Below are 144,179 nucleotides of genomic sequence, written 5' to 3'. Positions count from 1 at the left end.
TTAATGTCAGGTCTTGGTTTAGACAATACTCAAGAACATCCAGACATTTATGATCAACTTCATCTTTCACTTCCACATCCATGAAATCAGGTAGCAATGTAGAAGGATACCAATTTACACATCTTGTTATTGTCACATTATCTGCACCCACAATTGTCTTTTCATACTTTGTCATTCTGCTATTAGTAAGGTACTGTGTTTTAGTGCTAGTGAGAAGAATTTCCACTGAGTGAGGTACATATACCTTCACTGGGTATCCCATCACTATACCTTCACTTACTTCCAAACTCACACTTGTGGCAGCTACTGCTTTCAGACATTCTGGTAATGCCTTGGCAACTGGATCCAATACAGCTGAGAAGTATGTAATTGTTTTTCTCAGTTTTCCATGTCTTTAAATTAGAACTGATAATGCACATCCCTCTCGTTCACTGCAATACAGTTCAAACTCTTTTTCATAATCAGGCATGCCCAACGCTGGTGCTTCGCACAGACTAGTTTTCAGTCTTTCAAAGGCTTCCATTTCTGTTTTGTTTAGCACTATAGAATTCTAATTTGGATGGTGACACTGTATGTCCTCCGTCCGACAAATGGTTCAGTATTACAATAGTCTCTGAAACACATGCATCTTTAGTTCTTGATGCAACTAGCAGGTCGTCAATATATTGAACCAACACTGAATTCCCAGGCACGTTCAGACTTTCTAGTGACTTTTTTAAAGCTGATTAAAGATAGAGGGACTCTCAGTATCCCCCTGAGGAATTCGGCACCATGCCAAAATACGGTATCCAAACCGGAACAGAAATATTGGATGGCTATCAGTATGTAATGGAACTGTAAAGAATGCATTACATAAATCAATAACCATGTACCATTCTGCATCATGTGGAATTTGGTACAGGATCACTGCTGGATTTGGGACAACGGGACAACATGGGACAACAATCTTATTAATTTTTCTCAAATCCTGTACTTTTCTAAATGTTCCATTAGGCTTTTTCAAACCCATTATAGGTGAGTTACACGGACTGCTTACTATTTCTCTCAAAATTCCTTGTTCAATCATATTGTTTATCACAGGAGATATTTCTTCAATTATTTCTGTTGGCAATTTATACTGAGGAATATTTGGGTAACTCACTCCTTCTTTTACAGACACTTTTACCAGATCCACACCTTTCATTAATCCAATCTCTTCTCCTGTAAAATCCCACACCTTTTCTTTGACTGTCTTTTTTAATTCGTCAGGTATCTTTTCTTTGTCAAATACGGGAAACATGCTATTTTGTTCTGAATCTATCATTGATATAGTCATTCTGTACAATCTATCTTCATCTGGAGTTTGGAGTTCAATGCCATCTGGTGAACAATAAATGGCACAGTTCATTTTGCACAGTATGTCCCTACCAAGAAGGTTAACAGGACTACTATCACATACTACAAATAGATACATATCTTAAACTGGTTCCGTAAGGGATGTTTTAATCTGCCTATTTGCTACACCTACTACTTGGATGCATTCACCCGAGAGAGGAAGATTTTGAACTTCTACTGATCTACCGGTAGAACGGGTAGCACCTGTGTCCACTAGGAAAGTTATATTTACTTCATTCACCTTTTCGTTCACAAAAGGACCAGATTGATCTACCTCTAGAGTTGAGCCAAGTACGCACTCTTCTCCCTCTCCTAGGCACTGTCAATTACTTTCATCAAGCTCACTCATCTTCCTTCAGCCAATACTGTGAACTCACATTCACTCGAGGTGATCTTGTTACCTGCTCTCCTCCGAAGAATCCTGTCTCTGCACTGTATTTTTGTAGATTTACACTGTGTGGAAGTGGTGGTTGTGGCACCTGGCTCTACTGGGTAACTACCTGTTGCTGTGGCGATGACTGCTAATTTACCTCATTCTTCACCTGAGGATTTAATGATGTATTTTCGGGATTAACTCTCGGTGGTAACTTACACTCTTTCTTGCAATGCCCTAACCTGCCGCAGTTGTAACATGGACATTTTTTCTTTGCCTCTTCTAAATTACCCATTCCTCTTCCTTTGTTAAAGCTCCCTTTCATTCTGGCTTGACCTCCTTCCTGACTTTTATTTTCTAATTTAGCTACTTGATGTTCAGCCACTTTCACTTGTGCCCACATGGCTTTTTCTTTTAGCTTTCTTTACTTAATTTCGATCTCATCACTACAATATTTTACATGTCTCAACACCTCATCCACAGAACATGTCTGCCAACCCATCAAATTAAGCTTAATCATATCTCCTATTTCTGGTCTTAATTCAAAGACAAATCGATACACGAAATGACTCATATCCTTTTCCTCAGTTCCTCATACCCACTATACTGTTTAAACACTAATAACAATCTTTCATAATATGAATGCACTGATTCTTTTGGTTCTTGCAATGTCCTGTCAATCTTTACCCAATCAGTTACTTTTATTCTTCAAAAATGTTATTACCTGTTCATATTGTCACATTACTTCAGGTCCTGGAACACCTGTTTTCGAATCTCTTTTGTATTCTGTTTTTGGCCAATCCACTGTAATTTTGCAATCAGTCCAAAAATCTGCTGGTACTACTATATCAAACAACCCATCCAAGTATTCCCAAAACACTTTTGAGACTTTTACAAATTGCTCCACTTGTCGGTACCATTCCACGGGTTTCTCTCGTAACCTGGGGAAATCATTGGTAAATGACAATATATCTTGTCTACTACAGGGAACATGCACATACCCTCCTCCTGGTATTTCTCTCATTGGATACTATTCGCTATTAGCTCCTTTTCTCTGACAGGGAATGCTTATGATGTTTTATCTTTAATTTCATCCCTTTTCTTTGTCTATTTATTCTTCCACTTTTCCGCATCACCCCATTTTCTCAATATCTGAGTTAATCTTCCAGCAGTGTTCATATTGTCAATGTATTTTTCACTAAAATCTACTCTATAAGGTTTCTGTAATGCCTTTATTTTTTCAAATTCTATACCCAGTTCATTTGCCATTTGCCAATCCCTGTAATCTGTCATGCAAATTTTTAGCTCTCTAAGTAATGCTTTTACACATAAACATTAATTTATCATTTTGATATGCTTTTAATCTATCAGTTCTAATTGTTCCAATTATTAATTCTTCCATATGTATTTTTAATCTGACTACATCTAACACTTTAGGTTTCTGTTCTTTTATTTTCAGCGTTTTAATCCAATCACTTTACTCCAATCACTTTACTCCTTTTCCGTTGGTCCTACTGGTGTTTGTGTTAAATCAATTTTCTCTAAACTTCTTTCAGGAGTGGCAGACTCAGATTCTGTAGCCATCGGGAACTTATATGGGAGACTCTGGTTAAAGGTTAAATCAGGCGGTGTCATTTGACTATTACGCCTAACTTCAGATAAATCTGGATAAATCTTTTCTCTTACTTTTTGTAAACTTGGATTCAAAGGAATAGTTAATGATGGTTACTTTATTTTTCAGATTTTCAAACACTGGGATTACAGGACCTATTGTTACTGGAACAGTCACAGCTTCTATATTTCTGGTGAGTTCCTGTTGCCTTTCAGTCAGTTCATTAGTAGATTGTACATATTCAGATATATTTGGGTTTTCTTCAAACCTTCTTTCTGTTCTATCCACAGTATCACCATATTGTCGTGGAGTGCCAGTAAACCCACTTTCTATTGGCAGAATATTTGAATCATACTCTAATTCTTCTTTTTCAGCATTCTATTTATTCTCTACCACTCGTCTGGATATACTAGTAAGTCTAGTTTCCATTTGTGGGGCATTTGGAGTTACTGCAACTGGACTTGGTTGATAAGGAGGGGGTCTTCTACTTAATATTTCTTCCAAAAACACTTCATCCTCTGTTTCACTAAGCCCATAAAGCCGATCTTCCTGGTTCCACATTATTCCTTTTTTCTGTGCATTTTCGTCCCACAAATTCCTCAATTGTTCTTACTAGATACATTCCATCACACATATCAGATTTTCTCCATCTCCGCCTTCTACTTTCATGAGTCATTCCCCATAAACTTCTTAGTTTACCTCTAGGTAATCTGAACTCTACAAATCTTTCTCGTTCCAACTCATGCATTTCATCTTCCCATTCGGCCAATGTCTCGTATTGAGTTGGTCTAGGTCTTGGTTCGAGCTTAGTCATTCTCTCTCTTAGATTTCGTAACACAGCAGTACTAAAAGAATCTACTTCTGGAAATGCCAACACTCCATCATTCATAGTGTATCTAGCCCAATTTTCTAACCATATACAGGTATGATAGCCATATTTTTTTTCATCATGTACAGGCGTTTTAGGTGGAGGAAGTAATTTTCCCTCTCTAGTAACTATTTCCTTATCCTTTTTAAACAGATTCTTCAATTTCTTAAACCAGGTAGGTTTTTCTTTTTCATCTCCATAATAAAACTCAATTTTCTTGAATTGTCTCTTAACTTTTTAAACAATTGCGCACTTTTCCGTAAACTGCTTCACTATTTTCACCAATCACAGCACGGTTTACACTAACATACCAATCAAACTGAAAAATGTCACTATTATTTTCAGCCAATGTTTTCTTAACCCTCATTAACGCACCAATCAGTTGTTTCTATGTTTTAGTCACGCGGACCAATCCCAGCGCAACACTTCTGACGTCAGCTCTGCTCCGGCTTCTGCAGCTTCTGCTGACCCCTCCTTTACAAATGTTATCGGCACACTGTATTTACACTTTTATACAACTAAAACCAGTTAGTAACCACATAAAACAACTCCATAGATTTGTTTCGCTGACACCTTTTCAGCAGAAATTCGCAAACTGCACTGGCTCCCGGTTGAGCAGCGGATCAAGTTCAAGGTTCTATCTCTCGCCTATAAAGCCTTAAACCAAAGTGGCCCGGCTTTTCTACAGAATCTGCTTACCTGGTATGAGCCAATCAGACAGCTATGATCCTCTGGCACTAAACTCCTTCAGGTGCCAAAAATCCGCACCTTACAATGGGGCGGCCGTAGCTTCCACTATCACACGGCCAAGCTCTGGAATTCCTTGCCCCTTGAATTTAGGAGTGCCCCTACCCTTATTTCTTTCAGAAAGGGCCTTAAAACCTAGTTGTTTCAGAAGTAGAGGCAAGAACACTTCCCCACTGTCCATAGCGCCAAGACACCTCCGGGTAAACGTGGGCTCCATAAATCCCAATAACATTAACATTAACATTAACATTAGTTTCCTCAATCTCACAAGAATTCTGTATTTCCGGTAGATAGCGCTTACCTCTTCTCTACCATAGAAATTTAGTTTTGCCGATAAAGTAGCACTACCCTCTACCTTACCCTTCTCTCAAGCTTAGGTGAAAACTCTATTACTCTCCCCGAGATAAGTTTTAGTCAGAATGCACATTGATTTCTATGCTTACTTCCAAAATTTCATAGGTTGCCCTCGCTATACAGTCACCACCTTTACACGTAAAATGTTCCTAAACTTGTAACATGCGACGAGGGTACTACTTGGAAACAGACTTTGTAACCGTGTGACTTACATGCCGCAACTTCCTCTTCCTAGGCAGAGTAACCAGCTTCTTACTTCTTAGAAGCCTTACAACTTCAGACTACACATAACGTAATACAGACTCAACATATAATGTTAGTCATTACTTCTGTACATCATAACTTTATATACATTACCATAATAAAACTATACATTGCCTGACTTAATTAACCTATAGCAACCAGACTCCTGCTACCAAGAAAGACTGATCCAGAGCTGCTCAAAAGACAACATCTAAAACATCACTATTTTTCTTAGGAGCTATTTCTACTTTACTTGTCAGTGGTGCCCATAACACCGCGAGTCCCTCATTCACAAAAATCACTCTGCTCCCAAGATTGGCGAAAACCAGAGGATGAGCTGCTGGATTTTAGGAGTGTCTTACTTCATCTTTTTAATCTAACTTATATACATTAAATACATATGCATGATTTTACCATGGCTTTAATTCCTTGAAAGAGTTAAGAAACATTTAAGAAAAACATTTAAGACACTTCAAGGTTTGGTCAATGGACCAGCTAGTAAAAGTTAATTAATGGACAACAAGACCAGCTTAATTCTCCATTTAATTAAGTTTATTTATGGATTTTAGATCTCCTAACATGACTTTATTTTATTAAATTTTGCTGCAAATTCGGTTAACCATCTTATTTATTATCTAAACACAAGAGAAATCAATTCAAAACAGTTACATTTATTAGCAGAATAATTCAGAAAAATAAGGCAAAAACATATTACCAATTTCTTTAGAAATAAGAATCAGCATTAGACAGCTACGTTCCCAAAAACAGCCTCTCTATTCTTTCTTGAAGTTCTTCTCCCATCAACACTCCGACCCATCAAAAGTTAAAGTTAAGAAAATTTCAGTCTTTGCACCATTGAAAAATCGATCAGTCCAACAGCATGTCGTGGTGCGAAAAATAATTCAGTAGCAAGCTTTTTTCTCTCTTAAAAACGGTCTCTTTTATACCCTTTTTCCCTAAATATTTAACTAAAATTGACACTTGTAGGATCCATACTAATTTTTTATTGTTCCGTTTAAGGGGTGGATGAGGATCACCTCATCTCCTTATTGTCCATATTTCCGCCAAGTCATCATCATAATGAAGTTCCGATTGTTTATTATTACATTTTTTCATTCGTGTCCTTTAACTTGTCACTTCACCAGACTTTCCCAGGCTCATGACTCGGACATCTCAATCTTGGCACTTATTCTGCTCTTCAGGCTATGCTGACCTTGACCCATGCTGCACATGCAAAGACTGCTTGCACATATCTCGAACATATTAGCGCATTCGTAGAAAGTCATTATCTCGGAGTATCGCAAACCCTCCAATTTCTTTAGGCCTCATAGGCCATAACGGGAACTATTATAGAAAATAACACAATTAAACGTTAGATCTTGAAGTTTAACCCTTCTTTTTTACCTCCCCCTTTCCAAAATAACCCTGTTAATTATTACCTAGCTTTGAAGCCACACATATGCTTTGTTTTCTTACCATTCTCCATCATTTCTGACACAATTGTACATTTAGGAAGCATACATGCATAGCTTTTCATTAGATTACGCACTATATTAGTAAAATGATTTCACTCAATTAGTATATTATGATCTGCAACACAAGCAAATTAGTTTCCCACGTGTATTTATGTATGTGGTTCTATTCTACGTTTATTAATTTCAAACCCACACAAAGACTTCGTGAGGGGTATATAAAATTTTGCTTTTACCCTCGCTCCATCACAAGCGATCGCCGCCGCACCACAATAGGGCGGAAAACATATCCCTAGACCCTGGGTTTCAAGGGGATCGCCGCTGCATCACAATAGGGCAGAACACATATCCATAGACCCTGGGTGTCAAGGCGATGGCCGCCGCATCACAATGGGGCGGAACGCATAACCCTAGACCCTGGGTAACAAGGCGATCGCCGCAGCATCACAATAGGGAGGAACATATAACACTAGATCCTGGGGTTCAAGGCGATCGCCGCCGCATAACAAAAGAGAGAAACACATAATCTTAGACCATGGGTTTCAAGGCGATCGCCGCCGCATCTCAATATGGTGAAACACATAACCCTAGACCCTGGGTTACAAGGGATCACCGCCGCATCACAATAGGGTGGAACACATAATCCTATGCCCTGGGTTTCAAGGCGATCGCCAAAGCATCACAATAGGATGGACCACATAATCCTAGACACTGGGGTTCAAGACAATCGCCACCGCATCACAATAGGGAGGAACACATAACCCTAGACCCTGGGATTCACGGCGATCGCGTCGCATTACAATTGGGAGGAACATATAACCCTAGACCCTGGGTTTCAAGGGATCGCTGCCACATCAAAATAGAGTGGAATACATAATCCTAGACACCGGGTTTCAAAGCGTTCGCCACCGCATCACAATAGGGCGGACCACACAACCCTAGACCCTGGGTTTCAAGGCGATTGCCGCCGTGTCATAAAATGGAGGAACACATAACCCTAGACCCTGGGTATCAAGGAATCACTGCCGCATCACAATAGAGTGGAATACATAATCCTAGACCCTGGGTTTCAAGATAATAGCCATAGCATCACAATAGGGAGGAACACATAACCCTAGATGCTAGATTTCAAGTGATTGCCGCTGCATCCCAATAGGAAGGAACACATAAACCTAGACCCTGGGTTTGACGTAATCGCGGCCGCATAAATATAGGGCGGCACGCAAAATCCTAGTCCCTGGCTTTCAAGGCGTTCGGCTCCGCATCACAATAGGGCGGAACACATAACCCTAGACCCTGGCATCAAGGCGATCGCTGCTGCATCACAATAGAGTGGAACATATAACCCTAGACCCTGGGTTTCAAGGCGATTGCCACCACATCACAATAGGGCAGAACACATATCCCTAGTCTCTTGGTTTGAAGGCGTGCGCGGCCGCGTCACAGTAGGGCGCAACAAATAACACTACACCCTGGGTTTCAAGGCGATCGCCGCAGCATCACAATAGGGCAGAACACATAACACTAGACCCTGGGTTTCAAGGCGATCCCCGCAGTGTCACAATATGGCAGAACATATAACACTTGACCCTGGGTTTCAAGACGATAGCTGCCGCATCACAAAAGGGAGAAAAACATAACCCTAGATCCTGGGTTTCAAGGTGATCACCACTGCATCACAAAAGGGAGGAACACATAACCCTAGATCCTGGATTTCAAGCCATCGCCGCCACATCAATGTAGGGCGGAACACATAACACTAGACCCTGGGTTTCAAGGCGATCGCCGCAGCATCACAATAGGTAGGAACACATAACACTAGAGCCTGGGTTTCAAGGCGATCGCGGCCGCATCACAAAAGAGAGGAACACATAACCCTAGACCCTGGGTTTCAAGGCGATTGCCTCCGCATCACAATAGGTAGAACACAGAATCCTAGACCCTGGGTTTCAAGCGATCGCCGCCGCATCACAATAGGGTGGTACGCATAATCGTAGACCCTGGGTTACAAGGTGATCGCCGCCATATCACAATAGGACGGAACACATATCCCAAGACCCTTTCTTTCAAGACGATAGCCACCGCATCACAATATGGGAGGAACATATAACCCTAGTACCTGGGTTTCAAGCGAACGCCACCGCAGCATCACTATGAGGCGGAACACATAATCCTACACCCTGGCTTTCAAGGCAATCACCTCTGCATCACAATAGGGCAGAACATATAACCCTAGACTCTGGCTTTCAAGGCGATAGCTGCGGCATCACAATAGGGTGGAACATATAACACTAGACCATGGATTACAAGGCGATCGCCACCGCATCACAATAGGGTGGAACACATAACCCTAGACCCTGGGTTTCAAGACAATCGCCGCAGCATCACAATAGGGTGGAACACATATCCCAAAACCCTGGGTTTCAAGGCGATCGCCGCTGCATTTCAATAGGGGCGGAACACATATCCCAAGACCCTTTCTTTCAAAGCGATAGCCACCGCATCACAATAGGGGAGGAACACATAACCCTAGACCCTGGGTTTCAAGGCAACCGCTTTACAATATGGCGGAACACATATCCCTTGAACCTGGGTTTCAAGCGATCGCCACCGCAGCATCACTATGAGGCGGAACACATAATCCTAGACCCTGGCTTTCAAGGCAATCACCTCTGCATCATAATAGGGCAGAACATATAACCGTAGACCCTGGCTTTCAAGGCGATAGCTGCGGCATCACAATAGGGCGGAACATATAACGCTAGACCCTGGGTTACAAGGCGATCGCCACACGCATCACAATAGGGTGGAACACATAGCCATAGAGCCTGGCTTTCAAGGCAATCGCCGCTGTATCACAATAGGGTGGAACACATATCCCTAGACCCTGGGTTTAGAGGCGATCGCCGCTGCATCACAATAGGGGCGGAGAAACATATCCCAAGACCCTTTCTTTCAAGGGGATAGCCACCGCATCACAATAGGGGCGGAACACATAACCCTAGACCCTGGGTTTCAAGGCAACCGCCACGCATCACAATACACATATCCCTAGACCCTGGGTTTCAAGGTGATCGCTGCTGCATCACAATAGGGGCGGAACACATAACCCTAGAACCTGGGTTTCAAGCGATCGCCACCGTAGCATCACTATGAGGCGGAACACATAATCCTAGACCCTGGCTTTCAAGGCAATCGCCTCTGCATCACAATAGGGCAGAACATATAACCCTTGTCCCTGGGTTTCAAGCGATAGCTGCAGCATCACAATAGGGTGGTACGCATAATCGTAGACCCTGGGTTACAAGGTGATCGCCGCCGTATCACAATAGGACGGAACACATATCCCAAGACCCTTTCTTTCAAGACGATAGCCACCGCATCACAATATGGGAGGAACATATAACCCTAGACCCTGGGTTTCAAGGCAACCGCCCCAGCATCACAATATGGCGGAACACATATCCCTAGTACCTGGGTTTCAAGCGAACGCCACCGCAGCATCACTATGAGGCGGAACACATAATCCTACACCCTGGCTTTCAAGGCAATCACCTCTGCATCACAATAGGGCAGAACATATAACCCTAGACTCTGGCTTTCAAGGCGATAGCTGCGGCATCACAATAGGGTGGAACATATAACACTAGACCATGGATTACAAGGCGATCGCCACCGCATCACAATAGGGTGGAACACATAACCCTAGACCCTGGGTTTCAAGGCAATCGCCGCAGCATCACAATAGGGTGGAACACATATCCCAAAACCCTGGGTTTCAAGGCGATCGCCGCTGCATTTCAATAGGGGCGGAACACATATCCCAAGACCCTTTCTTTCAAAGCGATAGCCACCGCATCACAATAGGGGAGGAACACATAACCCTAGACCCTGGGTTTCAAGGCAACCGCTTTACAATATGGCGGAACACATATCCCTTGAACCTGGGTTTCAAGCGATCGCCACCGCAGCATCACTATGAGGCGGAACACATAATCCTAGACCATGGCTTTCAAGGCAATCGCCTCTGCATCATAATAGGGCAGAACATATAACCGTAGACCCTGGCTTTCAAGGCGATAGCTGCGGCATCACAATAGGGCGGAACATATAACGCTAGACCCTGGGTTACAAGGCGATCGCCACCGCATCACAATAGGGTGGAACACATAACCCTAGACCCTGGCTTTCAAGGCAATCGCCGCTGCATCACAATAGGGTGGAACACATATCCCTAGACCCTGGGTTTATGATGCGGGGCGGAGAAACATATCCCAAGACCCTTTCTTTCAAGGGGATAGCCACCACATCACAATAGGGGCGGAACACATAACCCTAGACCCTGGGTTTCAAGGCAACCGCCACGCATCACAATACACATATCCCTAGACCCTGGGTTTCAAGGTGATCGCCGCTGCATCACAATAGGGGCGGAACACATAACCCTAGAACCTGGGTTTCAAGCGATCGCCACCGTAGCATCACTATGAGGCGGAACACATAATCCTAGACCCTGGCTTTCAAGGCAATTGCCTCTGCATCACAATAGGGCAGAACATATAACCCTTGACCCTGGCTTTCAAGGCGATAGCTGCAGCATCACAATTGGGTGGAAAATATAACCCTAGACCCTGGGTTACAAGGCGATCGCCACCACATCACAATAGGGTGGAACACATAACCCTAGACCCTGGGTGTCAAGGTAATCGCCGCTGCATCACAATAGGTTGGAACACATATCCTTAGACCCTGGGTATCAAGGAGATGGCCGCTGTATCACAATAGGGAGGAACACATATCCCTGGACCCTTTGTTTCAAGGTGATCGCCGATGCATCACAATAGGGCGGAACACATATCCCTGGACCCTTGGTTTGAAAGCGATTGCAGACGCGTCACAATAGGGTGAACACATATTTCTAGTCTCTTGGTTTGAAGACGTTCACCGCCATGTTACAATAGGGCGGAACAAATAACACTAGACCCTGGCTTTCATGGCGATCGCCGCAAAATCTCAATAGGGCAGAACACATAACCCTAAACCCTAGACCCTAGCCCTACGGTGTCCAGTTTTACGGCAGATCTTGAGGCGCTCCAGCTGGCTCAGCTGGTGTCACAGCCTACAGATATAGGGGGCCACACCCTCGATCCGTTTTTTACCAACGTCGCGGAAGCCAGCATTTCCAGCCTTACACCGTTGGCATGGACTGATCATTATTTGATACAGATCCAGTGCCCCACACCGGCTATACAACCTAAATCAGTGGTGTGTCCTATTCCCAGACGGCGCTGGAATAAATTAAAGCTGGACGAGTTTTTCCATCTCTTGTCGTCCGACCCACTAGACACAACTGGGTCGGCAGATCAGGGCTATGATGGCTTTTGCGACTGGGTAACCAGGGCTTTAGACACCCTCATCCCTATCGTACGATGTAAAATGGGGGCTAGTAAATCCAGCCCATGGTACGATGACTCGTTACGGGCACTTAAGGTCACATGTAGGCGGGCAGAGCGGGTCTGGCGCAAAACCTATAACAACGAGAAGAAGGTTTTGTATTTGGCCACCGTGAAACTTTATTATCGGGCAGTGTGCAGAACCCGCGCCGCCTTTTATGCCTTACAATTTCGGACTAGTTCTAACCCCTCTAAGGCTATTTTCAAGGTGTTAAAAGACCTCACTGCCAAAAAGGTGACTGCGACCTACCAGAGCTCTGTTGAGCACTGTGAAATATTGACGGACTTCTTTATGGAAAAGGTTAATGCTATTTATCGGGCTTTTCCGTCGGCTACTCCTTCGACCGACACACCTCTTAAGCCATTGACATCAGAGGAGCTATACTCCTTTCCAATTCTAACACCTGAAAGCCTCGGCAAACTGGCGCACCAAGTGAAGTCGGGTCCCCGGCGGATCCGCTTTGCCCGGCTGTGTTTAAAGACTTAGCTGTGCATGACATCTCACCGCTATGTTCTTTGATTAATACGTCGCTCACATCCGGCGTAGTTCCACTGAAGTGGAAACAGGCCATGGTTCGGCCTATTCTTAAGAAACCTAACTTGGATGCTAGTAAGCCCGAGAGTTATCGGCCAATTTCACTTCTACCGTGGCCTGCCAAGGTGACTGAGGCGCATGTCAACGCGGTCCTCTCGGAACATCTACTTCATGCTGATGTCCTCGATATGACGCACAATGGGTTTCGGGCCGGCCATAGCACGGAGACGGCTCTACTGTATATGGTGGAGCATCTTCGCTCCGTTCTGGATGCGGGTCAAATGGCGGCGCTGGTGCTATTAGATCTGAGCGCCGCCTTTGACACCGTATCGCACCCGATCCTTCTGCGTCGTCTAGAGGAGGTTGGTGTCACCGGCATCGCTCTCCAATGGTTCCGGTCCTTTTTAGCCAATCGGGCCTTTAGCGTGACCATCCCGCCGTTTCAGTCCAAATACCATCCGCTGGGCCTGGGGGTTCCCCAAGGCTCCTCGCTGAGTCCTACGTTGTTTAATCTATACGTAAGGCCGCTAGCTGAGGTTGTCAGGCAATGGGGTATGACAATGGTGTCATACGCCGATGATACCCAGCTAGCGGTCACGATCAGCGGGGATGCCGATGTGGATGCCCCCAGATTCCAACAAGGACTGCGGGTGGTCGCCGGCTGGATGACGTCCAACTGTCTCCAGCTGAACGCTAGTAAGACCGAGGTCATGATTTTTGGCAAACAACCGGAACTTTGGGGAGAGAGATGGTGGCCAGGGGATTTGGGTCTTACACCCACCCCAGTCTCCGAGCTTAAAAACCTCGGGGTCTGGTTGGACCCTTCCCTTACGTTTGTTTGTCACACCAAACGTACGGTGGCCTGTTGTTTCGGCATCCTACGCGGGCTTCGTCCTGTGCTCAAGTTTTTTGATGCCTCCACTAGGCAACTCGTGATCCAAGCCACTGTCATCTCCAGGCTGGATTACGCGAGCTCCTTATTAGTAGGCCTGAACCAGGCAGAGATTGGACGCCTGCAGCGGATCCAGAATGCCGCAGCAAGATCGGTGGTTGGACTACCTAGATCGTGCCCCACTTCCAGTACCCTGCGCTCGTTGCACTGGCTCCCGGTGGCTCAGCGGATTCGGTTTAAGGTCCTCTGTGTCGCCTATAAAATTCTGAAGGGGTCTCCAGCTACGATCCTCTCTAAACTCCTGGTCCATTACATCCCAGTCCGAGCTTTAAGATCTGCTGATTTAGAACTGGCTGTTGTCCCTTGCTTCAAGCGGAGTAGGGCCGGCGGACGCTCCTTTCAAGTCCGTGCGGCGGTGTTCTAGAATTCCCTTCCCCCGGCGATTCGAGCCCTTAGGGATTTGCTTTCCTTTCGCCGTGCGGTGAAAACCTTCTTATTTCCTTAGTTTAAAAGTGTTCTGATTTATTGTTTCGTTGTGTTGTGCTGCTACCTTGTCGGGCGCCAGGACGCTCCTTTGCTGGAGTATCTGTGCGCCTAATAAAAACGCATAACATAACATAACATAACAAAACATAACATAACATAGACCCTGGGTTTCAAGGCGATCGCCTCCGCATCACAATAGGGCAGAACACATAACCCTAGACCCTGGAATTCAAGCGATCGCTGTCGCATCACAATAGGGTGGAACACATAATCCTAGACCCTGGGTTTCAAGGCGATCGCCGTCGCGTCACAATAGGGTGGACCTCATAACGCTAGACCCTGGGTTTCAAAGACAATCGCTGCCGCATCACAATAGAGAGGAACACATAACCCTTGACTCTGGGTTTCAAAACGATCGCCACCGTATCATAATAGGGCAGAACACATAACCCTAGACCCTGGGTTTCAAACGATCGCCGCCACATCACAAAAGGGTGGAACACATAATCCTAGACCCTGGGTTTCAAGTCGATCGCTCCCGCATCACATTAGGGTGGACCACATAACCCTAGACCCTGGGTTTCAAGACAATTGCCGCCGCATCACATAAGGGCAGAACATATAACCCTAGACCCTGGGTCTCAAGGCAACCGCCACCGCATCACAATATGGCGGAACACATATCCCTAGTACCTGGGTTTCAAGCGAACGCCACCGCAGCATCACTATGAGGCGGAACATATAATCCTACACCCTGGCTTTCAAGGCAATTGCCTCTGCATCACAATAGGGCAGAACATCTAACCCTAGACTCTGGCTATCAAGGCGATAGCTGCGGCATCACAATAGGGCGGAACATATAACGCTAGACCATGGATTACAAGGCGATCGCCACCGCATCACAATAGGGTGGAACACATAACCCTAGACCCTGGGTTTCAAGGCAATCGCCGCTGCATCACAATAGGGTGGAACACATATCCCAAAACCCTGGGTTTCAAGGCGATCGCCGCTGCATTACAATAGGGGCGGAACACATATCCCAAGACCCTTTCGTTCAAGGCGATAGCCACCGCATCACAATAGGGGAGGAACACATAACCCTAGACCCTGGGTTCCAAGGCAACCGCTTTACAATATGGCGGAACACATATCCCTAGAACCTGGGTTTCAAGCGATCGCCACCGTAGCATCACTATGAGGCGGAACACATAACCCTAGACCCTGGCTTTCAAGGCAATCGCCGCTGCATCACAATAGGGTGGAACACATATCCCTAGACCCTGGGTTTAAAGGCGATCGCCGCTGCATCACAATAGGGGCGGAGAAACATATCCCAAGACCCTTTCTTTCAAGGGGATAGCCACCGCATCACAATAGGGGCGGAACACATAACCCTAGACCCTGGGTTTCAAGGCAACCACCACGCATCACAATACACATATCCCTAGACCCTGGGTTTCAAGGTGATCGCCACTGCATCACAATACGGGCGGAACACATAACCCTAGAACCTGGGTTTCAAGCGATCGCCACCGTAGCATCTCTATGAGGCGGAACACATAATCCTAGACCCTGGCTTTCAAGGCAATCGCCTCTGCATCACAATAGGGCAGAACATATAACCCTAGACCCTGGCTTTCAAGGCGATAGCTGCAGCATCACAATAGGGTGGAATATATAACCCTAGACCCTGGGTTACAAGGCGATCGCCACCACATCACAATAGGGTGGAACATATAACCCTAGACCCTGGGTTACAAGGCGATCGCCACCACATCACAATAGGGTGGAACACATAACCCTAGACCCTGGGTGTCAAGGCAATCGCCGCTGCATCACAATAGGGTAGAACACATATCCTTAGACCCTGGGTATCAAGGAGATGGCCGCTGTATCACAATAGGGAGGAACACATATCCCTGGACCCTTTGTTTCAAGGCGATCGCCGTTGCATCACAATAGGGCGGAACACATATCCCTGGACCCTTGGTTTGAAAGCGATTGCCGACGCGTCACAATAGGGTGAACACATATTTCTAGTCTCTTGGTTTGAAGACGTTCGCCGCCATGTCACAATAGGGCGGAACAAATAACACTAGACCCTGGCTTTCATGGCGATCGCCGCAAAATCTCAATAGGGCAGAACACATAACACTGGGTTTCAAGGCTATTGACGCCGCATCACAAAATAGAGGAACACATAACCCTAGACCCTGGGTTTCAAGGCGATCGCCACCGCATCACAATAGGGCAGAACACATAACCCTAGACCCTGGAATTCAAGCGATCGCTGTCGCATCACAATAGGGAGGAACACATAATCTAAGACCCTGGGTTTCAAGGCGATCGCCGTCGCATCACAATAGGGCGGACCTCATAAGACTAGAACCTGGGTTTCAAGACAATCGCTGCCGCATAACAATAGAGAGGAACATATAACTCTTGACCCTGGGTTTCAAGGCGATCCCCACCGCATCTTAATAGGGCAGAACACATAACCCTAGACCCTGGGTTTCAAACGATCGGTGCCACATCACAAGAGGGTGGAACACATAATCCTAGACCCTGGGTTTCAAGTCGATCGCTCCCGCATCACAATAGGGTGGACCACATAACCCTAGACCCTGGGTTTCAAGACAATCGCCACCGCATCATAAAAGGGAACAACACATAACCCTAGACCCTGGTTTTCAAGGCTATGACCGCCGCATCACAAAAGGGAGGAACACATAACCCTAGGCCCTGGGTTTAAATCGATCGCCGCCGCATCACAATAGGGTGGAACACATAACCCAAGAACCTGGGTTTCAAGTGATCACCACCGCAGCATCACTATGACGCGGAACACATAATCCTAGACCCTGGCTTTCAAGGCAATTGCCTCTGCATCACAATAGGGGCGGAACACATAACCCTAGACCCTGGAATTCAAGCGATCGCTGTCGCATCACAATAGGGAGGAATACATAATCTAAGACCCTGGGTTTCAAGGCGATCGCCGTCGCATCACAATAGGTCGGACCTCATAACACTAGAACCTGGGTTTCAAGACAATCGCTGCCGCATCACAATAGAGAGGAACATATAACTCTTGACCCTGGGTTTCAAGGCGATCCCCACCGCATCTTAATAGGGCAGAACACATAACCCTAGACCCTGGGTTTCAAACGATCGGTGCCACATCACAAGAGGGTGGAACACATAATCCTAGACCCTGGGTTTCAAGTCGATCGCTCCCGCATCACAATAGGGTGGACCACATAACCCTAGACCCTGGGTTTCAAGACAATCGCCACCGCATCATAAAAGGGAACAACACATAACCCTAGACCCTGGTTTTCAAGGCTATGACCGCCGCATCACAAAAGGGAGGAACACATAACCGTAGGCCCTGGGTTTAAATCGATCGCCGCCGCATCACAATAGGGTGGAACACATAACCCAAGAACCTGGGTTTCAAGTGATCGCCACCGCAGCATCACTATGACGCGGAACACATAATCCTAGACCCTGGCTTTCAAGGCAATTGCCTCTGCATCACAATAGGGGCGGAACACATAACCCTAGACCCTGGCTTTCAAGGCGATAGCTGCGGTATCACAATAGGGCGGAACATATAACCCTAGACCTTGGGTTACAAGGCGATCACCACCGCATCACAATAGGGTGGAACACATATCCCTAGAACCTGGGTTTCAAGGCGATAGCCACCGCATCACAATAGGGGTGGAACACATAACCCTATATCCTGGGTTTCAAGGCAACCGCCACTGCATCATAATATGGTGGAACACATATCCTTAGACCCTGGGCTTCAAGGCGATCGCCGCTCCATCACAATAGGGGCGGAACACATAACCCTAGTGTGAGGCCTGTCTGCTTTTGGGGGTCCTCTCACAACTATGATTTATTTTGTTCCCTTTGGCCTTCGAGTGTTATTATTCTTTTTTTTTATGTCCATCCAGATTTTTGGTTGTCAGCATTGACTGTGGGGCTAGGTGTTCCTTGAGTAGGACGTTGTACCTTATCCTTGAGGCCTAGTCATCTACCTGAAAATGTAGTGAGATCCCTGAAACGTAAAATGGAGTCCATCAACTGACATAACGGTCATCCCAACCAAGCTGACCCATTGAGTTGCCTGAGGAAGGTTCTGGAACCAACTGCCAAGTCTAACGGACTAGGGTCAGCCTATAAAAGGAACGTACTCAGGTGGCCATTTTGTGTAAGCCTGTGACCAGCTGAGGTAGCAGTGACCAGTGAGGAGAGAGGCGAATTACAGAGGAGAGAATTGCACCAGTAGGGGCCCACTTGTCCTGTGGTCGACTGTATTCTACTTGGATGTGACCCCCCTTGGATCCAACCGAACCCCACTGAGTCCGAGTGTCATCTACGCACCTGGACTTTCACCTCAAGGACACCGGAAATTCCCTTGGTGTTCTTTGATCACATCGGGGGTTCATACACCCCGGGATCGCTCCTGTCATCATTCAACTTAATTGCCCCTTGTGAAACGGCATTAGCGTGAAGAAGGAAGAAGAGCTGAAATTACAACCGCTGTGTCTGCCCTCACAGCAGACGAGGCACACTTATCGAGTCAAAGGAAGAGTAGCCTGTAGCAGCGGTCGAGGAAGAGATCATCCGTCCCACTCGGAAATACCTGAAGCAGCATTGGTCTATCTGAGGGCCGGAACTTCCGCGAAACTGTAGTGGTGGAAGACGGACCAACGCCAGCGAAGGCGGGGCCGAGGAAGAGCTTCTGAAGGAGAGCCGAGCGACTTCGGTGAGGGCGGTCCTACGCAGAGGAAGGTACAGCGCACACACTGGTGAGGAGATCGGGAGGAGTGTTGACGCGCTTCGACAACACCGCCGGCGGATGTCCCGCCCTTGACCTGGTCGCTGTGGAGAAGTATCGCATACCGACCCCTTGACCTCTGAGGTGAGGTGATTCCCGAGACTGTTCATCCAAGCTGACGAACTCCGGCAGTGTCGAAAGTAAGCTGGGGCATTGCTGGGAGAAGGGCGGAATCGGTTCTTGGAGGAGCAGTGCTTGAAAGGGGTGACGGGCGATTCCCGTATGAACTAGAAGCCGGCCAGAGTATTTCCCTGAACTTGACTTTCACAATACGAGTAAGCCAGTAGAGGACCAAGCCTGATAAATACGAGGGGAGTGAGAGGAGCGAGTGGAACTCATAAGGGGCTGTGGGTTAGAAAACCAAGAGTTGTGGGGAGATAGGCACAATCTCCATCACAGGGAAGCGTATAGATACCACCTTCCAATCTGAGGTGACAGTGTAATCAGATCCTACTGAGCTGTCTGAAGGACAGCAGGGGTGATGTTACTGGGGCCGAAGTGAAATGTGATGTTAATTTGCCTATTCTTTCCTAGTGTAACAGCCGTGCCAACCCTTGAGAAGTATTGTGTACAGTGAATGTTAGAAGTGATCTGAGCCTGAAGTAGCGGGGGTGAAGTATACTCTGGTTCCTTCTGGGGAATCGTTTATTAATCTTTCTGTAAGCAACTGCATTGTATTGATTTCTCTAACAAGAAGAAGGAGGGTAATGTAAACTGAAATTGTAAAGTGTAATGTAAAGAAACGTAAGAAGTGATAAGAATTGCATTCATTCGAAAGGTGTTGTACTAATGTATTAAGAAAAGCTATCAAACTGAAGAGAACAGAGTCTATTTTTATAAAGTACGAACCTTATTTTCCTAACAAGGTGTAGTGTCATTTTTGGAATGGATGGGCGCTGAGTTCCTGAGTGGTTTTACGCAAGCTTACACATTTAGCCTTTGGAAATAGTCTTCCCCTCTGTGCCACACTACCTACGTTTTGGCTAGGAAATCCCTAGGTCTAACATATTGGTGTTTCAGCGGTGGGATACTACTTGTGCTTGCGTATACCTTGCAGTAATTCAGGGTGCACCATAAACCTACACCTGGAGTTTTCTCCAAGCGGTCTCCCAAATTTATATTTTGATTTTCCAAATTTACTCCTGGTGGTGGGTGGAGGTTATCCTCAGATCACGCTTCTTAGTTCTCTCCTGAGTGCCCATTTGATTCCATATTTGAAAAATGGAATTAAACCTTGAAGAGATAGAGACCTACACTGTGACCCAACTTAAAGAGTGGTGTCAACGACAGGGGGTATTCTTCAAAAAAGGTGCCAAGAAAAGTGAGTTACAGACAAGCGTAAGGGCGTGGGTGGAAGCTCATATAGAGGAGGAACGGGACACAGAAGAGAGTGATAGGGACACTGTCCTTGAGACCGCAATGCTGTACCAAACTGAAGGGGGAATCTGCTGACAGGTCCCAGGACACTTTGAAGGGAGGGCAGCAGTGTCTTAGTGAGGAGTTTTACTGACGCCGAGCTGGAAGACAGGAGGGAAGAGAGGAGACTGAAATTGGAGTTAGCTAAATTAGAAATGGAGTGGGAGGACAGGAGGTTGGCTCACGAACGAACAATAAAGGAGATAGACCTTCAAGCCTTAAAATTAAGGTCCCCTAATCCAAACAATGGTGGTAGCGAAAACAAAGAAAACACCAGAGAACCCAGACCCTATCTACCCAAGGATGTTATTGCTAGTTACACCCCAGGTGATGATATTGCCAAATGGTTAGCCGTATATGAGGTCTCTTTAAGGGCTCATGGGATCTCAGAAACCCACTGGGGGGGTGGGCTGTATAAGTATATGCCACCTGCTGGCAGGGATACCTTGTTGGCTCTGGAGCGGGATGAGCAAACCCACTACCCTACAATGAAAGTGGCGCTGGTGAAAAAGTTTGGACTTACCCCCGAAAAATACAGACAAAAATTTAGGGCAAGTCATAAACTAAGTACCCAGAATTGGGTGGATTTCTTAGATTACGCAAAGAAAGCCTTGGAGGGTTGGGTGAAGGGCAGCGAGGTAGGGGATTATGAAGGTTTATATAACCTCATACTCAAGGAACACCTACTCGAGAAATGTTTTTCCGAGCTGCGACAACACCTGGTGGACAGCAAGCTGACCAGCCCCAGAAAGCTTGCTGAGGAGGCGGACATCTGGGCTAGTACCCGGGTGTCCACGAAGGGGACTGGAGGGGATTCCCATAAGACTGGACAGAGCGCCTCCCAGAAGAAAGAGGGGGGAGATAACAAAAGGGAGTTCTCAAAAGGTCCACAAAATACTTCACAAGGAAGGGGCAGAGGATTAATCCCTAAGGTTAACCAACCCCGCAACCCTAATCCTGGCCAAAGCCAGCTGCCAAGGGTTGTACATTGCTTCGAGTGTGGTGGTGTGGGACACTATAAAGGAGATGTGAAATGCCCAAAAAGACCACCCCCTCCCACTGGAGGAAAAGCCCCGGGAATAACTAGTGTAGTGCTCGGGGAGGAGATGCCTTTGGATAAGGGGGGGTGCGGGCGGGTGTCACTCTAGTGTCCCTGGGGGATAAGGAGATGGTGCCAAAGACCCAATTGCCCTCAAATACTACCAAGTATGAGCAGTGGGTCACCATCAATGGCCATAGAGGGGAGGCTCTGAGAGACACAGGAGCCAGTATGACTATGGTGAGGAGTCAGCTGGTGTCTCCGGAGCAGGTCATCCCAAATGTACTCCATCCCGCTGTGATGGCTGACAGCAGATTGGGCCACTATCCCGTGGCCGAAGTACCCTTTGAGTGGGGAGGGGTTGCAGGTTCACTTCGAGTTGCCATAAGTCCTGCCGTGCCTGTTGATTGCCTGTTAGGAAATGATATGGAGCACAATGCTTGGAGGGAGGTGGAATACCGGACTCATTCTGAGATGCTGGGTACACCTGACTGGGCCTGTGTCAGCACAAGGTCCGTGACTACCCGGAGGGGGAGTTCGCTTACGCTGGAGCCTGGAACAATGGCCCAGCCAGCTGCCAGACAAGAGAAGGACAGTAGGCAGGAGGAACCTGCCTCAACATCTCTACCTCGTGAGATAGATAGACCACCTGCGGAGGTGGATCTGGAGTCCACGGAGGAGGATGTTACTTCCCTGGAGAACCTACCCATCCCTGCCGAGTGGCATGTGGAGGGAAGACCCTCCAGGGAGGAATTCTGCAAAGCTCAAAAGGAGTGTCCCACTCTTGAGGGGCTGCGGCAACAGTCCAAAGCCCAGGCAGCAGGGAACATTGTGAGGAACTACCAGATTTACTGGGAGGATGGACTCCTCTACAGTGAGGCCAAGGCACCCGGACATGGTTCCTCCAGGGCCTTGGTGGTCCCTCAATGTTTTAGAGCCTTTCTACTAGAATTGGCTCATGAGATACCCTTGGCGGGACACCTAGGACAGGACAAGACCTTTGCCCGGCTTGTCCCCCACTTTTACTGGCCTCGGATGAGAGTGGCGTCTGATACCTACTGTTGGACGTGTGTGTCTTGCCAAGCCAGTGGGAAAACAGGGGTGAAGCTGAAGGCTCCCCTGGAACTACTCCCTGTTGTTAGCACCCCCTTTGAAAGGGTGGGCATCGACATTGTAGGGCCATTGGATCCACCGATGTCAGCTGGTCACAGGTTCATCTTGGTTCTGGTGGATCATGCCACACGGTACCCAGAGGCAATTCCTCTGAGGACCATTACTGCACCTGCAGTGGCACGGGCCCTGATGGGGATCTTCACCCGAGTGGGTTTCCCCAAGGAGGTTGTGTCCGACAGGGGGACCAACTTTCTGTCAGCTTATATGCGGGCTATGTGGAAGGAATGTGGTGTTACCTACCGGTTTACCACTCCTTACCACCCACAGACCAATGGTCTTGTGGAAAGGTTTAATAAAACCTTGAAAGGCATGATAAGAAGTCTGCCTGAGAGCCTGCGGAGGAAATGGGACGTCCTCCTTCCCTGTCTCTTGTTTTTCTACAGGGAAGTGCCACAGAAGGGAGTGGGCTTCAGCCCCTTCGAACTTCTGTATGGGCACCCTGTAAGGGGATCTCTCAGCCTGTTGAAGGACGGATGGGAAAAGACTCCCAGAAAGCTTCCCCAGGATGTGGTGAGCTACATGCTGGCCTTCCGGAGCCAAATGGCCAAGTTGTGGAAGCAAGCTTCTGACAACTTGGAAGCCAGCCAAGCAGTAATGAAGGAGTAGTATGACCACAATGCTCACCCAGTGGACCTGGAGCCTGGACAAAAAGTGTGGGTGATGGAGCCTGGGGAGCTAAATGCCCTCCAGGATCGTTGGACAGGCCCCTTTGAGGTATTGGAGAAAAAGGGTAAGGCCACTTACTTGGTGGACCTTAAGACCCCGAGACAGCCCCACCGGGTGCTGCATGCCAATCGCCTCAAGCCACACCATGAGAGGCCCGAGGTTGTCTTAATGATGGTGACCGATGGAGCAGAGGAAGAGGAAAGCGAACCTCTCCCTGATCTATTCTCGTCTAAAGAGAAGGATGGGTCGGTGGAGGGAGTGATTCTCTCACCATCCCTGACTCCTGAACAGGAGAGAGATTGCCGCCAAATCCTGGAGCAATTTTCTTCACTGTTCTCCCTTGTCCCGGGTAGAACCCACCTGTGTACCCATGACGTGGACACAGGAGACAGCCCACCTGTGAAGTCTAAGATCTACCGGCTGTCGGACAAGGTGAAGGCCAGCATCAAGGGAGAAGTCGCTAAGATGCTGGAGCTGGGAGTGATAGAACCTTCCAATAGCCCCTGGTCCAGTCCGGTGGTTTTGGTACCAAAAGCTGCCCCACCGGGCACCACACCGGAATTAAGATTCTGTGTGGATTACCGAGGACTAAATTCTGTAACAAAGACTGATGCCCATCCGATCCCCAGGGCGGATGAACTTATTGACCGGCTGGGAGCTGCCCAATATCTAAGTATCTTTGACCTTACTTCGGGGTACTGGCAGATCTGCCTTACTGATGGAGCGAAGGAAAGGTCAGCCTTCTCCACGCCTCAGGGACACTACCAGTTCTGTGTGATGCCCTTTGGGCTCAAGAACGCCCCTGCCACTTTTCAGCGGCTGGTGAACAAGGTCCTTTCTGGTATGGAAGCTTTTTCTGCTGCTTACCTGGATGACATTGCTGTCTTCAGTAGCAGCTGGGAGGACCATTTGCAACACTTGCAAGCTGTTCTTCAGGCCCTGCAACAGGCTGGCTTGACAATCAAGGCCAGCAAGTGTCAGATCAGTACCTAGGCCACTTGGTGGGCAGAGGGACGGTGCAGCCCCTTCAGGCGAAGATTGAGGCTATCATGGCCTGGGAGCCCCCCAAGACTCAAACTGAGGTCCGAGCCTTCCTAGGCCTCACTGGTTACTACCGTCGCTTTGTGAAGGGGTATGGCACCATAGTGGCCCCCCTCACTGAACTTGAATGAAATGAAATTTATAAACGCGCAACTTAGCCCGAAGGCGTCAAGGCCTATGAAATTTAGTGAGATCCCTGAAACCTAAAATGGAGTCCATCAACTGACATAACGGTCATCCCAACCAAGCTAACCCATTGAGTTGCCTGAGGAAGGTTCTGGAACCAACTGCCAAGTCCAACGGACTAGGGTCAGCCTATAAAAGGACCGTACTCAGGTGGCCATTTTGTGTAAACCTGTGACCAGCTGAGGTAGCAGTGACCAGTGAGGAGAGAGGCGAATTACAGAGGAGAGAGATGCACCTGTAGGGTCCCACTTGTCCTGTGGTCGACTGTGTTCTACTTGGATGTGACCCCCCGTTGATCCGACCGTACCCCACTGAGTCCGAGTGTCATCTACGCACCTGGAATTTCACCTCAAAGACACCGGAAATTCCCTTGGTGTTCTTTGATCACATCGGGGGTTCATACACCCCGGGATCGCTCCTGTCATCATTCAACTTAATTGCCCCTTTTGAAACGGCATTAGCGTGAAGAAGGAAGAGGAGCCGAAATTACAACCGCTGTGTCTGCCCTCACAGCAGACGAGGCACACTTACCGAGTCAAAGGAAGAGTAGCCTGTAGCAGCGGTCGAGGAAGAGATCATCCGTCCCACTCGGAAACACCTGAAGCAGCATTGGTGTATCTGAGGGCCGGAACTTCCGCGAAACTGTAGTGGTGGAAGACGGACCAACGCCAGCGAAGGCGGGGCCGAGAAAGAGCTTCTGAAGGAGAGCCGAGCGACTTCGGTGAGGGCGGTCCTACGCAGAGAAAGGTACAGCGCTCGCACTAGTGAGGAGATCGGGAGGAGTGGTGACGCGCTTCGACAACACCGCCGGCGGATGTCCCGCCCTTGACCTGGTCGCTGTGGAGAAGTATCGCATACCGACCCCTTGACCTCTGAGGTGAGGTGATTCCCGAGACTGTTCATCCAAGCTGACGAACTCCGGCAGTGTCGAAAGTAAGCTGGGGCATTGCTGGGAGAAGGGCGGAATCGGTTCTTGGAGGAGCAGTGCTTGAAAGGGGTGACGGGCGATTCCCGTATGAACTAGAAGCCGGCCAGAGTATTTCCCTGAACTTGACTTTCACAATACGAGTAAGTCAGTAGAGGACCAAGCCTGATAAATACGAGCGGAGTGAGAGGAGCGAGTGGAACTCATAAGGGGCTGTGGGTTAGAAAACCAAGAGTTGTGGGGAGATAGGCACAATCTCCATCATAGGGAAGCGTATAGATACCACCTTCCAATCTGAGGTGGCAGTGTAATCAGATCCTACTGAGCTGTCTGAAGGACAGCGGGGGTGATGTTACTGGGGCCGAAGTGAAATGTGATGTTAATTTGCCTATTCTTTCCTAGTGTAACAGCCGTGCCAACCCTTGAGAAGTATTGTGTACAGTGAATGTTAGAAGTGATCTGAGCCTGAAGTAGCGGGAGTGAAGTATACTCTGGTTCCTTCTGGGGAATCGTTTATTAATCTTTCTGTAAGCAACTGCATTGTATTGATTTCTCTAACAAGAAGAAGGAGGGTAATGTAAACTGAAATTGTAACGTGTAATGTAAAGAAACGTAAGAAGTGATAAGAATTGCAGTCATTCGAAAGAAGTTGTACTAATGTATTAAGAAAAGCTATCAAACCGAAGAGAACAGAGTCTATTTTTATAAAGTACGAACCTTATTTTCCTAACAAGGTGTAGTGTCATTTTTGGAATGGATAGGCGCTGAGTTCCTGAGAGGTTTTACGTAAGCTTACACATTTAGCCTTTGGAAATAGTCTTCCCCTCTGTGCCACACTACCCACGTGTTGGCTAGGAAATCCCTAGGTCTAACACCTAGAACCTGGGTTTCAAGCGATTGCCACCGCAGCATCACTATGAGGCGGAACACATAATCCTAGACCCTGACTATCAAGGTAATCGCCTCTACATCACAATAAGGCAGAACATATAACCCTAGACCCTGGCTTTCAGGGTGATAGCTGCGGCATCACAATAGGGTGGAACATATAACTTTAGACCCTGGGTTACTAGGCGATCGCCACCGCATCACAATAGGGTGGAACACATAACCCTAGACCCTGGGTTTCAAGGCAATCACCGCTGCCACACAATAGGGTGGAACACATATCCTGAGACCCTGGGTATCAAGGAGATGGCCGCTGTATCACAATAGGGAGGAACACATATCCCTGGACCCTTTGTTTCAGTGATCGCCAATGCATCACAATAGGGCGGAACACATATCCCTAGACCCTTGGTTTGAAAGCGATTTCCGACGCGTCACAATAGGGCGAACACATATTTCTAGTCTCTTGGTTTGAAGACGTTCGCCGCCATGTCACAATAGGGTGGAACAAATAACACTAGACCCTGGCTTTCAAGGTGATCGCCGCAGCATCACAATAGGGCAGAACACTAAGCATGACCCTCACAGCAGGCTCATAGAATAGCTACAAGTAGGCCACAAAGGTCCTGGGAAAAAATATTGCACTGCAACAGAAAGCAAATTACAGATAAGGAAGCAGGTGCCAGACAGGAAGTTTAAATTCAGTGACACATTAATCAACCCCAAATTAATTCATGTCAGTTGAAGCAGGGCAGGTGTGCTTGCTTTCCCCCCCCCATAGTCTACAGTGATGAATCAGAGGGTGGCAGTGATGTACCAGAGGGTGGCATGGGTGAATCAGAGGGTGGCAGTGGTGAAACAGAGGGTGCTGTGAACCTGTGATGATGAACCAGATGTAGAAACAACAAAGTCGCGACCGTTGCGGGCCGACAAGTAAGTTCGCAATTGCGAACTGGTACAAAACCCTTGCGAACTGGCAGAAACCCTTGCGAACACAAAAAAAAATCTGCAAATTCACGAGAGTTCGCAGATTTTGCGGATTGCGAGTTCGCAAATACGCAAATTCGGTAACGCCAGATTCGCAAAATTCGCCCATGCTTACAGAACACATAATACTAGATCCTGGGTTTCAAGGCTATCAACGCCGCATCACAAAAAGAGGAACACATAACCCAAGACCTTGGGTTTCAAGGCGTTCACCTCCGCATCACAATAGGGCAGAACACATAACCCTAGACCCTGGAATTCAAGGCAATCGCTGCTGCATCACAATAGGGGCGGAACACATATCCCAAGACCCTTTCTTTCAAGGCGATAGCCACCGCATCACAATAGGGGCGGAACACATAACCCTAGACCCTGGGTTTCAAGGCGATCAAAGCTGCATCACAATAGGGGCGGAACACATAACCCTAGAACCTGGGTTTCAAGCGATCGCCACCGCAGCATCACTATGAGGCGGAACACATAATCCTAGACCCTGGCTTTCAAGGCAATCGCCTCTGCATCACAATAGGGCAGAACATATAACCCTAGACCCTGGGTTACAAGGCGATCGCTTCCCCATCACAATAGGGTGGATCACATAACCAAAGACCCTGGGTTTCAAGACAATCGCCACCGCATCATAAAAGGGAGGAACACATAACCCTAGACCCTGGTTTTCAAGGCCATGACCGCTGCATCACAAAAGGGAGGAACACATAACCCTGGGTTTCAAGCGATCGCCGCCGAATCACAATAGGGCGGAACACATATCTGAAGACCCTTTCTTTCAAGGCGATAGCCACCGCATCACAATAGGGGCGAAACACATAACCCTAGGCCCAGGGTTTCAAGGCAACAGCCACCGCATCACAATATGTCAGAACACATATCCCTAGACCCTGGGTTTCAAGGTGATAGCTGCGGCATAACAATAGGGTGGAACATATAACCTTAGACCCTGGGTTACTAGGTGATCGCCACCGCATCACAATAGGGTGGAACACATAACCCTAGACCCTGGGTTTCAAGGCAATCACCGCTGCCTCACAATAGGGTGGAACACATATCCTGAGACCCTGGGTATCAAGGAGATGGCCGCTGTATCACAATAGGGAGGAACACATATCCCTGGACCCTTTGTTTCAGTGATCACCAATGCATCACAATAGGGCGGAACACATATCCCTAGACCCTTGGTTTGAAAGCGATTGCCGCCGCGTCACAATAGGGCGAACACATATTTCTAGTCTCTTGGTTTGAAGACGTTCGCCGCCATGTCACAATAGGGTGGAACAAATAACACTAGACCGTGGCTTTCAAGGTGATCGCCGCAGCATCACAATAGGGCAGAACACTAAGCATGACCCTCACAGCAGGCTCATAGAATAGCTACAAGTAGGCCACACAGGTCCTGGGAAAAAATATTGCACTGCAACAGAAAGCAAATTAAAGATAAGGAAGCAGGTGCCAGACAGGAAGTTTAAATTCAGTGACACATTAATCAACCCCAAATTAATTCATGTCAGTTGAAGCAGGGCAGGTGTGCTTGCTTTCCCCCCCCCATAGTCTACAGTGATGAATCAGAGGGTGGCAGTGATGTACCAGAGGGTGGCATGGGTGAATCAGAGGGTGGCAGTGGTGAAACAGAGGGTGCTGTGAACCTGTGATGATGAACCAGATGTAGAAACAACAAAGTCGCGACCGTTGCGAGCCGACAAGTAAGTTCGCAATTGCGAACTGGTACAAAACCCTTGCGAACTGGCAGAAACCCTTGCGAACACAAAAAAAATCTGCAAATTCACGAGAGTTCTCGGATTTTGCGGATTGCGAGTTCGCAAATACGCAAATTCGGGAACGACAGATTCGCAAAATTCGCCCATGCTTACAGAACACATAATACTAGATCCTGGGTTTCAAGGCTATCGACGCCACATCACAAACAGAGGAACACATAACCGTAGACCTTGGGTTTCAAGGCGATCGCCTCCGCATCACAATAGGGCAGAACACATAACCCTAGACCCTGGAATTCAAGGCAATCGCCGCTGCATCACAATAGGGGCGGAACACATATCCCAAGACCCTTTCTTTCAAGGCGATAGCCACCGCATCACAATAGGGGCGGAACACCTAACCCTAGGCCAAGGGTTTCGAGGCAACAGCCACCGCATCACAATATATCAGAACACATATCCCTAGACCCTGGGTTTCAAGGTGATAGCTGCGGCATCACAATAGGGTGGAACATATAACCTTAGACCCTGGGTTACTAGTCGATCGCCATCGCATCACAATAGGGTCGAACACATAACCCTAGACCCTGGGTTTCAAGGCAATCACCGCTGCCTCATAATAGGGTGGAACACATATCCTGAGACCCTGGGTATCAAGGAGATGGCCGCTGTATCACAATAGGGAGGAACACATATCCCTGGACCCTTTGTTTCAGTGATCGCCAATGCATCACAATAGGGCGGAACACATATCCCTAGACCCTTGGTTTGAAAGCGATTGCCGGCGCGTCACAATAGGGCGAACACATATTTCTAGTCTCTTGGTTTGAAGACGTTCGCCGCCATGTCACAATAGGGTGGAACAAATAACACTAGACCCTGGCTTTCAAGGTGATCGCCACAGCATCACAATAGGGCAGAACACTATGCATGACCCTCACAGCAGGCTCATAGAATAGCTACAAGTAGGCCACAAAGGTCCTGGGAAAAAATATTGCACTGCAACAGAAAGCAAATTACAGATAAGGAAGCAGGTGCCAGACAGGAAGTTTAAATTCAGTGACACATTAATCAACCCCAAATTAATTCATGTCAGTTGAAGCAGGGCAGGTGTGCTTGCTTTTCCCCCCCATAGTCTACAGTGATGAATCAGAGGGTGGCAGTGATGTACCAGAGGGTGGCATGGGTGAATCAGAGGGTGGCAGTGGTGAAACAGAGGGTGCTGTGAACCGGTGATGATGAACCAGATGTAGAAACAACAAAGTCGCGACCGTTGCGAGCCGACAAGTAAGTTCGCAATTGCGAACTGGTACAAAACCCTCGCGAACTGGCAGAAACCCTTGCGAACACAAAAAAAAATCTGCAAATTCACGAGAGTTCGCGGATTTTGCGGAATGCGAGTTCGCAAATACGCAAATTCGGGAACGCCAGATTCGCAAAATTCGCCCATGCTTACAGAACACATAATACTAGATCCTGGGTTTCAAGGCTATGGACGCCGCCTCACAAAAAGAGGAACACATAACCCTAGACCTTGGGTTTCAAGGCGATCGCCTCCGCATCACAATAGAGCAGAACACATAACCCTAGACCCTGGAATTCAAGGCAATCGCCGCTGCATCACAATAGGGGCGGAACATATATCCCAAGACCCTTTCTTTCAAGGCGATAGCCACCGCATCACAATAGGGGCGGAACACATAACCCTAGACCCTGGGTTTCAAGGCGATCACCGCTGCATCACAATAGGAGTGGAACACATAACCCTAAAACCTGGGTTTCAAGCGATCGCCACCGCAGCATCACTATGAGGCGGAACACATAATCCTAGACCCTGGCTTTCAAGGCAATCGCCTCTGCATCACAACAGGGCAGTACATATAACCCTAGACCCTGGCTTTCAATGCGATAACTGCGGCATCACAATAGGGCGGAACATATAACCCTAGACCCTGGGTTACAAGGCGATAGCCACCGCATCACAATAAAGTGGAACACATAACCCTAGACCCTGGGTTTCAAGTCGATCGCTTCCCCATCACAATAGGGTGGATCACATAACCATAGACCCTGGGTTTCAAGACAATCGCCACCGCATCATAAAAGGGAGGAACACATAACCCTAGACCCTGGTTTTCAAGGCCATGACCGCCGCATCACAAAAGGGAGGAACACATAACCCTGGGTTTCAAGCGATTGCCGCCGCATCAGAATAGGGTGGAACACATAATCCTAGACCCTGGGTTACAACAAGGCGATCGCCGCCGAATCACAATAGGGCGGAACACATATCTGAAGACCCTTTCTTTCAAGGCGATAGCCACCGCATCACAATAGGGGCGGAACACATAACCCTAGGCCCAGGGTTTCAAGGCAACAGCCACCGCATCACAATATGTCAGAACACATATCCCTAGATCCTGGGTTTCAAGGCGATCACCGCTGCATCACAATAGGGGCGGAACACATAACCCTAGTACCTGGGTTTCAAGCGTTCGCCACCGCAGCATCACTATGAGGCGGCACACGTAATCCTAGACCCTGGCTTTCAAGGCAATCGCCTCTGCATCACAATAGGGCAGAACATATAACCCTAGACCCTGGCTTTCAAGGCGATAGCTGCGGCATCACAATAGGGCGGAACATATTACCCTAGACCCTGGGTTTCAAAGCAATCGCCGCTGCATCACAATAGGGTGGAACACATTTTCCTAGACCCTGGGTTTCTAGGAGATCGCCGCTGCATCACAATAGGGGCGGAACACATATTCCAAGACCCCTTTTTCAAGGCGATAGCCACCGCATCACAATAGGGGCGGAACACATAACCCTAGACCCTGGGTCTCAAGGCAACCGCCACCGCATCACAATATGGCGGAACACATATCCCTAGACCCTGGGTTTCAAGGCGATCGCCGCTCCATCACAATAGGGGCGGAACAAATAACCCTAGTCCCTGGGTTTCAAGCGATCGCCACCGCAGCATCACTAAGAGGCGGAACACATAATCCTAGACCCTGGCTTTCAAGGCAATCGCCTCTGCATCACAATAAGGCAGAACATATAACCCTAGACCCTGGCTTTCAAGGTGATAGCTGCGGCATCACAATAGGGTGGAACATATAACCTTAGACCCTGGGTTACAAGGCAATCGCCACCGCATCACAATAGGGTGGAACACATAACCCTAGACCCTGGGATATAAGGCAATCGCCGCTGCATCACAATAGGGTGGAACACATATCCTTAGAACCTGGGTATCAAGGAGATGGCTGCTGTATCACAATAGGGAGGAACACATATCCCTGGACCCTTTGTTTAAAGGCGATCGCCGATGCATCACAATAGGGCGGAACACATATCCCTAGACCCTTGGTATGAAAGCGATTGCCGACGCGTCACAATAGGGCGAACACATATTTCTAGTCTCTTGGTTTGAAGACGTTCGCCGCCATGTCACAATAGGGCGGAACAAATAACACTAGACCCTAGCTTTCCAGGCGATCGCCACAGCATCACAATAGGGTAGAACACATAACACTAGATCCTAGGTTTCAAGGCTATCGACGCCGCATCACAAAAGAGAGGAACGCATAACCCTAGACCCTGGGTTTCAAGGCGATTGCCTCCGTATCACAATAGGGCAGAACACATAACCCTAGACCCTGGAATTCAAGCGATAGCTGTCGCATCAAAATAGGGTGGAACACATAATCCTAGACCCTGGGTTTCAAGGCGATCGCCGTCGCATCACAATAGGGCGGACCTCATAACCCTAGGCCCTGGGTTTCAAGGCAATCGCTCTCGCATCACAATAGGGTGGACCACATAACCCTAGACCCTGGGTTTCAAGACAATTGTCTCCTCATCATAAAAGGGAGGATCACATAACCCTAGCCCCTAGTTTTTAAGGCCTTGGCTGCTGCATCACAAAAGTGAGGAACACATAACCCTAGATCCTGGGTTTCAAGGCGTTCGCTGCCGCATCACAATAGGGTGGAACCCATAATCCTAGACCCTGGGTTTCTAGGCCATAGCCGCCGTATCATAATTGGGGGAACACATATCCCTAGACCCTTTCTATCAAGGCGATCACCACAGCATCATAATAGGGGCGGAACACATAACCCTTGACCCTGAGTTTCAAGGCGATCGCCACTGCATCGCAATATGGCGGAACACATATCCCTAGACTATAGGGTTTGAGGGCGATCGCCGCTGCATCACAATAAGGGGGGAACACAGAACCCTAGACCCTGAGTGTCAAGCGATCGCCACCGCATCACTATAGGGCGGAACATATAACCCTAGACCCTTTGTTTCAAGGCGATAGCTGCAGCATCACAATAGGGCGGAACATATAAACCTAGACCCTGGGTTTCAAGGTGATCGCCACCGTATCACAATAGGGTATAACACATAACCCTAGACCCTTTGTTTCAAGGCGATCACTGATGCATCACAATAGGGCGGCACACATATCCCTTGACCCTTGGTTTGAAGGCTATTTCCGCCGTGTCACAATAGGGCAGAACACATATTCCTAGTCTCTTTGTTTGAAGGCGTTTGCCGCCGTGTCACAATAGGGTGGAAAAAATAACACTAGACCCTGGCTTTCAAGGCGATCGCCGCAGCATCATAATAGGGCAGAACCCATAACACTAATTTAAAACATATTTGAGTCGTTGAAATTCAAATTTACTACCTTCGATCTATATAATGCATCCGTAATGTGTCAGTGTTATGTTTATGATGTTTAAAAGGCTAACTAGATGTAGGTTTGGTAACTGATCGGGATGGCACCTTGGTCTTTTCAGATTAGCTTAGACGACCATGAAAAGTTTAAATGATGCTACAGAAGAACAGAAGATAAGCGAGTGTAATTTACATGTTAAATCGAAGAAATGTGAATATTCTGTACACAGAATACTTGGGACACACAATTCCTCCTTTGAAGATCACAACTAATATGTTCGTAGCAATCAGAGACAGCAACAGTCATGGTGTCAAAGGAATTCACAGCCTAAACAATTTTGCTAAACACTGCTGACTTCATTTACACAATTTAAAAAACTGTGACTCTGGATTTGGATGAACAAATGGTGCTTAATCATTTCGAAGATGTTGTAAGGATTACCCTGGTTCCTGTGATCTCCATGAATGGCTGTCTCTAAAGGTAACAGAGTGTAAACTACCTTTAAGAGTTTGTCCTGTATGGGATAAAAGAATTTCCAGTTGAGGGAAATAAGATAGAACAGTACAAGTCTTATACCCGACACCACTGAGGAACTTGCACATACAATGGAGGTGATAAGGAACTATTTGGGTTGAGCTGAGTCTAAAGAAAACAAGTAGCAGAACAATAATAGAGAATCAATTAACCCAGAACTCAGCAGTAGTCATAACATGTAAGAAATACTCCACCTGATGCTTTAGAGAGGGAAATAATGAGCCCCAAATGCATCTGCAAACTCTGTGACCCAGAAGGAACCAGGACTGAGGATGCCGACAGAACCAATCATGAGGACACGCCGAACAGTCTTCCAGAGCTGGTATGGAGGCCTAAGGAAAAGCAACACAATACAAGCAGTGGGGAACACAAACTAAGAACAGGAGCCATACAACATATGAGAAGGTGCCAGGCACCATCTTGCTAGTTCTGACACCTTTTATGGGAACCTAGAACTCTTCTATGTGCTCTACTGCTTCTGCTGGCTCCAACCCGGAAGTGAATGTTTTATCAACCTGAATGCTTGTGTTTACCTGACATCAACAGCCAGTCTTACACCAACTCCAGTCTTTCTTACCAATATAATCGTTCTTTTGTCTCCTTTATACTTAATTACACACATCGCTTCTTGGATTTCCTGTATAAAATACAGCCCATACCGTCTCACCTCTGAGAATAATCTCGTGCGCTGACCACTTCAAGACCCATATGGGAAAACTGCATGAAAGGCCTTACATAACCCGGTGATATAGTACATTTTTTGTCTGATATTAAATACTATGTGACAGATACATTGAAGGTGTAAAACGATGAATATGTTAATTCTTGCATTTTACTGCATTCTGCAAGTGACATTGTCCTTTTTAAAATAATCAGAAAAGTGTTTTAGGTCAGTAAGTTTGATGTAAACATGTATGTGACAAAGAATAATATTTGACTTCATGAGAGACTTGGTTCACGCAACCTAAGATTGTAAACACCCTCATCGAAGGCGGTACGGTTTTTCGAACCAGACCGGCCTTCTCTAGTTGCCTGGAAATGCCACAACTAAAGCCTGAGACAGAGAGCATAGTAGTGTTAGGCAAAATGCTAAGGAACCTACCAGATGAGTGATCTTAAAAGTACCTATAAACCGAAACATTATCTTAGGATGGGTACCAGGACTTGAAAGAAGAGAGGTGGAGAGCTGAGTCCTATCTCCAGTTGATAACTAGGGACAGACCTTCAGTGTTTAGCAAAAAAACATTTTATAATCTTAGCCTTAATTATTTGTGAGATAGCATATCTCTGGATGCTATACAGTTTCTATAGCAAAAATGTAACACATGGAACTGCAGTGGTGGATAATGTATTGGTTCATAAACCTGGAAGATACCCATATGTGCAGTAAAATGGGGAACATCCTAATGCACTATGAAGGGTGATGCTTTATGCTAGCACTGCTGATGAGATTCAGAATACCCAATCTTTCTGATGTTCCATAATACAGCAGCTCAGTAATTAGTAGATAATTATTACATTAATTGCTGATTCATTCTTTCAGTTTGTCCATCTGTCTGCATATTGTAAATGGTAGGCCTTTAATTCGTAGTACTAAGGGACTGTAGTAAGACATTACATGGCTTAGCTATGAACTGTGATCCATTATCAGTAATATTAACGTCTGGAAGCCCATGCAATCTTACTGTATGGTTTAGGACATGTTGAGGTACTTTTGAAACAAGTTAGTAACTTGGTTAAAGGTACAAAATATGCCAATTTTGTAAAGTAATAACCAACTACATCCTTGTGAAAGGGGCAGGGTTGCAATAGAGTCAATGCAAATATTGCCTGAGGGCAAGAGTGAGTTGGCTTGGTTTTAAAAACCCTTATTGGCCTTTGGTGATCAGTTTTTGCTTGAATGCAGATATCACAGAACTTAATGTTACTAGTGACATATTGTCTTACAGTTGGCCACCACATGTTTCTCAAGGTTAGTTGCAATGCCTTTCTTATGTCCATATGGCATTTGGCTAGCTGATGGAGAGACATGAGTCCAAGAAAGACTTAGGGGATTATTACGATCTTGGCGGAAGGGATTCTCCATCACAAACATGATGGCTATCCCGTCCCCCGTATTACATGTACTATAGGCTATAATGGAATTGTAATATGGTGACGAGCTACCAGTCATGTTTATGACAGAGTCATCTATCTGCCAAGATCATAACTAGGTCCTGAGTCTTGGAATTTCCTCTACAGGTGCAAAAAGAAACGATTATTATGAAACGACAATCCATGCTTATTCTTTCTCTTATTTAAAACCTCTAGTATCTAATGAACGAACAAGGTCCCTATCAATCTTCTACTGTGCTTCCTGAATCTGATTAATACATCTCTTGTCACTGGGTTCTTGTAATTAGCTAGTGAGGCTCTAATGTGGAATTTCCAGTTCTGCTCCTTCTTTCGGTATAGCTCATGAGGGTGTCAGCTTTTTCATGTTTCATTCCCAAACAATGTCAAATGCAATGGAATTTGGGGAAACAACGGTCACCTGCATTTCTAGAGGTCATTGATTTCATAACAACCACATGTTTAGGTTCTGTCTGCACCATCACTTTGTGAAGAGCTCCCTCTAGTGTTTTCAATGACTAAAGGCCTCTGTAATGACTAGCAACTCTGTCATAGATGGTATATTTTGTTTAGGTGGATGAAAGAGTGTGAGACAGTAAAGTTTCTAGGAATTATTCTTCAGCCTTACGATGTCTCTGAAATAAAATGACTCCTATAGCACATGCTGAGGCATCAGTGTCCTCTTTGAAAGGGAGACCACAAGAAGGATGGATAGGACAGAAGTGGACGTGGACACTTCTTATAACTGGGTGATGGATTATTCTTGTTGTGAACCACATTAGCATGTATTGCCTGCTTTAGTGAGTGGAGTTATGCATAACACAATCCTAGACAAACTGCAGATTAACTGTCTACCTTTAAAGCTGGATGCATTATCTTTAGAGCTCTACAAGGTAAGGGCCCCGGATTTATTAGTAGCCTGCTTGTTAGGTATACCCCCTCACATGCTCTTCGCTCGGGTCACAAGAGCTTGTTAGTGGTGCCTCGCATTAAGAAACAACGTCAGGGAGGCAGCTCTTTTCACTTTCTAGCTGCCTCCCTGTGGAACTCTCTGCCACTAACACTGAGACCTCATGAAGACATCCTGGCTTTTAGACAAGCCTTTAAAACTTGGCGTTTTAGGCAAGCTTATCCATAGTTAATTCTGTCTTTTCTTTTGTTGTGTTATGTCTCTGCAAATCTCCCAATAGCGCCATGAAGCCTACGGGCGTACGTGCGCTCAATAAATTTTATTTAACATAACATAACAGAAATCAGCAAATCCTAGTCATTTCTGGACCTCTTTCACATGCCCATGTGAGGACTATTACAAAGGAGCCTTTACATCATTTGATTCAATTTTGCACTGTGCAGGAATCCCAAATCCCAAATAACTGAGTTCTAATTTCTCAAACTCACACTTTTCAAGCTAGGTATTTAAAGAGTGGTTTCTGGGCCAAGATATGTGCCCTATGTTCCATCACAGTGTTTGAAAAAAACTAAATGTAATCCAAATAAATAACCATGTACTGTTAATGAGATGTTAGAAAGTTGCTGGAGCATTGCATAAGTCAAACGGTATGACCAACTTTTCAAAACAGCTATATTGCATGTTGAAAGCTGTCTTCCCCTCATTGTCCTTCCAGATTCGAACTTGGTTGTAGGCCCCTCTACAGTCTAGTTTAGAGAGCACTTTGATTAACTTGACTTTCACTATCACACAGAAATTAGAGGCAATAGATATCTATTGCTGATGTTAATATTATTGAGTTCACCATAGTATATGCAGGGCCTGAAGGTGCCATCCAAATATACGACAGAAAAATATGAACGCCACAGTGTGAGAGGTAGTGTGCCTACTCTGGTCTTGATGAACACAGATATGGATTTCTGTTATGGTGCCGGGATCTAACAATTCGTTGAATGTTGTTGTAGACAAAGGAAAGTTATTGTGTTTAATTCTGATAATCATGGTCGGAGAAAGTATCTTCTCCTACAGAAAGCTGATGAAAAGGTGATAACTTGTGTTTTCCAATCAATGGTAAGGCTCTATAATCTCAACAAGGATATTCCTAAAGCAATTGGAAAGGGAGTAGCATTAATCATAACAAAAGCAAGGGACTCTACATGTCCAAAAGTCATCACTGTTGATATTGATAAAAGGGCTTGGCCGATGTCTCCAGGTGTCAAAGATTTCTCATCGATCCCCTAAAAGGGGCCAGCTCCGATCTTGTCCTGCAGAGGGATTTCGCCCTTCATCTGAAACATATAGTCCAAGAAAAATCACCATGCCCCACAATCAATTAAGGATAGAGTGCCTAAGTGACCACTCCTAATGGACCATATGGTCCATTAGGAGTGGTCACTTAGGCAGACAAATAATGATCATAAAAATGTGTAGAATGTACAAACTCTTGTTTTAAGCCTAGGTCCATCCAGGATTTGAAGGTCAAGGATGGGCCTAGTATTTTTCCTGCAGCAGATAAAGTGCCAATTTTTCCCACAGTAAAGATTCAGTCTTTCTCTACGATACATATTCTGCTCGTCTTTAGATAGGATTCAAATTGATAGGTTCTTCTCTCCTGGCTTCCTGTTTCTAGAAAGTGAGACAAATCCCACCGCACAGTTCACTTCGTTTATTCCATTGTTGTGCCTCTATCTAAAGGGTTAAATCAATAAGAGCATGTGCTGTGGTTCTTTGATTCACTACTAAAGACAAGGTATCTTTTAATTCTTCTCTCAGACCACTGTAGATGGCACAACTTCAGCTTCATCAGTCTAACCTCATTTTTTGCCTTCAATTAGTAAAAACAGCTTACAAAATGTACATCTTTCAAACCTTGTTTCAAGCTAAAGGTGCTCACATTGGCAGACTGAATGGGCTGCTTTTATGCAAAAATATTGGGGAATTAGTTATGGAGTTTGGGATAGTGGGCTGGCTCCACTGATTACATGTGTCGCCCAAGCTAATGCTTCCCCAGTCAAATGAGATAAGTGAAATGTGACTTTTGCCTGGTATTTAGCAAATAACTGTGGTTGGCTTAGAAATGCAGTTTTTAGATTGAGCCAGAAAGAGCTGAAACAAGGGGAGACCCCTGAGCAACTGGTCATATCAATTGTGGTTCCAGTAGATTCACTCCCACCGTCTTGTGTAGGAGGGCCTGTGATTATGGCCAGAGATGGACCATTCACATGCAACTCCTGCAAGTTTGACGGCACAAATACCAATTCCACATCCACTAACACTAAACATAGATCTGACGTCAACCACCTTAAATGCTTCCTTCTCAACACCCGATCGGTCCACAGCCACGCCATCAACCTTTGGAATCTACTAGACATCATCTCTCCAGACGTCGCCTACCTAACAGAAACTTAGATGAACACCTCTTCAGCCCCAGACATCACCATAGCCATCCCGGATGGCTACAAGATCATCCGAAAAGACCGCACCAACCAAACAGGAGGAGGCATCGCCATCGTCCATAAGAACTCCATCCGCGTCTCAACCAGCTAGGACGTCAACCTCTCTAGCGCCGAACACCTTCACTTCCAGATCCACACCGACCCCAAGACCACACTCAGAGGCACCCTCCTCTACAGACCACCGGGACCACGTGCACAATTCACTGAAGACATCACTGATTTTATCACCCAACACGCCCTCTCCTCCGAGGACTACATTCTCTTGGGAGACCTCAATTTTCACCTGCAAAAGAGCAACGACAACAACACCATCAACCTCCTGGACAATCTCGCCAACCTCGGACTCAAACAACTTGTTAATACCCCCACACACCACGCAGGTCACACTCTCGACCCTATCTTCACGTCCAGCAAACACATTTCCTTCAGTCACACCACAGCTCTCCAATGGATGGACCACAGCTGCGTTCAATTCACTTACAATAAGACCACAACCCATAACCATCCTCAACCTACCCTGCGAAGAAACTGGAACAAAATCACCATCGATCAGATCTCCTCATCGCTTCTTCAAACCCCCCCTGCCCAATCAACGAACCCCAACCAAGCAGCCATTAACCTTACTCAATGGCTAACCAACACCGCCGACAACCTAGCACCTTTGAAAAAACTTCAAATCAAACCAGGCAGCAAAAACGCCCCCTGGTTCAACGAGGATCTTAAGAAATCCAAGAAACTCTGTCGCTCCCTTGAGAAGGCCTGGAAAAAAGACCCAAACACCAACACCAGGGACGCTTTCAAAAACACCACCCGCATACACCACCAATTGATCCGGACTGCCAAGAAAACCGCACTCAAAGACCGACTAGACAAAAACGCCCACAACAGCAAGGAATTATTCAACATCGTCAAAGAATTTACCAACCCCTCTGCCAACTCCAACAACATCTCCCCCTCTCAAACCCTTTGTGACTCCTTAGCTTCGTTCTTCCACGACAAAATCGCAGACATCCACAACAGCTTCGACAACCAACTCAAAGACCAACCCACCTAACCCTCCGCCGTACCTCCACCCCCCATGAACATCCTTAATGACTGGAACACAATCTCCACTGAGGACACCATCCGCCTGATGAACTCCATCCACTCAGGATCCCCCACAGACCCATGCCCTCACCACATCTTCAACAAAGCAGACTCCATCATAGCACAACACCTCCGAGACGTCATCAACTGCTCCCTCAACTCCGGCACCTTCCCAGAAAGCTGGAAACACGCCGAACTCAGCGCCCTTCTGAAAAAACCGACTGCTGACCCCACCGAACTCAAAAACTACCACCCCATCTCGCTCCTTCCATTCCCTGCCAAGGTCATCGAGAAGGCTGTCAACAACCAGCTCGCTGCCTTCCTTGAAACCAACAAATCCCTCGACTCCTCACAGTACGGCTTCCGAGCCAAACACAGTACTGAGACCGCACTCATCGCAGCAACAGACGACATCCGAACTCTACTGGACAATGGAGACACAGTCGCCCTCATCCTCCTCGACCTCTCCGCAGCCTTCGACACAGTCTGTCATAACACCCTGTTACAACGACTCAGAAACATCGGAATCCAAGGAAAAGCACTGGAATGGATCACCTCATTCCTTGCCGGAAGAACTCAGAGAGTACGCCTCCCACCATTCAAGTCAGAGTCCACTGAAGTCATCTGCGGCGTGCCACAAGGATCCTCACTCAGCCCCACCCTCTTCAACATATACATGAGCCCCCTCGCGACTATCGCACGCCAACACAACCTCAACATCATCTCATACGCGGATGACACCCAATTGATCCTCTCACTCACCAAAGACCCAAACATCGCCAAAACCAACCTACATGAAGGAATGAAAGAGGTAGCCGAATGGATGAAGCATAGCCGTCTGAAACTGAATTCAGACAAAACAGAAGTCCTCATCCTAGGCACCTCCCCCTCCGCCTGGGACGACTCTTGGTGGCCAGAAGCCCTTGGAAAAGCACCCATTCCGACGGATCACGCACGGAACCTAGGCGTCATCCTGGATTCCTCACTCTCGATGGCCAGACAAGTCAACGCCGTCTCTTCATCTTGCTTCAACATTCTTCGCATGCTCAAAAAAACATTTCGCTGGATCCCCACCGAAACTAGAAAAACGGTCACCCACGCACTGGTTACAAGCCGCCTGGACTACGGAAATACCTTTACGCCAGTACCACCGCAAAACTTCAGAAAAAACTCCAACGCATCCAGAACGCATCAGCCAGACTCATATTAGACATCCCGCGTAAAGAACACATTTCTAGTCACCTGAAAGACCTCCACTGGCTCCCCATCAATAAGAGGATAACCTTCCGCCTCCTCACCCACGCACACAAAGCTCTTTACGAACTTGGACCCGAATGCCTCAATACACGTCTTTCCTTCTACACCCCCTCCCGCCTGCTTCGCTCTTCCAACCAAGTCCTCGCTGCGATTCCCCGCGTCAACAAAACCACCATGGGAGGAAGATCATTCTCCTACCTAGCGGCCAAAACCTGGAACTCACTTCCCATTCACCTTCGCCTCACTCAAAACCACCTAGCATTCAGAAAGCAACTTAAAACCTGGATATTCGAGAAGTAATTCCCCACCCCTCCTCAAGCGCCTTGAGACCCTCTGGGTATGTAGCGCACTATATAAATGTATTGACTTGACTTGACTTGACTTGATTTGCAATAGATACTGTAGTGGTCGTCGCCAACGCCTGACTAAAGGTATTTAACAAAAAGGCGCTTTTAATTTATTTTGAACTTTAGTAATTGCTTGAGACATAGCTCGGTGAAGTTTAATAGCCAAATCCATGCAAGAAGGGGAGAGGGAGGACTTTTAGAAACCAAAAGTCCTGTGAGGGTAAAAAGACGCAGTGGATTTGGAGGGTGGTCATGCGACCTCCCTGTGCAGAGGTCTCTAGAAGCAACAGAGTGTAAACTACCTCAACGAGAGTGTTTTGTGTGGAGAAGAAATGATTCATGGTGAGAGGAAGAAGAGGGTACAGAACAGGCATGGCACCTGACACCACAGGATGTGCCTCTCGTGACTCGTCCATAAAATGTCAGTGGTAAGGGACCAGCTGGGTCTGGAGTGGATCGTAAGATAACAAGCAGAAAAACAATATTAGAAAATAAATGAATGTGTGGAACATTACTCACTGCATCCTTCAAAGGAGATGGCAACGTTGAACCTCAAAAGCACCTGCTAATTCCCAGGGACGCAAACAGAACTGACAGCGAGGATGGCGAAAACCCACAGCACGATAAAAAGGTGAACAGGTTTTGGGAGCTGGTATGAAAGGAAAGGAAAAGCAGCACAATACCAACAGGAGAAACCCAAAGCCATGGAGAGAACCAAACAATGAAGGAGTGGGTTCCATCTCTCTAGTTTTGACCACATTTATAGGAAGATAAAGCCAATGTGCATCTCACCTGCTGTGCTGACCACAACCTGGAAGTGACTTTTTCACCATTCTAAAGGTTAGTGTGGACCAGCTGCAAAGAGATGGTCTTCTACAATCGCCAGTCTTTCTTATCAAAACAATTGGTTCTCTATATCTTTTGTACATCATTGTACACATTTCTATTCTTCTGTTTCCTGCTGGATACATTCCTGACAGATGTTTTCTGTTAAACTCCAGCACAGAACGCACCAGAATGTGCTAAATCATCATACTTTAGAATGGCAAAGTGAATACTGAGCAAAGAAATCTACTATCAATGAAGGCGATGAAATGTGTCAATCAAATACTAGTCAGATGGATGTTGTTTTTCTACGGATTTCATTCATTAATATCTATTGATCCCATTTTATAAAATATAAACAATTAGAAAGGTTAAAGAAAGTATTATTATTGGTTTGAAAATCAGGTAGTAATGAATCATTCTGCATTTTGTGGATAAATAAGACTTTTTCTTTGGGGCTGTCTATGCCGGTGTAGAACCTTCCAAGGAGGACTTACCACCTCCTTCAAAACATGATTTTCATTGAGATGTTTAATATCGGCTGTTACCTATCATTTCATGACCCTAAGATTAATTAATTTTTCATCTGAACAGAGAAAAGACATATCAACAGGGTTCTCTGTACACATAAAAATAGAACCTGGGCAATATAAAATGTAAGGACATTTGATTAGGAAACATTTAATGTGTTATATAACCATGGAGGTGTTGATCCTCAGAGAGGGCCATAACAATCTGATTGCTGGAGGTACAGGAAGACAAAATATATTAGCATTGATATAACTGTGACTTTGATGGCTTTTGAAGAGAAAGGCCTTTTTAAAACTTCCAAAGAAAACTCCAATGGATATTTCAACAAATGAACTTCAACTAAAGACCCTTTGCATATATGTTGGCTAGATTTTTTCCCAATCTATATGTATCTGTCAGGAGACGGATGACAGGAGACGGATGACAGACATCAGACTACAGTGCCATATTGTCCTTCCAACACCTTCATTGATGTACTGTCCCTTGGTATACAGTCTGTGGAGGAGCCCTTTAAGGGATTGATCAGCAGCCACTAGGACGAGCCCCAAGGGGCACGGCCAGTGACACTTCCCTCATCGGTCCTATCAGGAAACGATCCGGACTGAAGAAGACTCCCGGGAACAATGGCGAAGGCGGAAGACGAGGTCAGGACAGAGGGATAAGAGACAAAGACACCGAAGCAGACGAGCATCACAGAGACTGAACAGCCATGGAGAGACGTAGGTAGAGACGCCGTCCTTAAGCGGAACGAAGCACCAGGAGGCCAACAGGACCATGCATCGCCCGCCACTCTCCAGGGGGAGTGTGGCTGTACAAGGTATGGAGAGGAATCTGGGGATTTTCGGGGCACGGGAAGGGGAGGGAAAACAACACTTGGTGAAGATATCTGGGTGATACTTCCCTCATGCCCCCATTCCCTGTAGGAGGAAGCTATCTCTCCCTCTATACTGACCCTGGTTTTCTTTTTTTCTTTTTATTTGTTTCAATGGGTCCAGATCGGTGGGCGACCGACGGAAGCCAAACCAACCCCTTGGTGAAGACGGGAGCAACCCCAACCAAGCGGAGGAACACGGGACATATCCTTTTGTTGTTGTAATTAAATAATACTTCCGGTCCTCAGTGCTCTGAATGTGACGAGTGGGGCCACATCGCCCAGTTCTGCCGGAAAAAGAGAGACAAACCAGAAGACAACTAAGGAAGTCAGCAATGCTCCCCGATTCATCCTCTATGCACAAGAAATGGGGCCTGTTTATTATGTAAGTCTCACCGTGAACCAACAACCAGTTACAGTCCTTCTTAACTTGGGGTTTAAACACTCAGTAGCGAGAGAGGAGATAGTCCCAGTGTCTTGTATCATACCCAAGTGGACGGTTAGTATTTGTTGCGTTCATGAGGACATTAAGGATTATCCGGTAGCCCAGTTGACCCTTTGTACTGAAACCAGGGTAAAAACCATAGAAGACGTAGGGGTTCTTCTGTTACTCCCTGAAGAGCTTATACTAGGGGTGGATAACCTTTGTTTTCCTGCTCTCCTAGCCAAGACCCTGAAAGACTGTTCTTCAGGCCAAAGCATGCACAACAACTTGCTGACTTCTGAACCATGGGCTATGGACAATCATTTCAGGGTAGCTCAGCTAAATGACAGCTCCCTCAGCAACGCCTGGCAAAATGCAAAGGAGACAAAAAACAATCCTAGATGAACCTATCCTTGTTTTCCAGAGCATAAGGGCCTCCTCTATCGCACCGCTAAAGAAGGGGAGGAGCCCCACTTGTTGGTCCCAGCTGCTTTCAGAGAACAAATCTTGTTCTTCGCCCACTCTCACCTCCTGGCAGGCCACTGTGGTGCCGAAAAAAACAGCCAGGCGATCCTGAACTGTTTTTACAGGCCAGGGATTTACCTCTAGATAAACAAATATTGTCAGGAGTGTACGATTTGCCAAAAACGTAATCCATATGTCCCTCCAAAGATACCCCTACAGCCTCTGCTCGTCATCGGTCCTCCATTTGAGAGGATAGGAATGGACCTCATAGGCCCTCTCCCTAAATCCACCAAGGGTTACCAGTAAGTCCGAATGATCGTAGACTATGCCTTAAGAGCAGCTACTACCACGACCATAGCACAGAGGCTGATCGAGGTCTTTTCCAGAATGGAGTTTCCCCGGGAGCTTATCACCCACCATGGGACACCGTTTGTGTCCTGGCTAATGAAGGAGGTCTGTAAACAATTGGATATCAAGCATATCAAAACATTTGTGTACCATCCCCAGGTGGAGAGAGGTACAACGGCAACCTAAACCCCACACTTAAAAAGCTATTAACCGGTGACGGAAAGAATTGGGATCAACTCCTTCCTCTTGCCCTGTTTGTGATTCACAGTACGGTCCAGAGCAGCTTGCACATCTCTCTGTTCGAACTTCTGTTTGGACGAAGACCACGCACCCTACTGGAAATTACAAAAGAAAGTTGAGAGGAGCAGGGAGCAACAGAAGCTCAGGCCCTAAATGATTATGCCACTAAGTCAAAGCGTGTCTGCACAGGTTAAGAACCCTGGCCCATGACTATCTAGAGGGGGCACAAAGCCAGCAAAAACATAATTATGACAAAGGTAAGGGATCGAGAGAGTTCCAAATCGGTGAATGGGTTCTGATCCTCCTTCCTTCCTCCACCCACAAACTAAATAAAGAATGGCAGGGTCCATACGAAATAATCAGGAAGATAGGGAAGACCACATACGTGTTACACCTGTCAGTAGGAAAAACCGCAGCCGAGTAGGTGCTGCCTGGGGTCCTGATCAACGGCCGCCATCTTGAGTGAGGAGCAGGGCGAGCAGACTAGTGCTCGGCCCCTCCCGTCCTCGCCAGTATAAAAAACCCCAGAGAACAAACGGACACCGATTGACAGTGTGTACGGTGTGTGTGAGCTGCGTGGTCTTGAGGCGGAAAGTCGGGACCGTGAGTGGAAGCTTGCTATTGATTTTTAAACCTGCACTACGAAACTGTATTTTGTATCACTCACCTTGTTTTTAAAAATTTGGCTACTCTTTCTTGTCATTCTGGTCCGCAGTGTGCTTTTAACACCTAGCACACCGGAGGAGGAGTCCCGAGGTGTCTCCTCGTTTTCGACCAATGAGGAAGCGGCAAGCTTTGTCCGCTTCCCTTCGTTGATTGGTTTACTTAGTTCCCAATCACAAGACAGAAGCGCATGCTTCCATTCAGGTCCACAGTGTGTCCTTAACGCCTAGCACATCGGTATGACTGCTACCTTCCCCTCGGCTCAGAAGGTAGCAGGAGGTACTGACGGACAGGTGGGTCTCTGGCATTTGACACGTCTTTTGCGAGGTACCGGCCCTATGGCGGTTCCGCAAGACTATGACAATTCGTTTTGGGGTACCATCTTCCAATACTATTTAAGATCCAGACAGCATCTCTCCAGAGTATGGAGAAAAGCATTTATAAATGATTGGCTAAAAAGTGAAAAAGTCCACCTTTTTACAACTACGATATGGGGACTTTTTCACTTCATTTTTACTTATTCCTCGTCATTTCCCGCTGGGCCTTAGAGGTTCCTCTTTGCGTTCACTTTTTCTACTCAGAGTCATCTCTCTGAAGCCTATTTACTCAAAAAGTATAATAAATTACATGTTTTCTCCCTCTTATCTCTTTAGAGCGGGGCCTCTTTTTTGACCTGAGCGAGAGCCAGGCGAGGTGAGGCTATCTCCATATAAATTTATGGGTGAGTTTATTCAACTTTGAACCTGAAATGTGGACTACTTATATACTCATTTCATGGCTTCTGTTTACTACAATTATGTAATTTGTGTTTGTTATAGGAGAGTTCTTTGTTCATGATGTTGAGACCACCATATAAATAATTTATCTCTGGTAGGTCATTTATTATTCCTTTTTCACTTTTTATAGTTGCAGTAGTGTAAATCCAACAGGTCCTGACGAAAGCCTTGTATGGCTGAAACATATTGACCATTCTATTTTCACAACTGATAGTAATATTTGTTTAACACACTATCTTCACTCTGCTTTTAATCTTGCCAGTATGATGACCTCCCCTCAATAAAGTCGTTTCTTGGCATCACACTAGGCAATCTTAACACACACACCTTTTCACCACTTTACAAAATTTCTTTTCAGCACTGCAACAATACTCCATCTTCAACCCACCTATACTTTTTGCTGGCTCTCTATCACTGGTGGATATGTCGCTCGTATTCCTCTACATACAATCAAGGAGGTACTAAGCAGATACCAGTTTTTAACAAAACCCAGATGACGAAACTCCGCCATTGGGTGGGCTGATGGGTATTATTTCACACTCTTCTTGCTCTCCTTACACAACCTACTTATGAATACACTGGTTCTTTGTAGCTTTCTCTTTACTCTTTCTTGTCACCCTGCTGGGCCAATTCCCCTTACCTACGGGCATTGACCTGCGCTAATCGGCCCAATTGCCTCCTTTTCTTCACCGGCTTGCCCCCACCATAGCCAAGTAGGTGCTGCCTGGGGTCCTGCCCAACGGCCTCCATCTTGAGTGAGGAGCAGGGCGAACAGACTAGTGCTCGGCCTCTCCTGCCCTTGCCAGTATAAAATGGTACCCCCTCCCAGGAAGCGCAGCGGACTTGCGCAGCTGGTGCGCCGGCGGTGCACCGGCGGTGCGCCGAGGCCGCGCCAAAGGCAAGCCCGTCTGCGCCCGTCCGCGACGGGCCGGGACCCGGGACTATACCCCCTGACCAACCGATCAGCGATATATCCAATATTTCAAGAGTCACATATTCCACAGTGACCTTAAGAGACTTAACACTAAAGCTTCACAAGACTATGCGTCATGTGCCAAGGTAGGACCTTTAGACACTATGGGCCCCTTTAGTTGCCGGACTTATAGATGGGATAGTAATCCCTTGTATTGTCCTACGTCGAGAAATTCCTCAAACCTCGACATCAACCGTATTTATCTCAATGCGAGATCTCTCCCCAAACAAGCAATTGAAATATGGGACACCTTAAACGAAACCAAACCTGATCTAGCCTTCATAACCGAGACCTGGCTCGACAGTCATAGTACCCCGGACATTGCAACGGCACTCCCCGCGGGGTATAAAATTTTAAACCTGAACAGATCAAATAAGAGAGGAGGGGGGGTGGCCATATTGTTCAAAGAAACCCTCACCTGTCGGCAAGGGGCAACCACACAAACTGACGAAGACGGAGCAATGGCATTTTCGGTTTCCATAAATACGAATGTATTACTCATTTATTGCAATCATTTATAATCCACCGGGGAGCACGGCAGAGTTTAGCACGCAGCTCCTCGCACAAGTTATGCTGGTCTGTCTCAAAAACAAAAATGTTTTAATCTTAGGAGACTTCAATGTACACTACGACAACATCAATAACTCATTAGCCAAACACTTAACAGATGACGTGGAAATACTGCAACTGACACAGAAAATTGAACTACCGACACACAGAGCAGGACATATGCTGGACCTTATGTTTACTAACATAGGATCAACCCCCATAAAAGATATAAAACCATTGACATGAACGGACCATTACATGATTGAGTTCACCATAAATCTACCCTTCAAAAACATGAGATCGCTAGGTCAGGACTCGGCTAAAACCAGGAGTTGGAAGAAGTTCTTGGTAGAGAAATTCCAACAGCACTTCGACCACATAAATGGTGCCGGAACCTCTATTGACCAGGAAATAAACCAGTTGCAGAATAACATCATGAATGCACTGCAACACTGTTTAACGCTATGCTCTTACCACAAACCCAGACGAACACTTTCAGAAAAATGGTACGGCCCAGATCTAAAGATACAAAAAGATACAAAAGAGAAAATGCTAGAACACGAATGGAGATCAACTAAAACTCAGGATGCCCGACTCACTTTTAAAAGGGAACTCAAGACCTACAACATCAGGAAAGCAAAAAAAGAATAACGGACAACAAAAACTCATCCAAAGAACTGTTTAAAATAGTTAAAGAACTCTGCAGTCTTACAAGCCTCCCAATAAACCTAACCCCATCACAAGAAGGATGTGATAAAATAAGTGACTTCTTCTGTGAGAAAATAGAAAAAATCTACACCTCTTTTTCCAATAATGACCTGGAATAAGCCAAGAGCCACGTGCTCCCCACCCCTCTGACAAGTCTGCCCTTTCTCGGAGGAGGAAGTGAGTAAGGTCATGTTGGAAATTAAATCAGACTCCCCGCTGGATCCTTGCCCGCATCACATTTTTTCGCAACTTACCCCGGTAATTTGCCCGGCAGTGACACAAGCACTCAATCTCTCACTGAATTTAGCCGAATTCCCAACAATCTGGAAAAATGCAGTAGTCACCCCATTAGTGAAAAAAGCCGGTGCAGATATTAATAACCCCGCAAACTATCGACCTATTTCACAGCTACCATATTTATCAAAAGTTTTTGAAAAACTGGTAAATAAACAGCTATCAAACTTCCTCGAAACCAACAATGTATTGGATGTCTCCCAGACGGTCTTTAGGGCCAACAACAGCACCGAGACAACTCTCTTGGCAGTGCTGGATGACATCAGAACACAGGTGGATCAGGGGAAAATGGTCGCCCTGATATTATAAGATCTTTCAGCGGCATTTGATACCGTACCCCACAACCTCGTACTAGAAACCCTAGTCGCAAAAAGAATTTGGGCAAAAGCATTAGGTTGGCTTGAATTCTTTCTGTCGGATAGAACACAATCTGTACGTTTGGGCAACTTTTCTGCTACTCCCCGGAACATCAATTACGGGGTCGCACAAGGGGCCTCGTTAAGTCTGACATTATTCAATGTATATGTATCATCCCTGGCAGCCATAGGGAGAAAGTGGGGTATCAATATCTGCTCATACGCGGATGATACCCAACTAATGGTAGCCCTAGACGGAGGGAGGACCCGAAAAATAGGCTGCTCAACTGCCTTACCGAACTATCGAACTGGATGTATAGTTATTGTCTAAAACTAAATGCAGACAAATCAGTAATCCTCCTGTTCGGTGGAGCGCAACATCTATGGGACAACACTTGGTGGCCTGCGGCCCTGGGCACACCTCCCAATCCAACACTGACTGCAAGGAACCTAGGAGTCCTCATTGACAATACCCTGTCGATGAAAAACCACGTGCCAGCAATCTGCGGCAAAAGCCTTGCCTTGTTAAAGATGTTAAAAATAGTTTTCCCATGGATCTCCACTGAATGTAGAAAGATTCTAGTCCAATCACTGCTGATAAGCAGGCTGGACTATGGGAATTCCCTATTTATAGGCATGGCAGACTACCTATTCACAAAATTGCAACTAGTTCAGAATGCTGCAGCAAAAGCAATCTGCAACAGGAAAAAGTATGACCCAGCCAAGAGCTGTCTGAGGGACCTACATTGGCTTCCAATGAAGCAAAGAGCCTCTTTTAAAATGGTATGCATATCGCATAGGGCACTACATAACACCGGCCCCGACATCCTAAAAAACAGGATCAAGTTCTATGCACCCAACCGGAATCTTCGATCTCAATTCACAGCAAGAGCGGCCACCACTCAAGTAAAGGGAGCCATGATGGGAGGGCGGGCTTTCTCCCATCTGGCCGCAAACAGCTGGAACGATCTGCCCACTGATCTTAGACTCAGGGATTGCCACTTCACTTTCAGAAAAAAACTGAAATCCATACTTTTTCCAAAACCCGATTAATTTCTTTTGACTCATGTACTAGCCCACCTTCTACTCTAGCAATCCCAGCGCTGTGATATCCTATCTAGGATGAATGTTGCGCTTTAGAAGTATTTTAACATTAACATTTTTTTAACATATTTAGATGACATAATAGTGTACAGCAAAACATAGGAGGAACATCAGAATCATCTTGCTGCTGTTTTGTCAGAACTAAGAAGGGCTAACTTGCATATTAATGCAAAGAAATAGAAGTCATAAAGTGAAATATCTGGGGTATTTGTTGGGAAAAGGACTGATCGAACCACAACTGAAAAGGTCAGGGCCATTCAGGACACCCCCTTCCCCACCACCAGGAGGGAACGATGGGCCTTCCTGGGGTACGTCGGTTGTCACCGATTGTTTATACCCCTCTTCTCTGGCATTGCTGCGCCCCTCACCATGCTATTGAGGAAGGTTACTCTGCCTCCTCGCCTTAGAACTCCATCTGACCAGGAGAGCATGGCCTTCCAAAACTTAAAAAACGATACTTACCACATCCCCAGTGTTGCTCACTCCTAATTTTATCAAACCCTTAATTCTGCAAACTGACGCCTTAGGGGTAGATAGGAGCCGTGCTCTCTCAAATGGACGCTGACGGACTTGAAAGGCTGATTCTTTATATAAGTCGGAAGCTCTTCAATAGAGAACAGGCTTATCCCACAATACAAAAAGAGTGCCTGGCCTTGAAGTGGGGTATGGAGAAACTAAGGTACTATTTAGAGGGGCAGTCTTTTATTCTGTACACTGACCAGGCTCACCTTACCTGTCTTCAACGGAATTGGCGTTCAGTAACAAAGCATGTGGAGAATATTACCTACTTAATTTAAACAGAGAAGTTGGACATTTTTTGCCTAACTGAGACATGGTTTAATCCCTCCTCTGGTATGTATGCAGTAATACCACAGGACAATTTTTGATTTAATTAGAAAAGACAGGCAGGAAAAAAATAGGGGGAGGTCTAGTGGTATTTTTTCCTTCACATTTGCAGATTATCACTTAGGAAGGCGCCAAATTACTTTGGACAAAATCTCGCTTTTTTTCTATCAATATGTCACACAAAAGCAATTTGACTTACCTTTTTATCTATCCTTCCCCAGTCCAAATTTTCGCTTAAACTTTGAATATTTTGTTGCACCTTTCATGAAAAACTCTAATTTCTGTGTGTTGGGTGGTTTAATATTTGGTGAGATGCAGGGAATAACAGAGACAGCAAAGACCTGAAGAATTCTTTAACAGCATTAAATCTGGGACAAGTCTATCACCCCATTCATGAAAAAGGGCAGGTGATTGACTCAATCTTTACCTCTAAGGAGACATCCACGTAGGAATTCCTGGTAGGCTCTTATGGTCTGACAATTTTGGAGTTCCTTTTGAGATATAGGACACGCATGATGCCGCTGCAGTAGGAGGACAGAGGTTTGCCAGAGGAAGATCATGGACTAAAATCACTAGACACTCTTTTGTGAATTCCTTGAATGCCATTCCAGCACCCGATCTTGATGCAAAGCAAGATGTAACTACAATGGCTAAACAATTTAAAGAGGGGACTGGGCATGCTCTGGACTCCACCACTCCCCTTAAGCTGAGAAGTAAAAAAAGGAAACAGCCATCAGCCCCAAGGCTTCTCAGTGATTTAGCCACCAGTAAGAGACACTCTGAAAAAAGTGAATGCAAATGGAGGGCAAATTATTGAGAAGGGGAGAAAAAAAGATATAAAGGGAAATAAAAACTTTACAAAAAATTATGCTGATAGGCCAGAATAACATTTTTTGCAAACCAGATAGAGATAGCGGGGAACTCTCATCAAGAAGTTTTCAAAGTAGAGAAGTATTTATGCTACCCCTTTTTCACAATCACAGATTTACCGGGAACGGAACAATTACGTGTATCCTTCTCTGAATTGTTCCAGGATATAAAAAATAAAATTAGTTGGAAATTTACGTTGGGGAGCTCAGAGGAGTAACGATTCAAGCAATCTTCAAGATCAGAGATTAATCTAGCAGCAACCCTGTCGTCATTCAAAAGGTCATTAGACACAGTATCAAAATCAATTCCCATAATTAATTGTGAATCTCTTTGGACCCCTGCTCGACGTCTTCTTCATTCTGGGTGCAAGCACCACAGCCCCAGTAATTACTAGATTGTGAAATCTGTTGATTGAGTCCCCTACCTACCCTCAAATATGGAAGGAGGCACAATTACTCCTATCCTAAAAAAAGCCCCTGGTTGATACTCATCAGTCAACAAATAATAGACCTATCTCTTGCATACCATTTCCAGCCAAAGATCCTAGCGAGAGAAATTGTCAGACACCTAAAGTTACACTACGGGGTCGATTCCGATCTCGGTTGGAAGGGCACCGAATCGGGTTCGGCATTAGCGGATCCGATTCAGAGGCTGGATTTCCATCCGAGTTGTACACGGGTCGGGACGTCGAAGTACGATGCGAATAAGTGCGAAATCTCCGTCCGAATCGTTTCCGGGTCCTAACCACTCCGTACAACTCGGTCACAAGCAAACCGTGGCGCGCAATGGAGATGTTTCACGACTGAGCTAGTACGATGCTCGATTCGGACAGCCGAATCGAGTCGGAGCGTTCTGCTCACAATAGCTCCCAGAGTTGGACTTTGGGGGTCCGCGTCGGAACCCCTGTTACCCGCAGCCTTACAACTCGAACACAGGGGAGACCCTTGGGTCTCCACAGCACAGGAATGTACGGTGCGGATGGCACCAACGCGTACCCACAGTAGGGGGCGCACTTGTCCACAACGTACCCATTCAGTAAATGGGAGTCCATGTACACGTCGTACGACCGGCTCCCATTGACTTCTATGGGAGTCGGACCGAACCGAGACCGACAGCATACGGCAGCATCGTACTGGTTCGGTCGAACTGCAGGAGTCCGGATCAGTCGGAAAACACCCCGGAACCGGCTTGGTCATAGTGCTTTCTGACCCAGATCGGAATCGGACCCTTAGAAGTGATTGTTATAGTTGATAATACTCAGGTGGGATTTAGGCCATTTCATTTCACTGACACAGCTTTGATAGTAGTGCTCGATGAAATTAGACCCTTCATACTGGATGACGATTTTACAACTATGATACAATCTATGGTTATATCGTAATTTGAATATGGTAATGTGCTACTACATTTAGCCCCGCTGAAGGCAACAATTCATGCTACATAGATTCTGCACAACGAGAAGACTCGCTACTCCAGTTATAGTGAGTTGTTTGCAGGGTATTTCTGGTACAACAGTAATATATTTTTAATATTTATTTTTTAGTTAAACATTTTTTTTTTTATCTATACTTTACTATAGGGAGACTCCGGAGTTAGAGAGAAGATCTCCTCATGATAAAGTAAAGGGTGAATTAAAAAAAAAGACAAAAATAAATATGAAAAATATTTTATAGTGAATATTAATGTAGATACATTTTATATATTTATTTCAAAATTAGAACAATATTTAAAAAAATCTACAGCACAATTAACTTAATTTTGTAATAGATCTTTCAATAAATGTAAATTATTTTTCTGAAATTTAAATTAAAAAATAAATTCCCATGTAAACTATATTACACATGAATAATTAATAAAGGTAATGTATAGAATTAACTAGAATTAGTTTTTGTTTTTTTTAAAACCTTTATTCTTGCATAATTTCTCATGGTGTCAAACATACATTTCATGTTGTTTTACATGGTTATGTAAACAAATGTATTTGCTATGAGCATCACATGCGTTGTATGTATCATTCACATTGATACAGTGACATTCATGCTAGTCTTTAGTGAGAGACCATTTATTACAGCTCAGTGCGGGTATATCTCATAGTTGATCCTGTCTAGCCCAGTGACATCCTTTGTTGTTACCTGCGCACCTTTATCCTGTTCAGTAGGGATGTAATGGCATGTGTGTTCATTGGTATTCCCCTGTAGGGTCCAGCCAACACAAGTAGTCCGTCAGAGGTTTCCAGATATCTCTAGGCCCGGACGTGGGAGGCTGTAATGCAGCAGAGTCTGATATTGGTATCGCAGCCCATCAAACTTTTTATCAATTTCTCTACCGTTGTGTGCGCTCGCTTCCCCAGTGTAGGGCAAGCTCGTTTTTTTCAAGGAGTAATGCTATCACCACAAACCAACGTGATGCCTTAGGTATATTGGTGACATGTCCTAGTAATGCCAGTAGTAGGTATGGCTCTAATTACAGCTACATCATTTGTGTAAGTTCTGCAAAGATTCACTTCCAATACATGGCTATTCTTCAACCTGAACAGGTCATATGTGTGCAGTCCACTGCGGATGTGTGACACTTAGGGCAGTGTGAAAAGCGGGTTGGATTATCGCAAGCCACCAGTGCTGGTGCGGTATAGATTCTTCGTAGGAGTTTATAATATATTAGTTTTTGACCATGGTTGCAGGGCACCAAGCGGGTTTGAGTACAGCATTCCGGCCAGACCTTATCTGTGAGTGGGTGCCCCAGATATGCCTCCCACGCAGCCCCCAGCTTGGTGTCCCATGCGGGTACGAACTCTAAACATGCATGAAACAGCCTAGAAATTAGGAGGTTTCTGTAGTGGGTAACGCCGCCTGCACTAAGTGGTCTTTTAAGTTTTTTGCCATTCTAAAGGCGAAAAGGGGGCGTTCCAGGTTTAGTGGCCCCGCATTAACAACTTGCCAGTGTTTCAAGATGCCATGCAGGTGAGAAAGTTGTGACACAGACCAGCCGGTGTAACTCTTGTTTGTCCAAACTGTGGTTGTAGGACTCAGGTTGTGTCCCACTTGAACTGTGTATAAATGGCTCTTTATGTACTTAGTGAATATTAAATTCTGTCCGGCTGGACAAAGAATATAGTATCTATATAGTCTATATTTATTGATAATATCCAGTAGCTGTCTAGGGACCTCTGTCTTTAGAAATCATAGTTTTCCTACCGGCAGAACAGTGAGCTGGGACAGAAGAGTTGGTACTACTATAATTATTGAGCGTGAAGTGTGGGATGGGCTGGGGCCGGTCAGTTTGCCCCCGTTTGCCCGGCTAAAATAAGGACAGGGAGCAGAGTTTGGGCAGCAGACTTGGCTTTAAAAGTGAGATGACGACTTCTAGCTGAAGCTTCAGAAGGCATGTGTTGGCGACTGGGGGAGATGGCTACATGTAAGTAGCGAAGGTTGATGGAGAATTGCCAAGGGCTGCAAACTCACTTGCTCTTTTTCAAGCTCTAGTTTGCACTTGCCCTCCTCTCCATGGATTACTTGACTGCAAGGTAGCTGGTGCACTATAGACCAAGATTGCTACTTTAGAGGCTCCTGTGTTATCATGTTCCTCTGGGATAAGCCCTACAAAATGGTGTCTCTAATGCCAGAGAACATGGAGCTCTAATTTCTCCGGTCTGTTAACATGTCTTTACAGTGTCCTTACTGACATTTGTACTAATGCTCCTATACCAGTGAGAGAGTGCAACGGCATTATATCTTCACTAGTGGCCACAGTGCCTATTGCCCTGCAAGTTCATCCATTTTATTACCCGACATTTCCCACATGTCACTTACACCTGAGTGGGCAGTAGGTCATTGGGCCAATGAATGGCATGTACTGCCACCTGCACGAGTGTTTGGAGACCCCTTAATTGCACCACTGATCATAGTGATTTGGTGCTTGCTTTCTGCACTACCCCAAGTCTTTTCGTCACAATTGTCTGCTTTGTCCATCTTTACACACTCATGCCGATAGGCTAAGCAAACTGATTCACTCCAGCAACCCGTTATTACCTCCTGCAGACACAACATGGTACCCAAAAAAGGCAGTGCTTTGGAAATAGGAAAGTATGCTGGTCTTTGCAACCCAACCCCCCTTCTTGTTGCAATTTTTACATATGCATGGTCGAGCTGCTGTTTTACAAATTATATAGCACAGGGAATAGGGCGTTTAGAGTCTCACATTGCAACTTATGTGTACTTCAATTAGTATATAGGATAGCACTTTGAAACTAAGAGGTCCGTAAAGCAATACTCTCCTTAAAGATACGTGCAGGGCACAAGCTGTAATGAAAATAGTGTAATATTATATGTAAATCACGAGAGCACACGTAGTGACATCACAAGAAGTGACATTAAAGGGTCAAGGGCTTATTTTACAAAAACTAAACATATGATAAAAAATTTGAAAAGAACATTTATGGTTTTACTTTCTATACATCACTTTTGTTTTTTCCCTGTATCAGTTTGTAACAAAGCACCATAATGACTTAATGTTAAAATATTTTGCACAGACATATGGAACTTGAAAAATTCATGTGAATAATTAAAATGTGCTATTCATTTGATTTTGTTTCCTTCTCGTGGTCTTCATACAGCTTCGCATTTGCAATTCATTAAGCTATGAAAGGCTTAATTTTGTCAATCAATCAGTTAAATCCTATGTAAAGCGCATTACTTACCCTTGAGGGTCTCAAGGCGCTGCTGGGAGGGGAATGCTGCTACTGTTTGAAAAGCCAGGTCTTGAGGAGTCTTCTGAAGGTCAGCAGGTCTTGGGTGTGCCGTAGGTGGGTGGGGAGGGTGTTCAAGGTTCTGGTGGTGAGGTGGGAGAACGATCTGCCACCGGAGGTCGCTCTTTGGATGCAGGGGACTGTGGCGAGGTCGCCTGAGTGGAGCTGGTGGGTGGGGGTGTAGAAGCTGAGTCGTCTGTTGAGGTACGCTTGTCTGGTGTTATGTAGTGCCTTGTGTGCGTGGGTGAGGAGCTTGAAGGTTATCCTCTTGTTGACGGGGAGCCAGTGCAGGTTTCTCAGGTGGGGTGTGGTGTGGCTGCGGTGGATGCGTTGCAGCCATCTCAGGAGTTTGGCCAAGGCTCCTGTGTAGAGGGCATTTCCGAAATCCAACCTGCTGCTGACGAGGGCCTGGGAGACTGTTCTTCTCGTTTCAGTGGGGATCCACTTGTAGATCCTGCGGAGCATGCAGAGGGTGTTGAAGTAGGAGGAAGAGATGGTGTTGACCTGCTACGTCATGGAGAGGGTGGAGTCGAGGATGACCCCTAGGTGCGTGCGTTGTCGGTGGGTGTTGGAGCTGTCCCCAGTGCGGTCAGCCACTAGGAGTCGTTTCAGGCCAAAGGGGTGAATTTGTGGATAAGGACCTCTGTGTTATCCGAGTTCATCTATAGTTGGGAGTTCCTCATCCATGCGGCGACGGCCTTCATTCCTTCGTGGAGGTTGGTTTTGGCAGTGAGGGGGTGTTTGGTGAGGGAGAGGATCAGCTAGGTGTCATCTGCATTGGAGATGATGTTGAGGTCCTGCAGTCGGGCAACGTGGGCCAATGTAGATGTTAAACAGCTTGGGCGGAGGGATGAGCCTAGGGGTATGCCGCAGATGATCTCGGTGGCTTCCGAGCAGAAGGGGGATGGCGGACGCTCTGTGTTCTGCCAGAGAGGAAGGAGGTGGTCCAGTCCAGGGCCTTCTCTTGGATCTCGGCGTCGTGGAGGTGTGTTTGTAGTGTGCGGTGGCAGACCGCGTCGAAGGCGGCAGACAGGTCCAGGAGGATGAGGGCCGCTATTTCTCCACTGTCTAGCAAGGTCCTGATGTCATCAGTGGCGGCAATGAGGGTAGTTTCGGTGCTGTGGATGCTGCAGAACCTGGACTGGGAAGGGTCCTGGATTCTGTTCTCCTCGAGGTAGCGGGTCAGTTGTTTGTTGACCGTATTCTTGATGACTTTCGTCCGAGAATGGGAGCAGGTAGATGGGCCGGAAGTTCTTGAGGTCCTTGGGTCCGCCTTGGGTTTCTTGAGTAAGGTGTTGATCGCTGCGTCCTTCCAGCTCTCCGGGAAGGCTGCTGTCTTGAAGGAGATGTTGATGCCTTTCCGGAGATGGGGTGCGATGGCTCTGCTGGCTTTGTTGAAGATGTGGTGTGGGCATGGGTCTGATGCAGATCCGGAGTGGAGGGTGTTCATGATCTTGATTGTGTTGTCGTCATTGATGTTGGTCCAGGAGAGCAGGCGGTTGGTGGTCGTGGGGGGCGGAGGTCTCAGTAGTTGTCAGGGCGGATGTCTGCGATCTTGCAGTGGAAGAAGGTGGCCAACAAGCCGCAAAGGTCTTGCGAAGGTGGGATGTCGTTGGTGTTGGAGCTGGGGTTGGAGAGTTGCTTCACGATATTGAAGAGCTCTTTGTTGTTGTGTGTGTTGTTGTGTAGGCAGTCTTTGAAGGAGGCCCTTTTGGTGGATCTGATCAGGTGATGGTGTCTGCGGGTGGCGTTCTTGTGGGCTGCGTAGCTGTCCGGTGTTGGTTCACTGAGCCAGTTCTTCTCCAGTTTTCGGCAGGCTTGCTTGGAGGCCTGGAGGTCTTCGGTGAACCAGCTGGCTTTCTTGCTGGTGTGACTGTTGGAGGGTTTCTTGAACGGGGTGAGGGTGTTGGCGCAGTCGTCGATCCACTGTCTGAGGTTGCCGATGGCGGTGGTGGGGTTGGCGGGTGGGCTCTGGGCGAGGGTGGTGGTTAGATGGTCTTCGGTGACTTTGCTCCAACAGCGGCGAGGCATTTATTGGGTGCGGTGGTGCGTGGTGGGCTTCTTGAAGGTGAAGTGGATGCAGCGATGGTTGGTCCAGTAAAGTTCGGTAGTGTGGTTGACGGAGACGTGGGAGCTTAGTGTGTGGCCGGCGGAGTGGGTGGGTATTGTGACGAGTTGCATGAGTGCGTGGTTGACTAGGTTGTTGATCAGGGTGGTGGAGTTGGTGTCGTTGTTGTCCTCGAGGTGGAAGTTCAGGTCCCCGAGGAGGATGTAGTCTGTGGAGGCGAGCGCGTGTGCGCTGACGAAGTTGTAACTGTGTTGAATCACTGAACTATGGTCGGGTTCCGGGGGCTCTGTAGACAAGGGTTCCTCTGATGGTGGTGTTGGGGTCGTTGTGCATCTGGAAGTTCAGGTGTTAGGCGGTGCTGAGGGTGTCGTCGGTGTTGGTCAAGACTCTGAGAGTGTTCCTGTGGACGATGGTGATTCCTCCTCCTACTTCGTTGGTGCGGTCCCTGTGGGTGATCTTGTAGCCTTCCGGGATGGCTATGGCGATGTCGGGTGCCGAGGAGGCGTTCAGCCAGGTCTCTGTCAAGAAGGCGACTTCTGGGGAGGTCGGGTCGAGTAGGTCCCAGAGTTCAACAGCGTGTTTGCGGGCAGAGCGGGTGTTGAGGAGGATGCATCTGAGGTAGTTGGGTTCTTTCCTGGTCGGCGGCTTGGCAGGGCAGAAGCTGGCAAAGCTGCATTTCGGCAGGTGAAGGGTTTGTGGGTGCGCTTCGGGCGGCCAGGAAGCAGGTGTGTGATCATCCGGAGTTGAGTGCGTGGAGAGTGCTGGCATCGTAGAGGTGTCGGGCGTCGTGGCATCCGTGGAGCCAGGAGGGTCTGGTGCTGGGCGCGGTCCAGGTGCGGATGGGCTTGCCTTAGGAGCGCACAGCCTCTGCACAGCCTCTGTGTAGCCTCTGCGCGGCCTCCATATGAGGGGAGGTGGGAGGGAGGAGTAGCTGGGAGCGGGGCAGAAGGGGAGGGGTTCGAGGATAGGGGCAAAAACGGAGGGGAGGAACAAACAACAGCGAGGGGGAACAGAAGAAAAAGGACACAATAAACTATGCCAGGCACAAAATGTGAAACAATAGCAGGCAAAATACAGAGGCGAACCTCAGGTAGAAAAAGAGGAACAGGGTGGCTCGTACCCTGCAACGGTGGCTGGATGGACCAGAGGCGGCACAGAGCACTGCTGAGCTGCCGGGGTGAGTGATGTCCTCTAACCAAGTTCAAGTTCTCTGTGCCTCAGATGCAAGATTAAAAGATAATATCTCCTAGGATATTCCCACCAACAAAGGGGATACTACCAGGGGGATATGGTTTACAAACATTCTGAGGTCAGTGTTTTTCAAAAGATCTTAGTTACCCTTTTCTAAAATTAGTTCACCAATCCCAAAATCAGCTGCTGTAACAGATACATTCCTCGATTGCAAACAAAAAAATATTATTATTTACAATGCCAATAGCTCTAACTTTAACAAATGCAACACCAATTGCACTGCAAATGCTTGTTATGATGGCTAAACGACCAGATATAGGTAATGGGAGTCAGAGCCATCTGTCTATCATGGCTAAAAGCCTGTCCACCACTGGCCCATACCGGAGCTGCATTACCTATTTTTTGTCCCTGTGCAGGTATATCCCCAAGTAACGTGTCACTGCCCCACACTAGGTCAGCAGTAACTCCCAGCACATTCTCTCTTACCTCGGTTAATGGGAAGAACTCCGATTTTTCCAATTAATGTGTAGTCCAGAGTTAGTTCCAAAGCCAGCCACTTATCTTAGGAGCAGTGGAAGGTTATCAGCCGGGTGCCTCACGTAAAGTACAATGTTATCCACATATATTGTTATTGAGGGCCCGACTTAAACTGTAGCCCTAAATGAAAGTGATTTTTCTGTAAATGCCATACCAGAGGATACATCAGCAGCCCTGCCTAGTTCCACAGGAAAGTTGGGATGACACCATCAACGTCCTGGTAAGCCTGATGCGTGCTGTTGGTAGCATGTATAGCACATTAATGTGAGATATAAATGCCATAGGGAGTCCCAGTTTCCACAACGTGGCATGCAGAAAGGGCCACTCCAAGGAGTTGAAGGCCGTTTCTGTGTCTAACAACACCTCAGCAGCCCGAACAATAAGGGCTATCCAATGGGGTGTAGTGAAAATATCCGTAAATTCAACGCAGTAGATCTGTGTAGTACAAAGCCAGATTGAGCGGGTGACATTATTTGTCCCATTAAGTAGCATCAGGCGGGTCGCTATCATTTTGGCCAATATTTTATCTTCAAAGTTTAACAATTATAATGGTCTGTAAGACTCGCATTGTATTGGGTCCTTCATGGGCTTCAGATGAGTATTATGACCGCCTCTCTGAATGTAGGCAGGAGTACACCTACTGTCAGTGCTTCAGAGTACACCTCTAGATGTCGTCTAAGTAGGTGCTAGTACGCCTTGTAGAAGGCACCAGAAAATCCATCAAGGTTGGGCGCCTTGGTACCATCCATTGCATCTATAGCTTGTATGATTTCCTCGGTAGTGAAAGGCTCGTTCAGGAATTGCTGCTGTGTGGCCATGAGCCAAACAATTGCCAACTATTCAAGATAGGAAGAGATGTCACCAGTGTCTCTTATTGATTTGGAGTTGTATGACCCTGTAAGCCAGATTTATATGTAACAGACAAGCAAGTGTATGTCCACGCCTCTCTCACTCTCTGTACCTGCAGCCCTAGCATATTTCCCCCAAAATGGGTCTCCCACTCCACTAATTCCTGATAGTTGGCCAGCAGGGCCACCCGCCTAGGCAAATAGTCCGGGGCCCTGCACGTGGGCTGTGCTCGATCTACAGCCAGCAGGTCCCTCTCCAACTGGGACAGTGTGTGCCGGATGTTCCTCAGTATTCCCACTTGTTTGGAGATACCGACCCCCCTTATGTACTCCCTGAAGGCCTACCAAAAGTTGGGTTGCGACAAGACAAATCCTTTATTTAGCTCAAAATATTCTATTATCGCCGAACGAAGATCTGCCTGAAACACTGTATTGTGTAATACCATGTTAGGCAACTGCCGCAACTGCCACTCAATCACTTTCACCTCAGGTACACACATGGTCAAGACCACTGGCGAATTATCTAATAACGTACATGGAGATGTTTGATACCTAAGACCTATTGTATAGGGTGCTTGATAGGAGCTAGTAGGATAGACGCATCCACGTGTCATGCTGTGACGAGTGGTTTGCATAGGCTGTTTTCTGGGGGCGTTGCTGACACCATATATCTGTCAACGCATATGCATCGCATATAGCCCGTAGGACCTTGCAAGTTCAGGATTTGTTGATGGTGGCCATGGCAGTACTATCCAGATTCAGGTCTAGTAGGATATTAAAATCGCCCCCAGAAAAATGTGGTCTGTGTCTACTAGGTCTATTTGTGATTGCAAGTGCTGGTAAAATTCGGGGATATCAACATTTGGAGAATCTATGTTAACTTTTAAGACACATTGCCCCGTTAGGTGACCCGCTTTTAGCAGGTATTGTTCATCAGACACCTTGTGAGTAAGAGCTATAATCAGAGAAGAAGCAATGAGAAATGTAGGTAGGCCGGTGGGTGCTAAAAGCGTTTCTTGCAGAAACACTATCTCGTTCATATTTCGCCGTACGTACTATAATACCTGCAAACCTTTACGTGAGTTGTTTAGCCCCCTTATGATCCAGGTCATGAATGTGATGTCTGTATAGGGTCTATAATCAACCTGATGTACAGATACAATGTAACTGTTATATGCTGCAATGTGTGGCTATAAAAGAGTTATAGCATAACACTGACAGTGTAGAACAAGAAAACCCTGCATAAAAAACAACTCCTACGATCCCCATCTCCCTCCCATACTCAGTACAACCACCACTTAAGAAGATTAGATTACCAACTTCAAAATTCCCACTAGCCATAGATGGCTGCACATTAGTATAGGTGAGAACATCACAGGGGGGTAGCAAAACTACGTCAAGTCCATCCATCGGGTATGAGGAAAGTTATAATGAGTTTTCTACAGATGCATCCCCATCATATTCTTATACATCTGGAAATAAAATATCAGTATGATCTTCGTGCTACTAACTACAATAGAAGAGACATGAGTGCATGCACATTTCAGAGGTCAGCCAGATGAGAAGAGGTCTACGCTGGCACTGGAGTGGATATCATGAGGTGATCTTCCTGGTAGTCCCCACGGAACGCCTGCTGCTTCTCAGAGAATTGTCTGGAAACTTTTTGCATATCAGTGGTGTTATCAAAGATATGTGGTTTACAATTAATGTCTATTCTTAGGCTGGCCGGATAGATCATGCCATATTGAATGCCCAGGTTTCGAAGTGTGGCCTTCTGTGGTAATTAGTACTTTAATCTCTTAGAGCGTTATGTGTTTGTATTCTTAATTTTATGTTCTAAAACCAAGTTTTATCCACCTACAGTGCTCAGCACTTGAAGTGTGTTTACCGTTGGTCTCATTGGTTCTCCTGTGGATCTATATGGGGATTCCAAACTCCTTGGGGGATTCTGTGCAGTTAGAGATTGTACTGGCTGGTACATGGATTCTCCTAATAAAGTCCCATGTTACACTTGAATCCAGAGTGGTACTTACTTTATTTTGGAAACGAGTGATGAACACCCCTACAGGCAAGAGTATCCACTCTCTACCGCATCGGCATTGCTTCTTTTCCGGCCACAAACTGTATTTTGGGACCGTATTGTGTAGGCTGCATACCTGCAACAGTCTCCCTGTCTGGATCGGATGTTTGTTTTGCAACTTCTGATTTCTGACGACGCAGGCGCTGGCTGCGTGACAGAGGCTAGCTGGATTTTGAGCTTATTTCAAGCGGTTCACTGACAGAATATCGACTACAAAAATATAGATGAAAAAAATATTGAAGGAAAAATATTGAATGCAAAAATATCGACTCCCTATACTTAAACAGGTAAGTACAAAATATTGGGAAATAAACATATATATAAAATAAAATAATAATATTAAATATAATAAATAATAAAGTTAACAAAAAAATTAATTAGATTTAATATACATTTTGCCAAATTTAAAAATAAACATAATTAAAAGGAATTAAACACACACACATAATAATTAATATATATATATACTTTAAAACAATTAATAAACTATTCATTTTAATATTTTTTATAATTTTAAAATTATATATAATGTACAACTATATTTATATACATACACACCAATAAAATAAAATCTAATAAAAACCATTCTATTATAAATTAAAACATTCAACTGTTAAAAAATCTTTAAACTTTAATTTCCCACTACAGTCTGTGCAACAGTAGGAAAAATGTGGGCTAGCGAAGGGGTAAAAATTAATATTCTCACTCCAATGAGTGCAACAGTAGGGAAAGTGTTGGACAGCTGAGGGGTAAAAATTACTATTCCAACTCCAGTGAGTGCAAGAGCATGGAGAGTGTTGAATAGCGGAGGGATACCATTTACTATTCCCACTCCAGTCAGTGCAAAAGTAGAGAAAGTATTGGATAGCGAAGGGGTAGAAATTACTATTTCCACTCCAGTGAGTGTAACAGAATGGAATGTGTTGAATAGCGGAGGGATAGAAATTACTATTTCAACTCCAGTGAGTGCAACAGTAGGGAAAGTGTTGGACAGCGGAGGGGTAAAATTGCTATTCCAACTCCAGTGAGTGCCACAGTAGGGAAAGTGTTGGATAGCGGAGGGTTAAAAATAACTATTCCCACTCCAGTGAATTCAACAGGAGAAAAAGTATTGGATAGCTAAGGCGTTGACTGTTGACTATTTCTACTCTATTCTCACTCCAATGAGTGCAACAGTAGGGAAAGTGTTGGACAGCTGAGGGGTAAAAATTAATATTCCAACTCCAGTGAGTGTAAGAGCATGGAGAGTGTTGAATAGCGGAGGGATACCATTTACTATTCCCACGCCAGTCAGTGCAACAGTAGAGAAAGTATTGGATAGCGAAGGGGTAGAAATTACTATTTCCACTCCAGTGAGTGTAACAGAATGGAATGTGTTGAATAGCGGAGGGATAGAAATTACTATTTCAACTCCAGTGAGTGCAACAGTAGGGAAAGTGTTGGACAGCGGAGGGGTAAATTTGCTATTCCAACTCCAGTGAGTGCCACAGTAGGGAAAGTGTTGGATAGCGGAGGATTAAAAATTACTATTCCCACTCCAGTGAATTCAACAGGAGAAAAAGTATTGGATAGCTAAGGCGTTGACTGTTGACTATTTCTACTCGAGTAAGTGTAACAGTACGGAAAGTGTTGTATAGCAGAGGCATCTAAATTACTATTCCCATTCTAGTGAGTGCAACAATAGGGAAAGTGTTGGATAGCGGAGGGGTAAAAATTACTATTCCCACTCCAGTGAGTGCAACAGCAGGGAGAGTGTTGGATAGCGGAGGGGTAACAATTACTATTCCCACTCCAGTGAGTGCAACAGCTTGGAGAGTATTGGATAGCGGAGGGGTAAAAATTACGATTTCCACTCCAGTGAGTGGAACAGTAGGGAAAGTGTTGGATAGCGGAGGGATAACATTTACTATTCCCACTCCAGTGAGTGCAACAGTAGGGAAAGTGTTAGATTGTAGAGGGGTAACAATTATTATTCCCACTCCGGTCAGTTCGAAATTAAAAGCAAACAAAATATTAACAACAAAAAAATACTTTAAAAACTAAATAAATCAAAAGTATATAAATATATATTTCATATAAAAAATATTAACATATTATAATGTTGAGTACATAGGACAAGCACCTACAAATATTATATTAATAAACTAAAAAACTATTTTCGATCAAATACATTTTTCCAATGAGAAAATATATAGAAACGAAAACATTAATTATTACATTTTTTTATTCCATCCTATAACACCACACAATTCACAACCCACATCTAAATGAAAAAAATGTACTTCTATAATTAACATAAATTATTCCCAATGAAAGAAATATTATTATTAAAAAACACATTCAAAACTCATAAAAATTTATCAAATTCCCACACTTTACCCCTATACACTACACAACCCACAGCTAAAATTAAACTGTTAAAATATGTATTACACAATTAAAACTTATTTTCAATTAAGAAACTAATAGTATTTAACAACTAATTAAAAAATACGTACAATTAGTTTACTCTCAACCCTTTATTCTTATAAAAGTAAAACCCCCACACACAAAAATAAACAGTTGCCAAATTAAATATCAGTTAAATAATATTATTTATGGTCAACTAATTAATAACTAAACATAAATCACTTCACACCCTTTTCTCCTATAAACCTCACAACTCACACATACAATAATTACACAATTCACACATTTAATTTTCAATCGATTGATCAATATTAACAACTAATTATTAATTATTTAAACATAAATTACACCCTACAACCCACACCTAAAATTAATTACACAATTCCCTTATTTAATTTTCAATAAATTCATTCATATCAATTAATAAATTATTATTAATAAAAACAAATTACTTCCCACCCTTTACCCCATACATCCCACAAACAGCACCTAAAATTAATCACACAATTTCCATATTCAAGTATCAATTATTATTAATTAACAACATTAATTAATTAAAAATACATTACTCCCCACCCTTTACCCCTAGAGACCCCACAACCTGCACCCAAAAAAATTACACAACTACCAATTAATTAATAGTAATTAACCAATTAATAATAAATTACTGGGGGAGGAGCTGCGCTAGCAACCAAGATGGCCGCTTAGGCTCCCGGCTCCGCAGACCTCCGTCTTCAGCCAGATAATCATGTCATATATCCTGATCGTATGCCCGACCTCCGAGTAGATGAACCGTTGCTGAGTATGATGGAGCAATCCCGGAATTTTTATCGCCCTGATTGACGGAGTTGGGTCGTGTTTTGGATCTCAGCCTAACCCAGCGTGTGCGCCGGGGCCTGGAGTACTGGCCCAGCCGGGTTGCAGTTGAACAACATCGGCCGTGGGACTCAGACAGGGTCCGGTCTCTCGCAGTGGAGGTTTTCCTGGCCCGATTCTGATGGCGGTCGTTTGGCCTGATTGATATCGAAGGAGTGGTGTCAATATTCGTCTGTGGCTCTGTGAGGAGGAAGTCCCCGTCCCGGCGGCCCGGTTTGCCGCCCCTGGGGTCTGCTGGGTTGGGGCCCCAGCTTGCGGTAGCGGGACACACACTGAGGCTGTTTATCCGATGACGCACCCTCCAATGCTGTCCTCTCCGCTCTAGCTTATTCCCCCGGAGAAACTGGGCTCTACGGGGATCACGTCTTTGATTGAAATTGAGCGGAGATGGGTCGGCTGAACTGTGAGCCGCCATTGAAGACCGTATTGGCCGCCATCAGGGAACTTCATTCACATCTGGAAGCCATTGTTCACAAAATGATCGCTGGTATCATCGAAACTGGGTGCCTGCGTCCGGACCCTGATTTATCACAAAAACGACGACGACCTGAATTTCCCACGAGGTACATAGTGCCGGAGGATGAGGACCCCGTGCTAGAAGAAGTGTTGATGCCCTTGGCTAGAACGCAGAGTGCTTGCGGACTTGGTTCTTTGACAGTATCGCAGCAATCACCATCGCTGCCGATTGAGACTGATCTACTTGGTTTTTCACTCCCGGGGACTTCCATTAGTGCCTATTGTAAGGCAAAGACGTCTTTTCCTCCCTAGCGGTTTTCCTACATATACGGAGGACACAACACCTGGACTTAAATGTTGGTGAGGGAGATCATATGTGTGGCTGATGTTTGCAAAGACTCATCGTTTTTTACCTGTCCCAGACTGATCTTTATTGAACTCCTCTTGAACTTTGATTCTCCTGGGATTGTGATGATGTTGTCTGACAGAGTTCACATGAGGGATCGGAAGGGCCAAGGATGAGATTGTTTCACTGGGTCTGATTTCGGGGCTTTGGAGGACATGGGATATGTTACCATAATGTTTGCGGAAGGTTGGGCTGTGTTTTACGTCTCCCCTATTTAGCTCTGTCCATAACTTCTGGCTACTTTTGGGTTTCTACAGGGGTTGTTCGTTGCTGGCGGGCGGAAGGGAGACCGGGAGCCTGTATGAAACTCTCCTCCTCTGTTTTCTTTTCTACTCTTAGAACCTAGTTAGTTGGGGCGACAGGCACACTGCTAGTTGGGGTTAGGCGATAGCCATATGCAGGGGTGCAGGGTGGGGGATGGGCCTATTGTTTCATTTTGTTTTAGCATTAGTTCTTATAGTTTCCTTTTTTTCCCACTCTCTCTATCAGTTTCTCTTCAATAATATTGGGAATTATCCTGTACTTGTCTATATTCTAGTATCTGGTGAACGTGCTTCTTTTACTATCCTGATTCTATGGGTGGGTGGGTTCTGAGGATTTGCGCCTGAGTTGGGGGTAGATTGAAATGTCGTAAATCCTGTTTTGTAATTATTAGCGCAGGCGTCTCAGCTACTCCCTTATCGCAGCGTGTTTATCCTGTTTTTGTACCGATTCGACTATTATTATGTTTGAATGTATGACACCAGATATGTCTATTCCTTTTCCTTGTTTTTAAAACAATAAAAAGATTTTTAAATATTAAATTACTTCCCATAATTAACACTATAAAATCTCAATTCTACAAATATGAATAAATAGAAAATAATATTTAATTTATTATAATAAAATTACGTCCCACCCTATTTCCCTATAGATCCACAACCCGCTATGGAACAAAAAAAATGCAAAATGTATTTGAAATAAAATTGATAACTACTAAAAATGTAATAAATATATTGAAAAACATAAACAGTTGATAATTCAATGTTCCAACAAAAAGATCTTATACAAAAAAAATCACATACATTTCAAATATATACTAAAATACATAACACCAATTAAAAAAATCGATATTTTAAAATAATATAATTTTGCAAACGATATTAATGACTTTAAATTTTTTTTTATTTTATATTTCCTTCAAATTGATATTCTTGATGATATTCTTGCACTCGATATTTCCACTCATGATATTTCCAACTCGATATTCATGTAGTTCGAATTTTTGGTCTCGATATTCTGTCTCATTACCATTTCAAGCCGTTGTGTAGCTGTGCTCGAACTAGCCAGCATAAGAGGATTCATCACAGCCGCGTGTGTAGGCCATACTATTGGGTCAGTGTTTGTATGACAAATTCATTCCTCACGTCTGCTTTGGTTACCCAGCAACCACGTCAGCGTGTGTACATGATTGGTCAGAACGCTTTGACAGCCATGTTTTGGGCAATATTTCACCGGCAGTTTCACCACATTCAAAGCTTCTCTTCATATCTCTGCGGGGTTACTACTCTATTTCAGCACAAGTTTGGAGGTCTTACATGTTTGATTTTCTGACATCTCTTCAACTGCTGGTATCTATTTTGTGCATTTTGCCTTACTTTACGCTGTGTCATTTTCTACTTTCCATGGCCAATACCAATAGTGGGAACCCTCCACCTGCATTTTTCAAAGGTCACAACTAACCCAGTGTGAAGTGGGACAAATGGCTTTATCATTTTAATAATTACCTTTTGGCAATTGATGGTGCAACTTTTCCCCCTGAAAGGAAAACAGCTTTACTTTTAAACCTGATGGGTAATGATGCAGAAAACATTTTTGACCAATTACCTGCTTTAGCGCCCCCACATGGAGTTGAAGCGGGTGACTACGATTGCTTTTCAGAGGCTTTGAATAGATTGAAGAATGATTCAGGGAAGAACCACACATTGTTTTGGAAAGATGTAATTGTTATACCTGCCACCAATTGATTGATAAATTGTGAATGCTTATGTTTCTACATAGAGGGTTCTTGCTGCTGACTGTGTGTTTAGCGTTTAAATTAGTTCGCAAGCGTTGTGGTTCTAAATCTCATTCAGCTTGTTATAAGCAATGTCCAGGGAGTGGTAAAGAATGCTTTAAATATCGCTAAATGGGTCATTTTGGCAGAGTTTGTTTAAACAAGGGTAAAAAAGTTTCCATTGTTCAGGAGTATGTGAATGAGGAGCAGTGCGAGCGGGATGTGGTGTTGTGCATCAGAGAAGGTTTGGTTTCAGATACACCTGTTCAGAAGAATGATGATTGCTTGACTACTTCTCAAGTAGTTCAATCAGTACCTTGTGTTGGTGACTCTGAGGGATGTCATTTGATTTCTGGTGTTTCCCTGAGTGATAATGATAGAGAACCTTACGTTCCGCCTCTGTCTGAAGTTTCTATTGACGGTAGATCATTACAAGTCATGGTAGACTCCGGTTCCCCAAACACCATTATTTCAGATATGTTTTTTAGTGAGAATTTGTATGATTAGGATCTGGAGCCATCCGATATCAAAGTATATGGGTTTGGAGGAAAAAAAATCTCCATAAAGGGCTATTTCATGTCTGAGATCAAATTCAGATATAAATCAGTTTTTCGGAAAGTGTATGTTGCTGTAGATGAGGTTGGAGACATCAAGGAGGGTTCAACATCACTCTTCATCCTAATGCTAAGATACAACTTTGTTTTGCTGAGGACTACGAGTGCTTACAAAGTGTCATGGATAAAGATAACAGATTAGAGTGCGTTTTAGAGAAACATAAGAATCTTTTTGGCAAGAAACTGGGTGAAGTGAAAGGTTTTTCATACAATATCCAACTAAAAAAAGATGTTGTTCCTGTAAAACATAAATTGAGACATGTTCCTTAGTGTGTTCAAGCGGAATTGTCTCAAATGCTAAAGAATATGTGCAAAGAAAGAATTATTGAACCTGTTTATTCATCAGAGTTGGTTCTCTGATCGTTTTGGTGAAAAAAATATGGGGAACTTAGACTCTGGATTTGAGGTCTGTTAACAAGCAAATTCCAGTGGAATGCGATCCTTTGCCTAGAATTCACGAACTATTAACAAAATTGGATGGGGCAAATGTTTTTTCGACTATAGACCTCAAATCAGCTTATCATCAAGTTGTGTTTTCTCCTCAATCAAGACATTTAGTTACGTTTACTACACCTGATGGGACATTCAGATATGTCAGAATGCCTGTGGTTCAGCGTTCTCCGCATTGGTTTTTTAACAATTGATATTTTGTCTGTTTGGAGATATTGATGAGGTGGTCGCATTCCAGGACGATATTCTTGTATATTCCAAAACTGATGATCAGCACTCTACTTTACTGAATAGAGTGCTAACCATTTTTGAGGAGAAAGGTATGACTGTGCCTATGACACACAATTACCAGCTCGGGAATTTCTCCTAAAGATTTGTTAAATGCCATCTGCGATATGCAGACTCCCAAATGTAAAGATCAACTCAAATATTTTTTGGGGTTATGGGAGTATTACGCAAGGGTTGTCCAAAAGTTTGCTGACAGTGTTTTTCCTCTAAGGTCATAACTTAAAAAGGGCATCGAATTTGAGTGCTTGGATGCTCATACCTCTGCGTTCATTGGTTTAAAAGTAGCAGTTATCAATTTGAAACCATTGTTTGCCTTTTCACTTGATGCTTCCAATGAAGTCACAGTGGATGCCAGTGCGACTGAACTTGGGGCTGTTTCAGTCAAACTGAAGATGGGGTTGAACCTCCAGACCTCTGACTACAGTGGAATCTAGGTATTCCAGTACTGAGCGTGAAGCTTTGGGGTGCACATGGTCTGTGGAACCTTTCAAAATAAATCTGTGGGGCAAACATTTTCATCTTAAATCTGATCACAAGCCTTTGATTTTGTTACTTTCAAAACACGGTATGGGAAAGGCTTCTTCTAGATTGGTTAGAATTTTATCAAAACTCTTTAAATAAAATATTTCTGTGAGATACATTCCTGGGACACAGAATGTTTTAGCTGACTGCTTGTCCCATTTGTCAGGGGATGTTATTTCAAGTTCTAATTTGTCAACTCATGAAGAGTGTGTCATAGCATCTTTAGATGATGCTGTACTTTCTGTGGGAGAGGTTATATCTAAGGAAGAATGGTTGTCAGCACCAGAAACAAATCCTATGGCCCATTTAGGTAATTTGGGTCATTTTATGTCTTACATTTGGAAATCACTATCCACACTTTTCTTCTCTATGTATCTTATGTAAAAAAAGGAACCAACTAAAATATGTCAACATTGTGCTGCTGAAATAAAAGAGTAAATCTGTGACTGGGAGGCGGTGTACGAAATGTTTCAGCGCTCCGTCCAGCATCTCCTTGTATTTGCCTTGTTTGTCCTAAGTTGGTAGGGTACACCCAGACGGGGGTCTCTTGCTCACTTTGCCACTGGATTCAAGCTAGCCTGGCTGATGAGGGGTGTTACCCAGAAACCGGTCCCAGGATGCTTGCTTCCGGTCCAGGGAGGACTTGGGCTGGCAATTCGGGCTGAACTTTTTCCATGAGGCAGAGGGTCAAGACAAATTGCAAACTGGGGTGGTTAAGTGAGCTGAAGAACGATGATGGATTCGACCCTGATCTGTGACTGAGGGTGAGTGTATGAAGAGTTTCAGCTCCTTGTGTTTGCTTTGTTGCGGTCTTATCACTGTACACCCCATTCTATCACAAACGTTTCCCCGGTCATGTTTCTTAAAGGAGGTCTCCTGGACAAAAATGAAATTCTAAGTGGTTGTTTCCCAAACACCTCACTTGTAATCTCAAACAAATGTCTGATGTGGTCAAACATAATGTGGAAACAAGAGGAATTAAAAACGTGGAGCATGAGATTAAAAAAACAAAAAATAGGTTATGTGTTGGTGATTAAGTGAAGATCGACTACCTGCGTATGTACAAACATTTGTTCCAAGTTTTCTGCTGTTAGAAAAATTGTCAAGTTAGCAAAAACTACTGCTCTATTGGACAATGGATCTTGGTGAAGTCTGTCTAGATTAGTTAAAACTTTCTCTGCTGCGTAAATTCACATCAATATCACTAATGAACCTGACTATGGAAGTGAGTCTATTGCTAGGGAGGGCTCAGTAGGAAAAACCTCCAGTGAAGTTGTACCTGAAAATTTTGGGGAAAGTAAGAGGAACATTAAGGGGCACATGCATCTAACTACATTTTTGAGATTACCAAATAGCGATTTTTAAGAAATTGCTATTTGGTAATTACAATATGCAATGCATCAAAACAGGGTGCAAATAGCGATTCTCTAATTGCGATTCCTCAAGAATCGCAATTAGGGAATCGATGTTTGATATTTCAACTCCATTCTTTCCTATGGGCATTAAGGGCCATAGGTGGAAATCGTCATGAATTGCCTACAATTGTGATTACCTAATTGGTTAGTGCAAATTAGGTAATGCGGAGGCAAGGGTGCCCAGGGGCCTAAGGCCCCCCTGAGGTGACCCTAAAAAAGAAAAGTACACATGTAAGGCACACACATGCGCTCTGGGGCATGTGTGGGCCTCGTTGCACCTTGAAAAATGCAGTTTGGTGCATTTTTCAAAGTGTGCACATGGTTAACATCAACTTCAAATTGACGCTAATTAGTTTTTCCTAAACTGCATGGTTCACATTTAGGAAAGGCTTCTTGAATGTGCATTGGGGAATCGCAAATTGTGATTCCCTATTTGCATTTGTAATTTACGTTATTGCAAGATTTAGCGATTACCTAAATTGCGTATCCAAAAATGTTCATGCCATTTTATGATTGCAAATGCCTGTCTTTTGCGAAACGCACTGTTTGCGATCGCAAAATTGCTTGATGCACGTGCCCCTAAGTTACCTTTAAAATACAATGATTTTTTTATGTATTCATTTTGCTCCTGATTTTCTGCTTTTTGCTTGTTTTGTGTTTTTTTCCTTCAATTTACTTTTATCCCTCTGTTTTTTTATATAAGGCAGGGAGGTATGTGGTAATTAGTACTTTAAGCTCTTAGAGCGTTATGGGTTTGTATTCTTAATTCTATATTCTTTAATCAAGTTTTATTCACCTACAGCACTTGGCACTTGAAGTGTGTTTATCCTTGTTCTAAGTGGTTCTCTTGTGGGTCTATGTGGGGATTCCAAACTGATTGGGGGATTCTGGGCATTTGGAGATTGTACTGCCTGGAACGTAGATGCTCCAAATAAAATCCCATGTTACACTTGAATCCAGAGTGGTGCTTACTTCACCTTCACTCCTGTGTACTTGCGTCGGGCCTCCTGGACAAGTATTGTGAAGTCCAGAAATATGTATATTGCAGACCCTTGAAAGCTTAATGGACCTTTTTCTCTTGCAAGTCTTAAGAAAGTGTCTTGATCCCTGAAAATCAATAGCCTTGCAATTATTGGCCTGCGAGAGCAGCCATGGTTGGGCATGGTCCTAGCGATCCGTGAGGGTGTTCAACTACAAATGTAGCCATTAAGGATCCCTTGCCAAACAGATCTGTCAGCAAGAGTTCGACAAATTGATACATTCGCCAGGTATTCATGCACTCGTGATCACCCAAAATGCGTAAGTTATTACGCCTGCTTCTTACCTCGATGTCCTCGTTTTTCACGCCCATTGTTTTAGTTCATTACTAGAGCCTGTCCTATTTTTTTGCCGTTTGAGCTGTGCCATCTTTGAGGTCTGATATTCTGCCTTCCACTGTTCCAGTTTAAGTTGGTACCGATAACCGGGCTCCCCCATCATATCTAGCCTCCTAGGTAGCCTCCTGGAAGAGCATAGAATCTTCCATCTAGTGCTGTGAAGCCCGACCACATTTCCGCCATCAGTGCATCTGTGTCCGACGGCGGGCCACTCTGCGACATTCAGCAAAACGCTTTCAGCCATTTCATGGTTCTATGCTGTGCTTTGTTTTTTTACTCTGTCAAAGGGCACTCTACGTTGTTAACACACATGACCAATTGGTCATGTGTGTGTTCTCCAACTACATTGTAACAAGTCCTAAACGAGGTATTGTCCGTTCTCCTCTGCATTCCAATCTGCACAACAATATGGCCGCTTTCACTGCACCATGTTGGCTCTTTGCACCAGCCCAGTGATACTAGGGTTATGTGGCCATCAGCACGCACTCCTCGTTCGGCTAAGTGTGGGGGGGGGGGACTGGGCTATTCTGGCGCTCTCTATAAGGGTCCAAGGGGAGTAGGGTCCGACACCCATTCTCGCCGGGAAGGAGCAATGGTGAATCAGTGTAGTGCGGTGCTCTGACGGGCCAGGGCGAGAGCAGTCTCTTTATATTCCCTCTGTTATCCAGGCTGCTTGTGCCGGTGGCACCCCAGGCAGGATGGCCAGGGAGTCAGGCGAGTCTGAAACAGAGGAGGGAGGGGGGCAAGGGGAAAGGAGCAGGCAGTGGGGCAATACCGGCGCACTCCGGCAGCTGAGTCCCCATGCTCACCCGCAGCCTCTGTCGCCGCTGGGGCTCCAGGCAGAAAGCCTCTACCGCCCTTACTTCTCCGATGGGTGCAGCTCCGCTTGGTATCCCTCCACTCAATTCCGCCAGTTCAGACTCTGCAGCCGATGTCACATAGGTAGGCACAAGCAGCTCAGTTCACACTACTTCTCCACACCCCCCGTATGTGATGGAGTTCAAGAGCAAAGAGAGAGTGGGTCCTCACACAGACCAGCACCCCGCTCCATCAGGCTGCACCACTGGAGAACTCCCGGGGCATCCACGTTGCTTCTTCCACCGCCTCTCTGCCTTGGCACCATGGGCCTCCACTGCGTCATCAGTGTAGGCAGGAGATCGACCCAATTGCTGCATCCGGGTGCCAGCGGCCCTATAAAATGTGCTCCTCTGCCCCCAGTGCAATCAAAATCTTGAGATGTGTGCAAATGTGATGGGCGGTATGTTAATATTCAGGAATGCCAGCCACTGAGCCAAAGTTGGCTCAGATTCGCGGGGTGTTTCTACTCCTTGAGCTCATTACAGTCGGTGGCTTGGCCACGCCCTCAATTTAGGTATATTTTAATAATTAATATTGCTACATTAATTTTAAATACAAAATAGGGTATTAAAATATTTTATACAAAAATAAATATGCTATTTTAATATATTTATAAATTATATCTATTTATATTTTTAAATATTTTAAATCTTTTAATTTAATTTAACATTATTATCTATTGGAATTATATTCCCAACCTCCATTATTTTCTATGGGAGGGTGCTGCAGTACCAGTGGCAGGCCGTGTGTGGTGCTAGACTCACTACTGTTGTTTTAGTGGTAACTTGCATTTGGATTTAATGAATAGGCAAAAAATGTGTTAACTTACTGAAAAGCGTAGATTACTCAATAGTATAAGTTACCTTTGTGAATCAGGCCCCTTGTCTCCAATCCATCACATTGTAATTTACATTATTTAAAACAAAGACATGACTAGTATACTACCCTATATTTCTTTCTCAGTGGGGCTTCTTGTCACAGCTACGACCGTGCGTCTCTGCTCGAGGCGCACTGGGCAGCCAATTCAGGTAGGGGAGAAGGAGGCCAAGGCAGGGGACGGGGTTTAGTATTTCCACATTCCCCTTTGTTGGACTGCTTCCAGGAAGTCTGCGCTAGTTGTAGTTGAGATTCTCGGGTGCGGCAGTAGAAAGAGTACCCTGTTGCCTTAAAAAATTGTTCATTGCTTACAGTTTTGCTGAAGGTTGTGTTTCTGCTGACTCCTCGTCACCACGGCTGGGATTCTTCGCGTTTATGGATTTCTGCAAATCCTGATTCCTCGCCTTGTGCTTCTATCTCTCCGGCGTTTGGTTCTGTTGCTCTTCTTAGGGAACCTGTGGAGACAGAAAGATGTACAAGAGGGTTTACCAACAGCTAACTGCTCTTCTGAGTTGGTAACATGTATGATTACAATACATTGTTGGATTTTCACTCACCGTCCAGTGCTCTAATTTTCTTAACTCTTGTGGATTGTGATTATTTACTCTGTAAAAAGAAAGAAAAGACTGTTAGTTTTTGGATTACTCATCTAAAGCCCAGTGATTGAGAATTAAGGACTTTTTATTTCTGAGACTTTTCTGGCGACCCATGAAACATTTCTCATTCACTACTCTTATGGATATTTTTGCTAGAGATTGAAGGAATTAATTCATTTCATTTGTATCTGGTCTTAATTGACAATTATTTCTTATTTTTTTAGGTACCGTTGGGTACTATAGTAATGTCCTACTTAGTTGATGTTTCAGAGGTACCCATATTCTGTATTTGTTTCTTCCGCTTAGGATTTACATTGCATAATCAGCGTCCCATCTGATAGATTTCAGTAGGAAAATGGGAGGTATTAGCTAAGAGGATACATAACCTATACTTAATCATGTACGTCCATGCATGTGATGTGTATGCCTTAGGAGGGCAGGTCCTAAAAAACATTGTATTCTTGTAGACACACAATGATACTAGAACACTGAAGGAATCTGCAGCGTGGAGAACTGATGCAGTAATCTTGAAGGGGCTCTACGAATGCCATCTTTTATATTTCTACACTTGCCCCATCACCTAGGTGCTGTTCTCGCCATGAGTTATATTTACTTCCATGGTGGCTGCACAGCTCTGGTGGCGTAGGGATACAGCTTCTGGCATTCATGTCTTACTCCTACAAGATTACACTACCAAAACAGAATTGGTTGTGTCCAGACGTTACACTTCTATTAACCTGTAAATGTCATTGTTTTTAACCTCTGCACCCTCCAGGCACACTAACCTGATCTGCCGCGGGGCCAGAGGCTCACATGACTAGTTAATACTCTAAATAAGTATTAAAAGGAACCTGAACATGTTTCTATACCTTTGTGAAAAGAATGGATATGCAGATTTTTTTTTCACAGAGTTTTTTATATAGTGCGAACTTGACCCGGTATCGGAGATCAGAGCGCTTTACATAGCACCAGTTGCGTTACATGAGGACATATTCATTTTTTTGTTAGGCACAGGAAGATTACGTGATTTGCCCAGAATCATAGGATGTTCAGCGTCATTGCTGAGACTCGCACACGGTTCCCCAGATTCGAGGTCGACCGCCCTAGCCCTTAGGCCAACTCCTCTCCCCACATCTGCTTCTTTCCTTACGATGTCAAAGGTGATGACACCATCATGGAATCTTAAAAATATCTAACTATGATATGAGCCCTAGTATCAATTTCACTGAATTAATGACAATTTTGGGCCACTTCTGTAGACCAAAAAGTTTGAAGCCTTAATTTCTTCATGTCAAATGCAAATTGAAGGGCTCACAATACAGATTTTAACAAGATAATAATTCACATGGTAGATATAATTCTACTGAGTGCAGTATAATGAACAGTTTAGCATAATTTAAGCATTTTTTAAATATAATTTTAAAAGTATAGTTAAAAATAGGGCTACACTATAATTACCAGTACATCTTTTGGCATTGACTCGGTCTTGCATTTGGTTGATATCCATGCTATCCTTTTTTGATGCACCCCATTGGACATCACAATTTCCTCTATGCTTGCTTTATGGAGGTCCAAATTTATATCAGTAACAACCTTCTAAAACTCAATGTCATCAGAACTGAGGTTATGATATTAGACCAGAGTACTCTAATTACACCCTCTATCTGGTATGAAAAAATAGGGAATGCACCATGCCCATTCAATAAGATCAAGAGTTTGGGTTTCATTACCTAAGGGCCTAGGTAAATGCCATTGTCTAAGCATGCTTTCAGTTTGCCAGTTGGTCAAAATTCAGTTTACTTGGACTGTAGTCTATTAAACTATAGTAGATATAGTATTCAGAATGAATTACCATTATTTGCTTAACATTCTGTAAAATCAACACCTAAACAAATAACAATTCTTTTAAAGAGGAATTACAAATTATGTAAACATTTCTGAAGTTAATAATTCTAAATGATCAACTATTATTCTAACATATTAAAATTGTAAGAAGTAGCTAAATGGAATGTGTTTCCTTGATACCATATGCAAAAAAATGTCCCACAGAAATGATTACATCATAGTAATACATAGCAAATTAACACCAAATTTCTTTCTGGCAACAATCACACCATCCTTAAAACTAGTTTAAAAAATATATATCCCTCCACTATACAAAATTGACAATCCAATAAAATATGTACATTTTAACATTTCGTATTTAAGAGGCACCTACAGTATCCTCCGGCTTTGGATCACAGTTTTATCCATGATGAATTATAGCAATGCCTGGTGATTTAGTGTTCCAAAGACAATCATACCGATACTGCAGCCCAATCCAAGGAATAACAGTGCAGTTAGTTTTTAATCCAAGCAAACACAATATTTTTTCTGCCACTTTTACAGAGCCATACTGGTTGCCAGTTGGCTGCCACATTGAGTTTAAGACCAGTTGACATGCAAACCAAGCGTGTTACAGTCAAGAAGACAAGCAACGTTGCACAGGACCACTTTTGTTTTCCGGGACTCGACTTCTGCGTTCCAGAGGTGCCCTCTTTTGAACTGTTCCCAGAAGTAAAAAGGGTCAACTTAGAGGAAGAACATTTACTGTTTCTGACCCCCTTCTTTGGAACACCTTAACACTCGAACTTCACTCCAGGTCACCTTTCTTTTTAGAAAGCCCTTAAGATGCACCATTTGTGCTAGATTTCTTGAAGTATCTGGTCAACATGGCTCTGGTACAAAGAAGTCTTTTGGCAAATGTTCACACAAAGTTTCAATGCCATCTCAAGGAATGCAATAAAATATATGTAACGTATAGTAAATGCATTTCAAGATAAAAGCTGTGTGCTACAGGTCTAGGAGTGAAGGCTGTCCATGATGCATCTTCTGCCCTTCATCTGTGACTCAGCCCTCTACAGCAAGTGCACAACCTCACCACTGGAATCTCTGTTCTCCACAGTTCTACTGAGTTCTTGATAGAACCCGCAGTTTGATACATGAGAGGATGGAGGGGATCCCAAAAGAGTAACTATCATGGTCACCTCTATTCCCTACCATCTGCTTTTTCTTAAACAAACATGAATTACTCTGCAAAGAATATCATATTCTGTAGAGGAATAAATCATTAAAATGATTTATTGGAAAATATATTTATCCAGCAAGAGGAGAATTAGCACATTTAGGTCCACTGTTCCTTACTTCAGATTAGCACTTTTGTCTCTATCTCAAAAGATGATAGTACACCAATCATGCTCCTGTGTTTTGAGCAATTCAGCTTATCATGTAGAATATTTTAAAGTTTCTACCTCTCACCATTTGACCCTGCTCCTTCCCAAGTACCTCTAGCTGCACACAAACCTACTTTTTAATGGATAGGGTTTATTAAAATAACAAATATATTTAAATATTTTACTATAATACTACTGAAAATAACTCGGAGTCCTTCTTTAACACAATTACTGAAGCATTCTTCCAATATTTAAAGAAACAGAGTAATCATAGTGATTCATTATAGGAATCTCGCATAAGACCCCAGATCTGTTCTCGTTCATTAAATTCCAAATGTATTGCTTACCTTACAGCTAAAGAATCTATATATACTTGATGTTTTTTTCCAGGTTCTCAATGAAAGGTTACAGTCTCAATTCCAGGTACCCTCCAAAGCAGAACAACAGATCAGCATTGATTACCAAGAGATACATTAGGTTCAAGACAACCACACCAGGACACCAGACGCAAATGCCGCAGCCAGAGAACTCCATATGTGGATCTCCAACTGCGCAGTTGAGCTCGCCCGCTATGCAACCACCACAGATAACGCCCCAGGAAAGTCGCCGCTCTCCAAGAAGCCAGACGCACCTGCAGACGCTTGGAGAAACAACACCACCTACCTTGTAGGTGGTGTGGTTTTCGTTTGTCTTGTTGTTTCTCCAATTTTTCTCCAAGCGTCTGCAGGTGCGTCTGGCTTCTTGGAGAGCGGCGACTTTCCTGGGGCGTTATCTGTGGTGGTTGCATAGCGGGCGAGCTCAACTGCGCAGTTGGAGATCCACATATGGAGTTCTCTGGCTGCGGCATTTGCGTCTGGTGTCCTGGTGTGGTTGTCTTGAACCTAATGTATCTCTTGGTAATCAATGCTGATCTGTTGTTCTGCTTTGGAGGGTACCTGGAATTGGGACTGTAACCTTTCATTGAGAACCTGGAAAAAAACATCAAGTATATATAGATTCTTTAGCTGTAAGGTAAGCAATACATTTGGAATTTAATGAACGAGAACAGATCTGGGGTCTTATGCGAGATTCCTATAATGAATCACTATGATTACTCTGTTTCTTTAAATCTTGTAAGAATGCTTCAGTAATTGTGTTAAAGAAGGACTCCGAGTTATTTTCAGTAGTATTATAGGACACCATGACGGACTACCACAACCAGATCAGAGCCACCTAGAGGAACTTCATCCACATCAAAATCCTGGCCAACTCCAAGGAACTTTTCAGAGTTATTTAACGAATTCAACAACCCACGCACTGAAGCCACAGACATCACCCCATCTCAAGACCTCTGCGACAAGCTTGGAACCTATTTCCAACTCAAGATCAAAAACCTCTATGACAACTTCAACAACCATCCACCAGGCGCCAGAGATGGCGTCCGCCCCCCATTAACTCCAGCCAGCCCACCATCTCCAACTGGACACCGATCACGGCCAAAGACACCGCCTCGACTATGAAAAGCATCCACTCGGGGGCTCCCACTGACCCCTGCCCCGCTCCCATCTACCACAGAGTTGCGGCCGCCATCGCACCCGAATTACAACGCACCATCAACACCACCTTCAAAACATGCACCTTCCCAGATGACTGGAAGCGTGCAGAAGTCAGACCCCTTCTCGAGTAGTCCACAGCTCACCCCACCGACCTCAAGAACTATCGGCCCATCTCATTCCTCCCCACATAAATTGTTTGATTCTAGTTGAATGAAAAGCGCACTTGAATAATACTAGACTATTATGTTTTACAAAATAAAATGTAGCTAATACCATCATATTAATATAGTTACTACCTCCAGCAGTTGGACTTGGTAGATAGGTGGTGTTAATACCCTGGTATATAATATTTCTCATATGTTTTATGGGTTACCTTTGAATTGCACAACTCAAACTGCATAGTTCAATCTTCGTTGGGTAGATCTTACATCTTGAAACAATGATTTAGTATAGTGCTATGTATTTAGTGGTATAATTGCTAATACAGGTATTGACTGACTCCAAAATGGCGCCTGTGGAGGACATAAGGCCTCCTGATAACTCCGGACCATCTCAACAGCCAGGCCCTCGCCAGGGAATCCTATGCTGCGTCCCCCCTCTGACTCTACTAAATGGAATCCTGCTCAGTGTTTTTCTGGAATCCTGACTTTGGTGACTTTTGTGCTACCCATTTTTTTTTAGATGGTCTCCGTCTATACCCACAACCCGGACCCACCATTTTTTCTGACCTTTGTTCCTTTCTTCCCTCACGACTGCTGATGACCCTTGATCGTTTTTCTCTTTTTGCTGGACAGCCTTAAATATATATGTATATGTAAATTTGTATTATATAATTGTCCAAGCCTAATTGCTGCTAAAATGTAATCCTGTGTGAATTTACTGTTTGTATATATAGAATGCTAACCACTAGTATATGTAGTAGACTTTTGTACTTACTACCATTCCTATGTGATTTTAGAGTTGTATCTGTTTATATTTCTTCCATGAGTTAATTTCAACTTTTACATGTGCAGTGTTTTACAGTTTTTATCTCTTCCTTGAGTGACTTTACACCTTGTACATTTGCAATTTTTTTCTGTTTGTATCTCTTATGTAACTCATGTAATCCAAAGTCCTTATGTAACGCAACTGGTTCTTTTGTAAAGAGCTCTGACACCTTCGGGTAATGTTCGTGCTATATAAAATCGCAATAAAGACTTACCTCCAATTCTTCTTTGATTTTACTGCCAGCACATTTGGGCAGAAATAGCCTATTCCACTTTAAATATATAAACTTGAACTTAGTTCTGGGCTAATAATTATTAATTCTCTTTGTGTTAATATAAATATTGAACCATGATATTCTATGACCTCCAAAAGCAGCATATGTAACCATGCCTATAGGATTATCATGTTGACTATACATTTTTCACTTTCCTGCTAAGATGCAACACATTTCACTGAAAAAACTCTGCTCAACCCTGGTACTAATTGGTTATATGTCAGAATATTGCATACAGAAATATAGTCTAGCGTAAATATTGCATCTTAAATATCAATTAATAAAATAGTGTCCATTGGCGTAGATTTTCTAATATTAAATCCTATGGGTCACTATCATTGTAGATTATATTTAGGATATTACACAATATTCAGCCAATGATAATCTGGTACCATAGCTGGTGCAAGTAGCATGATTCTACCCATAGAAATGCATGAAGAGATTAAGCAGTGGCAAATTGTCAACATTAAAAAAACACCAAATTTCCCATACCAGTTTAGTAAAGTCAAGGTAACTTTATTAAGCTAAATAGCTCAATATAATTACAAATAGGAGAAAGAGAATTGAAGATATTAGCTTTCAAGTGAGATTCAAACTTATCATGAAGGATTCGGTTTTGCGTTCGAAACTCCAAGTGGAGCAAATATTTAGTAGGTACAGAGGCTGCTACACTGCTGGGCTACTACCTCCAGACTCTCGAGCTATGCCCGGACTAGGTGCACTTGCATCTAGCTATTCTGCAATCGCAAACAGTGAAATTTGCAAAAATCGTCAGTTTACGATCGCAAAATAGCTCTAAACAATTCCTCATCAATATTCGCAGAATATCTAGGAAAATCGCTAACTTTGCGATTCTTTATTTTGCGAGTCCCAATTAGCTATTTGGTATAAGCGACTTACCTATCTAGTAATCGTAAACATATGTATGGTACATTCGCAATTTGCGAATGATCCAAAATTCACAATTTTGCACTTGCAAAATAGCACCAATTCAAATCAAATGGTAACCAGGTAAAAACTATTTAAACAGCCCCAGAAGGCCTCAGAATGTTTCACAATGGCCACGCTGTACGTCATGGCGAGGATGATGAGGATACAAGCAGCAGCACAGAGAAGAAGGAGGACACAGGAATGCATTTTTAGAGTGCTAGTTACATTGTTGGGGCAGACAGGGGAAAAGATGTATGAGAAATATTGTTTGGATACAGACAAGATCTATGATCTGATAGCGGAGCTAAATCTACTACTGTAGTGTCAGACTCCCAGGACACATGCCATCCCCACTCTTGTGCCGGTCCTATGTTTACTGCACCTGCTAGCTGCAGGTAGCTTCCACATTGTAATAGTTGCAGCAGGAGGGGTCTCCCAAAGCGCAGTATTGCGCTCTTTCAATTAATTCCTGGACGCCATGTTGCAGAGGATACACCACCACATAATATTTCCATCAACACCAAAGTATTTGTTGCATTGATGGGACACATGTAGCTATTTGTTCTTATTATTATATTTGGAATAGGAAGTCATATAATTCACTGAATAATCAGAAGTCAACAAGTCATATGCAATGCAAAATCTATCATCATGACATAGTGGCAAGCTTCCCAGGTAGTACGCATGATTCGTACATCTTCAGAGACAGTGGCATAAATACACGTCTCCTTGGGGGTGAATTTAGCGAAGGATACCTGCTCTGTAAAAACATGTAACACTGTTTTGCTGACTCTCTGGTCATTATGAAACATAGCATTGAGTAATCTATTGTATTGTACCCTGTAGGTGACAGTGCATATGCTGTGCGCTCATTCATACGGACACCATACCTGAATCCGACTACACCAAGTGAACTGCGATGCAGTGCAGTGCACATTTAAACACGCAATGTGATCGAGAGGACCTATGGCTTACTGAAAAGTAGGTTCGGATGTCTACATAATCCAGGCGGGGCACTGCAAATACTTATTGCAAATTCGTGGCTACTTGTGCCATTTTGCACAACACTACAACTACTAGAGGCATACCCCTGTACCTAACGGATAGTGAACATGATGAAGAAGATAAGCCAGGACAACCTCAACAAGCAGCAAGCGTTTCAAGTGCAGAAGCACAATAGAGACGTGCAGAAATAACAGAATTATTTTTAAGGTGGGTAATGATGATACGAGACACTATATGGTTTCATTTCTATTGTGATTTATTCAATCAAAAAATCGGGTAGTGTTAATGCAAAAATACCAAGAAAAAATGTGCAGTGTGACTGTCAGGATGCAACGGGATAACATTGCCATGGAACTTGTACATCACCTCACCAAATGGCATTCCTTTGCTCAATTCCACACTATTTTCTGTGGTCACACACCTCTGTGGGCCTTTCTGTGAGCTTTGTCACATCCCTGTTGAGCCTTCTGATGCAGAAATATTTCTTCTACGCCTTCTCCATTTGGTCACTGGTGCCATGATGCCACTGAGGCTGGAGGCCTTCTCACTATCCCCTCCACCCAGTATATTACTGCCGCTAACTGATGCAGTTTGCAATTTCTCCACAGCATTGGTGACCTGCATCAGTCCCCTGGCCACATCACCACAGCAATAGGTCACTTCGGACCTGCATGCCCACAGCACGTCGAGACAGGAGAGCAGTTGTGTTGCTCAGGCGGTTCAAAGCCCTAGTGTAGGCATCTAAGCGGCCATGTCATTGTTGGTGTGTTTTGCGGTGGCACACATGGTCTTCCTGAATTACCTTGAAGAAATCCTTGATGGCTTCAAGGTTGTTTCCCTCCATCCTTCCACCACTGCTGTTGTGATCCGTTTGATGCTATCTCTCATTTTTACCATGTTTTTTTTAAATGATACAAGTTGTGCCCGCATTGAACACGTGTTTGCTTTGCAGGCGCTGCACCTTCAATATTCATTCTCCAGTCCACCAAAGACAGTTGATCTGTCACCTTCATCAGCTCCTATCTGTGCCCTTGCCCTGTGCCTCCTGATGTGGACAATGCTGCACTGTATTTGGACTAGGGGTGTAGGTATGGGTGTATGTCCAGCCGGTGTTGTTGGAGGGTCTGGTTGGCTATCCTCTTCCATTTCGAACGCAGGTAGTGGTGCGATTGTGGTCCTGCTTCTTGTGGGTGCAGGTGTTGGGGTAACGGTGCCACTGTGTTGTCATCTCCTGACTGTGCCTGAATCTCAGAGGGTCATGGGCTTCACTTTCATCTGACTCCTGTGCAGGAGCATCTCTGATGTTAAACAGTGAAATTTCAGTTTTTATTTTTGGACATGTATTTCACATAGCGCATAGTTTTGTGTAATAAAGTAATTTAGCAACACATGGTGCCTATATATTTCACTTGCTTGTTGAACCTTTGCTGTTTTGATCCCTCTAGCCTTTCTTATTGGAGTTGCTGACTGCTAATCCCATCATGCATTTGTGTGTAGCAAGTAAAATGTGGACTGGAGTAGTATTTGCAACACTAAGCCTGATCTCACTTAAGGGGTACTTTATCAAATTTACCATTGAATGGTCATTTGCAGCCATCTTACCTTGGAAAGTACTGGGCTGTGCAGAGGTGTCGATCTGTGTCACTCCAACGACAGATTTAGGCTGTAGGGTTGACTCTACCAGGTCCTCTACGGGTGTAGTAGCAGTTTGTGTCGATGGTCCTCCTCCCGTCCTCTTTGCATCACAAGCCATGCAGTAACCTATACCTACGCCTGGCTCCGCAGGTCATACAAACACTTGATCAGATCCACAATGGAGCGTTGTGTGACCTCCACTGTGCTGATTTTCAATTGTATTCCCAGCAATATACATATTTTTTTCAGAACCTAGGACCTGAAGTGACTTTTTGCCAAACAATATTTCATGGCTCTTCACCACTTCCTCAGTGAGGACTTCCAACTCCTTCTCGCTGTACTTCAGCTTCCTTTTGTGCAGTGCTTGTTCCTTCTAGGGGGTTTCCTAACACCATGCTGATTTACTTGCACAGGTTCAGCTGTCCCAACAGGCTTCCTAGTGATGTGCTCCTGCAGTCTGCCTTCTCTCTCTCAGTACACAGGTAACAGCATGGGATGCCTCACTTCCTGGTTGTGAGGCCATCATGCTGCAACGAAATCACAGATTCGCTATTAGCGATTCACTAATTGCGTATTCGCTATTATACGAGTTGCAATCGCTAATAGCGATTACGAATTTTACAGCATCACAAAAATACAGCGATTTTCTGAATGCATAGGCATTCGCGATTACCAAAAAGTGATTCATTAAAAGTCGCTATTTAGTAATCGCAAAAAAATACTTTGATGCACATGCCCATAAATTTCTTGCATTCTTGAGAGCGGCAAGGCTGAACGGTCTATCGATGGATGTCTTGTGGAAGCCTTGAACTTTGCTGGAAAAATCTGTGTGGGCCAAACCTGCAGTCATTAACCAGAAATGTCGCCCTTTTCTCTGACAGTTTGGTGACTGAGCAGACCTACTTTTCAAAGATGGTATAAAGGCTATACTTACAATACCACCCACAGCTCCAGAGCTTGCAAGGAAGTCCAGGTCTCTCACCAGAAGAACAGTTAATTCCAAACAGAATAGCTGCTTCTCACATACAGGATAGAGCCCTTCTTCAGTCTTATGTCTGGAGGCAGTATAGGAGACCAACCAACTCCAGCTTGAAAAGCACTTCTAGTGCTTGGGTACAAGTGGAGAACAGTGGCACCTCAGGGTTCTTCATAGACAGGTCAGAAAGAATTATTCCTTCTCCTGTTGAATCTTTTGAGCCCAAGAGTGTTTTGGTGAGCATGTGGTTTCTTGTCAGTTTTATCCAGTGCCCTTGACAGATTATGGTGAAATTCCCTGACCCAATTTCTGTAGAATTCCAATCATGAGCCATCCCCCTTTTGCAGCACTTTCTGATTTACTTACCCGCAAACTATCCTAGCAGGCTATGTCCAAGTTGACAGGAGTTTGTAGCTCCAAGACTCCTTGACAGCCCTACAACGCCACGCCTATGCAAATTAGGAACCAACATTCCTTCCTGATCTGGGAACACGTTTCTCTTCTACTTGGAGTTGAAACACTCCCAAGTGGCGCATTTACAAATAAATGATTAGTGAATACCCCACCTTCCTTTTCATAAAATTAGTTTTATTGTCTCACTGACACAGGTGCTCTTCACACCTCATCACTGTCAGCAGAATTGAATGTATTACTGATGTTTTTTAAAAGTTGCCTTTCCAATATAATTCGCAAGAATCTACCCTCACCATTTAATTAGACTCTTGATACATATTAAAAGAAACTTTGGAACACGATTTTGCATTTTCCAAGATGGAATCGTGACAATAGACTATTATCATAACTAGACCTCTCCATAGAAAAATACTCCATAGAAAGTCACTTTACCTATTGAGCGATAACAGCCTTTTTGCAACTGTTCCCTGCGAGGACATATTATATTTAGCATGACCCTCTTTGGGCTACATGGTACACTCAGGGGTAACTTATCTCATTTAAAAAATCTGGCTTCCCTGCATCGCAGAACACTTTCCTTTCACATGTATTACTACAATGTTCCAGGCTGCCGCCAGCCAGGCCACAATGGTGAACAGAGAGTCATACTTTACAGTCATACATGTGGTGGTGTGTCTGTAACTGCAGCCCACATGTCAAGTAATTCCAAACCACGGTGCATTAACTGTGCTAAAATGTTGTGGCCTCAGAGAAAATAAAAACAATTGAGTGTAGACAAGTTTCCCTCTTGTTAGAGGGTCAGAGTACATGCATGCACTGTGAGATTGACTGTCAGTGTGAATTAACAAAGCAAAAAACGAGCAAAACCAATCCTGAAAAGTGGGGGCAATACTCAAAAAGATGTATTTTCTCACAGTAACCAATGTGATCTGGCTGCCTTTCTCCTACACTCAATAGCGTACAAATCTCAGATACTTTACTTGTTACTCTCAACTTTGTTTTCTCTATTGAAATTCCCGTTTATACATTAGGTAAATATGATATGCTTCCTATATCTGGTTAGGGTAAAATAGTATCCACACTATTGTACATAGGCAATATTTTGAATCGTCATTGTTTGTACATTTAGATGTTAGCGCCACATAGTGTGTTTGATTAGCCTGACTCTTGTGTCCAATAAGGTTAAGTCTGCATTATGATGTAACATCATGGAATCTCTGTGGTCGTATTTACATAATGTAATGGAATGTTGATTTATTATTTATAAGCACTTCCGTCAGGAGCAGCACGTCTTGCTTTCACCTGTGTATGGGCCATTTGATATTTGTTTCTCAAAACATTTCGGATTCCTAAATATCTTTGTTTCTAAATTTCGGCTTCCTGTCTCAACACACACTTTTTATTACTTGATATAAATATCTTTTTTATTACATTTTGGCTTCCTGTCTTAACAATTTAGTGATGATCTCAGTAAGGAAGGCCCACAGCGGTATTAGGCTCCTACCTAAAGTCAATTTTGCCCAGACGTAAAACTTCAAAAAGGATACAGGAAGATTCTTTGAGCACAAAGGATTCATATAAATTGCAAGTACTATTTGCAACCCATAACGAGAGTGAAACAATTTCAATTAGCTTATGTTATCTAAAAAAAAAGCTCTGAAATTGTAGCATTACTTAAATGAACCATTAGAGGCTCGCGACGTAGCCTGTGCGTTTGTCTTCATGTACACGTGTACCGCAATGACATAGATGTGCGCATTCTCTTGGAAGTCTTCTCTGTCGGACACCATAGCCATGTCATACACTTGGAACGTATCAACATGCCACCATTTTAATATTTTTTTTGGCAACTTTTCGAAGACACTCGTACGCGCTGTTCACCATTATCGTGTGGTAGCTCAGCGCTCAGAATCCAAAGCTCTGGTGAGGAAAAACATATGTAAAACATACGTGTATATGTGATTCTTCAACTTAATACTGGGAAAATAAAAGAAATGAATCAATCTACAGATACGAGGTAAAGACTTCTTTTCAAGTTGAAATACTTTTGATCTACAGAAGACAAAAATGTTCTCAATTTATTATAAAGTACTTTAACCAGTTACAGCTCAAGTAAATTATTCTAAACTTTCATGTTTGTGGTGAAAGACAATTGTAACAAGGAGGATAAAACAAACAACATGGCGCAAATAAATGCTATATGTGTACCAGCTTTCTGTTTTAAAGAACCAGGAAAACCGCCCATGCACTGGACAAATTGGCATGGAGCCTTTGAAAACTATCTTATAGCGACAAATGGTAAGCTTATAATGCAGAAAGAAAAACGCAATGTTTGGTTTGCTAGGCAATGCTGGCCAGGAAATCTTTGACAGTTTGCCAGAATACGAGAATGCACCTGATCAGTTTATATCAATGGATGAACACCAGGAGGCAGTAAAGTGCATGGAAAAACAGTTTACTGAGGAACCAAAGATTATGGTTGTAATGTCCAATGAAAATGTGTACACTACTAAAGTTTTTTCTTTACAGGAAAAGAAATTTGATCAAAAATCAACTGAGATAAACAAAAAAAGAGTCATTTTGCCTCTTGTAAAAATACCAAAAGTAGTTATAGTACAAACGTGAAGGTTAATGCAATGGAAGAGTTTGATGTAGAAATGTGTTCAAATATTGTGTTCACTGTTGAAGTATCTGAAGGTAAAATAAGAGCACCTTTTGGAATGTACACATAGGACAAGTAGAATTACAGGTAATGGTAGACTCTGATTCGCCCATAACTATTATATCACACACAACTTTTTATAATTCAAGACTAGAAGTTGTCCTTCAAGATACTGATGTAAGTCCCAAAGCATTCAGATATTTTGACATTGCTATGGTCGGGCTTTGAGGATAATCTTTCAAAGATAGAACCATAAAGACAAAAATCTATGTTGCTGAGAGAGGTCATAATATAGTTAGATGGAAATATTTAGACCTCTGACCTCCTGGTCAGGGACCTGCTCTCCCCCCCTGCAGCTCTGTTGGTGAGTGCCCCTCCCGTGCTGTGCCGTGCTCGGCAATGCGAGGGATTTGAGGCCCTCTTCCTCCTCTGCTCTGCCCTGTATTATTTTCATTCTGCTTCCAGTGTAAGTGCTTCATGTAATTTGTTGTTTGCCTAATTGTATCGTGCTGTTGCCTGCTTTGTCTTGTTCTTGCCCAATTTTCTGGCTTGTTTTTTTTCCTGCCCGCTTCCCCCTTCCTGCCGCTGCTGCCCCGCAACCCCTCCCCTGATAATTCCCGCCTCCCAGCTGCAATTCCCTCCCCCATCCCTATTTATTGACGGCCGAGAAGGTGCTGCTGGCACCCCAAAGGCAAGCCCATCTGCACTTGTCCGCGACCCGACCAGCGCCAGCAACCCAGAATATGTGTCCTCCCACCGCTACAACTATGCTGCCCTTCTCCCAATCAACCCCAGGAGGAACAGCAACTGCCAGCTGTCATCCCCGAACACCACCCACGGCCAATTCTCCTGCCGACACTGCAGACATTCCTCACCATCCACAGCCCCCCTCCAACCGCCGCACCCATGCCGATCGCTCGCACCAATGAAGCCCTGAAGTGCATCCTCCTCAACATGGGTTCCATGAACAGACAAGCCGTAGAAATCTAGGATCTCTTCAACACCCTCTCGCCAGACGTGGCCTTCTACACGGAAACCTGGACAAAAGCCGCCTCGCCCACGCAATCCCTGCGGCTACATGATTCAGAGGAAAGACCGGCCCCACCGCCCAGGAGGAGGACTCGCCATCGTACACAAGAGCTCCTTCTAACTCTCCACCTCCAGTACGAGCGACACCCTCTCCAACACCAAACACCTTCACTTTCAGATCCGGACCAGACCCAGAACCGCGCTCCGAGGCATCCTCGCCTACAGACCCCCGGGACCCCGCGCTCATTTCACCACCACCATTCCTGACCTCATCACGCCCCACGCCATTGCTACCACGGACTACAAACTTATCAGAGACCACAACTTCTACCTCGACAACCGCAGCGACCCTGACTCTACCACCCTTCTGGATAACCTCGCCAACCTCGGACTAAAGCAGCTCGTTACCAACCCCATCCACAAGGCCAGTCACACCCTCGACCCCATCTTCGCAGGAAGGACCAACATCACTTCAGCCACACCTCACAGACCCCCTGGACAGACCACCACTGCGTACACTTCTCCTTCACCACCAACACTGCACTCATGCCCGCCCCACGCCCGCCACAAAGGAACTATAGCATAGTCACAGACGAAAACCTCAGCCACGACCAACGCCAACACTGCAGCCACAGAACTACAACACTGGATTTCAAGCTGCGCAGACAAGCTCGCTGCCCTCCGCCACCCTGACAGACAACACCCTCTGAAGGCCGCCTGGTTCTCCACCGACCTACAAGAAGCTAGATGGTCATACCGACGGCTCGAAAAATGATGGGAGAAACAGCAAAACCACAGAGGACCAGTCGATCTACAAGCATGCCATGACAGAATACCACTAACTCATAAGAACCACCAGGGGGGCCTTCATCAGGAACAAAATCCTCACCAACAACTCAAAGGAACTCTTCAACATCATCCAGCAGTTCACCAAACCCCCCAGCGAAGCCACGGACATCACACCGTCCTAGGACCGCTGCAATAAACATGGCTCCTACTTTCACCTAAAGAACAAGCCTCTTATCTTGGCGTGACAATTTCAGCTAAAGTGGAAGACATTGTTAGGCTTAATACAGATCCATTACTGCTTTCTGTTAATCGAACCCTTGAGAGGCTGAATAATTTACATTTATCTTTATATGGCCGTAGAAATGCTGTTAAAATGACTATATTTCCTAAATTCTTGTATTTATTTTGCACCATACCACTTTTGTTCCCCTCGTTTTTTAAAAATAAATTAGATAGAACTGTCTCTAGGTTCCTATGTGTCTTCCGAAGAGCTAGAAGATCCTTTAGATGGTATGTAATGCCAAAACTAGAGGAGGGCTAGGGTTTCCGAATTTTCGCTTATATAATTGGGCAATTTTTCTAAAATTATGGGTATCTTAATTTTTCCAGATTTTAAGCTGGATGAAGCTATGACACCCTCGACTATGAAGCTCGACTATGTTTGCTCAGGTTTATAGAACCGAGTTACTATAAAAAAACGAAGTTTAAAGTTTTGATCTCGGCGTGGGAAATTTGGAAACAATTTAATAAAAGATTTTGTTTTTGTATAAAATGGAACTATTATACGCCCTTTTATGGGAACCCTCGACTTCCTGAAATCTTTAGGGATTCTGTTATGCAGAGGTGGTACGATCTCAAAATCTGTTCATTCGGTGATCTATATCAGAATGGGCAACTGGTATCATATTCTTATTTACAAGATAGATATAGTCTTACAAGATGGGATTTCTTTAAATATCTTCAAATCCGTAGCTTTCTTGAATCAAAAAATCTACAAAATACCAGTTTTATGAGTAAAATTGAGGTGCTGGAAAGCTGCAGGAGAAAAAGCAAAATTGGCACGATATATCAACTAATGCTTGACAGATTTAAAGATGGTTTAGAGGTCTATACTGATAAATGGCGTAGATATCTTGGAATAGAGCTAGTGGACATACCCAGATCTCTAGAAATGGCTAGTATTGTTTTGTTTAATAGGTCATTTAAAAGCCAGCACTTTATGTTAGTTTTTGATCTGTATTATACGCCATCTAAACTGGCGAAATGGAAAGTATTAAAAGGTAATAATTGTAGTCGTGTTGATATACGGCTGCTGATTTAGCCCACATGCTTATTTATTGTCTGAAATTAGCTCAGTTTATATCAGAAGTGCAAGGTTTTTTAAACAACTTAATGGAGTCATCACCTGTACTATCATCAGAATTAGTGATATTAGGAGTTCAAGCTGAGCAAACGGGTATTATAACAATGGAAGAGGAAGGCTTTCTATTTATAACCATGTCTGTATACAGATATTGCATAACATCTCTCTGGCTGGAAGCTGATCCCCCCACTTTTTCTCACTAGCAGTCTAAATTACTAAATATTTACCAGCTTGAAATCGCGTTGTATAGACTTAAGGGTCGGAAAAAGAAGATGTTTGGACAAAAGTTATGGGCACCTATAAGTAATTGGATATAACTGCTCAGTCTACTGTGATAATGCTGATTATGTTTTTCTCTGTGATGAATTATTCAATTGTGATGCAACTGTGACTCTTTCTTATCTGTATACCCAGTAATCATCCACTGCCATAAAATTCAATTAAAAAAAAAAAAAAAAAAAGATCAAGGTTCTCTATGACAACTTCAACGACTCCAAAAACGACCCTCCCCTCCAGCAACGACAGCCAGCCCACCATCACCACCTGGACACCAGTCACCACCGAAGACACCACCACGACCATAAAAAACACCCACACAGGAACCCCCTCGGACCCCTGCCCGCCTCACATTTTCCACAGAGCCGCGAAATGCCATCGCACCCGAACTCCGCCGTACCATCAACACCACCTTCATAGCAGGCATCTTCCCCGATGACTGGAAGCGGGCTGAGGTCAAGCCCCTCCTCAAGAAACCCTCAGCTGACACGACAGACCTGAAAAACTACTGGCCCATCTCTCTCTTTCACTTCGCAGGCAAAGTCTACAAAAAATTAGTCATTCTTCATCGAAGAGAACGCCCTACTCGACTCTTCCCAATCTGGATTCAGCAGCAATCACAGCAATGAGAAGGCCCTCCTCGCTGCCACCAGCGACATCCACCAGCTACTCGACCACAGACACATAGCGGCCCTCATCCTGCTAGACCTCTTCCGCGGCCTCGACACCATCTCCCACCACACTCTTGCAACCAGCCTCCATGACGCCGGCATACAAGGACTCGCCTGTGACTGGCTCTGCTCATTCCTCACCGGCAGAACACAATGGATCAGACTCCCACGTTCGTATCCGAGCCTGCAGAGAACAGTAGCGGGTACCCCAGGGATCCTCGCTCAGCCCCACGTTCCTCTACATCTACATGTCCCCCCTCGCCGCCATCGTCAGACAGCATGGGCTCAGCATAGTATCCTACGCCAACAACACCCAGCTCATCCTCTCCTTCACAAAGAACGCCGAAGACATCAAACTCATCTACCAAGAAGGAATGAACGACATCGTGGCCTGGATGAGCTACAGCTGCCTAAAACTGAACTCCGAGAAGACGGAGGTCCTCGTCCTTACACCCTCACCTCCCTGTGGGACAGCTCCTGGTGGCCCTCGCCTTCTGGAACCCACCAATCGCCACGAACCACACCCGGAACCTCTGCATAATTCTAGACACCTCCCTCACCATGACATGCCAGGTTAACGCCGTAGCCTCCACCTCTTTCAACTCCCTCCGCATCCTCCGCAAAACCTTCAAGTGGATTCCACCCGAAGCCAAAAAGACTGTCACCCACGCCCTCATCACCAGCAGACTGGACTACGGAAACGCCCTCTATGCTGGAATTAACAAATCGCTGCTAGAGAAATTCCAGACCATCCAAAACACTGCTGCGAGACTCATCCTCAGCACCCCAAGACAGGAGCAAATGACCTAACACCTATCCTAACGTGTATCCTTAAAGCTACTCATCCATACCTACAAATCCCTGCACAAGATCGGATCCAATTACCTCAACGAAAGAATCTCCTTCCACACACCCAAAAGAAACCTCTGCTCCGCCGACCTCACCTCAGCAATGACCCTAAGCATCTGTAGAACCAGAGCTGGGGGAAGAGCCTTCTCCCATGTCGCAGTCAAAGCCTGGAACGAACTCCCTGTCAACATCAGATGCTCCCCCACTCCGCACACCTTCAGGACGAGCTTCAAGACATGGCTTTTCGGCCAACCCTCAGCTGCATCCGCCCCAACCCAGCACCTTGAGACCCTCACAAGTGAGTAGCGCGCTTTATAATCCCCTGATTGATTGAGTGAAACTAGCAGTTATTTTAAGCAAGGTTCAGCTGAGCCTATTTTCTTAGAAGAAATCTCTGTAGATTGTATTAGTGTTTCAGGAGAACAACCAACTCTAGATTTTGTCTTAAGCAACAATAAAGATGTATTCATAGAACACATCGGGTGTGTTAAAGGGTATGAACACAAAATTAAGCTCAAGGAATGTGCCAAACCAATAACACACAAAGTAAGACAAGTTTCCCTATCAGTGGAATGGAATCGAAAAAGTTACTTGAAAAACTTTTTAAGGGGTTATTGAGCCCACAGACTCATCAGAATGGGTTTCCGCAATCGATGTCACTAAGAAAAATACAGGAGATATCAGGCTGTGTGCTGACTTGAGATCTCTCAATAAAAATATTGTTGTGGACTTAGATGGAATTAAACCCAAACATGATTTGGTATGAACATTAAGAGAAGCACCTAAGCCCAGTGACAAAGAAACATTAAAATTATTCACTAGGCTCATCGAATACTATTCTCGTTTTATTTCAAGATATGCCGATAAAGTAGAACTTTTCCGAAAATTGATACGTAAAGGAGTGAAATTTGAGTGGGGTAGAGAACAGGATTGTGCATTTGAGGAAACTAAAACAGCATAATTACTACTGGTAGTAAGGCATTAATGCAGATGTGAATATGCATGTTGACCAATGTGTGGGGTGTTTACAGGCGTATAAACATTGGAAGACAAGCAAGTATGAAATGCAATTAGTTGAAATTCCTGATGGCCCTGGGTCAAAAATTGCTATTGGTTTTTCAGGCCATTCACAATTTTAGACAGCAGAAGTAAATATCTAATAATCTTAACTGATTATTACAATAAGTGGATTTATTATGAATTCATTCAGAACATAACTATTGAAGTCATTATTGACTTTAAAAAATATATATTAAGAATTAAAGGTCAACCCAACATTTTGGTTTTAGTCAATGGAACACAACTACTATCTACCAAAATGATTACTTACTTAAAAACACTTGGAATAAGACAAGAACAAACTCCTTTATATAGTCCATTTTCTAATGAACATGTGGAACATGTTAACAGATTTTAAATAGAAGGAGTGCAGTTAGCCATAGCATTTTAATTGCCAGTCAAAGAGTTTATTGGTGAAAATGTTAATCGTTATACCAATACCATTAATGATATTACAAATATTCACAGTTTTTCCTAATTTGAGGAAGAAAGTATAACACTGTTTTTACCACAAAGTTTGGGAATAGATACAAAAATAGAAAAAAGATTAGGTGTAATTATATTGACGACAGACAGATAAATGTGCAACAAAAAAATCATTGAGAGACAAAAGATAACTAAAAACACAAAGTAATTAATAAAGGTGATTGGGTCATTAGCAAAAAACCTTGTAAGGTACAAAAAGGAGAATCTTCACCTTATAATGTAGTTGAAGTGTTAAAAGGTGCAGTTAATCTAGGAGGCAAAGGATGGTGGAGTAAAAGTGATGTAGTTAGGTACAAACCAGATCAAGAGAAAACTCTCATGAGTAATGAGACCAATGGTGACTGTGGAATTAAACAAAATGTATGGGACTGTGTTAAACATGTGTTTTACAAAAGAAGTGCATTTTCAGATTAAGATGAGTGTGATATTAATGCCAGCACAGAACCATCATAAACTTCAGCCAAATTAGATTCCAATACTAGGCTTGAAGTTTTTGAAGATTCTAATATGTCTTCTCTTGTACAAAAGGATTCTCATGATATACGAGAATCTGAGTTTAATTAATCTAATTTAGATGATAACACTGAAATTCAAGATGGTTCACAAATTGACAAATTAAAATCTTCAGGCAGGTTGACTGAGGATTTTGTTTTATACTAATTAATATATGTATTTTTATTGAAAAGAAGGGAGATGTACATATCCAATATTTTGAATTGTCAATGTTTGTTAATTTAGATGTTAGCACCACATAGTGCATTTGATTAGCCTGACTCGAGTGTCAAATAAGTTTAAACCTACATTATGATGTAACATCATGGAATCTCTGTGTTCGTATTTACATGATGCAATGAAATGTTGATTTACTATTTGTTGAACTTCTGTCCGGAGCAGCACGTTTGGCTTTCACCTGTGTGTGGGGCTTTTGATATTTGTTACTCGAAAATTAATATCTTTGTTTCAACATTTCTGCGTCCTAAATATCTTAGTTTCTAAATTTCAGCTTCCTGTCTTAACACACACTTTATAAAATGATTATTTGTTCACTGGTTTTAAAGCATTTTAAGGGATTGCTTTTGCACCTTACTTTTTGACAGTGATTTAGTTGTTTCAGGCTGCTTTTCCAAAGTATTTTATAGCATACGAATACCTTTAAATAGGTTAATATTCCCTCTAAACCACTTCACCGTGGAAGGGTGTACCTTCTTACTCAACACTAAGGGTTTTAAACAATGGGACCTAAGTGGTATTTCCCGGGTTGCGGAAACTATGGAAGAGGGGTAAGATCATCCCATTCTCTCAGCTCCAGGTTCCTTATGGATGGCACTGATGGAAAAGTTCTGCTACATGTAGGTTTGCCATGCACTTACAAAACGTATTCCGCCGGAAACTAAGCTCCCGGAGACCTCACCACTAGAGGATAGATTGTAGATGTACCACATGACCAAAAAAGCGATATCGCAAATGTATCACAAAATCATAAACAACTAACCAGACCCCACAAAGACCTTCAGGGACAAATGGCAGAACGACATTGGGGAACTAGACGAGGCAGACTGGCAGGAAACCGAGAGAGGTAGCAATCCCCTCCATATTAAAGTTAGTACAACTTAAAAGTCTCCATTTTATCTACTACACACAAACTACTCTGCATCGCATGGGACGTGCTGACACACCATTTTGTATATGACAGTGTGGGGGGCTGGGTACCTTTAACCACATACTGTGGGACTGCCCGGAGATTAAACCATACTAGGAAGCAGTCATGCACACCATCCTACGGGTGGGTGGAGCTGCAGTTGTACCGGAACCCAAGCGTTGTCTTTTAAACATCTGGGAGCCGACAGACCTCAATCAAATGGCCCAAAACTGGGCAACACTGGGCATGACGATAGCAAAACGGAACATAGCCCAACACTGGGGAGCAAGACTAATTCCCACATACCATCAGTGATGCTGTGACATGGTTGGTGCAATGATAGCATAGAAAGTGGTGTATATTCATAGGGGGGCCCCAAAAAATGGACAAAGATTTTGGGGAAAGTGGAATAAATTCAGAGGCAATATTTGTGATCCGCCTGGAGTTGAGTCGATGTATGATGTCAGCGAATAAGTTTACAGGCTGGGTGGGGGGGATAAGCTGTTTTTGCCAATTCACACGGTAGTGACGATCGGGGGGAGTGGGGAAACAGTGCTGTAAAACATGTGGGTTTACGCAATATGTTTATGATTGAATGTAATGTCATGCATTATTTCTATACCAAAGTATGCAGTAATATGTACCAATTATTGGAAACTTTTAATAAAAAACGTTAAAAAAATATATATATGAACCACCAGTGTCCTTTCTTCCTTTGTCATATTTTGATAAAAACGAACCATGTTTTACTTGAATCTTCGAATTCTGGTGCAAACTAAGCTGGAGGACGATAAAAGTAATTATACCATGTAAGATATGGTTGTTAGCACTCCAACATATTACTGCCTTGAGCATGAAAAATTTAAAAGATTCAATATGTTCGAGTGCAAACTACCATCTCTGACATGGTAGCTTTCAAAAAGTGGCATTTTTATATTTGTGATCAAACACCTGGCTTTCCCATGAAATAGGGCTCTCCACCACAATTCCAAAGACACCAAACAAGAACGTGTTATCTCTTCCCATTTGTAAATTACACTTATACAATGTAATAATGTAACTTCACTGTTATCCTTCGGGAGATATAGGTCACGCATTAGTGAAAAACGAATTTAAGAGTTTTTCACTACTAGTACATATATAACTTATAAGTACATGTACTCCTTTTTAACTCTGGGATGTCCAGAGCCTATCTTAAGGGTAACATATAAGTTTAAAAAAAATAAGGTATGGGCCTAGAAAAAGTTATTTTTTCTATATTGACAATGGAGTTTAAAACTGCACACACAGGCTCTTCAATCACAGGTCTGAGACACGGTTAAAGGGCTAAGTGAGTGGCACAATCAGTCCTGTAGGCCCACTAGTAGCATTTATTTTATAGGATCTGGGTACATGTATTATCACTTTTCTAGGGACTTATAAGTAAATTAAAGATGCCACTGGGGATGAACCAATATTACCAGGTTTAGGGGACAAAGCACTTTAGCACTGGTTAGCAGTAGTAAAGTGCTTAGAGTCCTAAAGCCAGCACAACCTAGGTCAGAAAAAAATGGAGGAGGAAGGCAAAAGGTTGGGGAGAAGATCACCGTTAGGCTGACAGGTCTAACAACTTCACATTATAGTTTTGAAAACATTTAAGACAGTCTATCCTTCACTAGCATTTCCCATATCTGTACTAGCGGCAGCACTGCAGAGAACCCATGAACCGAGAGCTGTTTTATAAGAGGCATAAGTATGGTAATTTAGCAAACAAATGCATTTATACTTTAATGACAATGATACAAATGATGGAATAAGCTGCCAGAGTGTCACCAAAGTTGGTGTCAATAGAACCTAACTGAATCAATGTGTGCTCTGTGTTACAAGAGACTTTTCTTGCAAGTTCACAACAAGAAATCACTGAGGTCAGACACAACATTCATGCTCCATTTCTACTACTTATCAGGCTAAATGAAGGTGCATCTTGGATGAAACAGTAAAGATAACTAACGCCTTTCCAGCTATCTGCCATCAGCACTGTATACAATACCAATAAAAATTGGTTTGGTAAGGAAATGTTGATGCCATTACATACAACACCTGTGCATGTCTATACTTGGTCAGGATCAGTGCCTCAGGATCCACCGCCACATGCTTTGAAACCCTGCGATGTTCTAGGATTCAAGTGCAAGCTGTTTTCTTTCTAGAATCCGGAATGTACAGTTTAGAACATTTTTTAACTACTTCCACACTCAGAATTGTATGTGTTATCATTAAATCCCACTCATGAGTTACCATTTTCCAATATAGTAACATTTGTAGTTTGCTCTATAATTAGGGTAATATTACAACACATTAGTGATTTCCAACCACCACATCTGATAACTTTTCTGCATTTAACTCCACATGTCCATGCCTGCATACACAACGGTGCACTCTAAAGTTCTGACACACAAAAGCATTTAATAGTATGTAAGTAGTTAGAACTACAGTAATTTTAGTACTTCTACAGGCCTTTGTGAATTGGCCCAAAAAAAATCAAAAATATGAATACAATGGGAATATTCAGGAAATATAAAATTAGTACAAACAGAAAGGACTGTGTCCTCTTTGAACTTTTACTAATAGGGACGTTTTGGGCCAATTCACCGTTTTTGGTACAAATAAACACAGTACTCTTATAGTACTACATTCCACTCTTACAGTACTACATTCAACTCATAAATGTATTTGTGAATCAGGCCCCAAAGCTCATCAAGCAGTGTATTTTTCTAGTCTTGAGTAATGAAGGCTTGTACAAGCTATCCTCTCATCCCACAATTATGTGTGTTTTATCCACAAAACTAGCGTACCATGACATAAAATGTATTGGGCAGCAGTGGCCTTGACAAACAACACAAATGATGGGTGTAAAGTACCTATGTGTTTTTACAAAACAAGTATGGAGAAGTAATTACTGAAAACTGATAAACAAATGTAAAATGTTAACACACCTTGCAACACTCTTGTAACAGTACCTACTATGATGTAAATAATTACTAGTAATACAACACTAGTTACAACACAAATATAACATTCAAGAAGTGGGCTTCTGACATTGTAGGAAATCGAATTATTAATTGGGTGGCTTTAAGAATAATGACAACCCCTGTACGGGTGAATTCTTAAAGTCACTAAATTAACCTGAAGTCAACCCCCTGGTAGATTTGGCACAGAGAAGACAAGCTTAACTTGGGGCAGTCTATAAAGTATTTATGCATTAACAATTAGTAACAACATTACAATTATAAAATCAAACCACTAAGCAACAAAATTCTAAAACCGAATTCTAAAAATTGAGTACATTTTAATGAATACAATCACACCAAAACTACAAAAATCCATAATAGGAACTAGAACTATATTTTGTATTGCGGAGGGTGCTGCAGGCTGCAGCACACTACGCAGTACAAAAAATGGACATTACACATATCCCTGTGGTACATGCAACATGATGCAGATTAATGAAGGGGGGCACCACATGTGCCCCCCCAAGACCCACAGCGGAAGCCTAGGGTTGAATAGGGTTCTGCAATGGGCCCCAAATGTCCCTTTCCGCCAGCGTTTTCATGGCGAGTTCACCGCCATGAATGGGCTGGCGGAAAGGAACATTGTAATACCTACTGCCTGGCTTGGGAGGACCAAAGTATGGGCTTGGCCAGGTGTCATCTGAGATCTACTTGTGACAGGGAAGGCTCCTTTGAAATATATTAAGTTCCTGTGCACCGCCCAAGTAGTCATCATACCAGAAGAACGAAACACCTCCCCACACACAGGCCTTTTCTCTGCTCGGGAACCAATTTTCACACCTCATTCAGGGTCATTCCCCAGCTGGGTGATATTTATAAGGCTCATATAAATTAGCCTTCAGGAGTTTCAAGTAGGGATAAGGCGATATTAAAAAAAATACTTTTATTTATTTATTTATAAATTTCCTTATTATTTATTAAAAATCCAACTGAACAACTGAGTGGGCTTTGAATGAATATTAAAAGGAGCTGTTAGATCATTTTCTAGCGAGTCCCTGATCAGAGACAGCAGAAAATAATATTTACTGTCGCTTCCTATTGATTATCTATGAACTAGCAAACCTTGCTACAGTGAAAATAGCTTGTGGGTGCTAGTCTGTGTAAGGACGTTAACTTTACATTTCTACATATCCTACTTTTTATTCCATGCACCCTGCATTGTGGGTTACAAGGCTTACATAGGGGTGACATTATTATTTAAAAGGAAGGCTTTTACCTGGCACAAGGGGTTTATTGTGGCAGGTTGCAGTGAATGTGTTGCACTATTACAGTCAGTCTACAATGGTAGCCCTGAAGCCATGTTTGCACTGCCACTATAGTGAGTGGAATAAAAGGTGCTGAAACCTACTTGTGGCATTTCACTTCCATGCCCTGAATATACTTTGTACCACACATGAGGGACTGTTAGGCAGGTTAAATATACCAAATCGGGAGTATGCCAATTTGACAATGTTTAAACGGGGGAACTCAGACACTTCTAAAGCGAGCAAAACATATAGAGCAAAATGCAGGGAGGACATAACACAAAAGATAACTAAAAATCCAGAGCACTACACAGATATGGTGATTTCGATCTGCCAATATTACAGATCCAATTTTAATTGTTCAAACATATAAATCCAACACTTTCTGATATGTAAGTCAATGGGTGAACAGCACTGACAACCAAAATTTGTTGACACGCAGGTCAATGGTTGAAATGCTGAGCTGACACGTGTTTCGTCATATTGATGACTTTTTCAAGGCTCGTTGTTCTTTTAAAGGGAGAAGGTCAGCATCAAAACCTCCTCTCATATGTGGATACAATGGACAAAAAGCCCAGTCCTTAGAGCCCGGAGGACTAGATAAACCAGAAAATGGTCTCTAGTATAGACCTCTGGTGAATATCAGATACTCACACTTGGCAGTGGTTCACCACCACTTATGTTGGGAACATTGAGGAAGAACATAGGCTCTATTCAGCCCGATATGTACAAAAGAAAGGAAGTAGCGGCTCTGTAAGTAACTCAGCGTCTAGATATTCCCACAAATTATGGTAATTTCCTACAGACACCCATCCAGCCACTCCCAGCATCAAATGAACACACTCAGTGAGCAAACTGGTGATAGGGCATACCGCAGAGATCAGATGACTATGTTCTTGGACCATACTCCATTTACACACTGTGGCCAAATTTAGTATTCAGTTAGCACATGGAAAAAGCCAACAGTTCACAATGAAGTGTTTATCCCCATAATATCAGGCTTTGAAAGCAACCGTTGGGTATGTCTCTTTCCTGCCTCGGCTGCTGAACAGGTCAACCACTGAGGGATGGAGACCAGTATTATGCTTAGAAAGACTTTGGGTGAATGATCTATCCTACCTGGATGAGAAAGGTTATCAATGGCACAGTGTAATAAAGCATTGTATAGAATGGCTAGAATGCGATTGTCTTAGAAAATGGCAACCCGCTACATCGCCCCTAGTCCTCAACTGAACAAGCAGGCAACTTGTTTATGAGTCAATATGCATATGGGTGCCCAAGTGAATTTGGCAACCCGGCAATTCGACAAAAAAGATTAACATTACTGCTAAAGCAATTATGTGACCAACTACAATTTTCACCACAATAATCCCTCTGTAATCTGGAACAAATGTAATGAATGTGTGAACAAACACATTTCCGATCCCCTCCAGATATGCTGTAACAAATAATATAAATCAACACTGATCAGAGAGTTGTATTAAGTTCCAGGAGTCTTGCATCTTAACAGTGTTGTAGTAAAAAGTAAAGGCGGATACTATTGAAGACACACGTTTTGCATCATTTACCCTGGATCGTCACCATACTACACCAATCGAGAAATAGGTGTACAGTAATAAACAGTTTAAACAAATATGGAACACAGACCAGATTTCTACACCTCCTTGCAGTAAATGCAATGAAAACTGAACAGCTCACTTTGTTCACCTAAGAGGCAACAAATGCCACGTGATACTAAGCAAAGTACTCAGACAAAAAGAACCATGTATGTATGTATATGTGATATTTGTAGAATGCAACCCTAGTGGTAAAGAAGCAGTAACGCTGTACATGGTCACAGACCATCATACTGCGAAACACATTTTAGCCAGTCACTAAGTTGACCATGTTCTTTTTTTCACAGTGTTTTCTGCATCTTTATCTTAGTCCCTTGTCGCTGCATGTAGGGATGCAGTCTCAAGGGGATCATGGCAGATGTTTATCACTGGAGGGGCGAGTTTGTAGTACTTAGACGCACTCTTGGAGTGCTGCTGATGGGGTATTTTGGGGGAAAATATTCCAACCTAGTGTTTTAATCATCCTGCCCTCTTTCTGTGTTCTGCTGAAATTACTAAACCACTGTAGGTCAGAGAGGTCTAGTGGGTTATCTGAAACTCTGAGACACAGAAGGGGGACTTTTTAGCTATTGATAACACTGAAATATGTGCATATTTCACAGACACCAGACCACACCATTGAAAGGCGCGGAAAATTCTGGAAACTGGACAGCTAGCCCACGCATACTACCTGTTCAACATCGAATATGTATCTAATTTTATTGTATTCATGCAAAAAATGGATTTAACGTGTCTCTCGTCTTTAAAATCAGAACTGCTCCTCGGGTACAATTGTTGATGGACTGTACTTGTGGCCATCCTCGCTCACGAGTACCACAAAAGGAGCAGGCGCTTAATCCACACCGCACCGCATAATACACCCCCCTCGTGACTGCCTATCTGAAGCACAACTACCACCCCAGCCGGATACAAGTGCACACAGTTTAAGGTGGGCTGTACCATAGTAACAACCTGGAAAAGACTGAACCAACACAAAAGCATCAAAAATCATAAACTTCAATTTGCACCGTGTTTCACTTTATTTCTGTTCCCAACGATAACGCTTTAACAGGCAGTCTTCTCCCTCGAGAGCAAAACCAACTTAAAGGCTACAAAGAATGCACAGTATTTGCATGATTAAATTCATCTGCAGCACGGCTCAAAAGAAGCGTAAACAATGGCACTTGACACATGAAGTTAAAATGAATATTGGGCACACGCATATCATCTACTATCCCCATTCTGCGTCGAAGGTTTCTCCGCAGTCCAGCCGGCGGCCCAAACAAAGAAATTACATATTCCAGCAGCAGTGTCTGCCATCACAGGAAGTGACAGTCGCAGAAAAGCACAACAAACTACAACTCCCAGGCTGGCAGCGGCCTACAACTCCCAGCATGCACAGCGTTTTCCGGCCTTAGCTTAACACCTTCGTCTCCCGCGTTCTCCTAGTCGCTCGGCACCTCACGAGGGCAGTAAAAACACGTCCCCAAGTACATTAAGAAAATAACAACGTATCCAGTCAAATTCCCCGTCTTTTCTCTGTTTATATTTTACAACAGTAATACATTTTGCAGTGCAAACTCTACACACAAATATACTTTGATTTTATGCTCACCAAAGTTTTCCCAACTCGAATTTATTGTGCCTAAATAACTTATTGTGATAAACAGAAGTAAATAGCGTTTATTTTGGCACAGGGGTGGCGACAATTCAGCAGGTGCTACGAAGGTATTTTTTTGTGAAAGGAAATTTGACTTTCGAGGAATAAAGAAAGTGAGCCTTTCGTATTATTGTTATTTTCAGGTAAATAAAGGCAACTCTGTAACCCCATGGACTCAATTTGTACAGAGGGCCACCTTATTTCACCTGCTAAAATTGTATATTTTCCCTATCACCGTATCAGTGGCAAACCCAGAAGCTATTCTAAACCTAGGGTGTGGTAATTCCTAATATGTAAAATCACCTCTTTCGGGTTTTTACAAGATATATAACGTCCTAAAAGCATAGGTTATATTTTCGTGCGTTCAATTTGCCTGACAATGTAGTCTATCTTCCTCGAAAAATAAACACATAAAACCCCAAGCACAGCAAAAATAAGAAGTTCTAAATCGGAAACAAAGCTGTCAAAAACAGCAGCGTCAGTGGAAATATTTCTCTCATTTTTAGATCCTATATTTTCAGTGGTATTCGTCTCCTGGTTCTAGAGAGGTGTAGTTAAAACATAGTGGATAATATTGTAAGCTTAGTTGTATATAATATGTACGTCTGTTCAGTTCAGATTATGTTTGTTTTCCATGTACTGTGGTTACAGGCCCTGTGTCAGATTCATTAATATTAACTCTGCTAGGGTTTGGTTGTTTTTAATTATTCTAATACGCACAAAATATTATTAAATAGCGTTGCAGGCAAGGTGCGAGCACGTCCATCTGTGCATCACATTCCATTCTAGTGAATAACTTGACAACATAACTTAGTATTTTCAAAGCGAGGCTCCCCATAGATACTACACTGATTATGAAATATTAGTTATCACGTGTAATGCCTACCATAAAATCTGTCTGTATGCTGTCCTTGCTTTTGCTTTTATTGCAGTTAATTCATAATAACCACCAGTGAAAAAATGCCATTAAAAAAACCCAGGAGACAATATAAAAATACTAACAATGAAACAAACCCAGTACAGCAGCCTTCAGTCAGAGATATAACAATCGGAGTGCAATTTAATCTTTATTCACAAAAAATAACAGACCGACAGAATAGATGTCTTGCATACTTATGGAATGGAAGTTGCCTTATTTAATTTTTATTTCTTGCAAGCCAGAGTCTCGACAGTTCTTTTCACCTAATATGCCACAGCAAAAAGTGAGTCGACCCTTCTAGAGATAATAATTCTATTTATAGATACGGTTGTCCATGTGCCTCGCAGACCGTCTCCCAATATTCCACTGTTTTCAGTCTCTTTAAAGTAGAAGAAATACTATCTCAAATATTCTGACATTACCAACAAATATATTACAACCTTTCCCGATGACTGCATTGAATAAAAAAACACAGCTTTTTAATTTTTAGGCATTGTTGAAAATAGGTTGTGATATTTTTAGCTTTAAAGGACAACAACACAGCAATGCGGCCTGCAAAATAGAAAAACGTTTTCTCCTGAAAATGTAGTGATTTTCCATTCCTATGTTTTATTTCTCTGAAGTGCTGTCATAATTTTAAAGCTAAACTCCATTTGGAATGGCAAAACAACACATTGTTTCCTCCACTACCACGTTTTCATCTGCTTTAAATATGTCTCATTCTTAAAGTTTTCTAGAACAATTAAATTCAGCACGATTAAAATACACTCCTTAGTGCAAATCGACAAGAAGCTAATTGTCTCTTTATATGTTTTTTCCGCTTGCAATGCCACCCTGACACATATTTTCTTTAAACCTGTTCTCCACCAGTCTATCACAAACGAATCGTTAATATATTTGTACTCTTCAGTCAGTTCTAACATATTACAAAATACACTACATTGATGGTTTTGTTCACAAATTGTGGCCATAGAAAGGTATCTAGAATGATTGATGTGTACATTATTTACAGTGACAGACCTTCATACCTATACCATGAGACACACCCTATGTGCTGAGAACATAGACATGGAATATATTCGAACAGCGTTTAAACTCAGGGACAGGTGAACAAATACATCAATGCAAACAGATAACACTTTGAGCTCACTTTTCAGAGTCACTTACAGATTTTTCCTTATATATCCAGCAATAGCAGACCATACATTAATACTGGCCCCTAAAGGAAAACAGCTCTGAAAACAGATATCTAATTTAAAGCAGGACCGGGAAATCTCCGTGTGACATACACTTGATATTTGAGAGGTGTAACTATGTTAATAGTAAAAACCTAAATTGCCAATTACAACGAAGACAATTGAAAACAATTTCCAATATTCAGACTAAAGTACTTTCCTCATTTTAGCCCATAATCAAAGGAAAGGCGCAGGAATACAGCGTGATCTGCGTCAGACCAAGCATGGAAAGAGACAGGGCAGCAGTCTTTTACAAAACGTGGGTTGCGCTTTTATTTAAGCTGGTTGGGACATAATGTCACTGTGTGCGTCATGACCATACCTCCAAACGCTGCAGGGCTGGACGTCTTGCTCTTCTTTACGGCTCAAAAGTATTCATCTTCCCTGGGTGCTGGGACTCTGAAAAAAGTAGATTCACATTTTACACATCTGTATACATTTTGTTAAATTACTAGAAGCCATTAATCAGTTTTCATGGAGCGCTGCTGCTCATGCCTCATAGTTCCCAAGCTGATGGCTGATAGTATATTATATATTGTAATGAAAATGTACACAACTGTGTGACGTATGCAGATAGACATACAAATAGATAGATATATAGATAGATACATAGATACACAGGTGTGTAGAGTGTAATTGGCCCCTCATCCTCTCCATTGTTGAGTGTGGGAGGTGATGTGACTCTTGAGAGGTGAGGCCTGGGGTGGATCATGATGGCTTTCCCCCTTCATCGATCATGGTAATAAACAGCATATACCATCCTTGGTACCTGCACATTTGGTATATGCCATGCGGATTATTCATCAGTTTTTCGTTAAACAAAGTTATTTAACTAAAACCAAAATCCAGGGTTTCAGTGTGCGCTCTGAGGTCAAATCCTATTAAGGCCTCATGACTGTTAGCAGAATTACTTTCTTGTAAAGTCATTGTAACCTGCAATCTGCGAGGCACTAAATAATATTTTATATTTGTTGGTTCCAGTATACTCTTTTAATAAAGACGTGTTTATTAGTGCAAATGCTCTAAATAACGTTTTATGGACTGGATTTATTTTCACTGCATTGACAATTATCTATCTATCTATCTATCTATCTATCTATCTATCTATCTATCTATCTATCTATCTATCTATCTATCTATCTATCTATCCATCCATCCATCCATCCATCCATCCATCCATCCATCCATCCATCTATCTATCTATCTATCTACATATATGTAGCATCCCTGTATTGTATTCTTAAAGTGTAATTGGTGACTTCGCACTAAGGTATTGGCAGTTTTTTTTGGGGGGAAATATCACCACGACACACAATCACATACTCCCATATAAACACACACGCACGCACACACACACACACATACATGTGCATGTTAATGGCAATAATTAATACAGATTACTCATGAAAAACCGAAAGGGAGAGAGACAAAGAAAGTCAGAGACTGTAATGTATATATATATATATATTTCTATTTCCAAAACATAATTCAGTTCATTCTGTGGTCACATTACCACAATCCGGAGATAAAATTTACTCGACTAAATGTGCACAACTATTATTTCACTGCACGTACAGTGTTTTTTACCTCTCGCCGTGTGCTACTGGGGCAAACCACGAACTTTGCAGGGCGGTGTATTTAAGAAAAGGTACAGGGTCTTTGCATGTGGATATTAAGGCTGTGTGTGTATTTGTGTGTGTGTGATAGTCGGCTCAGCCACTCTGCACTGCTTCAGTTTGAAGCACACTAGTCATGGCTGTGTGCTCTAGAATGGATGGCCTGGCCATGTGGTCTCAGATGCCCCACGCCTTGCATAGCTGCCAAGAGGCCCTACGTCATGGGTGTGCCACTACTCTTGAGTTGCACCTTCAGAAAGTCCTGGCTTGTGCAAAGCTGCCAAGCGGCCCTACATCATGGGTGCCACCTATAGATAGGCCTGACTTGTGCGTAACTAGCTACTTAGCAGCTCTACTCATGGGCTGCTCCTTTCGCAAGACCTGGTTTGAGCCGATCTGCCACACGGTTCTACGTCATAGATAACACATTCTGCAAGCCCGGGCTTGTGCAAAGCTATCAAGCGGCTCTACGTCATAGGTGGCACCCTCAGCAAGTCCTGGCTTGTGCGTAGCTACTTAGCAGTCCGTCATGGGTGACACCTTCAGCACGTCCAGTTAGCGGAAGCCTCCTGCACCCACAGAGCTGTGGCCAAAACAGACATTCCAGGGCATCTCCCACCGCCCTTAAGAGCAGCCGGCACCGCTCTGCTCTGCCGAGTCCCTTGTGGCCCAGAATAAAGCTTTTGAGGTGAACGCACCTGTGTGTTCATTGACTGCAATGCCTTATAGGAGCAGTAAGTTACCTTACTGGGATATATGGCCATCCCTGGCCTTGACTTTAGGTCAGTTAACGAGCCTGTTTGCCATTAACTCACCTCATCTTACTAATTACTCGCGGGACCATGCGTGATTGACCAGCTTGCGTTTGGATTCATCGACCGTGAGTCTAACCAGCTGTTCTCTATATATGGCTCTCTATGTCCATTGACTGTCCTGTCCGCCTGGTTGATTGACTGGTCGCTATGTAAGGTTAATTGGCACATCCTTTAGATTAATAAGTGGGTCTATATTTTAATTGCCTGGCTTGTTATTTAGGTTAATTGAGTGGCGTATATGTTGGCCTTTAGTCTAAATCGCTGGTCAACGTGTCCACTAACTTGCCTGGCCTTCACAGTAATTAACTGACCCATATGTTGTTCGACTACCTTTGAATTTTGGTTAAGAGAACCCTATACATTCGTCAACTGACCAGGACTTTTTGGATTCATTGAAATATCTGGTTCCTTATTGATTGACTAGGCCTTTCAGTTAACCAACTAATCTATATGTTCAGCGACTGGCAGCGCCTTTAGGTTAAATGACTGACCTCCATGATAATTCTTTGGCATTCCTTTTTGTTTAACTGACTGGCGCATATGTTAAGCAGCTGGCCTAGTCTGTGGCTTAATTACATGGCCTACATGTGACTCGACTAGCCTATAGGTTGATTAATTATCCAAGTGTATAAGATAATTGATTGGCCTATATTTTTATTGACTGGCCCAGTTTTTAGATTAATCGACCCGTATGGACTGTAAGTTAATGACTAGCCTATTGGTTGGCAAATTCGCTTGTCGGGTCATATGGTCTATTGATTAATTTGAAGCACTATATCTCAACTACTTGCCCTCTTGGATCCTTATATCGTTTCTAGGCTGATAGGCTGGGATATAGGTTCCTTTACAGGTTTATAGGTTGGACATTGCCTCTAAGCCAGTTGATTGGTTTTGTGGAGTTTCAACTGCCTGCAAGGTCATTAGCAAGGTTAATGGGCTGCTTTATAAGGTACTCACCGGTTGGACAAAAGATGTAGGACTTCTCAAGGCAGAGGCCTCTGAAAGGTCGAAAGGGCTGGGATGCAGTCAGTTAACTAGCTTGTCTGGACACCTGACAGGTTCCCGAGGCCGGTTAACCCCTTTTAATAGGTCATGCGTAAGTCCTATTTCTGCCCCAGCCTTTACGTGCATTTTACGTGCTCCCTCCAACCCCCCTCCACCCCCCCTCCCTCCCCCTGCCAGCCTCCCCACAGCTCACCCTTCCCAGCACCGGCGCCCTAGATTCCGCCCGGGAGCGGGGCGCCGAGTCCTTTCTCCTGTTCCACTTTACATTGGATCCAGTTAAAGTCAGACACCCTGCCCTACATCATCTCACTTCTTTAACGTCTATTCCTCAGCTGAGCTTTCCTTTTGCTTTATTATAATCTTTATATAAAATACATCTTTTGATTATGTTATAAAACATGCCACTACATACATTATTTATAGAGGCTACTCCCCTACGATTCGTCTGCATTGGTGTTTTACTGATAACCACTGCCCTGGTTGTTTTGTGAACCTTCTGCTGCTTTCACTGGTACTCACTATATTAACGTCGGAAAGATGAAAGGTCGGGTCAGCCTGACTGGAATGAGCATCTGTGACCTAAAGCACATGCATTAACCCACCGAGCTGCATCGCTGGCTGATAGTAATTGTGTTGCTAGCCTTATGCATAGGCCTTATTTTACATACATATACATGTAGGCCAGTGGCATAGAGCGGGCGAAACTGGTTATGGGCTTTTTGGTAACCTTCCTGTCTGTTTTCAATGTTATCTTTGGACTAATAGTTTGCATCAGAAAATGTATATATGGAGAGGGTCATAAAACGAGCTGCCCAATGATTATGAAGTAAACAGGTCGCTATTTGTGGACCCGCCCACCCCCTATTCCCGCCTCCCATTCCTGCCTACGGTTGGCTGTAACCACATGGATGGTGGCCTGCAAGGGCCAGCAGGCCTCCATCTCTGCACTCACATTCCCAAGTAGGAAACTTTTGTTAAATCAGCTCCTGTTACTGTAAGGGACTGGCTCTGCTTTCAAAAAACAATCCTGACTGGGAAGACACCGAGAGGAGTATGGAATGGAACCACTCCCTGATTAGACTTCTCATCCACCCCCCCCCCCCCTCCTCCGGACACAATTCTGCAAAAGGGAAACTACAAGTCCCAGAATGCAATTGCCACCTAGATAAAAACCCAACACTGAGTGCTCTTTTTTACACATGATTGATTGCATGTATTGATTGAAAACCCAGGACGGGCTGACAGCCACTCTTGTGACACAGACCTGGCTAAAAGCTAAAAGCTATGAGAAACAATTTTGCATTGATACATGGAATTGGCTGCTCTTGTCAATGCAGCCTCTAAGCGCTATGTAGGGTTGTGAAATACCTCCTCGTTAACAAAGTAGCATGTTTCCACTCCAAAGCTTTCTTTTTACAAATCATTCTTATAACGTTTGTAAGTCCAGTTGTTCACTTGAATGAAACGAAGATAGCAACACTCACAATGCAGTGGTTTTCTGAGTGAAAGTCCAGGACTGTAAAAGTTATCTTACAAGCACAGCATTCATAGATGACTTAAGGCAAAGCATTGCACCGGCTAGACCACATACATACATACAAATCTGTACATACTTTATTCAGCGGGCATCTCGATATGACGTGGCACATGCTTTTTTTTTTTTAATAGTGGAAAATACATTTTACCATGGAGGTACGCCCCTCCCTCCCTGGTTAATAAGCCAGAACTAACTGAAGAGGCCAGGAATGGCAGGGGAGTGCCTGGCAGGTATGTAAACATCCAGAAATATGTAATATATTAGAGACTAGAAAATACAGGCATTTCAAACATTCCCGTAAGTCTTGCTGGTCTGAGGCCTGTTTCAACCATAGATTGGCTAGAAAATTTTTAACCACTTCATTTTCCAAAAGAGAAATACACTAACCTCCCAATACATTATATTTTAATACCATTAGTCTAAAATCTATGAGTAAGTGAAGGGTAAATCTAAAGTCCCCATAATGACCACTCTGTCCTCTATTGCTTTTATTAGTTACCATTCGGATTATCTTGTAAATAATTGATATGTTTAGTCTACGTTATCGTCAATACTTTTTGGTTCATTATTGATATATCACTCTTGATGTAAACAATTGCTCTTTTATCCTTTTCCTTCTTACCCCTTTCTTACCTTCTCTTTTTAAAAGCTGTTTTCATATGTAGTAGTCACTGCAATGTCCCAGTAATATTTGTGAGGCCAGATATTTTAGGATTAATTTAATTTCTATTTATCTTCATATATTTCATTCTACTGCAATTTTTATTTTTATTTTAAATGTAGTTTTTAAAATAAAATTGTAACGAATTTTAGTTAACTCAATAAAACTTTAAAACATAAAAAACACACAAAATTACTGACATACAAAGTGAATGCCTGTAGTATCTATCCCCAGGAGGTACCACACTCTGGCTGCTCTTGACTGGACTCTTGCTGCAGTGACCGCTTCCTGCAAAGTATGAGTTACAGTATTGATCGGACTCCTGCAGTGACCACTTCCCACAGAGTATGAGTAACAGTAGTGACTGGACTCCTTCAGTGACCACTTCCCACAGAGTATGAGTTACAATAGTGACTGGACTCCTTCAGTGACCACTTCCCACAGAGTATGAGTAACAGTAGTGACTGGACTCCTGCAGTGACCACTTCCCACAGAGTATGAGTTACAGTATTGATCGGACTCCTGCAGTGACCACTTCCCACAGAGTATGAGTAACAGTAGTGACTGGACTCCTTCAGTGACCACTTCCCACAGAGTATGAGTTACAATAGTGACTGGACTCCTTCAGTGACCACTTCCCACAGAGTATGAGTAACAGTAGTGACTGGACTCCTGCAGTGACCACTTCCCACAGAGTATGAGTAACAGTAGTGACTGGACTCCTTCAGTGACCACTTCCCACAGAGTATGAGTAACAGTAGTGACTGGACTCCTTCAGTGACACTTCCCACAGAGTATGAGTAACAGTAGTGACTGGACTCCTGCAGTGACCACTTCCTCATCGGCAATGCGCTGCAGTGACCACACGGTGACTACCTCAGTGACCACCTTTAATCAGTGACTACGCTTTCGCATGTACTCTGCATCTACCCACAGTGCTTCTTTTGCACACAACATAAAAACACTACTCGTGGACGCCATGCATGCCTCTTCTCAGCAGTCTCTCAAAGGGGCCTCGCGGGGATGACACTCACCTTTCTGGAAGGGAGGTGCAGGAGAGAGCTCACAAGAAACTGATGTGATCACACCTGGGCCTCTGTGTAGACGCCGACTGCCACGGGTAGGCAGCTTCAAAGCACTGTGAAAGTATAGACATCCATCCAAACAGTACTGAGTTTAGCTATGTCTGAGGGATGAAAGGGTTGAGTGGCTACTGTAGGATGCCTGGCAGGTGGCACCCAGAGCTCCGCGGCTCGTGCACAACCCGTTGAACTATCTGAGGCAGGCGGTCATGACAAGCCCTGCCCTTCTCCTGTCTCCTGGCGGTTTCCAGCTCCATTGGTTCAGCTGGAACCTAAGTCTCTCTCTCCGACCTTGAACCAGTCTCCGGACTCCACCCTTACCTGTCCGTGTCCCTCCTCGGTCACTGCACTCCCCCCTCGCTGCCTTCTTGCTCCTTCCCTCGCTCATTCCTGTGTCCCCCTCTCTTCATTCGTTCTTTTCTTCCTCCTCTAACTCTCCTACTCATGCATTTCTTGCATGTACTCTAACTTCACTTCTCTCTGCACTACTTATTCTCTATGACCCTCCCTAACTCTATCTCTACTCTCTACTTTTCTATCCTTCTGCCCACCCTCTTTCTCTCTCTCTCCCCTCTCCAGCCTCCCTTCGTCTCTCTCTTTTTGCCTCCCCCTTGGAGCCCCTACTCTCGTCTGCATTCGCTTTACTTTCTCCTCTCCATTTCTCACTCATCCTCCAACCTAAAGTATTTTCTCCAGATCCAGGTCCTCTTTTTCTCTCTCCCGCCATAACCTTTTTCTCTCGCCTTTTACTAGCTTCTCTCTCTTTTCCTTACTCCCAGCTCCTTTTTCCTTATTCTCTTCCAGACCATATTTTCAATCTCATTGTCTCTGATCCTGTCTCTGACTTTCCGTTCTATATCCTTCCTATCTCCGATTTATTTTCTTTCCTTTCACTGTCCCAGTCCTCCTTTCTTGCTCTCTCATTTAGTTTTAGTCTTTCGTTTTGCTTTTTATCACTTTTCTCCTTCAAAGCTCATTCCTGCTTATATCTCGTCACCCTCTCATTTTCCCCACTCCTCAGTTTCTTTCTCCATTCCTGCCTTTTCTTCCTTGCGCTTTCTCCTCCCCTCATTGGTCCACGGTAGTCTGTTTCCACATTCGCAACCTCGCTTTTTTCTATCCTACTCACCTCCTACTCACCTCCGTCTTCTTATTCTATTACTTCTTCACCAGCAAATCTTCTGCCTTCTCTCATTTCTGTTCTTTTTTCCTTTGCTCCCTACCGTTTCTCTACTCGCTTCTCCACTACTTTCCTAGTACCCCATTACCTCTCTCCACCATACTTTCCTTTATCACATTCCTCGTTTATTTTCTCTATCACCTTTCTACTTCTCCCACTCTCACTTATTTCTGTCACCCCTTGCCCTTTTTATCCTCACTTTCATTGTCCTCCTTTTTTTTCTCTTTTTCTCAAGTGTCCCAGCCTTGTTTTTTATTTCTGCTACTTTTCCAACTCCTCTACCACCTTCCTACCTTTGGTCTCGCACCAGTCTCACCCATCTCTATTTCCTTCCTTTCTTTCTAGCATCCCGTCTACTCCCGCACCCTCTTTTCTAGCTCCGCCCTCTACTTTGTCTCTCTATTCCTGCCCTCTTCTTCCTTCTCTTCCACTCTACTCTTTTTCTCCTCCCTCTACAACCTTCCCTCCTTTCTGTCTTCTGCTTTTCTCTCTTCCTGTCTTTTCCATCGCTGCCTTTCATTTCCTTTCTATTACATTTGAATGCCTAAAATGCACTATACATGCAGAAGCAGGCACTACACACAAACCATACCTATGAATATCAGGATTTTTCAATTGCTCGACTCTCCTCTATAGGCTATCATTCGCTCCTTATTTTCAGTTCCCATCTTTGCAAGATCTAGTTCCTCCATGAAACACCCACCACACCTTACAACACGCAGCTCAGACAGATACATACACATATAAAGGGGTTTATGAACAGCACATTTCAGCCATTGGCTACCACAGTTCAGCTGTCTTTAGGCATTAGCTAACAGGGCTTATAAGTGGACATTCCCCCTAAATAAAAACTCAAAAATTTGCTTGTGCAAAATTAAGTGGTTAAAATATCATGACTATGAAAATATTATTGAGAAAACTATCAAAGGTAAGTATATATTTTACTTTACTTTTTTTAATCAAAGTTTAAATTATAATTTGCTATAAGTACTTTTTATAACGTTGTTTTATTGTATTGTAATACAGTTTTGTTTAATTATTTAAGCTATTGTGAAATGCAATTGTAATTATTTAAAAAAAATGTTTTCATTACACTGTTGCTAGTACACCTGTACAATAATACAGAGACAGGGTGACATCGGGCGGCTGTGAAGAGAGGGAAATTACATATCATATACAGTCGCGTAGTACAACATCTTGTTTTCTAGTCCCAACTTGAACTTGTACTCCTCTCTCTTTATTTCTTCCATGAGGGCCATATCTTTTCCTATTTTGCGGGGCACCCCCTTCTCTGATAGACCGTTTATTTCTGCCTGTATCTAGATCGCTTTTGCAGTCCCTAATCTTAGGGAGACCAGTGCTTCCCCACATTCTCGCAAGGTTTCTTTCAGCCACTCCTGAAGCCAGCAATAGCCATTTTTAGTGTTTGGGCACGTTTATTTTCCAAGTCGCCCCCAGGAGATGCCATTTTGCTTCCATTGGATTCTGCTGCCCCACAACCATGGCCATGATCCGAGTTACTCCATTCCAACAATGTTGCATTTTGGGGCATGCCAGATGAAAAGAAAGAAGGTTCCCACCTCGCTGCCGCCTCAGATGTAGTGGTCTGTTTCACATCGGCCCAATCGATGTTGCATCATTCTGGGGCATATGACCTTTGCAAGCGCAGGAGCTGGACCAACCTAAACCATGTTCATATGGCGATCTCCATGGGCCTCCCTCTAATCCTCATCCTCCAGTGGCCCCAAGTTTGTTTCCCATGCTTCCCTCAAGTGGACTAGGGGGGCCGGAGACAATTGTTATTTTTAATTATCAGTGTATTGACATTCTTTATTTAGATTTTTGGGTTTATTGGTGAATTGGGAGGGTAGTTGTTTTAAAATTATACATCAATTTAAAAGATTACTCTATTTTTTATTTTTTTGTTTACATGTTTAATACATTTGTAATTATTTATCAATTGTAAATTCTGTATTAATTTATTGTAATTGCTTATTGTAATTGTTCTTTATTTGTTTACATCTTTAATGCAGTTTTACATTAAAACATTTACATTTTGGGTTTTGATTTTTGTTGGTGGTGATTGGGTAGTGATTCGGTAAAACACATATAAATTGATAAAAATGATTTCTGTACTAATTATGATTTTTTTAGATTGAATTTATTGTTTCTATATGTTTAACTATTTTTATCTTATAAAAATGTAATATATTTTTTAATATCTATTATTCTATGTATTTGTTTTTTGTACAGTGTTTAATATTTTAAAATTTCAATGTTTAGTGTTTGTATATTTTTTATTACTTTACAATAGTTCTTCCTTTTTTGATACATTAGGGCAGTGGTTCCCAAACTTTTTTGACCTGTGGCTCCCCTGACCTAATTGGCAGTTGGCCGTGGCTCCCCACCATTTTTTTACCGGTGGGTGGGTGGGTGGTGTGTACCTCCTGTTATCTTCCTTAAAGTATTTGGGACGCAATGAAGGTATTATATTGGTTGGAATAATTGAATTATTAATCTCATCCACTGGCTGCATCCCAATCCATCGTTTTTCCCCCCAACAGAGTACCTGGTCCCAAACCCTTATTTATGCCAGCTGCTGCTTTCAGTACCTTTTGGTACTGAGACCCGCTCTGAGAAAATGGAACACTGAGTTTGGTCTGTCATAATCAGTATCCCCAGCCTTATTTGTGCACTAAAAAGGTCTATCCTTCCATCTGTGTGCCCATCATTTCACTCATCCATCCCTCCATCCACACTTTCACTCATCCATCCACTATTCATCTACCCACCCTTTCACCCCATCCATCTGTACAATCATCCATGCATCTACTCTTCCACCCAGCCATCCATTCACTTACTCATCCATCCACCCATTTACTTACTCATCCATTCACCCAGTCATTTATCCTTCCACCCATTCACCCTTTCAGTCATTCATCCTCCCTTTCTCTCTCCATCCCACCCATTTACTCATCCATTCATGAATCCATCCATTGATCCTATTACTCATCCATTCTTTCACTCATCCAACCATCCGTTCACTCATCCAGCCATCCGTTCTCTCATCCATCCAACCTTTCACTCATCTATCCATCCTTTTGTCCATCTACCCCCTTTCACTAACTCATCAATACTTACATCCACCCTTTCACTCATCCATCCATTCACCATTTCACTTATCAATTCATTCATCCACCCATTCACTTGCCCATCATCTACCCTTTCATTCATCAACCCATCCATCCTTTCACACACCCATCTACCAATTCACTCGCCCATCAGCTGCCCTTTCACTCATCCATCCATCCTTTCACACACCCATCCACACTTTTACCCATCCATCTACCCTTCCACCCATAGATCTACCCTTCCACCCATACATCCATCTATTTACATTTTCTCTCATCCATACTTCCATTCATTCACTCATCTGTCCATCCTTTCTTTCATTATCTATCCATCCCCCCTTTCATTCATGCATTCATCCTTTCAGTAATCCATCCAGCCATTCAGACATTCCTTCACACATTTACTCACCCACCTTTTCACATTACGAGCTGAGCCTTTGTTTGCAGAGTGGCAGGCAGAAGAGTCCCATCAAGAATAAACTAAAGCAAGGGGTGGGCTGGTGGAGAGTTCACTATCAGGCACATGCATCAAGCGATTTGGGAATCGCAAACGGTGCGAATCGCAAAATTCGGCCGTTTGCGATTCCCAAATCACTATTTGGGATGCATCAACTTAAAAGTGAATAAATCGCTATTTTAGCGATTTTTTCAAGTGCGATTGCTTTTAAGGAATCGCACATTTGCGATTCCTCAAAAGCAATGCATGAAACTAAAAAGAATTGCGAATTCGCAATTAGAGAGAAAAAATTACCATGAGGTTGGACCTCATGGTAATTTTGCGAAATGTTAGAAAAATGCAATTTTTTGCATTTTTTTAACTTTCATGTTGTGCACACACATGCCCTTAGGGCATGTGTGTACACAACATATGTGCATTGTTTGATTTCAGGGGTGCAACAGGGTGTCCTTTGGACACCCCTGCACCCTTGAAATCGCAATCTCAATTTGCGATTAGCTAATTGCGAATCGCAAATTGAGATTGTCTTCCCATTCATTCCTATGGGCCTCTAGGCCCATAGGAATGAATGGGAAGGGATTCCTTAATTGCGATTCGCAAAATGCTAATCGCAATTAAGGAATTCTAAGAAATCGCAATTTATTTAGCGATTTCTTGATGCATAGGCATTTGCAATTCCTTAATTGCGATTCCTTAAAAATCGCAATTAAGGAATCGCAAATGCCGAGTTTGATGCATGTACCTGTAAGCCCCTGCACATAGGCAGACTGAAAACGTAGAAGTCATGCATGATGCACAGTGCCAGGATGTGAGGTTACTGTAACATGGTGTTGTTTCCAGGGCTTTAAGTGGTGTAAAAAAACTGGGGGGTCTCTTCAAAAGGGGGTGTTTGACGTAATTAAGAGCGCAGCTTAAAACACCTAGGCTAAAAATATGCGCTTAACATAGTGTTCTGCCTCACTGGTATTATGTTGTTTCTGTCATTGCATCCAGATGTATAATACAGCAAGTATCATTACACCAAAAAGAAGCCAGGACTATTGGCTTTGTCATTGGGTGTTAGTTGCTTAAAATAAAAAAAGCAACAACCATGGCTTTGTTGAACATATTATTTAAAATATTTCAGTTCTAGGGTGATGGGACAGTAAAGAACGATAACCCGTTCTTTTTAATTTGTTTATTCAGGCTTCTTTAAATAAACTTTTATCACGTTGCCGCATGGGCGTTTTGCCTTTTTTCTAACAGATTGCCCCGCTGTACATGGTACACGGAGGTAGGAGGAGGTCGCTACATCATGCTTTAACACCCCCAGATTGCCCCATTGTCATTCTGTATGTGGCAATCATCAGCCCCATATAGAATGACAATGGGCGGGCGGGGCTGCTCTTGTGCTCCAGGCGGAGCGCGAGGCGCCCCCGTCAAGAGGGGGTGAGGCCTCTCACAGGGGAGCAGCGCTGCTCCCTGTGATGGCCAAAATTACAGCTAGTGTGCGCGGCGCCCCTGGCACTTCATTACGGCGCACCGGGGCGCCGCGGCGCACAGTTTGGGAACCACGGCATTAGGGGAATGAGCGTGTGGTGCTTTTTTATTTTCAAACCAATGCGTAATTAAATACAATTTAAATCTTTTTTTAACATGGCTGATTGTTTTACTTTTCTTTTATTTTTGTGTGCTGTGTTGGGGGGAATGTTGAGGGGTTTTGCCTATTATAATGTATGTCTTTTTAATAAAAAATAATTTTGTCCACTTTTGATATATTTGTTATTTTTATGATTTTGACTTTGTTAATACATTTAGGACTTTAAACCTTTTTTTACAATCATGTATTACTGTGTAATGTTTGTTAGACTTCATTGTAATAGTACATCTGATCCTCCCTATGCATGTACTTTCCTCAATGTTTGTTAGAATGGATTTAAAATAGTAATTTTAAACCCCGTTTTTGTACATTCCGTCACCTAATCTCTGTCGGATTATAGTTGCAATATGAATTTGAATAGTTTTTTAATTTGGTTATTTTTGGTTTATAATTTGGCTTTAGAGTTAGGTTACTTAACATTATATTTTCTTGAAATTTTGTTAAAGATATTTTGAACCTGTTTACTTCAAAACTATACATTAAAAAATAATGTAAATAATTTCTATTGTGTATTATTTTAAAACATTTATGTATATTTTATAATTCCTACATTATTAAATATATCAATTTTTGTTGAAATTTTTTAAATTTAATTTATAATTGTTGATTACATGTAAATGTAGTTTTATGATTAATGATTATTTGTTTATGTGATGTTTTATTCTTCAATATAAATTATAATGATGTATTTTTAAGTTTCCAATAAATGTACTTTGATTTATAATTTCATATTTGTTCATGAATCATACTTACTAAAAAAAGGTATCTTTATGTGTTACATTTTCCTATGCTTGTAAATTAATGTTGATGTATTTTTCTAACATGTATTTATATAATTTTGTTTTATAAAAAATAAGTTAATACTAATTTCATAATATAATAATGCTAATTACAATTGAATATATATACTCACTAATATAATGTTCATTATTTGGTCTACAATATTTCTGACCATGGTATTTTTGTACTTTACAGTATAAGTAGATATTTCTGTCGTTTTTGCATACCACTATATTTTTTACCACAATATTTTGTGATTGACATGTATTTATACAACTCATCAGAGTTGGTGTAAACCAAAAACATTTTACAAATGTAAATAACACAAACAAGTAGTCTACAAACACCTTGACATTAATACCTTATTTGTAATTTGTTTTTTTTTGCCCCAAGTGTTCCTGCCCCTTGCTCTCATTATATGTACTCATTTTCCCACACTACACTGGTACTGTTCCATAGCCCAACACATCACACTTACTTTTTTTTATAAGGAACATTTTTTGAGGGCCTGGTTCCCGTTTTGCACTGCTGCACACTTTATTTTTCCAGTCTGAAATACTTTCAGCCATGTAGGAAGAGTAAACTAAAAAAAGGCAAAAATGTCCCCCTGAGGTTGAACAGAGCTGCAGAGGATTGCAAATAATGTGCTGGCCACAGATTTCTATTTTATGTAAAATAGGTCAATGAGGTAATGCCTTTGTTGCAGAGACCCTTATTTAACCAACAGGTCTCGAGTTGCAGTAAAATAAGGTAAAATGGCACAGTGATTTATGCATCTAGTGCAATATTTACATGTAACCTGCAAAACATAGTTTTGTATCACTGCAGCTTTCACCTCAGTCTATCATTATTTAAAGCTGATAAAATGGAATCAATTGGGTAGTAATAAATACTTGTGCGAAAACATTCAGGTTATATTGTGTAGAAGAGTGATTCTTACTGTAATTACACACACAAAATTAGATGTATCAACAATCTCTACACTCTTATACAACAGTGTGTATATGAGTAATTCTTGGTACCCTAGATAGTCCACCCATTTCAACTCAGGCACCGAGGACTGCAGGGAACCCAAGACTTTACTGGTACTTTTCTGTACTAGTTTCCAGAAGCCTTTTACATGTTTTTCTTCGATTACCTCTAATAAATTCGTCCAACATATATCCTTATCAATTCTTTTTTTATTCCTAATAATTGCTTTATATTTTGACCTTAGTTTCTGTAAGTTAAATAACAGTTCATCGTTATATCTACCTCTAAGGCTTCTATCCTTTTCCCTAATGCTAGCTTTTATTTTACTGCATTCCTTATCAAACCATGGACTGTTATTAGTGTGAAGTCTTTCCTTACTTGCTGTCTCAGTTTTACCACATTTAATTTTTATCCTAAGGCATTCTACCAATTGCCTAATTATATGTTCGTACCAGATGTTATCTTCTTCATATGGTGATTTTTCTAATGTGAGAGTCAACTGGACTGCGCTTAGTCTTTTAATATGTTCTTCTGTAATACAGGTTGTGAGTTGCATAGGGTAATCTACTCATACTTGAAGAGCTGTTCTATCGTAGAACCCTTTTTGCTTATAGTTTTGTCAACAATGGGTAATGATCACTACCTTCCACCCTTACTACTTCAAAGTGCTTGATTAAGTCAAAGCTCCAAGCATGTGCAAACACGTAATCTATCCGACACATTTGCTGCCCTATTGTAAAAGTGCACCTTGCCGGCAAAATAGTAATATTTCCCATACTCATAAATGTTTTTGTGAATTGGCCCAAAAGATTCGAAGTTTGATGGTAGGCTGATCCACTGTTCGGAGGCCTACTGTTTGTTCAAAACCAAGGCACAACTTAAGTGAAGTAAAACTCTTTGTGGCATTCACATCTATTTGTGTTTTCCTCGTAGTATGACTACATGAAGATAAAATTTACGGTTGACGCCAAATACTGAAAAGTGCACTCTGAGGGGATTACAGGGTATTATACAGAATGTAATTCCTCCTGTTTCATGAAAGATAAGAAAACTGCATATCACAACTTTCCTTATTTGTAGCATTGTTTCAGCCAGAAGTAGTGAAAGCATAAGATAAGTTTGATGCAATATCTCTTGCTGCCCTAATGACATAAAAGGAAGTATAATCACCGTACCCTTGAATTCAACGACTGGCTGGAGTAAATTGTGTTTTTTTAATCTTCATTGGTCAGTTGATTCTGCAGCATGTTAGTAAATAGTGACTAGGAATGACAACAAATAGTTTGGTACTAAAGGCTTTATTATGACTTTGGCAGTGCAGGAGTAGGACCGCTCCGGTCCCGCACTGGCAAACCATGTAGGAACCTCATGCCAGATCAGGAGTTTTCTCCTTTCTGGCGGGCAGTTCTTTGGCATTCTCAGAGCGGTGCCTATGAAATAGGCTTCACAATGGGAACATCAAAGGCAGTCCCTGCACTGCATGGACTGCTGCATTCCATACCATGCAGGTGTGGATGGCGTGTGGCACCTGCAGGGCCACCTTTGGTTTCTCACCACCACAGGTTTCATGGTGGTCACACGTCGTGAAAAGTGTGGAACTTGGGTGGGTCTGCAGTGGCCCACCAAGCATACTGCGGCTTCAAAACCGTTTCACCACCGCCAGGGACCTCTGATTCCTGGTGGTTGCTGCAGTCCCAGGGCGGCCTGACCAACCTGCTCCTAATAGGCCAGTTGGAGACTGCCACCACCGCATCCCCATGTGCGTGGCTGTCCGTGGACCGCCAAACTCGTAATAATCCCCTAGGACTCCCAAATGTTCCCCCTGATGGCTTTCTCTTTGTCCCATTTGCTCCCACCATCTACTGTGTTCCCCTGATACCCCAGCCCTGCAAAGCAGCTCACTCATAAATTGCTGCCTCTGAAGCTGAATTCTTAAATCAAGAATTGTTTTGCAAAATAACTAAATTGCGGTATCGTATCATTTATTGACAGTTCGATGCATTTTGTTTCATCATCAAAATGTGTGCATCCATAAAACATTGAAAACATATGCAAGATTAAAAACAGTTTAAAACAGCAATAAATATCTCTGAAGGTTACATGCAAAAATGCATCACTCGTTTGTTATTGCTTTGAAAATAAGACATCATCTGGTGTAAGGCTTTTATACAGTGGCCAGCACTTTACGTCTAATTAACCAAGCTAAATGCAAACATTTGGAGACAGCCACGACTGTGATATAGGCGGTGTTGCATATACATATTCTATATGTGTGTTCTCCTCTAGCTTTTAAGCTAAGAGATCTGTAGGGAGCAATCAATGTATACCTCGGTTTTGCATAAAAGGGCAAAAAAACACTAGATGCTCCTCACTTTCTAGTGCATTTTTACACTAAAAGCAGCGATCAGATCCCTGACTCATCCTTCTCCAATTAACGGCGAAGGCTGCTACAGGGAGAGACCCATACCTAAATTGAAGGCACAGGCACCGGGCACTAGCAGAGCGTATACAATTTCCAAATTCCTCAGCCTTGCTTACAGTTTTTTGTAGGAGGAAATCACTAGTTACACTCCCTAGCAAGGTTGAGTGGTCCCTGAGACTGATAGCTTTCTTCTGTGCCAATTTTAACTCTAGCAGCATCTCCTTGCCAAATTAACTCTCACTCCAGAATCCCCCTAAGCCCAGTTCGCTGTAAGCATTTTTAAACAACCCTAGCCATTTAACTTTCCCCGCGCCATTGGCCACGAAGACATCATGCAAGCCCTACTTGACAAGGCATACTTCATGGGTGCTTCAAATACGAATCCAATACAATAGGGGTCTTAACGCTGTCAGTGATGATATCTCATGGATACCCATATCTCAATGGAATGGAACGGACCCAGTGACGGCCCCTTCCCTTGGCCCGAGAGGCCTCCAAAGAAATTATTTTCTGCTGTACTCAGGGTGCTGATGTTACAATGGCCCCATAGTTCCTCCCAATACAGTGCAGACCACCTAGCTTATGCCTTATACATTTTGATTGCTGGGTGTACAGGGGACCAGGTGCTTCTTTGGCAAATTTGGCTCCGACTCGATACTTCACAACTAGGTTGCTCTTTGAGATATGCACGTCCCAAGTCCCAGAATAGTCCAACCTGATGCCCAAGTGGTGGAATTCCTGGCTCTTTCTAAAACGTCAGGTCCCACCTTAATAACCCCTCTCACCCGGCCTTTCTAAGTGTAAGTCATATACGTGGTCTTGGAAATATTATTTTCAAGACCAAAGTCTCCATATAACTTGTTGAAACTATCAATCAGATTTTGGAGACCACGCCTGGTTTTGGACAACAACAACGTGTCGTTCACAAAGAGGTGGGATGGTGTTTTTACACCCGCAGGGGAGGATCTCATTGACACAATAGTTTATGTCTAAAAGGAAGAGAGTTGGGGCAAGGACCCAGCCCTGGTGCACACCTTGGTGCACAGGAAAGGCCTCAGTTAGTTCTCCTTTCACTGCACACTTTACTTTAGTGAAATTCCCCCCATGTAGTCAATGGCAGTATCTAAATAACTTATCCATCATCCCATATTTATCAGATTGATTTGTCTGGCCTTGCCTGTCGTGCATGGTCTTGTCTAATGTGGTCGTATGGTCTCCAACCACCAACTCTAAAATGTAGGTCTAATTCCCAGCTAGAATTAACAATCAAAAATAGTGGAACTTCTTCTACTAATATGCTTCAGATAGGCTCTCAGAACTTCTTCGCAGTGTTAGGAGTCATGTAAATCTCAAGAATATCATATAGGTGGTACAATATCCCCCTCCAATAATTATAAATACAAAGACCGTATTTAATTGTCAACACTCTGTTGCTAAATACTTATGAATCTCACAGAAGGCCACAGTTTTCTCTGTGAAAGTTCACTGACAAAAAAGAAAACGCTATGTGGCATGAAAAACTTTGAGGTAGACATGTTAGCCAAATTTAAGGATAAATGAGGAACCTGGCACTCACAAAACCTGTACCAAATTATATGAGTACCATATCCAGCAGGAACAGGGTTCCAACAAGTAGGCAGGATTCCAGGAGATGGAGCAGAGTTCCAAGAGATTAAGCAACATTTTAGTAAAGGAAGCAGGAAAACACAGGACGCTGATGTGGGGCGGGGGGGGGGGCAGGGTGGAGGGTAGTTAACTCCAGAATACGGCCTCTCAGTGGTAAATACACCATCAAATAAATAAAACGAATTTCTTTGCGAGTGCTGCATCGCATTTGGTGATGCAGCGCGTGCAACTAAATTCATTTTATTTATTTGTTTGTGTACATACCTCTGTGCGTCGTACTCTGGAGTTTACTACCCCCATCTTGCCCCCCCTCACCCCATGTCAGCGCCCGACAGCACTCGCACCATGGGCCGCTACGGGACCACCTCCCAAACAGGACTTATGGGCACATGCATCAAGCTAAGGAATTGCAATTCCTTATAGCGATTTTTAAGGAATCGCTATTGAGGAAACTCAATTCCTTATGCAAGTAAGTTTTGCTAAAATATTAGCGATTCCTACAAATTCCCTAATAGCGAATCCTAAATTGCTTTTCGCTACTAGGGCATGCTTTCCCATTCATTCCTGTGGGCCTCTAGGCCCATGGGAATAAATGGGAAAGTATTTGCCAGTTGCGATTACCAAACAAGCAATCGCAAATTGTGAATGCAAATTCATGGGTGCTAGAGGGCCATAAGGTCCCCCTGATTTACCCCCCAATAATGGTATGTGTACACATGTGGCACACGCACATGCCCTAAGGGCATGTGTATGCGCCACATGGCACTTGAAAAATGTAATTTTGTGGATTTTCCTAAGGACCTGCAAATTACCATCAACTTGAAGTTGATAGTAATTTGCAATTCCTTAATGCAAAGTTGCATTCTGAAAATGCTTCTTGAATTGCATTAGGAAATCGCAATGTGCGTTTCCCTAAATACACTTGCAAAATAGGTAATCACAAATCTTGCGATTACCTATTTTGCAAATGCATTTTGGGTTGATCCAACACAAAAAGCTTTTTACTGGTCGCAAACGGGCTGATTCTGCGCATCGACCCGTTTGTGAACAGTAAAAAGCATGTGCCCCTCAGTGTATTGGGCTGGGGTGGGGGCACTTGCCAGCACCACCAGACTGCTTTGAGGGGCACAGTTGGTGCCCTCTGTGCAAACTCGAGTATGAGCCAGTACAGGTAGCAATTGGCTCCCTCTTTGAAGTGAAACTGGACAAAGGACATGAGAGTATCCTCCCCTCTGTTCAGCCCCTCCTCTGGGAGGGACCCTTGAATCGTTCCGGCCCTTTCCCTAGGGTACTTAAGGGCTTACCAGTAGATTGCTCTTCAGATTTGTCATGGGACAAGATTCAAACCGAAAACCACTTCAACTTCAATTGTCTGGACACCTGGACTACGCTGGACTTCGCCTGGAATCGAGACTGCACCAGGGAAGACTCCTACTGCACCTGGTCTCGCTCTTTTACAAGTCTTCTTTAACGTCTGCTTCTTCCAGTTCCTCCCCAGGCCTGTGACATCATGGATACCCGAAGTAATCCCCCTTGGAATGAAGGAATCACTCCCCTGCATCTGCAGGCATCACAGCAGGCAAATTCAGCCTGGATACTCTCAAAAAGCACATTTTTAAGAAAGGTAAATACAAAAGTTCCATTCAGTTATATCAGATCCGAGTCATTACTCTGTTTGCATAAAGAAGCTCAATTGTAAATCATGATATCAAGTAGGGGTCCAAAAAGGTGCTCTAAGAATCTTTTAGGGCATGATTATGTCTTTGGTGGTCTTGCAGCGGGCAGCCATACCAGTGCCCCGCTTCAAGACCGCCACATCCCTCCGCCTGCCAGATTAGGAGTTTTCTCCCGGTCTTGTGGTGCCAAGGGCAGTGCCTATCAAAGACTTGTATGTGAGTCTTAGAAAGGCAGTGCTGTGGAGCCACCACTGTAGATTCCAGACCGGCATGCATTGTGAAGTCCATGCCATGCTGGAACTGGGGGTGCTTTCATACTAGAGGGCACACCGTGTGCCCCCTTGCATGCATTGCGTGGCCCTGAGGCAACAGGGGGCCCTGAAGAACCACCTTTGTTCCCTCACTGCCACAGTTTTCATGGTGGTGAGCCCGCCATGAAAACTGTGGTGGTGAGGAAACTTGTAATATGCTTGGTGATGTAGCAGTGGCACCACCAAGCATAATGGGTGCCTCAGACCGATGGGCCACTGCCGGGGATCTGGGATCCCAGGCGGTTGCAGCGGTCCTTTGAAGGTCGGACCGCCAAAGTCGTAATAAGTTGTTTGACCGCCGCTGTGGTGGTGCCTGTACCCCAAATGCTGCTATGGCAGTCAGTAGTAGTTGTAATTAGCCCCATAATACACTCAGAAAGGACTGAGCCCTCTTTGCACTTTTACTGATAGGAATTGGACATTTTGAGGTTGAATCACAAAGGCATTTATGAGTTTATGCAGTAGTACTCTCATAGTATTAATTCATGACCTGATAAATACCTTTGTGTATCGGCTTCCTAGTCCTAAGTGTTAGGAAGATTTAGCATTTTATTGAATGACTGAAGGGTCTTATTATAGCATAGGTGTAATATTATTTAATGACGGAAGCTTATCAGAAAGGTTTGAAATGTAATGTGTCTTACTCTATTCTTAGATCTGTATTACTCATGAACTTGCAGGAGTAAGACGTGTAATGAAGGAAAAATGCATTGTGATTCACTAAACTTTTTATGCAAGGTAGTAAGTATGTATTGCTCATGTATACATAGGAATGCGTCACACTTAAGCCTGGAGTGAGATACAAGTATTCTGCGAAAATCCCTTGTGAATCAGCCAGTAGCAAGACACAACTCTCATAGAAAAAATGTTATGAACCTTCCAGTTATTTGAAAGATACTTTCTTAAATCAGTAATAACATTTTGATATGTTTTCCTATCTTCCACCAAGTTTAGAAGCCATTAGTGGTCTAGACTAAAGAATCACAACAATGAACTCAGCAACATTGGATAAGGACATTACACCTCCCTATCCACATAGGTGGCCTATGAAACAGGCAGTGAAGATGTTGTACCGTGATCAGGAACCAATAAACTGAAGAGAATGTGTGCAGTCTGGTTATGTTCATGAACATGTTCAAACATTTAATCAGGAGTAATTTAAGATGTTTACCCTAATACTACTAAAAGAAACATAGTACATTCTTCTCATTCCTCTGTTGATTTGGAAATGTACTCCCCACATCTAAATCTCTGAATACAGAACTTCTTAGAAGATACTCAAAATAAACCATTGCTAATCAGAAATACCAGCACTGGTAATTTTGCTTAAGGAGAGTCATTATCTGGAAGTTATAATAATTCAGACTGGATGGTCTGTTTTGAAATCAAGAGATTCTGACTAACTGGATGTATACCAGTACATTGCCAAAAAAATATTAATTTTCAGAGATAAAAGAAGAGGAACGTGAATTATTTCGACAATTTTACATTCCTGTAAAATACCAGGTAAGAAGAAAATACCTTCCCATTATGTTCAAGCAAGCATTTAAAAAAAGAAAATTGTGTCTACTGAATCTCATGCGACAGAAGGGGATGTGCTCAGTCGTTCTGAGTTCTGGCAAATGTCTGCTAATCACTCAGGAAGGGCAACAACAGACTCCTCCTCTTGAGAGGTCAGCGGAGCCAGAAAGATGTAACTCAGTGTTTAATTTAGTTTCAAAAAGTTGTATTTGCAGAAGATACCATTGGAGCTGAATCTAGTTAAGCATCGGTTTGTTGTGCGAATCCCTACCAAGTGGTCCTGATATCTTACCCTTACCTAACATTGCCCAATAACATGAAAGATGCTCTTGTTTAAATTAGATTTGCTTTCCAGGCAATAAAAGAGATTTCTATGGAAATGGGAATTATATCTAAAAATTCTGTTTCTCTTTGACAGGGTGCGCATACCTGAGGATATACTACCCATTCTCATATGGTTTCCTTGGAAATGCTAATCTCGAGACCAAAGTCGACACAAACTTGGTTGAAACAGTCAATCAGATTTTGGAGACCCCGCCTGGTTTTGGACAACAGCAACGTGTCTTCCGCAAAGAGGAGTGCTAGTGCTTTCACCCCCTCCAGGGCAGTGGACTCATTGAAAGAATTTAATAAATAGATAATACAGTTATTTATTTATAAAAAGAATGGAGATGGGGCAAGGACGCAGCCCTGGCGCACACCTTGGTGTACAGGAAAAGGCCTCTGTTAGTTCTCCTTTCACCCCACACCTCATTTCCCTTCAAGTAGTCAATGGCGCTATCTAAATAAGTCAACCATCACCCCAGATTTGCATATTGATTTGCCTGGCCTTATTTGTCATGCACGGTCTTGTCTAATGTGCCTATTAGAACTAATTCCCACGTGGAATAACAATCGAAACTAGTGGAATTTCTGCTCCTAATATGCTTCAGATAAGCTCTTAGAACATCTTTGCAAAGTCAGGGGTCAGATACACCTCAAGAATATCACATAGGTGGCACAATATCCCCCTCCAATAATTATAAATACAAAGACAGTATTTAATTAAGAGTCAATAGGTAGATGCACTGGAAGCTGATTCACTCATTCATTCCTGTATCTGTGTAAAACTCTGTTGCTAAATACTTGTGAATATCACGGGAACCCACAGGTGTCTCTTTGGGAGGTCACTAATGAAAAGAAACATTATGTGGCATGAAAAACATCGATTTAGACAGATTAGCTAAAGTTGAGGATAATTGAGGAACCTGGCACTCACAAAACCTGGACCAGAGTATAGGAGCACCATATCCAGCAGGAACAGGGTTCCACCAGTAGGGCAGTATTCAAGGGGTGGAGCAGAGGCCCAGGAGGTGGTGCAGGATTCCAAGAGATTAAGCAGAGTTTTAGTAAATGAAGCAGGAAAACGCAGGAAGCCAGGAGGAAGTAGCCAGGAGAGAAACGCACAACCACAGTTACTGGAGAGTTTGGGAACACAGACCCTTTCCTTTAGTGAAAAGGGCAAAAAGTGAAATAGGAAGCAGGAAGTGACAGAAAGGAAGTAGTGTGGTATTGATAAGCTTGGGATGCAACAACTTTACAGACTTGGTAGGATGCCCGGATGGTTTGAGAGGGACTGACCATGTTACTTCCTGTTTCTTCATGGAAGGACTGAATAGGGACCTTCTTGTAAAAGAATTATTTTACAAGACATTACCTGAAATGCAACAGCATGTGCTGGTCATCACTGTGATGTACAAGGGTGTCAAGAGTGGCTTCCAGAGGGAATGGCGTTTGCATGCTGGGAAAAACAGAGAAGTCTGCCTGCTACCCCGTGCCAAGGACAGAGGGACTGCTGTCACCTCTGGAGCATGGCCGGATGAAGGCCTGCATTGATTGAGCAGCATCATTTCTACAATCTTCATAAATAGGTATGCTATGACATGGTACCATCAATATTTAGAAATGATATAGTGAAAAAAATATATGTTGAACTTCTCAAACCCTCCTAAGCAACTTTCTTTCTTGACACAAATAAATGCTCAAGTCACTGAGTGTGGGCAGTTGGTGTGCTCCACTCCCAGCCCCCCCCCGCCCCACCCTTAAATCTAGAAACAAGCTGCGCTAATGACTCATTATCCTGTAATTAGGTAAAAGGTGCACTGCAGAAGTACTACAATGTCTCAGATTGTTCTTGTTTTAATGATAGCCTTGGAACTCTCGTGAGGCACTTTTTAAAGAATTCAGGGTCAGAAAGGTAAATAGAAAAGCTCTATTCAGTGATATCAGATCGGAATCATGACTCTGTTTACATAAAGAAGATTACTCACAAATTATGATTTTAAGTAAGGGTCCAACTCCCAAACCCTTAGGTCCTCTAGGCATTTTTCAGCCCATCCACAGAATCACAGAAGCTCCAACACATGGATTAGTTTCGGTCTGCAATACCTCTACGCTATCCAACACTTTCCCTACTGTTGCATTCCCTGGAGTTAGAATAGTAATTTTTACCCCTACACTATCCAACACTTACCCTACTGTTGCACCCCCTGGAGTTAGAATAGTAATTTTTACCCCTACACTATCCAACACTTACCCTACTGTTGCACCCCCTGGAGTTAGAATAGTAATTTTAACCCCTACACTATCCAACACTTACCCTACTGTTGCACCCCCTGGAGTTAGAATAGTCATTTTTACCCCTACACTATCCAATACTTACCTTACATGCAATGTAATGTTATGCGTTGTAATGGTATGCGTTGTAAATGTAGTATGCGTTGTAGTGGAATGCCTGGTAAAGGTAGTTTCAAAGAATTTGTTGTAATGGCATGCGTTGTAATGGTATGCGTTGTAATGGATGTGGCGGTGTAAAAAATGCGTTGTAAAGGTAGGCGTTGTAAAAGTATGCGTTGTAACGTCATAAATCCGCAACATTCCCATCTGCATAACCTAAACGAACACATTTTGGAGAAAAAATCTCAACCTGTGGCCAGATATTAATTTTAAATAGTTTAGTTCTATTTAATAAGCAAAATGCATACTTCTCACGACCTTCAAATCCTGTTGGAGCTGCTTAAAAAGTGTCTCAAAACGTTTAGCAAAGTCCTTTACAGCCAGCCCCCTCCACCCCAGAATCCTAATCCGAGTGCTAAAGCATCAATTAGCTACTACTGCTCCATACCACATTCTTTGTTTACAAATATGGCGGTCCATTTAGTGGAATTTTTAAGAAAACACCTTTCTATTTTTATACCCGGAAGATTAAATATATATATTTATATATTACCTACTGGCGATATACTGGTATATATAGTTAGGACCTAGCTACCATAGGAAATCCGCAACATTCTATTGGGAATAACTCTGGCGCCGATTGAGGAATTTGTGTGTAATTTTCCACAATTTTGGCCAGCTCCGCTACGCTCCTTCCCTGAAAGTTTCAGGCAGATTCGTGAAGTGGGGGCTGAGAAAAAATGGGGGTCCCAAAACGTGTTTTCTCCATGTTAATTTCCATTGGACGGTCTGACAAGTCTACAGCCCGAACCGTTGAACGGAATTACACCAAACTTGGCAAAATTGTAGGGACTGGTACACAGATGTGCCTTTGCTATGTTTGGTGAAAATTGCTCCAATCGGTTTTATGAAAATTAACTTAAAAAACACATATATATCTATATGAGCTTACCCGTACGCGTACGGTACGCGTACCGTTCGCGTACCTCTACGTGCACGAGCTGCATGCTGATTGGCTGCCACTGTCTGTCAACACTCCAAAACAGAAATTGTGGGCATCCATCTTGTGCCTCGGTAGAGTGAGGTACAGGAAAGCAGAAAAACAAATGAGTAGAACTCAAAAAGGGGGCAGGGTAGAAGCACCCTTGACCCCCTAGGCCTGCTCAGGGGGTCCAACAAGGACCACCAAGGTAAAAAAAAATAAATAATTTTTAAAAGTTGCGGGGTATGTTTTTTTTCGGGGCCTAGAGGGTCTTGAGCAGGCCTAGGGGGTCAGGGTGCTTCTACCCTGGCCGCTTTGCGAGTTTCACACGTTTGTTTCACTGCTTTCATGTGCCTTGGTTCTACCGTGGCACAAGATGGCTGCCAACACTTCCCGGTTTGGAGTGTTGACAGACAGTGGCAGCCAATCAGCATACCTTCCCGAGAAAGCTTCATGCTCATTGGCTGTCAACACTTTTAACCAGGAAGTGTTGGCATCCATCTTGGGACTCAGTAGACTGAGGCACAAGAAAGCAGAAAAACAAACGTGTTGAACACAAAAAGGGGGCAGGGTAGAAACACTCTGACCCCTAGGGCTGCTCAGGTGGTCCCACTAGGATATTAATATATTTAAACGTTATCCGCTAATAGAATTAGCATTTCAAATTTTTTGCAAATTCACAGAAAAAACTATAGGTTTAAAGCCTTATATAGTTAGGAATTAGCATTTAAAAAACTTTGAAATTCACTGAAAAAACCATAGGTTGCAGGCCTTATATAGTTAGGAATTAGCATTAAAAAACGTTTGAATATATAAACGTTATCCGCTAATAGAATTAGCATTTAAAAAACCGTGCGAATTCAATGAAAAAATACAAAGGTTTCAGGCCTTATATAGTTAGGAATTAGCATTCTAAAAACCTTTGAAATTCACTGAAAAAAACATAGGTTTCAGGCCTTATATAGTTAGGAATTAGCATTAAAAAAACATTTGAATATATAAACGTTATCCGCTAATAGAATTAGCATTTAAAAAACCTTGCAAATTGAATGAAAAAACCATAGGTTTCAGGCCATATATAGTTAGGAATTAGCATTTAAAAAACCCAAAATATTTGGATGGAGGATTTAGTAGCAATGTAATTGACTGTTTACTTTAACAATGTATAGTGTCTCACTAAATATAGTGGATAGTGACTAAACTGTGTGAATACCTGTATCACTTTGTCAGTTGTTGTGTAAACTGGTTCTCCAGTTGGTTACTAGCTATGTGAAAGTCTATATTAGTTATTAATTAGTTAACTGAGTATTTGTATTGGAGAGTGAATGTGTGTGTGGTTCGGTGGGGAGTGTGTGAGTGCCCAAAGATGTGTGAATAGTTGATTCAGTAGATATATGAAGTTAAAACTACATGTTATAATAGTTGTTTGGGTGAGTGTATATCTTTATGGGAGTGGTGATGAGCAAATATATTTCTCTTTGGTGCATGTCCAACAAAGTAGACAAATAAAAGGCAGTGTATATGTCAGTTTTTGTATATAAATAAGTATTCATAAGACTCAATGATTCTGTAAGTGACTATATGGATGACTGTATACTTGTAATAATGATTTTATAATACAGTAAGTATGACTTACTATGTAAATGAATAGATAAAGTGGTGTTTGTGTAAGTGTGTAGCTAAGTAAGTATGTAAGTATGATCCATTGTTTGCATAAGTGAGTAGGATAACTTCATATTTTAATAGGTTGTGTGCTGGTGTGTAATGACGATATAGGTGTATAAGTATTTTTGATAGTGTTCTATTTATCATTGACAGCATGTATGATTGAATCTACAAGTAAGTGATTAGATATGTGTATACATCTAGGAATCACTGAGTGGGTTTTTAGATACTTGTATTGCTGTGTCAATGGTTTCAAATATGATACTCTGTATTTTACAAAGAGTGATGAAAGATTTTACTAGTGTATGAAAAGGTGTATGTGATTGTCATGTGGATGATGTCATCAGTGATGTCATCAGTGATATCATTTGAGATGTCATCAGTGATGTCACTGACCATGTCATGAATGATGTAATATGTGACATCATCAGTAGTAGATTGCGGGTGCGCGAAATATAGTTAGTCCAACTAACTATATAGGAGCATTTTCAATGGTTTTGTATTAGTGAAATGTCCAGCTAACTATAACACCCCTAAAACGTATAGTTTATTGAGTGAATTTCAAAGGTTTTTTAAATGATAATTCCTAACTATATAAGGCCTGAAACCTATGATTTTTTCAGCGAATATGTATATATATATATATATATATATATATATATACAGATAGATATATATATATATATATATATATATATATATATATATATATATATATATATATATATATATATATATATATATAGATAGATAGATAGAGTGAGGGCGATAGATAGATAGATAGACAGATAGATATATATATAGATAGATAGATAGATAGATAGATAGATAGATAGATAGATAGATAGATAAAGAATATTGTGTCTACTGAAACTCATGCAACAAGCGGGGATGTGCTCAGTAGATCTGAGTTGGTTGTTAACAACATATTGCAAGGATGATCAGAGACACCAAGAAGAGTATGTGAGATACTTGGTAACAATATTGAGAAAACCATTGCCATCTCCAGGAAGATAGCTAACACAGTTGAGTTGGCTAGAAAGGGGGGAACTAAAACTAGCTGTGGCAAATGTCTTCTCAGCCACAAAGGTATTCTGCAAATCGCTCAAAGAGGGGTACAAGACACTCCTCCTCTTGGGAGGTCAGTGTAGCTAGAAATATGCAACTCAATGTTCAGCTAAGTTTCTAAAAGTTGTATTTGCAAACATACCAGTAAGCTGGATTTAGTGGGTGTAGTCGGTTTAGTTTAGTTTAGTTTAGTTTAGTTTGTTATTAGCCTCTGTATCAAGCGGCTCTGATGATATTTTACATTCAATCCACCTAACATTGAGCAATAAAATGAAAGATGCTCTTGTTTAAATAGATTTGCTTCCCAGACAATAGTGAGAGGGTTCTATGGAAATGGCCATTTCATCTTCCAATTCTGTTTCTCTTTATAAGCGTTGAGACTGAGGCCCTTAATAAAAGATTGTAAGGGTCTCATTGACAAAAACGTGCGATATGCCAATCACATTCATTTGTTCATTATTCCTTTTTGAGTGACTCGCAAAAATGTCCTACTGAAACAGATGTGGCGTATTCAAGGTAATTACAATGGTTATTGTGATCGTTAAGGTACTATGGAAGATAACGTCCAGGGATACCAAACAGCACCTATCACTACTTTCTGGGAAATTTGAAATGGAAAGACAACCTCTGCTCCCACTGTAGCAACGCTTCTTCATGGCTCCCACTGGTTTCAGTGCCTCTCTGAGTCCTCTACTTTTGGAACTCAACTAGAATATTCAGTACACAGAGCAAAAATGTGCAAATGTTCTGTGCTCCAATTTTTGTTATTGTGTAAATTCAGTTTGGCAAAAAATATTCTGTTTTGCACCATTTTTTGTATAGAGAACCTTACTTAATATTACCCCTGGTTTGATTACACTTTGAAGTATTATAAAATACAGCACTTAACAAGCTACGCACGTAGGGCCATATGTATGAAGCTATTTTCGATTCGCAAAGGCCGAAATTCGCCAAATTTCGGCCTTTGCGAATCGGAAACGGCCATTTTAACACATTTGCAATGTATGAAAAAGTAGCAAAATAAGGAATAGCAAAATTTAGCGATTCCTTAATTTTGCCATAGCATTTGAGGAATCGCAATTTTGCGATTCCTTAATTGCTATGTAAGAAGCTTTTTTCTCTTGCGAATTTGGTTTAAGGAATCGCAATTTACCACCAACTGAAAGTTGGTGGTAAATTGCGATTCCTTTTCAATAAGCACAAATTGCCATTTTTCATTGTGGCATGTGACGCACATGCATGCCCTTAGGGCATGTATGTGCGCCATATGCGCACACATGTCATTTTCAGGGGTGCAGCAGGGTGTTCTTGAGACACCCCCTGCACCCTTGAAAATTCGCACAATTTGCGATTAGCTAATTGCGATTAGCAAATTTCCCCTTCATTCCTATGGGCCTCCTGGCCCATAGAAATGAATGGAAAGTATTCCTTATTTGCGAATTCGCAATTTGCGAATTCGCAAATAAGGAATAGTAAGGAATCGCTAGAATTCCTAGATTACCTACATACATACCATTTTGCGAATTCTAAATAGCGATTCTTTAATATTCGCTATTTAAAATTCGCAAAACGGAAGTATGATACATATGGCCCGTAATCCCCAAGCCTCACTGTATAAAGAGACTATACCTCAGTGTACCCTCTTTCTTCATATGCATAATACAACTTATCTAAAATCCTACCACAAGACAGCTTCTCTTCCTCCATCCAGGATAATGCATGGCCCTATATCTGCAATCACTCCACTAGCTACCTAGAGCTAGAAGCCCAATGTTGAAGGCATTCTGCGTTGTCCTCTGAGCCTTGCACAGAAAACGACCACTATATCTACAAAGTAAATACAAGCAAAGCATTAAAAACAGCACACTAAGCCTCAGGCTTTAACCATAAATCATCCGACTACTTTCCTACAAAGAGATGTGAGCGGCTCAGATTCATCTAACTGGGACTCACGACTCACTACCAGCCAAGATTAAAAGCATTCAGGAGAATATACACTGCAGAAGAAAATTGAAAACATGGGTATTTCCAAGATCTCCATACCATGCTACATCCTTTAGGGAAAACCCATTTATTGACACCTTCAATTAGAATTTACGACCTATAGCCCACAGACATGGAACAGCCTAGGCGATCCGATACATTCTGCTAAACCCAATCTCAAGTAGGGATTGAAACTGTTTCCTAGTATTATAAGATCAGTTTTGTCCACGTTTATCTTGTTCATCCAACTGGCAACTCTCTTCAGACCGAGGTCCAAAGGGGGGGACTGTTCTGGAATAATGGAGAAAACTAGTTAGTTACAATTGGCATAAGAAATTATCAAGATCCAAATGGCGATACAATGTCTGCCATTGGCCGCATATATAGGTTGAATAAAGTCGGGTTTAATGAAGAGCCCTGTGGAACTCCACAGCTCAGAGGAAGCATGATGGTGGTACAGGGTCCATCGAAGACCTAGAAAGGTTCCATCAAAGGTACAGGGTCCATCGAAGACCTTGAAAAGCTGAGCCAGTTCAGTGCCAGTCCTGAGACTCCTGCACTGGAAATTCTTTTGATAAGAATGTTGTAGTTTACAGTAACAAAGATGGTGCTTAGGTCAAGGAGGAGGATGGTTGCAAAGCCTCCCTGATCCAGCAGTCTCTTTGGTTCCTCCTCTACTGCCAAGTGGCTGGTTTCCATGCTGTGCCTTTGTCGAAACCATGTTTGGGTTGGATGTAGAACGTAATTGCATTTTAGAATTCTGAAAGGGACTGGTTTACATGTTTCTAATTTTTTTCGCTCAGATCAGGAAGCAGGAAGATGTGTCTGTAATTTTGTAGATGGAGGGGTCCATGCAGGCCTTTAATAAGGCTTTTACCATGGCATGTTTCCATGCCGATGGTACAGTTCCCTTTGCTAATGAGGGATTATGCTTTCCCAATAGTGTAGGGAAGACATTTTCTGATGCTTTAGCAAGTAAACATGGTTGGGCAGGGTCTAGTGGGGAACCTAATTTCACTTTGACAAAAAGGGCTGCTAATCAATTGATTGTCATGTTGGGGATTACTGAAGGCCAATAGTGTGAGGATCACTGAAAAATCAAATCTACTCAAGAAGCAGCCCTCTGACCGTGACCGCTCGCAACTGCTTATTTTAGAAAAATGTGCTGATATACGCCAAATCTCACTTACGCTTGTCGGCTCGTATTTCTGGAACAAAATCCGCCATGTCGCAATTGTAAGAATTTGGCTGGAACTCCACATTATAAGAGTAATGTGGAGTTGCCAAGTTTTTCCAATTCCGCCAACCCCTGCTGCAGAGTCTCCTATGGTAATGTATAGAAAAAAGGTTTATTCATCTTTACAGTTTGTTGAAATATTTTTTGGTACAATATTAATGTGACTTATTTTGATATATTATTTAAATGTAGATCGAAAGAAATAAATGCTACAGCACTATTAGCAAAATTTAGAAATGAAACTTAAACTATTCAAAATATATTAAATTGTATTAAAACTATTTTCGTCAAGGTTAAATAAAATAATTAATTCCTGCCATAATAAAAAAAATGCATTAATAAATATTAAAAGTGATGCATAGAATGAATTAGAAGCAATGTACTTGTATTTTAATTAAGGTATTGAATTTCACATTATATCCTCTGTGGTTTTATTATAAGTCCCTAACTGCAGTGATTTCTCCGGTCTTGTGGTACCAGTGGTTGGTCTTGTATAGTGCTAGACTCACTTTAGCTCTGAGCTGGAATACTTTACTACCATTTTGGGTCCCTTTTTGAAAGTAGTTACCTTAGAAGTGCAGTTTGTGAAAAGGAATGGGTTTACACTTTTGTGAGTCAGTAGATGTCTCTCCCTAAACCCCTCCTTGACCCTCTCTAAACCTCTCCTTACCTCTCCCGATACCAATCTCTTCACTAGCAAGCAGTCTCCATTTTCCAGCCACTCACCTCAGTGCTCCCACATGTAGTTCTAAAATTCATACTTATGTGTGTGGAGACTTGGCATTCGGGGAGGACATCTCAGCGTAGGAATAGATAAGAGAAGAGGAGCGTAAACACGGACAAAGTTTTGTGAATAGCTTTTTGTAATACTACAAGAATTACTGCAATATGCAGTTTGTGAAAAGGCCTCCCTGTTTTCAAGGTAAGTAAATAAGACTTTAGACTAGTAAATCGTGGTTGAGACAAAATAATGAGTAGGAAATATCAACTTACACAAATATCGACTTGAAAATATTGCGATTCAGAAATTTCGACAGCAAGAATATTGTGGTCAAGAATATTGAATTTAAATGTTAGATTTTTAGTAGTTAACAATTTTATTGTAATTACATTTTGCATTTTTTAGTTCCATAGCGAGTTGGGGGTTTATAGGGGAATAGATTGGGAAGTAATTTAATTACAATAAATTAAAGATTCATTTTTAGTTATTTATTTTAGAGTGTTAATAGTGGGAAGTAATTTATTTGTAATTAATTATTGTTTGGTTGTTAATAAATATTAATGAATTAATTGATAATTAATTATTGTAATTGTGTAATTGTTTTTAGGTTTGGGTTGTTTATAGTTGTAAGGGTGGGAAGTAATTTATTTTTGATTAATAATTAGTTGTTAATTTATATTAATTAATTGATTGAAAATTAATTATGGAAATTGTGTAAATAATTTTAGTTGCGGGTTGTGGGGTTTATGGGGTAAATGGTGGGAAGTCATTTATGTTTCATGAATTAATAATTATTTGTTAATTTATATTAAGTAAATAATTGATAATTAATTATGGTAATTGTGTGGATTTGTTAGGTGTGGGCCGTGGGATTTATGGGGTAAAGGGTGGGTAGTAATTTATTTTTTAATTATTAATAATTAGTTTTTAATTAATATCGATTAATTAATTGAAAATTAAACATGGAATTTGTGTAATTAATTTTAGGTGTGGGGTAAAGTGTGGAAAGTAATTTATGTTTAATGAATTAATAATTGGTAGATCATTAATGTAAATGAATTAATTGATATTTAATTTTGGTAGTTTATATTTTTTGTGTGTGGGTTTTACTTTTTTAGGGGTAAAGAGTGGGGATTAAATTAATGTTACTTACTTTATAATTTGTTTGTATATACTATTAGTTTTTTAATTGAAAATACATTTTAATTGTGTAATTAATGTTTTACTGTTTCATTTTACCAATGGTTTGTGAGGATTATAAGGGTAAAGTGTGGGAAGTTTCTTAATTTTTATGAGGTTTAATTTTTTTAATTAATAATATTTCTTTAAATGGTAATTAATTATCCTAATCATGTAACTACATTTTTTATAAAATAAAGATGTGGATTGTGAATTGTGTGGTGTTATACAGTACGAAATAAAAAAAGTAAATTTATGTAATATTTAATGTTTATTATTCTACAACATACCAGTGGAAAGCCAGTTTGAAGTATTCCCTTCTCTTGATGAGATCGATTGACTGGCCCACTCACTGTAAATAAAGCAAAAGAGGGTGGCAATTATTAGTACTAGCACATGTGATATCCCTAAATATAGTCTAGCGATAGATCAGGGAACAGAGCTGAGTACAAACATCCATCCAT

Source organism: Lissotriton vulgaris, chromosome 2_2, assembly GCF_964263255.1.
Source record: "Lissotriton vulgaris chromosome 2_2, aLisVul1.2, whole genome shotgun sequence".
NCBI lineage: Eukaryota > Metazoa > Chordata > Amphibia > Caudata > Salamandridae > Lissotriton > Lissotriton vulgaris.
Note: the sequence above shows the minus strand (reverse complement) of the source record.